The 144,179-nt window shown below is 43.0% G+C and overlaps 2 protein-coding genes across 4 annotated transcripts; one reads left to right on the top strand and one right to left on the bottom strand.

The window, feature by feature from the left end:
- The first annotated feature begins 27,631 nt into the window (after positions 1-27,631).
- CLPS3 (CLP-similar protein 3) lies at positions 27,632-56,301 on the top strand. Of its 3 annotated transcripts, none has more exons than XM_087668714.1 (10): positions 27,632-27,982; positions 28,612-28,677; positions 29,278-29,421; positions 29,554-29,795; positions 29,897-30,035; positions 54,912-54,968; positions 55,223-55,357; positions 55,436-55,671; positions 55,744-55,788; positions 55,865-56,300. In XM_087668714.1, exons 1-10 carry the CDS (start codon positions 27,806-27,808, stop codon positions 55,947-55,949), a joined length of 1,326 nt encoding a protein of 441 aa, XP_087524840.1. In that variant the 5' UTR covers positions 27,632-27,805; the 3' UTR covers positions 55,950-56,300. The 3 variants fall into 3 exon arrangements, with proteins under 3 accessions (XP_087524840.1, XP_087524885.1, XP_087524973.1); XM_087668847.1 differs by having other exon boundaries at positions 27,911-27,982; positions 29,241-29,421; XM_087668759.1 differs by lacking the exon at positions 54,912-54,968 and having other exon boundaries at positions 55,865-56,301.
- A 30,658-nt stretch (positions 56,302-86,959) lies between these two features.
- LOC148040835 (uncharacterized) lies at positions 86,960-115,566 on the bottom strand. The gene is made up of 11 exons (XM_087668670.1): positions 115,018-115,566; positions 114,823-114,910; positions 93,484-93,575; positions 93,259-93,377; positions 93,059-93,174; positions 88,710-88,834; positions 88,546-88,632; positions 88,229-88,289; positions 88,099-88,139; positions 87,702-87,822; positions 86,960-87,625 (listed from the first exon to the last, which is right to left on the bottom strand). Exons 1-11 carry the CDS (start codon positions 115,374-115,376, stop codon positions 87,566-87,568), a joined length of 1,269 nt encoding a protein of 422 aa, XP_087524796.1. The 5' UTR covers positions 115,377-115,566; the 3' UTR covers positions 86,960-87,565.
- Positions 115,567-144,179: the final 28,613 nt, after the last annotated feature.

Here is a 144,179-nt window from a genome sequence, read left to right as displayed (position 1 = left end):
TTTGATCTAAGACATGAAATTTTACAGCTCAACTCATTTTTAACATGCTTCTTGAAGTCCTTGAATGTATCAAACATATCATCCTTATGTTTCAGTATGCAAAGACAAGTATACCTGCTAAAATCATCAATGAAGGATACATAGTAACGAGCATCACCAAACAAAGAATTATGAGATGGACCCCATACATCTAAATGTACCAAGTGCAAGGGTCGTGAGCTATTCCGTACATGTCTCATAAATGGAAACCTTGTCTGCTTTCCAAACTGGCATGCATCACATACATGTCCAAAGTCATGATACTTGAACTTAGGCAGTCCAAGCACAATCTCCTTCTACTGCATAGATTTTAGCTTTTGTACATTCACATGGCCAATCCACTTATGCCATATCTCAACATCCCGTATAGCACCATCATCATGTGCAAACATGGCTCTTTCAATTCTGGAATTGACGCATCAAGAGTAAACATTCTGCCATCTCTTCGGCCTCTAGCAATCGATTTGTAGCCATTACCATATTCTTCAACAAAGCATCCATCTCTATTAAATTTCACTTGTAAATTCTATTCTGCCATCTGTCCAACTGATAAAAGATTCTTGGTTATTGTAGGTACATGTAGTACATCATGCAAGCTCTTTTTCTTGCCATCAGGTATCAACAACGAAACAATTCTTGTGCGTTGAATGTCATGTTGGGTGTCATCCCTAGTACACACATAACCATGTGAACCTGCAACCATCTCATTAAACCATTCTCCATGGGGTGTCATATGATTTGAAGCCCCTGAATCAATGTACCATCTCTCACCTCTGTTCTGTCTAGATGCATTCTTACACACATGCTGCATGGCAAACAATCTGTCAACTTGCTCATTATGAGCACCACTAGAAGATGCATAGTGCCCATGTTATTTGTCATTTGCCTTCATATCTCCTTGCTTCTTGTAACAATCCTTTGCAATGTGTCTATATATGTTGCAGTAATGACAGTCCTTATCTCTATTTGACTGATCATTTGACTGCCATGAACCAGATCCACCACCTCTACCATGGGGTGATCTCCCCCTGCCTCTAAAGCCGCAGCAGATCCATGCTGGCCCTATGTATTTGTGCCATGCCATGCATTTTGTTGATCCTATCCATAAGTGTTTCGAGTGTCTCCTCGACCTCGAAAAGAGCCATGGCCTCTGCCACCTTTACCATGTTGGCTAGAGTAAAGAACAGTGTCTCTGCTTTGAGACGTACTAGAATCTGTATTCATCCCAAGCTTAACTTCCTCATGCAGCAGCAAAGCAATCATCTCATCCCAATTAGGGGATTCAGCTCTCATAGAAATAGACGTATCAAATGATTTATACTCTTTTCCAAGTCAATTCAATGTCACTGCAATCATATCATCCTTAGACACTGAAGATCCAATGGCGGCAAGCTGATCCGCTATGTTCTTGATCTCTGCAGTGTAGGCCTGAATGCTTCTGCCATTCCTAGACATGTAATTGAACTGTTGCTTTAGCTGAATCTTTCTTGCATGTGTTACATTTCTATAATTCTTCATGAGTATGTCCCATGCATCCTTTGGGAAACTGCATCTAGTAATCTGTATAACCATAATATCTGATATACATAAGAAAAACCAATGTAACACCTTGCATGCTCTCTCAATCCATAGCTTATGAGCCCTTTTCTGATCTTTTGTCAAATTCCTTTCATGCATTTCAGGTTCAGCCTCATCACTTGTACATAAGTCCCAATGATCTCTCCCAACCAAAAAATTCTTCATACGGAACTTCCATAAAGCAAAATTTTTGTTGTCCAGATTTTCTTCCACAATTTGAGTGATATTGTCAGTGCCTCGAGCATTTGTCATAGTTGCAGCTTAGGTATTCAATGATGTATATAACCTGTAAGTATCTGACTCCTTTTCCTACAATTCAGGACCAGTTTCCTGCTATATTTAGGATAGATTTCTGCAATTTAGGACAGTTTTCTTGACAACCTGCTTGTTGTAAACTGTATTCCAACAATGGAAAAACACAGTCAATTGAGAATAAACTAAGCTCAAATCAGTTCAAAACATTCTATGGTAGTGGCAAAACATCCCAGCAACAAACTATGTCCGTACAAGTATCAATGTTTGTACGGTATGCAAGTAGCAGTACCAAATACAAGCAGCCCACTGCTGCAGGAGTTTATACATGTCCAACTGATCAGAATATATTGCATGTATGTCAAGTGAAGATGATAGGTATCCTTCCTGCATACAATAACCAGTCAATACCTTGGTATAACCAACAACAAATCAGTCCAAACTTTGGACTTTCAGCACTCACAATATCCCAAAAAGCATCTACCACTCAAGTGGTATGATCCAAGAATTTGTCAAGAGCAAATAAGCATCACAGATACTTCAACCCTATAGGTATATTGTTTTCAAATTCAGGATAGCAACTAGTTCACTGTTTCCAACCTGCAAATAAGCTCCAAAATTGAGCATTTAACACTCTAATATCATGCTTAAATGCATTATAATAAGGGCATATACATTGTTAGGATGAAACCCACCAATTCCCTAGAATCACCTGCTATTTATTGCAATAAGCAACCAATTTGCACAGGTCTGTGCTAAATATCTCAAAATCTATGAGGAATTTGAAAAAACTTTCTTCTAGAGAGTTGTAGACCATGTTGAAATAGTCAGGAACTTTAGGCCATTTCTCCAAAAACCATTTTTGTAGCAAGGTATAGCTTCTGCAAAAAAATTGGACTACATGCACAATCTCCTTTGATGATGTTTTCTTCAGATCTAATGTCTTGATGTCAAATGGCCACTGCCAAGCCTTCAGGCTTCACGCGTTCAAGCTCTAATACCATGTTGGAAGAGAGGGAGAGAGACATAGTGGAGCGGAAGATGAGTCTCAGCTCATTGTTGTTCTTCTTCCATTGTTCTTCCATCGTACTAACTGAAAGAGACTTACACACATAGGTATGACTAACCAGTCACTGACTGCACCAACTTATTGAATGTCACACACGTGTACAGCTGTATCGATCACACACATAAAGATAGACTAACTGAAGAGTAATGTGAGCTTGATATTCTAACAAACTGTATGTACAATATATCAAAGGGAGCTGACTCCAGATCTCCTTACCTATATTGCATGTCCCCATCCATAGAGTTGAACTCAAGCAATTGGAATAGAGCTCCCTCTAGGCACAACAAGGATCCATAGTTTAAGCCAGTCCTAGATATTCCTTTAGTGAACGCCCTTATTTGTACACTTCATGTGCTTTGCATGATAATTAAAAAGCTTATTCATCTTTATATAAGATTTGCATGAAAGTTGAAGCCATTATCAGCTAAAACAGATACTATAACAAAGATTAAAAAAGTCTTATCTGTAATTGGTCTTTATAGTGGTAATGTTGTTATTGAACTAGATCTTCAAAAGTCTAAGGATGGCGATTGTGTCCCCAAAAAGCCATCTATTGGTGGAGTGAAGGTTAGAAGGTTTCTAGGCTTTCATGGGAAACTTGGTAAGATAAACTCTAGGAATAGCGGCTCAACTATTAGATACAATCAATGGAAGTCACTACATAATGCAGTTAAGGATCATGCTGATAATGGGCAAGCTCAGAATAGAAAAGCCAATGTTTGGGAAGCACTAGACAAAGTATTCTTTTATAGTGATAAAACTGAGTGGAATGATAATGATCTCAAAGACTTCAAAAACCAATTGAATCTTTTTAAAAAGGCAATGACAAAAGCTTGGGGTAATCAACACTTCACTCACTATATGGTAAGAAGTTTGAATGTGTATGACTCATATAAGGTTTTTTAATTGACTTCTTTATTTATTAACTATGCAGTATATTTTATACAACCATGCTCCATATTTTATCAAGAAATATGGATCTCTATCTATTTGGTCAACCCAAGGTATGGAAAAATCACATTATCAAGCAAGAACAAAATACTTTAGACAAACAAGACATGGAGGTGGAAGATACAAAGCAAACAAAATACTTCATCTTCTTACTGTCAATGTTGCCAATAATTTCCAATGCAACGCCATCTCCCAGTCTAACAAAACATATAATAGTATGGTAGGTATATAACCAATGACAATGGGGTCACATGAAATAAAGACCTCAAATTAAGAAGCCAACATTAATAGTAAGAAGATGAAGTATTGGAGTAGCATAAAGTGATGAAGCAGCAAGTACGTAATCATTCGAGTTGTACAAGGCATTTATCTCATCTATCTTAACACTAAACTTAGAAACAATGTTGCAATCATTAGAAAATTTAGCAAAAAACACATATATATCCATTCCTTCATATAAAGCCCCGTGAGTTTTTTAAGTTAATACAGGTAAGTCACAAGAATATGCTTATTGTAGAGATCACAAATCTTTACTTTGACAATGAAAAAGTGATGGTAGACTTATATAGCTGTGGGATGCTTTCACTCAACCGCCAAGACCCACGGACCGCTTATTGTTTCAAGCGTTCCAAGCCGAGCACTAATGGCTACCTCTCACATAACCGACACGCCATCCATATCTACGGGTGTAGTGAGCTTACCTCCGTGCCATTCGAGTTACCTCCTCTCCCGCGCACTCCGGTAGCTCCACGATCCAAGTGCAAGCTTCAAGCAAGCTTGATCCTTCCGCTCCAAGCTCCAAGCTCCATTGTCGTGAGCAAGAGAAGATAAGAGAAGAGAAGAGAATAAGAGAGGAGAAGATGTAGAGCTTCTCCACCCCACGGTCCCTCACGCTCACATACTCACTCCCTCACACTCTCACACTCTCACACTCCCTCTCTCAAGCACAAGCTCAAGCAAGCAAGAAGAAGAAGAAGAAGAAGAAGAAGAAGAAGAAGAAGAAGAAGAAGAAGAAGAAGAAGAGGAGAGCTACTTTTGGTCACAGACAAGAATGAGCTTCTCATTCACTTTTCAACTTTACATACAAAACCCTAAATCCCTTTTGGGCGGTCATCCCCTTTTCCCCTTTTTTACATGGCCAGCCGTAGCCTAGGCCCTTTTTCCCATTGTCCTTCTATCTTCCTAGCTTCCTTTCCACCGCTCGTCTACATTTACAAATTGCACGGGTGAGAGCCCGGCGCTCCTTGAATTAAACCATGATGCGCTTGCGCTCTTTTACAAAAGTTTGGACTTGCGCTTTTCCTTGTGCGCCTTTGTCTTCCGTTCCTCTTTGCCTTGGCCTTTGTCTTTGTCTTCTGCTTTAGCTTTTCCAGATTTTCCACCCTTGTTCGTTTGAGGGTTAACATTACCCCCCTCCTAGATGAGTGCCAGTCCCATGGCACTCACCGTCGTAGGTAGCAGGTTGTAGCATGCACCGAAGACGTGGGTGACAAGGACGCCTGTGGTTGCCGTGGAGGAGTGTTGGTGGTAGTGTGGCAGAAGGTCCTGGGGGACCTGTTGGTGGCCAAGGTGGCTGGTGGAAGGTTGTTGGAGTTGGTGGTAGGGCTATTCTGTGTTGGGGATTGCATTGATGGCCAACATAAGTGTTGGTTTGTTGGGGATTTTGTACATGACGATTCTTTGCAGGCTTGTCGGATGGTAAGGGATAAGCATTCAAACTTGGGTGTGGATGAAGAGCGAACGACACTTTCGTTGGAGTCTTCAACACCTACAATTGAAAACCTCTCATGTGGTCTCTTCCTAAGGGTAGTGCTAGTCTTCTCTATTGTGCACAAGACATAGTGCAATTAGTTTGGGAGAAGCAAGCTGAGAGTATTGTCCTGCACTTGAGGACCCAAACCGTGTATATACTTCGGTGCAGATATTATGTGAGTGCTCGTGCATATTTAGGTATTACTTAGCTAGAAGACTGTCGGCGTGGTTCCTTGTATAGCAATGGGTTAGTGTAGCAAGGGGCTAAGTTGATGGAAAAATTTGGCGATGGCGATGAAGATGGGAAAAGTACACTTGAAGATTGCTTGAGACAGCATTATGGTCTTGTCAAGGCCATGTAGCATAATTGAGCTCCTTAATGTCTAACTCTTGGTAGCTAGTGACTACCTGTAGTGCTTGAAAAGTATGGTGTACTTTCCATTGTCTTTCATGCCTTGCTTACCACTGTGGATTGTAATGGCATTGAGATGAGTGCAAAGAATTGTGCAAGTGGTTCAGGGTGACAAGTCTAACCATAGGCGAGGCGAGCTCCCTAGGTATGTCCTGCCCTTAATGTGCCCTAAACAATTGTGGGGGATGTATAAAGGGCTAGGGGATTAGGGACGGAGCCAGCCGACCAAGGTCACTGGACGTACCTAATTTGAGGACCCCTAGGTGCGGTGTTGTGATCGTGTGTGCTTTTCTTTCTTTCTTTCTTTCTTTCTTTCTTTCTTTCTTTTCTTTTCTTTGCTTTTCTTTCTTCTTTCTTTCTCTTTTTTTTTGTGTGGAAAAAATGAATACAATCAATGCCATACATTGAGGCTGTTAGCCTTTCATTTGGACTGAGAAATGTTGGGATCCAAAGGCTATGAAGAATGGATATTATAGAGATGATTGTGTCACCAACCTTGATGCTAGAGGAACTGTTGTTGAGGTGAAGAGATATACTTGAGATTTTGCAAACCTCTTTGTAACATGTGAGACATCGAACAATTGAGGTAGCGCTTGGAGTGAGCTGTGCATGGACAAGGGCAGAGCATCTTGCGAATTGAATCCTGGATGATGAAGAGACGTGTGCCCTTGTTGAGAGCATGGCTCCTGCCCAAACGTAGAGTTTGGCCAAGAAGGAGGAGGTAATCGATGATTATGCTTTGGCCATGCTCAATTGCAATATGTGCTTTCTGCAGAGGTGTCCTTGGGTTCTCACCGAGTGGCGTTTCTGTCATGGCTTTTGTTTCTTGGTATTCCTGTCACTTCCTCCATAATGGTTCTTTGTGGGGTTGGTGGTCTTATGGTGACTTGGATATTAAACGCTTCTAGACATTGACCTGTGTCATTCTGCATTCACTTGGAAAGGCGTGAGAATACATGCAAGTCACATGCTTCAACCATAATGAAAATGTCCAACTAAACAAGACATCGCCAACTTGAATCCCTTAGTTTTGACTTGATGCGTATCACCTGCACTTGGTTATCATTGCTCATGGGGTGTGTTGGCCTTCACTTCTTTTGGTATTATTTACACAGTCACAAAACACATTGTTCATTTATGTACATGTTCATGAAACCATGTCACTCCGTGAGGATAAAAACCAATTGTAGAACTCAGGATTGTACTTGAGCGTGGCACACGCATCTAGCACTCGTGGCAGCTTACTCAATACCAATAGATATTTTGCCACATCGAGCAGCATGGACCCTTGTCTGAGTCTACTGGCAACATGTAACTCCTCCTCAGTGAGAACCTTATCAAACAGAGAGTTTTCTTGGCTAGGTTCAGCCAAGTCCCTACCCCGAATGGCAGTCAGCACTCGTAGGGAAGTTGGTGCCACATAGGTTGGGTCCCTTTGGGATCACCATTTGGCCAATCACTCCTCAGAGACTGTCATGATTTGAGCTCCTAGTTCGGCCATTATGACGCGGTTTTCACACCAACGCTGTTCAAATTGACTTCGGCCTGCTGATAGTCGCTTTAGTTGCTCTAGGTCCACGAGATTCGATCGGCAGAGCACTTCATCGAACGTGACAATTAAGCACAGTTTGTTAGCCTCCTCGTCAGAGATGAGTTGCATGCGTTCATGTAAGAGCTTATTATAGTGCTTGTCAAGATGTTCTTGCTCTTCCTAAGATAAGGGGAATGACAAGTATTCTTCAAGCTGCTCCTTAGGACATGCGCCCATGTCCGCAAGGACGTAGATACGTGCGGACACTTTGAGCTTAGCCTCCAACTCAGTTAAGCATTCTGTGACACTTCTATGTTCAATGAGGGCTTGCTCGGTTGCCATCTCATGCAAGGTTCTAGGAGTTTGCCTGGGCTTTAGCATAGCTTGGGGCTCAGGCCTAGATGAGCAAGATTGGTCAACGTTGGGATTGCTCATGCCCTTGGGGTTTCCATGTTTCTCTAGAGGCTTCGTTGTTGCATTATGGTTCTTTTTGGATGTGACTAGTGTGAGTTCATTACCTTATTGTGACCGTGTTGTATCCACTCTTGATTGGTCGATGTGGGTTCTATTGTTAGTGGATTGAGCGTTGAAAGCAACTGTTGATGGCAACAGCTGCTTTGATTTTTCAGAGCACATGGATGTGTCTGAGGTTTCACCGCTAGTAGGAGAGGCATTAGTGGACTCATTGGTGGGTGAACTCGATGTTTTATTCATCAGCTCTCCAACACTCTTCGTCTCAATGTCCTTGGGATCCACAACCACCTGTCATTGTTGTTGTCTTCGTTGTTTTCTCCTCTTTTTTGTGGTTAGTGAAGGTGCATCTCTCAACGACTCAGGACCCTGGGCTAGGTCAACCGTTGATGTGTTTGGTTGGGTCTCAGTGTTTCCCTTCTCTAGTGTGTCCTCATGGGACACAATTATGGCCTGCTGAATAGCCTTGTCCGGCTGTGAGGATACAACTACCTCCCTTTTTGGAGAGTCTAGCCCTTCAGCCAGCTCCCTTGTGTTTAACTCCTCCAGCCTAGGCTTTAGGCACTTTGGAAGTGCTGGAGTTTTCAATGAAGTTGGTTGTGATACCTCCTCCACAGGTAAACCACTAAGGATACGTTTTGCAAGGGGTGTTGTCACAGCCAAAGATTGTGACTGCTGTGGTCCCTGATTGGAAGTAGTGGTGGCTAGTTCAGTGGACTGGCTACCATTGGTAGACTGCGGTGTCAAGTCCTTAGGCAGATCAAAAGTGGTCATGCCTTTTGTTGCCCTTGGAGCATTCACTTGCGTAGATCGAGTATCCGTTGATCTAGCCATGGTGGATTGCACAGGCACATCCTTAGGTTGAGAGCTAAGGGTGGTGTCGTGTCCTGCCCCTTGGACATTTGGAAGCTTTGATGTAGGTCGAGATTGGGATTGAGTAGCCACACTTGACGAGTGTTGTGCTTCCTGTGTCCGTTTAGGGGAAGAGGGTGTAGGAGACTTGGGACTCCTAAGTGGTTTTGACACTGGCTTGGAGATTTGCTCATGGCTATTAAATGATTTTGCTATTTGCTTTGTTGAGCATTTAACCTTGCCCTGAGCAATGTTGTGCCTATGATGCATGCTATCCTCTTGGGGAATCAAAGGCTCCTTGGGCACTAGTGGCTTTTGCGTATCCTCAATGATTACATCTGATGTCTGCTTGTCAAGCACACTAGGCTGAGGATCTACCCTCCAATTGGTCCCATTGGGTTTCTTGATTTCGACCATGAGGGGCTCAATCACTTCACTGTTTTTGACTTGGGACTTGGTTTTTCGTTTAGATCTCCCCCTACGCTTCTTTGCTCTTGATACGTCCTGGCCTTCAGTCGACAAAGGAGGTTTAACAAGGGGTTTTGGTACCCAAATCCATCGGTTGCCTGCATAATACCCTTGAGCATGTAGCAACGCTTTGGATATCCATCGCGGTGTTGTGCTGACTCTCCATCGATGCCTTCGTCTATAAGGCTTGGGCTTCTTTTGGGGTCTTCTACGATATTTGTAAGTCCAAAGCCCATCCTCGGCATTGTCTCTTGACCTTCTTGTTCCAAGCCTAGCCTCACTCATCACTAGTCTCCGTTGTTCGACCTGTGCTTGTATCAACTCTTTCAACAAGTCCTTGCCCTCGTTTGTAGGCTTGACTGTTATGTCATCACCTTCTTTTCCTTTCCCTCGAGGTTCAATGAGGTCACCCTTGCTAAAGGTGGTGACTATCCTCACACCCGGTAATGTCAGGTGTATCCTATGTGCTACATAGTCAGCCTCACACTTGGTCGCCCTTTTGAAGGGTCTTCCTAGGAGGGTTTCTTTCCCGTAGCTAGCACTATTTGGAGGAACATGAAATAGGATAGGCAAGCTTCCCGTTTTAATTGTCGCAAGGATTTTGCACTTCCCTATGAGTGCTTGTGGATGTCCCCCATAAGGGCTAAGAGTTGCACTAGTCGGTGTGAGCTTTGGTTGGCCTAGTAGAGTCCATGATTCATAGGTCAAGATATTAAAATCTGCTCCTTCATCAATTAGAGCATCGATAGTATGCTCTCTTTTCGCGGTGAGCTTGACCCTAAGATAAGCAGGTGGTACTATGTCTTCATCTTCCGGGTCTTGGCTTGTAAATTTAAGCCTTCTGATAGATGCCCTTGAGTCCCTAACTGCACAGTCAGACGTGGATTCTCTAATGAGGTCTTGGGTTGTTTGTGCAGCGCTGCTCAAGGTACATCTCTCGTCAAGAGTGTCATGTCTAGTCATCTTGGCATTTGCAGCTTGCTGATGTTGCATTTCGCTCTGACTAGACATGGTATGAACACAATGTCTTTGTGTTCTCGTGGCGTGGCCTTTTTGCCCTTGATGGCTAGATTGGCCCATTGATGTTCTAGGGTCTCTATTTCTCTCTGTTTGGGTATGGGCTTTTGGTTGCTCTTTTGCAAGTGAGAATCCATGCTTCTGTAGAGCCATTACTACACTAGGGTCCAATTTGGAGGGCCTATCATGACACGCGTTTTCCCTCCCACCTACTTGGGGGAGGTGCGAAGGGGGCAAAGCCCCCTCTGCGGCGGGGGTCCGGGGGGGAGGGGGGGCAGTCCTCCCCCGGCCCGCAAGGCTGTTACGGTAAACACCATTCTCAATTTGGAGGACCGTTTATAGCCAAATGTTGAACTACTTGCTCTAAGTTTTAGCCCAGTGATAGATCTGTGGTGTGCCTTTAGCTCTACATGGTCTTTGGGGTCAATTTCGGGGTTTAGATACGTCAAAATTTGTGTTCTAGATGCCCATCCGATTTTGACAGTTTTCTGTCTGATTCTCAGATGTCCGATTTTCAGGAGTCCAATTATCAGAATCAAACGTCCGATTTTTGGGTTGGTCCGATCGGACCAGTGGTCCGATTTTGGTCACGTCCGAGTCTGGGAGTCGAAGCGAAAAAGTGGTCCGATTTTAAACGTGGTCTGATTCTGGGAATCGGACAGCCTGGTCCGATTCTGAGTGGTTCGATTCTAGGACTCGGACGGCTGGTCCGATTCTGAGGTTCGGACGGCCTGGTCCGATTCCAGGTGGTCCGATTTTGGTTGGTCTGAGTGCCACGTGGCACGTCCGATCGAACTGTCCGATTTTGGGACTGGTCCGATTCTGGGACTCGGACGGCCTGGTCTGACGACACAGCCGACAGCCCGCGAGTTGCACGCGATGCCTCTAGACTGACATCTACTACACCGAATCGGCCAGCGCCTTCCAGATAGGTACAAAACACTACCAGGAAGTGCCAGACATGCCTGGAATCACTATGGTGCTCGAATCGAGCGGCGTTCCAAGGATCTGTGTCCCTATTTTCCTGTTCGGCCTGTTATACAACAACAGAAAACCCTACTGTTTGCTTCTTTTTCTTTGTTTTTTTCCTACCTTAAACGCATACAAATCACAAAGTAAATACCTACACTACTTCATTCCACAACATAAATCTCAAGAAAGCAAAAAAAACCTACTTGCCAAGGAGATCGAATACCCTCTTCAACCCCCTCACTTCCTACCTATCTCAAGTACTAGTTCGGGGAAAACCCTACTCCAATGCTCAATTCGAAGCGCGCATGCGCTCAAGGCTTGAATCCATTGGTCCAGGCAATGGAACCAAAATGTGGGATGCTTTCACTCAACCACCAAGACCCAGGACTGCTTATTGTTTCAAGCGTTCCAAGCCGAGCACTAATGGCTACCTCTCACATAACTGACGCGCCATCCATATCTACGGGTGTAGTGAGCTTACCTCCGTGCCGTTCGAGTTACCTCCTCTCCCGCGCACTCCGGTAGCTCCACGATCCAAGTGCAAGCTTCAAGCAAGCTCGATCCTCCCGCTCGAAGCTCCAAGCTCCATTGCCGCGAGCAAGACAAGAGAAGAGAAAAGAAGAGAAGAAGAGAGGAGAAGATGTAGAGCTTCTCCACCCCACGGTCCCTCACCCTCACACACTCACTCCCTCACACTCTCACACTCCCTCTCTCAAGCACAAGCTCAAGCAAGCAAGAAGAAGAAGAAGAAGAGGAGGAGGAGAGCTACTTTTGGTCACACACAAGAATGAACTTCTCATTCACTTTTCAACTTTATATACAAAACCCTAAATCCCTTTTGGGCGGTCATCCCCTTTTCCCCTTTTTTACATGGCTGGCCATAGCCTAGGCCCTTTTTCCCATTCTCCTTCTATCTTCCTAGCTTCCTTTCCACCACCCGTCTACATTTACAAATTGCACGAGTGAGAGCCCGGCGCTCCTTGAATTAAACCATGATGCGCTTGCGCTCTTTTACAAAAGTTCAGACTTGCGCTTTTCCTTGTGCGCCTTTGTCTTCCGTTCCTCTTTGCCTTGGCCTTTGTCTTTGTCTTTTGCTTTAGCTTTTCCGGATTTTCCACCCTTGTTCGTTTGAGGGTTAACAATAGCTTATCAAGCTCTTCCCATTCCTCTGCATCATAAAGTTATGACTTTATGCCCTCTAATTTCAATGGCTTGATTTGCTTCATTTGCACTACTACGTGCCAAATTTAAGTCTTTCAATAATAGAAGTTATTGCAATCCAACTTTTCTATGTTGAATATAGCATTATCATTAGAAGCATTTGAAGCACCTACTACCATTATGTCTACCAAACAAAGAGAGTTGGGCTACTATAATAGTAGCAAAGCAACCCCAAAATCAAGCCAAAAAGAGTATAGCAAGAGGAAGATTGAGCCAATACACTGCTACCCACAAGGAAGAAGCACTAAAGTACTAAATGCAAGTGTCTATTGTCAAAAGACATGGCCATCATAGATCCTCCAGACACTCAAGGCTCTCATACCGCCACAAGCATGGAAAGTTTCATCACACATCTGACAAGACAAAAGACTATGAGAAGGATTCAAAAAAGAAGGAACTCAAATGTTATATTTGTGGCAGTTCCTCTCATCTAGCAAATAAATGTCCTAAGAAAGGCAAAGGACAGGCTAATTCGGCAAAAGTCAACATGCATCACTATAACTTTGCCTCTTCAAAAGAAAACTCTAATTACTTTGACACTGATAGCTATTCTTATGATGGTGAAGATAGCTCTACTAACTCTAGGAATAGTAATACTTCCTGGTATACAACCAACTTTGCAAATTCTGAATCAAATATAATATCAGATTCTATTGAAGATTCCACTGAAGATTTCGAGGATGACATGGTTCATCCTGATAACTTTGAACCCGTGAATGCACATGCATTGCATTTCTAAAATGTTTATGGGAACCCCTTCTACTTTCAAGGGGTGAATCTTCAAGGAAGGCAAAAAGAATGCAAACAAAGCAAAGCTCCTTCGAATCTGATGATTCTGATACAACTACAACTTCTTCTTCAAAAAAGCACAAAAACAAGGTGAGACAATCATTCTTTTCCAATCCATATGATCTACCCAAACTAGGCACCCTTGGACTAGAAACTAAAGGATAAGCTAACATGTTTGTTCCCTATAATCTTGAAAAAATGTATCATCCCAAGACTGCTTCTCAATTACTACAATCACTTTCCTCTGTGACTACAGGAACACAACAAGCAGGTGCAGATATGGAAAATGCTTTTCTTCTGATGCAACAAGAGTTACACTCTTTATGTGAAGTGTATAGAAGAATTTTGACAAGCCAAAAAGAATAAGCTCATGGCACTACTGCTAGTTTGCAAGAATTAAATTCTTCCTCTATCAATATTCCAACTACCCTAGTCAATCAAATCCGGTTATCTCAACCCCAGGTACACAAAGTCAATGCCCTAAACACTGGTAGTCCCATACCTATGATATGTGTACAACTGAAGAATATGCCTAAGTTCTCTCTCTATTTAGACATTGGTGCACAGATTGGATGTTGTATGCGCACGTAGTGAGCACTGGAAGGTCCCCAAGAACAAAAGAACTCTACTTTTGCACAAAAAACAAGAGAAGACTTGCACAACATGAAGCAAAAGACTAATTGGGTACAATCTCCCCCCATGCCTTGTGTGAGCGCTCCACAAAGCATGTATTTGATATATTATTCATCTCCAAGCTCAAAAAATAGCCCAATTTACAATTAGCACGCTTTAGCTTTTGTATTTGCTTTTGTCCCACTAAAGAATTAAAGCTATTGGGCGCCCAAAGAGTCTGGCGGTGCCCAAATACAATGTCTAATACAAATATTTAAATTGTGCACCCATGCGCATACAAAATAATAAATAAATATCAAGTGCTTCAATAAATAAGCGCATCCAAATAAATATTGGTGCCATGCCTAAGATGCGCACCCATCAAAAATGATAATTTCTTCTAAATAACTTGAATACACGCTATTGCCTAGTGCTTCCCAACGCCACCGTTGCCTGCTCTACACATCACCTGAAGCATTCACAATTGCTATAAAATAATAAAATTAAACCGACAAAAGTGAATACCTAGCAGTCTTTAACTACAAAATAAATAAATTGGTTAGAACTCAATCATAACCTTAATTTATTGCGAGTGCACACTCTAAACTCATAAACGTCTATTAATTTAAATATGTATTTTGCAGAATCACTCGTTATGGAATCACCCACTTGCACATTAAATTAACAAGATGCCCGAAAAGGACAGGCATCCCCATCAACTTTTCGCACAAGGAATCCACCTTGTGTATGAACCCTGGCAATAAATAAAATTTTACTGAATCCACCGCAAAACCTCACGAAATCCACCATGGAATATACCTCCTGGCATCATATCCCCGGGGTGGGATAGCAATTGTCCTCAATTGCTATTAGCTCAATGTGGAGCCAGCAGTGAGGGATAAGCACTTAGGTGTCGAGCGTGCATCCATTGGGCCTCTTCAACAGGATGATTTTTAAACTTAACCAGATATCTAGAATATCTACGGCCAGTTCCAAGGATTTCAGTTTCTTCTTCTAGCAAAGGAGGGTTTTCATAAACAGGGTGTACAGGTAATTGGCATCTAAAAGCTCGTAATAAACTGATATGAAAAGTGTTGTGGATTTTCCATTGTTGTGGTAATTCTAGCTTAAATGCATTGTCATTGATTTTGTGAATGATCTTGAAAGGTCCTAGATTTTGGTCCATAAAATCTAGGAGCTAAGTTTACAACAAGGTGTTTGTCAACACTTTGTAATCTTCGCTTTTCAATTCAAAACCAAACATAATCATCAACTTTGAAACTCATAGCCTTTCTTTTCTTGTTGGCTTGTTTTGTGTATGATTGCTGGGCTTTGGCAATCATATCTTTAACTTCATCAAAAATAGTAGCATGCATATTAGCAATATCATCAGCAGCTTGAACTTTGTTTGACAATGATGTAACATGTGTAGGTAATCTATATCCATAAATAATTTCAAATGGTGTTTTCTATGTAGCTGTATGTGGTGTGTTATTGTATGCAAACTGAAGTAAATGTAAATGTATATCCCATGTTTGTGGTTTTGAAATTGTGTATGCACGCAAAAGATATCTAAAATGGCACTGTTAGTAGCTTTTGTTTGCCCATTTGTTTCAGGATGAAATGCAGATGAAAAATCAATCTTTGTTCCTAAATTAGCAAATAAAGTAATCCAAAAATTATTATAGATTCTAGAATCACGGTCAGAAATAATAACTTTTGGCAAACCATAATTAGTGAAAACAGTTTTCAAGAACAATTGAGTAGCTTGAGATGCAGTTAATATTCTCTTGCATGGAATGGAATAAGAGAAGGCCAGTCACACATTGTGACTGTTGGAGTTCCCACATCTTCTCTCTCTCTCTCTCTCTCTCTCTCTCTCTCTCTCTCTCTCTCTCTCTCTCTCTCTCTCTCTCTCGCTCTTACTCTTTCACTATAGCTCTTAGTTCCACTCGATGCTTCCACTTCAAGGCTCACTCCCTTCAATTGGTATCATAGCATTCTTCTCTGAGAGCTTGAGTCTATGACCCCAGCATTACTATAGTTTGCATTTGAAGGTTTTTTCATTGGCAACCATGGATTCTTCACCTCGAGGTATGCATTGAGCTCTATATTCTACCCCGCTTCTTCCCCCCCCCCCCCTCTTTGCAACTTGTTCCAGGGCATTACTCAATTCATTTAAGCACCTTAGAGTGCTTCCAAAGCCTTAGTATCAACAACAAGAGTAGCAATAGGGGTAGCAACATCAGCGACGTGATTTGCGCCTATTTGTTGCCCCCCTCATTCCTGATCAGTTTGCCCTATCCTCCAACTCCTCGCACTCCTCTTGGCTCTTGGCAATCTTTGGAATCTTCCTCGATATCTTTGGCATGGGTTTGGTTGGATCTCATGGGATCAGCCACTCATTCACAGTTTATGACAATTTGTTATCATATAGTTCAAGTCAGCACTTCATTCATTGTTTAGAGGTCACTTACGCTTTCGAGGATGTCTATTTGATGTCAAATCACCAAGGGATGTTATGCCAATCTATTGGAATGCTTGGGGACTAATTTGAGCACTCTTTTGCTCGATTTTAGAGAGGTTTCTACTACTGTAATAAGCAGGGCTAAATGCTATTTTATCAGTGAAAGCATATGCATATTGCTCCCAAGTGCTTACCAACTCCATGGGTTGATAAATCGATGCTTATGGTTCATGTTACATACTTGGTTATACTTTCGGATCACTTTTGAGCTAAGATTGGAGCTTTCAATCTTGACATTGATTGTCATTCACTATTATGTATGGTTATTTGATACTCTAGTAAGCACTTTACAATTACTTAAGTCGGATGCTCTTGGATATATGCTACTTAGATCTTGGATGTATGGATGTCTCTTCCACATAATGTTTTGAGCCTTGTTTACTCATTTGGCATTTGACTTTCATTATAGTGGGAGCCACTTCTTGACATTTGGATAGTACATTGAGTATTTGGTTACACAATTGAGCTTGAGGGTCTTATAATGGGACCGTGGGACTTGGTGACATGTATATGCTCTTGTCATGATTTATGTACATATAGTTGATGCTTAGTGGACTGATCTGACATTACCTTTTGGCATGCACCTATCTATAACACATGATGTTGTCAGTTATGTATGCATCTTGGTTGGTTATGTACTAAGCTTCCATTACATTGCTCAATCCGTTGTGCATCTAGTTGGTCTCTTTTGATTACCCATGAGACCCACTCTATGCATGATGGTTATGCCTATGGGATGTATCCCAGTTTGACAATTCTTAGTGCTAGTGGCATATTCACTCACCGCTAGTTAAAGCTATTCCCTGGCAGTTGCAATTTGTATTGTATCAGTGATTGCCCCTCTTTTGCATTGATTTCTTACTAATGTACTTCATCTTCAACATGTTGTAATTACAGTTTATTGCACTGTTTATTCAAGTAGTCACCTTCATTTGTCTATTCTTTACATTGAGTTTGTGGAAAATTTATTACTTGGATAGTACCCCTTGTGTTTAGAGTGATCTGGCAATGGTTTTAGGACTGTTTGTAATAATTACAACAACTTGTTTTTGACTGTTTGTGTACTTTTTTACCTTCATTATGGTCGGCAGCTCAACTGATCATGCTATCTTTAATATTGTCAAGTTGGATGGCACCAACTATAACTACTAGAAGGCCCAAATCCGGTAATTGTTAGTGTAGAAAATGCAAGTTTGGCCCTTGAAACATAAGGGTGTCAAGACTGAACTTATCAATGCTGATCATTGGGCTGTCCACCATCATATTATCCCTCTCTAAGCAAATTCTCTATAATGTTGTCTCTGATGGGCAATCTGCATGGGATTTATGGGAAAAGATTCGAAATGTCTATGACAAACAGAGCCCCGCTTCTCAAATGTATTGGGTTGAAGCAATTCATGGATCTTCACATGAAGGAGGGTGCTTTTATGTCAACCCACTTAAATGAGCTTCATTCCATTATCAATCATTTGTCTTTGTAGGGGATTGAATTCGAGGGCACTCTTCTTCCCTTGTTTCTCTTACTTACACTTCTTGAATCATGGGATACATTTCGTACTATTATGTGTGCCAACATACCTACTAATGGGTTAGAGTTGTAGGATGTACAAGGTACACTCTTCACTGAAGAGATCAACAAAAATATTGCCAATGCTTCATGCACCTCTAATGCTTTGATAGTTAGAGGCAATAATGATAGGAGTGGTAATGACTGTCGTGGGATAGACTCTCAACAGTTGCACTCTTAGTCACATGGATAATCTCGCAATAAGTCCCGTGGTTGTGAGTCCTCATTAACTTTTCATTACTATGGAAAAACATGGCATATTCAGCCACAATGCCATAAGATGCACGAGGACAAGCACAAAGAAAAGGGCAATGATAAAGTACAGGACAAAAATGATGATCACAACATTGTCCCTTACAAGTCCAATGTTAAGATTGAAGAGATTAATGTTGTGTGGGGACTGATTTTAATGATGATTTCATACTTGCAGCTTCCTCTTTTGATACTTCATAGTCGACTGATGCTTTGTCATAGTATACTCTGTGTTGGTTGATAGATTCAGAGGCTTCCTTTCATGTGATTCCTCAACATAAAGAGTGGTTTTACTCCTATCGTAGTTTGACTAGATCTGTCCATTTGGGTAATGACTTGGCTTTGCAGATAGTTAGTATTAGTGATGTCCAGCTATTGTAGTTTAGTTCAAGTTGCATGTTTACTCTTCATGATGTATGTTATGTACCAGCTCTCACAAAGAGCCTTATCTCTACTGGCACTTTGGATGATGCAGGTTATTTTATTTCTTTTGGTGATTCCTCATGGAATATTGATGTGGGAATTTTGTCCATTGCACATGGTGTTAAGTCTAATACTCTCTACCCCTTGCTTCTGCTTCTGTGAGCTCATCTCTCTCCTTGATTGGTTCAGCTGCATATACTTAACATGTGATACACCTCTTGCCCATGTACTAAAAGAATGGAATTTGTTTAACTCCAGTACCTTCCATCCCTTGACTATAAGTGCATTGAGTCTTGTAATCATTGTTTATATGGCAAGCATACACTTAATATGCATAAAAAGTCTGGTATGACATGCATGGATGAGCCATTAGTTCTTGTTCATTCGGATGTATGTGGTCCTATGCCTTGCAAGTCATTGGGTGGTGTGAAGTATTGGATGAGCCATTAGTTCTTGTTCATTCGGATGTATGTGGTCCTATGCATTGCAAGTCATTGGTATCATAATATAGGTCTTTGGTCCCATTCTAGTCACATTTCAACCATGTCTTTCCAGTTTTTAGTCAAATAATCCATGGCTACTCAAGTATAGCATGTGCAAATTTTCTAGGGAGTTGTGTAGTGACCAATGATCCTCCAAATGATGAAGACATGTCTCATTGAAAATTTACATAGGAGATGGTGGCAAAGTTGGAGGCTGATAAGTTAAAATAGTAGGTGATAATCAAATTTCATGCCATTTTGAAGATATTTTGACAAAACAAGAGGTCACAGGAGTTAGCAATGGTCTAAAGTCCTGGTTACCTTATTGGAAAGAGTCCCTCTCTTCTTTGTTCAAGCTTCTTTCCAAAGCTTTCATGGTGTACATCACTTAAATCTCTCATCCTGCTCCAAAAATATCATATATTTCCTTCAAACTTGGAAAACTATTCTTAACTTGAAGTTCAGTAAAAATTTACTCATGCCATGGCATTCTACTCAAGATTGGTGTTGAATATTTAGCACATTTTGTGCATCTAGTAATAATCTCTCTACTGTGCTTTAAGCACTCCATCATTGTTGTGCATAGAGATTCTTAGTAAGATCGATTAGCATTTGGCCCTTCTTTCTTCATCATATTCCCTAGAAACCCTCAAACACAGTAGAATAGCCATTACCACTTTCTCAAAGCTTGAATTTCTTGAGGCTTTATCACTATTTTGGCCTGAATACTCTTCCACATTTCTTCTACCAATAGATTGGGAACCATTGAAGCTCATTGACCATCAATAAGTCATTATGGGACAATATTTGGGGATTCTTAATCTCATGGCTTATTTCTTCATTAGTAAGTAGTTCATATTGCACAAGGCTCTTCAATCTTGAAGTTCTATTGGTCTTCAAGCATTGGGATCCATTTATTGCTTGGCATTGAAGCAAGGCTTTGCAAGGTCCTACAAGGTATTTTGGGGTTCATACAAATTTATTACATGCTTTGCAGGGTGCTACAAGGTATTTTGGGATTCGTACAATTTTATTACATGCTCTGCAGGGTACTATGAGGTATTTTTGGGTTCATACAATTTGACTACATGTTGTACAAGGTTGCTCTTAGCATATACAAGTCCTATAGTGATAGCTACACTACTTAGACACCTTATACAGGGCTACAAGTGGTTTTATCTCTAGAACATGGCTATTATAGGTTGTTGGATTGTTTTGAAAACCATGAAAGAATATTCCTAAAATATGTTGATATGATTTTAATTACATATATAATAGCTCATCTTGAAGAGTACATATTTGGCTTCGTTTGAATTAGAAAGTTTGTCATTTGCATGTCAAAATCAAAAGACATAGCTATTTTTGTGACAGTAAGCCTATTTAGACAACACTAAAAAATGGTAGAAAAGCAGGGCCAAGAATAAGGCTAATGATGTGATTCAGCAACAAATCAAAGATTCTATAGCTTAGCACCCACAATAATACAGTGAGCAACCTCAAGAGTATGGGACATATAGTGCACTTAATGCCACCTTGTGCATCATTAGATACAACATTCGGTCAAGCATCTTGAATTTGTGTTCAAATTTGATTAAATGGTGGAACAAATATCTCATTCGAGTGCACAAACCAAAGAGGCTATCAATCACATGGCCCAATCCACAAATGACTCTTTGAACAAGCTAACAGCTCAAATCTCATGACTTGTGGTAGTGCAAATGGTTGATAAAGAGAATATCTATAAAACTAAGGCATGGCAATCATTTTAGCCTCCAAATTTGAATTCTCAACCATATATAATTGGAGGCAAAGGGATTCTTAGCAAGAACTATGAAATTGGTGAACCATCCCATTGAAGTGAGGAGCCCATTGCTAGTATCCATGAAACAAATCTACAAGGAATAAGGACACAACCAACTATAGGAAGATTTTAGACTACTTATTAAAGGAGGTCCTCTAATAATTCAGTCCCTAATGGAAGTTACTTAGACCAACATCCATGAACTTCTAATGGATAGCAAGCTTTTGTTGAAAGAGAGTTTCGTGATAAGATTATATTGACCAAATGTAATGGGTACTAGATCATCCAAACTTGAGCTCTACTTTGATATTTACCCTAGGTCAAATGATAAAAAGATTCATTTTACTACTCTTTACCTAGAGGGCTTTGCACATACATGATGGAGCTATGTGAAGAGAGAAAACCAGTAGATTCATGGTTGGGAATACTTTAAGACACATATGGCCCAAGTCTTTTTGTCTCTAGTCGACAAGGAGAAGCTAGAAGGCATTACCAATTGGACCAAAGAAGTATGACGATAAGAGAGTATAGCAATCTATTTTTAAACCTCGCTATATATATGAAGAGTGTCAATAATGATGCCAAGTTGCATTAATACATGTATGGTTTGGAGCCTAATCTCTCAACATATGTTATAGCCTAGAAACCAACTATACCCTTCCAGGCAATAGAAGTGGCTATGCAATATGCTTGAAAACGTAGAAAGGACGTTAATATTCTAGCCATCGTTTGGATAGCCTAAGGCCACAAATAAACTAAATCACTTTGGGGGAACTTTGGAGGTTCTAACTTGTCATTTGGTAGCCCTAAAGTCCCTACATATTTGCCTTTCAATGCAACAAGGCAAGAAGGCAACTTCAAGGAAGCGGTCAATCCCAAAATTAAGAGCAAGCAAGGAGATATATAGGCCACATAACACTTCGTCAAAATGGTGGACAAAAATTCATTCCTATGGACCTCTTTAGGGATAGGAAAGAAAAAGGCCTATGCTTTAAATGTGGGGAAAAGTATTCAATTGACCATGCTTCAAAGTGTGCCTACAAGGATACAAAGGCAAAGGATTATAATATGATTGTCCTTAAGGATGTGGAAGAAGAAGTTGAGGATCCAATTGTTGTAGTGCATGCTAAAAATGAAGATTATGAAGAGGATATTGATCAAGTGAAATTTTATGATTCTTCATATGGCTTTTCTTTTGACCTAGGTAGACATGTACCTTTTGATCCAAGTAGGATTAAGTCACATGTTGCTACCACTACAGTATGTTCTATCTCTATGGATGCATGGATAGGTTTTAGGAGCCCGAATATTCTTTGAGTTTAGGGCAACATCCCTAGAAAAAATGTATTTATTTTGATAAATAGTGTAGCACTCATAGATTTGGAAACAAATTAGCCATTAGCTATAAAGTGCCTCTTCCTATAGTTCTATTTAGTGAGGAGATTAATCCTTTCGAAAAGAAGAGTTAGAACATATGCGAGCCCTTCTTCAACGATGCAAGTTGAATCTCAAGAAAGCCCAAGGGTAGATGAAGGTATATGCTAATAAGAAGAGGTATCCTATGGAGTTTTAAGAAGAAGAGTTAGTATTGCTAAAAGTGTGTAAGTCTCGATATTCCACTTTGAAAGATGGCTCAAGCAACAAGCTTGCACAAGGTTCTATGGGCCATATAGGATCCTTAAGCATATAGGAGATTTGGGTTACCATTTGAAACTCCCTTCGTCCATGAAGATTCAAAATGTCTTCCATGTCACTTATACACTTAAGGATATGTAGAGGAGCTGCCACCTATAAATGAAGAAGGCAATATATAATATATCCTTGAGGAGGTCATAGGATAACGAGTAAAGAAGCCTCACTCTAGGTCTATCATTGAGTACTTGCTCAAGTGAAAGGGTTTACCACTTGAGGAGACTTCTTAGAGACCCGTATCAATATTGGAAGAGTTTCCCTTTCTCGAACAAATTTTACTATTCCCTAATTACAGTGAAGAGCAACCTACATAAGCTAAAAGTACTACAAAAGAACTTCATTTTCATATGTAGCATACCTCATTCATATCAACTTATGAAAAGTTATCTTAGATTTTGTACAACATGGTCTATTTTATATAGCAAGTTGTCTACTGGATGCAAACATCTTTTCATGGAGATTTTGTGGCCAAGAATTCCTTTTGAAGACACCAAATATTGTACACAACCAAAATTTGGATTTTTTTCCAAAGATTTTTGTATCATTTTTAATGTTGAAAATAAAGTAGTACTCTATCTTGCCTGTTATTCCAGCCATTGTAATAAGTCCCTATTTTGTTTTTTGAGGGTAAAAGCCTTTGGGCTTTGTTGGAATGTAAAGGACTAGGGAAATTTAATATTTGGGAAAAAATAATACCAAGTCACACTAACTAGGTGCAAGATGCAAGAAACTTGTAGATTTTTCATCATTTGTGAATAGTCAGGAAAGGCTCTTCATCTCTCTTTCTCTTACAGGTTTTATGGCTTCTATCTCCTACTCTCTCTAACTCTAGTATTTCTCTCTCCTCGTTAATCTTTCTCTCTTTTTTACACTCTCCTCTCTCATCTCAAGCCCCCTTTTTGACATGGAAGGCCTTAGAGAAACTCCCTTTTTCTTTAAAAGAGATTGATAAGGCCTTAAAGATTGACTTGCCATAGTGATATTCTTTATTTTGCAAAGGAGCCTCCTTTAGTTTAATGAGTTACATCAACAACCTTACATCCAAATCATAAATCTCTTTTTACCACTAGAAGGTCTAATTATTACAAATATAGATTGTAGTTGGTGGCCCAATAAGGTAATGGTTAGTTGGTGTGGAGCATCTAGGCTCTTTGAATATACAATAGAAATGAGTCAGAGAAGAAGTCAAACAAGCAGGTATATATTCTCATGTACATTAAGGTTAGACATATATCTTACTAGAGATATTCTTCATAAAATACAGTGTAGGTTCTTTTTTAAGCGAGCCCTTGAGACTTCCAATTTTTTTGTGTGACTCCCCATTAAACATTTAAACTCTTGGTAAGTCTCATTCTTAAAAATTTACATGATATGTTTGATTCAAAGATTTTCAACTCGTATGCAAAGCTACAAAAATGAAGGGCTACCTAGGTTGGCAACATGTGTTTACTACAATATTGTCGATGCAAAGTGTATGGAAGAAAAATGTGTATTTGTGGAGTCATGTTTACATTTACCTTCTCTTTGTCCATTATATACTAAGGAAGGTCTTTTACATGTTAACACGTCCACACGATGCTAAGTTCTGTTATCATGATCATGGCATGCTAATCTAGATTATGAATATTCCCTTCTATAGTGAAATGTTAGTACCTCCTTCAGATGTAAGGATGCTTATCCATTCAAAAGGAGTTAGTTAAACAAGGATCATCGAGATATGTACGTGGTACGGCTAGCTTACCATAATAATCTTTACATCCTAGGTGCCACTTGCATGCATAAAATACAACATTGCATATACATGTGTGTGTATCTGTGCACACGCACCAATAAGCACATAGCGATACATACATATGTGTGTATATATACAAATACATGGGTGTATTTGTATGTGTGTATTGGATGTATGTAGGCCAAGAGTGAATATGTTGTGTGTGTGTGTCCACATATGTATAAGAAGAAAGTTAGATATGTACATGCATGAATGTACACACACGTGCTTCTCAATAATACACACACAAATGGGAGAGAACACATGGTGGCTCTGAGAGGATGAGGAGGAGAGAGGCTTCTTGCTTGGGACTTAGCCACTGTTTTTCATAGTTCCCCATAGATGGTCTAAGTGCCTTGTTGCACTTAGCATAAATGGGGTTATGGGGCAAGTGGGGTTTGTGGGCGATTAATTTGTCATTGCAGTTGCACTAGTGAGAAAAGGAAGGATTTGTATGAGACTAAATAAAAAGGTACATTTATACTATTAGACATGCAAAATTGACTATCTTGCCAAGGTTGCAACTATTCGATCCACCAATGAGAAGTATTAGCCCTACTAGCGTTGTGTTAAAATAGTATTTTTCACAAACATTAGTGGGGGAAATGGAGGGTTAAAGAAACCTCACTCCTCGTGGTCACACTCAACACTAAGCTAATCTTCATAGAGTTCCTTGTACTTTGTATTTTCCCCTTAGTGGCTATGTGGTGGTGGTTGAGTCCACCAAATTTATCTTTTCTAGAGGGAAATATTTCTCTTTCAAGGAGAGAAGGTCACAAATTTTTAAGTGGGTCTAGAGGCAATTCACTTTTCCTTTAGCTAATCACACGAGTCCACACAAACAACAATCTCCTATCCCTCTTTCTTCCCGAAGTCTCTTGCGAACCCAACCCAAGTAGACAAACACATCCAGCCCAAGCCTATATATGTGCATAAGTATACACTAGCGTTCCGCATGCACAAAACGCTAGGCTGCTTCGCTACCTCGAAGCGGCAAGCGAAGTTGCCGCGCTATTCCCTATGTCTATTTTTTTTCTCTCTCTTTCTTTGCCTTCTATTTTAGTTTATTTTTTCTTTTCTCCTGGTTCTCTCTCTCTCTCTTTCTTTTTTCTCTCCCCGCTTTTCTTCTCTCTCTCTCTCTCTCTCCTTTTATTCTCCTCCCTCTCTCCTCTCTTTTCCTTCTCTCTCCCTCTCTTCTTTTTTCCTTTTTTTTCTTCTCTCTCTTTTCATTCTTTTTAAAAAATTATTATTTTTTCTCTCTCTCTCTCCTTTTATTCTCTTTGTGCTTTTCTTCTCTCTCTCTCCTCTCTTTTCCTTCTCTCTTTCTCCTCTATTTTTTATTCTCACTCTTTTTAAATTGTATATTTTCTCTCTCTATAATTCTCTCTACATGTTCTCTCTCTCTTATTCTTCTTTCACTTTCTTCCCTCCCCAAGTCTCTCTTAAAGTATGTAAATTTGATCTTTTCCCTATATATAATTATCTCTTTATGTTTATATTCTCTCTCTTCTTCTCTTCTCTCTCTCCGCCCCCTTTTTTTCTTATCCCATTTCTCCTAATTTTTATTTTTTTCTTATCTCCCTTTTAAATTTTATCTTTTTCTTCTCTCCTCTCTCTTTTAAATTTTATATTCTCTCTCTCTCTCTCTCTTTCCCTCTCTCCTCTCTTCCTTCCTCTCTCTCACTCAAAATATTTAAATTTTAAAAATAATTTTCTATTTTCTCTTTTTTTCCAACTCTCTTCCTCTTTTCCTCTTTATTATTATTATTATTCTCTCTCTCTCTCCCCTCTCCTCTCCTTTCCTTCTCTCTCATTTTTTTTCTTCTCTTTAAATTTTTTTCTTTTCTCTTTCTTTTAAATTTTATCTTTCCTCTCTCTATAATTCTCTATGTATTCAAATTCTCTCTTTTTCTTCTTATTTTCTCTCTCTGTCTCTATCCCCTCTCTCTCATCTCTCATCTCTTTTCTTTTTTTTCCTCTCTCTCTCTCTTAAATTTTATATTTTCTCTCTCTATAATTTTATTTCTCACTACTCCCCCTCTCTCTCTCTCCCTTCCTCTCCTCTTTTTTCTTTTTTGCTATTTATATATTTCTCTCTCTCTCTCTCTCTCCTTATTTTAATTAAAAAGAAAATTTCTCTTTTTTTCTTTTTTTCTTTTCTATTTCTTTTAAATTTTATCTTTCCTTTCTCTATAATTCTCTCTTTATGTTCAAATTCTTTCTCTATAATTCTTCTTATTTTCTCTCATTTTCTTCTCTCTGTCTCTCTATCTCTCTCTTCTCTTTTCCTTTTTTCTTTCTTCTCTCTCCTTCTCTCTTATTTTATATTTTCTTTCTCTATAATTCTTTTTCTTTCTTTTAAATTTTATCTTTCCTCTCTATAATTCTCTCAATGTGTTTAAATTCTCTATTCTTATTCTTATTTTCTTCTCTCTGTCTCTCTCCTCTCTTTTCCTCTCTTTCTTTCTCTTAAATTTTATATTTTCTCTCTCTATAATTCTCTTTCTCTCAGTTCCCCCCTCTCTCTCTCCCTCCCTCTCTTCTTTTTTTTGCTCTTTCTCTCTCTCTCTCTCTCTCTCTCCTTATTTTAATTAAACAAAATGTTTACATTAAAAAGTTTAATCTAACAGAGAGAGAGAGAGAGAGAAAACCTAGGCCCTACGCATGAGAGAGAGGGGGAGGGGAAGAAGAAAAATGTTTAATTTAAAAAAACTACTCTCTTTCCCCTTTCTTCTCTTTCTCTCTCCGTCTTATTATTATTATTATTCTCTCTCTCTCTTTCTCTTTTATTCTATCTCCTTTTCAAAGTGTATGAAAAATTATGTTAAAAAACTTTAAATTAAAAGTTTTAAAAATATTTAATAAAAAATTCAAATTAAAAAGTTTAATTTAAAAGAAAGAGAGAGAGACTCTTGATTTAAAAAGAAGTTTGATTTAATTAAAGGAAAGAAAGAGAGAGAGAAAACCTAGGCTCCGCAATATTTTCAAAGGGGATGGGGAAAAGAAAAAGAGAGATTATAAGTGAGAGAGAGGGGAAAGGGATGGGAAAAAGAAAGAGAAAGATTTATAGCTAAAATAATATAGTAGTAAGATGCATCCACATATAGATAGATGCAAGGCCAAGAATGTACACAATACTACTACCTATACCATTCTTTCACTACTCGATTCTTACACAGAAAAAAGTTGCTACCATAAATTCCTAGTCTACTAGAGAAAACTCAGAGGAGGAGGAGAACTCAGAGACGAAGAATCCGCCTTCGTTCGCGTCTCGTCTCGTCGTCCGGCAGCGCGGCAGGCGGCCATGTCTGCGACTCCTAACGCGATGCGCCACAGGCTTCAGAAGGAGAGCGAGCTCAGGGTGGAGGTCGGCTGGGACTCCACCATCCGCCTGCAGGTCCTCGAAGGCACGGCTGAGATCTTCGGCACCGAGCTTCCCCCGCAGTTCAAGCTCACCTTCTCGGCCGGCCATAAGTTCGCAGTAAGTTCCGTCCCTTCTTGGTCTCTCGTTGAACTCGATTTACTGTCGAAAATTTCTTACATTTAGGGCTAGAAACATTTAAAACAATACATTGCTTTCCTAGGGGATGAGAGAGATTGTATGCATATACTTGCAACCATCAAACTACCCTTTCTCGTATAAGATGAGTTCAGGCAGTCAAGTGAGAGAATAATTGTGCTGTTAAGGAGGACAAGGTGACAAAAATTAAGCAAATAACGTTTGTTGGTAGTAGACACAAATACATTTAACTAAAAAATTTGGAGGTATTTCTAAAATCATATTCCATGTATTTGCCAACTTTATAACCAAATATTTTAAAAAATGTAAGGTTTGAAACCTCATTTCAAATTTGAAGGGCTGTTTTCCAAAGTTTTGTCATTCATCTTACATTAAACTTTGGTTTTTTGTGAACAATGGAACTTAGAAATATTAGAAATGCTTCACATAGTTATGGCCTTAATGCATCCTAGCAGTTATCAGGCTGTTGCAATGGCCATTCTAATTTCTGTTTCACTTGTGATTTGAATCATTCCTTGGTTCTGTCGGAAAGTTAAAATGACTATGTTTAGGTAAGAGGTTCTTTTGATTGGCCTGCCTGAGTGCTGTAGGTTTTCACGTGGAATGGAGCAACGATTGAAATAGAGGGGAATGCTGAAGCTTATGTTGCAGATGAGGTAATTATGTAGTGCCTCAAGCTGTTTTGGTCCATACAGAAACTGCTGTCTTTCTTTCCTTCTTGCAAGGAGTGCGTCCATTAATAGTTATTTTCACTCATGCTACAGCAAACATAACGTCTTTAGCACATAAAATATGAATGCTAGAAAGGGCCAGGAATGTCGCTGTTTGCCTCAAGTACAATAGAACGAGTAACAACTTTGCCAAATCTCTTTAGTAGGGAGTGGATTTTGGGCATTCCTTATTCTTGGACATGGGCACCTCCTTTTATTGCCATTGATTGTCTGTGAGTTGGTGATCAGTGTCCAGGGGCTAATGAAACTGTTAAATAACACCAAATAATGGAAAATTTCAAGCTCTGTTAATATGAAGATTCTGATAGCCTTTGGTTATATCAGCAAGAGTCTTTGCAGATTCCTTAATTCGTATTTTTAGACAGGCAATAGATAATTTCAAATGAAGTATAATGCAGCCAATGCATGCCATCTGTATTGCACAAAAAAAAGGAAAAAATTGGGCTATTTATGTTTCTTTTGATGAGATACTGACCCCCACAACACAGGACTCCTTTGTGGGCTTGATGACATTGAGGGTTGCAGACACCAATGGTGAGCTATGTGAATGTGCATGCGATATTAGATCGCAGGCGCACTCGGGCTCGAGATGCTGCTGCCTCGGTTACATCTACTGCACCACTGATGTTACCCCCAGCAAAGAGGAGTGAAGCTTTAGCTCAATCACAGGTTTGCTTTCTGGAAACTATTTTTTAGATCCTGTTATATTAATGGTTAGACCTTTCAGATTCAAAAAGGTAGAATTTAGTTGTTTATTGGCCAAGTTGCAACAAGGTGATCTATTTACAACTCTGCTTGCAGGGACCACGAGTGATTGTTGTGGGACCTAGTGACTCTGGAAAGGGGAGCCTCACAAGGATGCTCTTGGGATGGGCTGCTAGGCAGGGCTGGAAACCAACCTTTGTAGATTTAGATATAGGACAAGGTTCTGTCACTGTTCCGGGTACTTTGGCAGCAACACCAATTGAACTCCCTATCGATCCTGTTGAGGGATTTCCAACAGATGTTCCACTTGTCTACTTCTATGGACATATCAATCCAAGGTCAGAATCTTATGCCTAAGGGTTTTGTCAAAATCTTGGAGCATCCATTCCTGAGTTGGAACCAGTTACAATTTAATAGCTTTTATCAAATTCATGTGCAGTGCTAATACAGACTCATATAAGGTATTGGTGAAAGAACTTGCCCGTACTTTGGAGATTCAGTTTGCGGCAAATGTTGAAGCTCGAGCTGCTGGCATGGTGATCAATACAATGGGCTGGGTTGAAGGCGTTGGTTTTGAGGTACTTTCTTTTTCCTCATTAGTTAAACTGCAGTATTTTGGGGGTGGGTTTTATGTGTTGTAACTTGTCTGTACTGGTGTTGTTTGTATGTAAACTAAAGTGCGTTATTATAACAGGTTCAGAAATGTGTCGGCCTGGCAACTCAGGGTAGGGTTTATGAGGCTCATTCTTTGTCAGGCATGATCAGGACCCCTTAGTTCTTTATCTCTAGTAGTTGCATATTTCATTTCTAGTTCCTCTTGTGGTGTGGTCAGATTCAATACAAGGAAATGTTCTGAGTGACTTGAATCAATACTTGATAGCTGGGTTTGCATGTAATGTGGGATGCCCAACATAGCCATCATTAGAGATCCTCATGATTCATTGGGTTCCACCACAAATACGCTGGAATAGTAGATCTCATCTCACTATGCAATTCTAAAGACATCATACTCTGGGAATGTAGGTTGTATAGAAATGGCTGGAAATGCTTTGTTCTAGTTGTTTTGAGAAGGTTACTGTTGTTGGCAGGTGATTGTTATAGAGCTGTTCGATTTATGTATACTTTGAAACAATGTGGATGCATGCAAGGGTAAAGGCTGCTGACTGTGAACTCAGGCTGCATTCCACCCCTCAAATCAATCTTGCACTCTCATGTGCTCTGAATCCTCAAAGATGCCTTGCTGCCCTGTCCATGATAGACTCACTATCTGCCACAATCAATCCTCAAACAGCCATGTTAAGTTGTGGACTCTCCTGCTCATGCTTCTTGAGCCATATGCATGTTATTCGTTCACACTGTTGCTATTGTGGCCTAAAGATGATGTGGATCCACGATCAATTGATCAGTCATGCATGCAAATGAATTGCTACCCAATTGCTTGCAAACTTGCACAACCATTGTTGCCTAGCGTGGCTTGGAACAAGTGTTGCTTGCTCACCACATGACTACCCATGTCATTAGTGTTAGCATATTAGTCAGTTCATGCAAGACTCTATGCATGAGCATTGGTTGGGTACACTAGTTTGATTAGTTGGTGTCTGATTTATTTGCCCCAGATTGTGGTCGACTGGGCATTTTTGTGTTGGACAACTAGATTATTTTATTATTTATCAGCTGGCCAACTTTCTACTGATTATGGTTTATTTATTGGCCATTGCTCTCTCCTCGTTAGTCATTCATTCATCATCAGAATACTTACAGGTTCTGTTGGATAGAGAGAGTCAATGCCAGTGCATACACAGCTGGTGACTCACTTTGTACTTGTATCGTCTCTTGTGTTGGTATATGGATTCCATTTCCCAAGCATTCTTTTGAGTTTTCTTTGCAGTCTCTTTTCTTGCTTGTGTTGTGCAGTCCACTACAGCAGATTCATACACTTCCATTGCTGCATCCATTTCTAACATGATGTTAGATGTCCGTGTTTGGTCCTGAGTTGCTGTTTTCTACTGCTGCAGGTCTGCCATCACGTCCTACTGTTAGCCTGCTCTTTATCATTCTCAGTCTGTCATCTCCTGGTTGTGAGCTCCTGTCAGAGTCTGACAGGAGACAGAGGAGCTCTGTCAGTTCGTTTAGTGGCTGTCCTTGTCAGTCTGCAGCCTCTGGGAGTCATACGGCCCATACTGGGCTGTTATTCTGCAGTCGGCCCAGTTTTTGGGCAGGTTGGCCAGATCTGGCCAAAGTCGGCCAGATCTGGCTGGTCGGCCAAATCTGGCCAGGTCGGCCAGATTTGGCAGGTCGGCCAGTTTACTGGCCTGGGGGCTATATATAGCAGCCCCCCCAGTCATTCCAGCATTGTACTCTGCAGGTTCAGCACTGTCTCCGTCATCTCCGTCTCCGGCATTGGTGCTGCCATTGCTTCCAGTCTGTTCTGGTGCCCTCACTGGCGCTCCGGGCTGCGTGCAGGGACTGCTCTGTCCATTTCAGTGTATTCAGCATTCATCTCAGTCAGTGCAGACTTTCTTCCTTCATTCTCTGCTTTCTCTCTCCTCTCCTCTGTGTTCGTGTTCTTCTTCCGTTGCGCACTCTCACATGGTATCATCGCCTGATTGAGAGCACGGAGGACATACCCTCAGGAGTGAGATACCTTACTGCTGCTGCCATCTGATCAACAATTGCCAGGCAACTTCTTCAGGAGGCCTTCCAGCCTGCGTTTTCCTGTCCACGCTGTCTGCAGAGGCTGCCACGTCATCCACGATGCAGAAACCCTGCGTTTTCCACCAGGCTGTCCCTCCTGCTGGGCGACCTCTCTACAGGCTGCGTTTTGCTGTTCTGCTGGTCGTTTCCACTCCAGGCGGCACATTTCCTGCTGGCGACTTCTTTCCGGGCTGTTTCCTGGTGCTGGTGGTCTCTTTTCTGGTGATCGTCATCAGTTATCTTTGCGTTTTGCAGATCCAGGTGTTTGTAGGCATTCTCTGCCTGCGTCTTGGTGGTTGGTGACCACATTGCTGGTCATATTTCGACATCGGCACAACTTTCTTTGGTATTTTGCAGATTGGAAGATGTCTTACCAGTTTTCAGGCTTTGATGACTCAGAGGATGAACTTCCCTCTCATCATTCCTTTGAGCGGAGGCGGGATTATCGTGAGGTTCGACGTCGGGAAGAACCTCCTCGCACTCGTCCTTCTTCAGTCCATACATCTTAGAGGGTTCCATCTACCGCGAAGGTTTCTTCCGTGAAGACTGCTTCAGATGTGCGGATGCCTTCCTTGATTCCCTCTATTCAGGTGCCGATTCTCCCTTCCTTTCCGAAGGAAGATAAGTTGGATGGTTCCAACTACTCCCTCTGGTCATGCAAGGTGGCCTGCAACCTCTTCACATTTGACCTTTGGGAGCTTGTTTCTTCACCCATCGACCGTCCCCCTGTGGATTCGTCCGATGGCACCTCTATGGACCGTGCAGCCTTATGGGATAGGCTCAACTCTCGAGCCCGTTCCTTTCTTTTTAGTCTCCATGATTCCGTTCTTGTACATGTTCACAGGTTACAAACCGCGGCGGAAGTGTGGAAGAAGCTTGCGTCTTTGTATCAGCACAAGACATTTGCCCACAAGATTTCCTTGGAGAAGAAGTTGCGGATGCTCAGTCTTGATGATTCTCCTTCCATGAAGGAGCACATCATGAAGATGGAGGATATGCAAGGCGAGTTAGCCTCTCTTGGTCGTCTGATATCGTCTGAGGATATGGCGATGATTCTGTTGACTCAGCTGCCATCACCCCGATATGATGTCTTCTATACCAACCTCATCACCTCGAGGACCCATGAGTCACTCCTATGGGAGGAGCTTTCCCCGCTTGTCTTGGAGCATGACGAGCGACTCAAAGAGGTGGGAGCCAGTGGCTCCACCAAGGCATTTACGGCCGGCACAGGTGGCGGCAAGAAGAAGAAACAAAAGAAGGAGAAGGCCAAGGACAAGGAGGAGGACAAGAAGGATGCGAAGGAGAAGAAGCCCAAGTGTCCCCATTGTGGGAAGGGCACTCATCCCGAGGAGAAGTGTTGGCAGAAGTATCCCCATTTGAAGCCTAAGGAGAAGGACTCGAAGGCGGCCCCAGCCACAATAGAATCTGCGTTTGTGCATGTCTTTGTTGAGGAGGATACAGCCCTAGCTTCTACCACACAGGAGAAGCCTTGGCTTGTCGACAGTGGAGCATCTTCACATATGACCTTCCGTCAGGATTGGCTTCAGGATCTTCGTTCCAGAGGGGGTACCGTCACCATTGGTGACAATTCTACAGTCCCTGTTCGAGGCGTGGGGACTTTACCTATGTTTTCTGACAGGCGGTCTTCCTCTGCCAGAGTTCTCTATGTCCCTGATTTGGGTTTTAACCTATTATCTGTGCATGGCCTTACTCAGTTAGGTGCCCGAGTCATTTTTACACAGGATGCAGTCACAGTGGAGGATGCTTCTACAGGTGATGCTCTTTGGACAGGTACACAGGAGGGTGGGCTTTATACGCTCACAGCCTTGGCTGCGCGGACTTCCCATGAGCTTGGGCTGCTTTGGCATGCTCGGTATGGTCATTTGAACCTCGATTCTCTTCGCCAGGCTTCTAGGAGGAAGATAGTGGAGGGACTTCCTATTTCCCTTCTCTTCACACTTTGTGCCCTAGCTGCTTGAGGGGCAAGTAGCACAGGCAGCCTCACCCTCAGGTTGCTTCTAGGAGGGCTACTTCTCCGCTTGAGTTGGTTCACACCGACCTTTGCGGACCTATGGGCACGGCCTCCCTTGGGAAGGCCAGGTATTTGATGCTGATTGTGGACGACTTTAGTCGTTATGTGTGGCCTTATTTCTTGGAGTACAAGAGCGAGGCGTACTCCCGTTTCTGTGAGTGGCAGGTGTTTGTGGAGACCCAAACAACTTCCAAGGTTCGTGGCGTTCGAGCTGATCACGGTGGCGAGTTCACTTCTCACCTTTTCTCTCAGTTTAGCAGGGATCATGGTATTCGGGTGGAGTATTCCCATCCGAACACACCATCAGAGAATGGTGTGGTGGAGCATGCGAATCGGACCATGGTGGAGATGGCCCGATCTATGCTGGAGCATAGGAGTCTTCCTCATTTCCTTTGGGGTGAGGCGGTGGCTACAGCGGTGCATATTCGCAACCGCTCTCCGACTTCGGCGTTACAGGACATGACTCCGTATGAGGCTTTCTTTGGGAAGAAGCCTTCCATGTCCCATTTTCGCATCTTTGGGTGCGACGCTTTTGTCCATGTGGACAAGAAGAAGAGGAAGACGAAGTTCGACTCTAAGTCGAGAAAGCTTATCTTCATTGGTTATAGCACGACCACGAAGGGATATCTGCTCTACGACCCGACGACGCGGAAGGTTGAGGTGAGCAGGGATGTGATCTTTGATGAGGCTTCGGCCTCTGAGGATCCGATTGATGGTTCCATTACGGATGTTTCTTCGTCATCGACGGACCTCCCCCCACCTTCTCTACCTTCACTTCCTTCCAGGATACCCCTTAGCACCCCCCCCTATTCCTCCTCCTTCGGCTTCCCTTTTCCCTTTGGTGGATGTGACTCCGTCTTCTACAAGCTCTTCCACCGCCACTTCGGGATCTTCACGGGATACACAGCCTTCTTCTGATGCGGAGGATCTACCTTCACTCGGTGAGGAGGAGTCCCTCTCCGATTTGGGTGCTTTGCAGGTTCCGGAGACCCCCCGGTCTCCCTCACAGCAGCAGGAGTCTCTCAGGATTCCTTTATGGTATCGCCGGCTCATGCAGGATTCAGGTGTTACTCACTTTCCTGCTTCTTCTACAGGTCCACGTCGATTAGCGCGATTACAGGCCCAGCGGGATAGTTCACTATGTGTGAACTATGCTCTTATGTCACAGATTCTTCAGGATTCCGAGCCTTCCATTGTGGAGGAGGCTCTTGCACAGGATATTTGGAGACAGGCTATGCAGGCCGAGCTCGATTCCATCGAGCGAAACCATACGTGGGAGCTTGTTCCGCGTCCCGCGAAACGGAAGGTGATAGGTGTGAAATGGGTCTTTAAGACCAAGTATCTTGCAGATGGCTCCTTGGACAAGCATAAGGCTAGGCTTGTTGCCAAGGGTTTTGCACAGCGTGCAGGCTTGGACTACTTCGAGACTTTTGCTCCTACAGCCAGGATGTCCACCATTCGAGTTCTTTTGGCTCTTGCTGCTCACCACCGTTGGCCTGTTTATCAGATGGACGTCAAGTTTGCTTTTTTGAATGGCGTTCTTGAGGAGGAGATTTATGTTTCACAGCCTCCTGGTTTTCTTGTGCAGGGGAAGGAGGATCATGTCTACAGGGTGCGGAAGGCTTTTTATGGCTTGAAGCAGGCTCCTCGTGCTTGGTACCAGCGGATTGACCGGTTCTTTCTACAGAGTGGCTTTGCGCGCTCCGCTTATGATCCCAACCTCTACTTACGGGTTGTGGATTCTCTTTCAGTGTTCCTTATCTTGTATGTGGATGATCTTATCATTACAGGGAGCAACACTCAGCAGGTGGAGCATACACGGTCCATTCTTCAGCAGGAGTTTGACATGACGGATCTAGGGATCCTTCACTTCTTTCTAGGCCTGGAGATCTATCAGATGGCACAGGGCATTTTTATCTCGCAGCACAGGTACATCTCCGAGCTTCTTTCGGAGTTTGATCTGGCTGAGTGTCGGCCTATCTCATGCCCCATGGACCCCGAGTCCAAGCTTTTGACAGTTGGAGTTCCCCTTCCAGATCCCACCCGTTACAGGTGCCTTGTCGGCTCTCTTATCTGGCTGCTTCACACTCCGCCGGATATCTCTTTTGTGGTGGCTTTATTGTCTTCTTTTATGCAGACTCCTACGCAGGATCACTGGCAGGCAGCCTTGCGGGCTCTTCGCTATTTACAGGGGACTCGATCCTTCGGGATCATGTATGGAGATGGGATTACCCTTTCCGGATGGAGTGATTCTGATTGGGCAGGTGATGTGGATTCGAGACGATCCACTACAGGTTATGCTTTCACCCTTGGATCCGGTGCTGTCTCTTGGAGCAGCAAGAAGCAGCCTACTGTGGCCCTTTCTTTCACAGAGGCTGAGTATTGGGCCCTATGTTCGACCGCTATGGAGGCAGTTTGGCTCCGGCGCTTACTGGCGGAGATTGGCTTTTCCCCGACCGGCGCGTGGATAGCCAGAGTGCTCTTGCTCTGGCCAAGAACCCGGTGTTTCATGCTCGCACGAAGCACATTGAGGTTCAGTATCACTATGTTCGAGAGCGGATCGTGGATTCGGAGCTGGTGGTGGTCTATTGTCCTACGGCGGCCAATCCAGCTGATCTCTTTACGAAGCCTTTGCCTCAGGCTTCTTTGCTTCATCACATGCGGTTCTTGGGTCTTCAGACTCTCCCAGGATCTGAGAGGGGTTGTTAGCCTGCTCTTTATCATTCTCAGTCTGTCATCTCCTGGTTGTGAGCTCCTGTCAGAGTCTGACAGGAGACAGAGGAGCTCTGTCAGTTCGTTTAGTGGCTGTCCTTGTCAGTCTGCAGCCTTTGGGAGTCATACAGCCCATACTGGGCTGTTATTCTGCAGTCGGCCCAGTTTTTGGGCAGGTTGGCCAGATCTGGCCAAAGTCGGCCAGATCTGGCTGGTCGGCCAGGTCGGCCAGATTTGGCAGGTCGGCCAGTTTACTGGCCTGGGGGCTATATATAGCAGCCCCCCCAGTCATTCCAGCATTGTACTCTGCAGGTTCAGCACTGTCTCCGTCATCTCCGTCTCCGGCATTGGTGCTGCCATTGCTTCCAGTCTGTTCTGGTGCCCTCACTGACGCTCCGGGCTGCGTGCAGGGACTGCTCTGTCCATTTCAGTGTATTCAGCATTCATCTCAGTTTTCTCCTCTGTGTTCGTGTTCTTCTTCCGTTGCGCACTCTCACACCTATTGCTGCTACTGATCTTTCTCTGTCTGTTGCTGTCAAGGCGACTTGTTTCTGGACAAAACTGGCCTGTTTCCAGCCAGTTTGTGTTTTCAATTTTTGCATTGCTTTATTACTGTGCTGCTGCATTAAATGCCTGTGGTGTCTACATTTTGACTTCAGCTGTTTGCATTATCAGCATTTATTGCTTGTGTAGGTTGGGCAATAGTATATTCAGGTCCTGTTGGCTATTGTCCTTGTGATTGATCTTCTTCTAGTTGTGTTTAATCAGATTTTGCCCTTTTGTAGTAGTTGTTTTGTGATCAGCTGTCTTCTACACACCGTGTGAACTCCTGACTAATGCAGTTTGTGCTATCTTTTGCTTGCACTCTCTTTACATCTTTTCTTTTCTTCATCTTCACTTCTTTTATCCTCTCCAAATGGCACTTCCTTGTTACTCAACTGACGATAAGCTTCATGGTGCTAATTACTAATTGGAAGTGTTGTCACGAAAGCTTGGTTTCTGTAAACGTGCTAATGGTATGTGTTTTCAGGAGCTATTGTGCATCGTGAGTTTCCAACTCCTCTTCTAGATGATTGGAATCGTGACAACTACAAGGGGCAATTCTTACTTGGGATATAGATGATGCCTATGCTTAATTTGCTCTTTTGAGGTACGTTTCTAAAGAGGTCCTTTCAGTGGTTACCTCCCATAGAACTGTGGGAGAAGTTATAGATGTTGTACGAGGCTCCATCAACCATGCAACTTTATGATTAGCTCTAGCAAATGAAGTTTGAGCTGAAGGATACTATGTAGTCTTTTCTACGTGTTACACAAGTGAGAATAAGCTTTAACACGTAGTTTGCCCTTCTAGACGCTCATCTAGTGGGGATTCTTCTCTATAAGCTCCTTTTCAAGTTTGATTATAGTTGCTAGGGAATGCACTTCCTACACATATGAAATGTTAGAAATGTCTAGGTGTTTCAGAAACATAAGAAATGACTGAATTGAAATACGTCCTTGACAGTTACAATCAACCCAATTTTACATGTCGGATCAAATTTTTCTTTTTGACTTGTTAAAAGGTGACTTAATAGAGACATGGATTTGAAGTTTAAACACATTTAGTAGCGATTTTCATAATTTAGTGACGTGTCACATGGGTTTAGAGACATGGATTGTTATTGCTATTTTTAATGATTGTAGTTTTTATATTGAGCAATTTTTAAACTATGGTATTATAAATTTTTTATACTTATGAAACCTGGATAATGAATCTTGGACTATATATATAGTGTATGTAAATTATCAATCTATTGATTGTTCATATCAATTTTCTATTTAATGCTAAATCATGCTCAACATATGTTTTGTTGTGGCCCATGGGACTTGAAGAATATTTATATGTAATGAAATTTTCATAATTTTCATATCGAATGAAATCCATTTTTTATGTTTTAGAAAACTTGTATAAAACCTTTGAAACTTGTTTAATATCTCTCATTTTTGAAATCCTTGGCAACTATAAGTTTGATGGATTAGCTAATGCTCTATGGGCCTAGATATCATCAACAATAATGAGCTTTGCACATATGTTGTCTATGTTGTTTAAGCCTGATGTATCCTTGAGGTTATAGGAAGACTTTTGTAAAACTAGCATTTTTTCTTAGATAGGGTGGTAATCACTTGATTATTAACTAATTATAGCAAGTAATAAAATTCAAATGAATTGAAATATAATAATTATCACTTAATCTTGGATAATGGACACCTTGTTTGCTCTAAAAATTGGTGTTCCTTGTGATATTTTTAAAACTTATATTACTAAAGGTTAAAGTACATTGCAATATAACCTAATCTCCTTCATTCTTCAATACATCTTGTTGTGCATAACAACCAACAAGCTTTCAAAATCAAATTTCCCTCTAGATTTGGTACACCGATCTACTAACCATCCAAGAAGGGCGAAATCTCTACTCAGGATTGGCCATCCGTAAGTGAAAATTGGCATAGAGTATACTCCATTGCATTCATACTTATTCTCTTCGGTGTCAGATATGTCTACTATTTCGGATTCTGTTAATGATGATTTTCCTTCTCCTATTGGTATGGATGATTTTCATGATGAAGGATGTATGTAAACCAATTTTTGGTTTATGAGTAATGAGAAAGACAGATATTTTTTATAAACTCAAGACTAGGTAAGCAATTGAAACAAGAAACTGTGAGAACTCCTTTCTTTTCTTTTCCTTCCAACAATTTTGTTTTCAAAGGTCAAAATGGCATAACAGGTAGGACCTAATCTCTTCTCAGTTGAGTGGTATTCCACCTTTTTCTCACACACTTCCGGATCATTGTAGCTTGGGTGTTCCCCTCAGTCTCTCCCAAGTGTGGATTAGTTGGTGCCACAGTTTGCCTCTATGGTATTACCTAGTGGACCCTCCGGTCATTATACTGTGTCCCAACCGCCATTTGGATAGGGCTTACGTGTCCCAGTGTCTCCGCCTCCATCGACACCTAATGGAAACATTCATATTTTAGTGTCTCCGCATCAATCAACACTCGTTAAACACTCATAGTCTATTTCTGCCTACCCACCTCTTTCCTCCTTATCAAACACCTCCACCATCACCACCACTACCATTTTATCCTTCACATCCATTTTATCTCACATTCTCGACACCTCACGGTCATAGTACGGGGGAGTTTTGGAAACGGGAGAAACGAAAATAGGAAAAACCAGAGTTTTAGAGTTTCGATTAAATTTTGGAAACGGGGAAATGGCATTTTTGGTTGTTCACTAAAAAAAATATAGTAATATGTGGGTACGTAAATATATCAATGCCTAAAACAACATGTATTCAAATTTCATACAAAACTTTGAGTCTTCATATCATATGATTAAAATCATGATTTATTGCACATTTTACGAGTTACGAGTCACGACTCACGAGTGAAGATTGAGGAGTTAAGACCGAAGACTCAATGGTTGAAACTTAAGACAACTTAACACAATTAAGACTCAATTTTCAAAATATAAGGCAACAAAATGAATTAGAATTTATGACTTATGAATAATCTATGATGATATGATCTAAACTTTAAAGAGGAGTGAAGACTGACATTAAGAACAATGGATTAAGAATCAAGATACATAATAAGTGGGATCAAGATACAATGATAGTAACTATGTTATGTGAATAATCTATTATCTGTCAAAACTCCAAAGTCCAGTGAGGCTATAAGTATGAACATCAATGAACAACTGACAACTCTAGTCTGGACTTTGCACTGCTAAATTGATGCCTGTATATCACGAGTCATCCAAACTCTAAGGATTTGTGCACTATCTCCTCGTCTGACTCCGAGGTCCCTGATCGAGAAGTTGATGAAGTAGCCTCAGTCTCATCCTCAGACTCTGGCTTTGATTCTGCCTGTGATGCACGACTACGTGTGGCCCTCACTCTAACCCTCCTTTGTGCACGAGTCTCAATGCACCGGTGCCGATAGCTCCTCATAGAGCATGTAGTAGATATTCCGCTCCCGTGGTATCCGTGGAATGTTACGCACCTTCTCTATATTAATCTTGTCAACATTCACCTGTAAAGGTGAACGAGAGAAAGATATATGATATGAGAGGAGATTCAATATGTTCAATGTTCAAACTTCATACATATCACAATTTACAATTCAACTTCCAAGCAAATTAGCAATGTCAAGTGTCAAGGACTCAAGGTTAAAAAGTTAATTATACATAATACTAATCATTATCAATTTATATGTGAAGGCTCGGGAAACAGAGCGGTCCTCCCAAGAAGCTGGAGATTGCAATGGCAAAACACTAAATGCTCCAATTGGGTAGTTGTGAGCTTGTTTCTCTTTTTGGTATGGAAGAGGGCCCATATGCTCCAGTTCCTCTCAGCAGGCCCTGAACTATAATCTTGCGAGAGGACCCGAATGGCAATGCGTTTCTATTCAAATAAGGGATTGAGGTTAAGTAATTGGCAATTGCTAATATGCATGTCGCAAAATCAACATTTGAGTGGGCAATAGATTACAGAACTTGTTACCTAGGTTGCATAATGCATTAGATAATCAAGATTCAAAATATATAAGTCACCAGTCACATACCAAAGTAGGAGCACAATTGCCGTATTTCTCCCAACAAGAGACATGTTGAAGCTGTTTTTCTGGAAGAAATGAAGAGAATGATTGCGAAATGCTAGCAAATCATCCTCTACTCTTCTTATCATATCTATATCATTCCCTATGAGGTGTCTCATGTTCTCCATGAAGCCCTTTCTAACTCCTCGCTAGTGTATTGCTCCTCGCTACGCCAAAGAGGATGCAAGATATCTACGACAGTATGGATTGGTTTATGGAACCAATCCCATTGTGCATTCACACTGCACGAATCTCATCAACCCTATAGATAAAATATGTTAAAAACTTGGGAGTTAGAATAATGATCAATCATCAAGGGGTCGTTAATACTAAATAATTACATGTGTAAAAGTTAAACAAAAACTTACTTGTCTTGGGACAAAAAGTTATTGCGAAGCAAGGCCTTGCTAATTTTATCCATATACTCATTTAGAATCCCCAAAGTACTCCCCTCCATATTAGTGATGCGCAATACGGTGTAAATAGGAGTGAGACCTTTCACCAATGCCTCTGACTCAAACCACCAACTCTCTTTTGAAATATTGCGCCTAAAAGCAAGAGCATTTGAAGACTCTCTCTCACTCCATGTGAGCCATTCCTAGCATGTAATGATCCGTATCAAATTTGGACGGACCTGTATCAACCTTTCCAATAGAATAAACATATAAGCAAATCGAGTGGTGGAGGGCTTCAATAGCTCAAGTGTGCTATTGGCTTGAAACATGCATGTGACGGATGGCCTCTTCTTCACAAATCTTACCATGCTTATTGCTGTCTTGAAAATGTCATCTACCCAATATATTTGCCCAACATCTTCAATAAGCAAGTCAAGGCAATGGGATGCACATGGAGTTCATACTATGCTAGGAATCTTCTCCTCAAGCATACGTCCCATAGACACACAATTGCTTCCATTATTTGTCACCACCTGCACCACATTTTGGACTCCTATGTTCATGATAACTTGTTGCATGTGCTCCCTAATGAAAGCTCTTGTGATGGTATGACCTGAGGTAGAGGCATCGATGACCTTAATGAACATGGTACCTTTACATGAAGACACCAAGATATTGTAAACATTCCTTCGGTGCATATCTGACCATCCATCACATAATATTGTGCATCCATATTTCATCCATGTCTCCTTCAAGGGCTCCAATTGAGCCTTTATGGATGCTTTTTCCTTTTGAAGCTCCCATGTGTGTAATGCATCTGCGGATGGACCTTTCCACTCACACCCTATGTGGCTTACTGCCCTGATTGTCTTCTTCCATTGGTGTGTAGTGGCGACATTGAAAGGGATAGCACACCGAATAAATGTGTGTGAGTTCCTTAGTTGCCTCTACAATTGCTTGCCTCTGAAATCTTGTATGGACACTTGTACCATGCAAGGAGCCCTTTTGCCCACCACCACTAGAAGATGGCAACATGGTCCTTTTTGCACTTGGACCCGATACGGATATGGATACACTTCTTTTTCATAGGCCACTGACACCTCCAATTTGGCTAGTGCCACTAGGCCCACTAGCCTCTCTTTGCCCCACTTGTGGTGTTGATTCATCCTCTTCTAGCTCAATACCCATACGCTTTCGGCGCCAAAGATGGAATCTTACTATTACTTTAGCTGGCACATTTGCGCAAGGCCGGATGTCTTTGTTGGGAATGCAAGCGAAGTGGTCTTTCATGCACGTTACACTCCCCGATTTCTCCAATCCACAATAGTTGCACCGCCACTTATTTGATCCGCCAGAGCCCTCATATCCCTTGATTGGAGTGACGTGCCTTCAATATGGGTCCAGTGCCATGATATGATTAGCCTTTAGGAGTCAGGACCTAGGTAATGGATCAAAGAAGAGGAGAAGAAGAAAAAAGAAGAAGAAGAAGAAAAAGAAGAAGGAGAAGAAGAAAGAAGAAGAAGAAGAAGAATGAGAAGAAGAAAGAAGAAAGAAGAAAGAAGAAGAATAAGAAGAAGAAGAAGAAGGAGAAGGAGAAGGAGAAGTCTGAAGGAGAAGGAGAAGAAGAAGAGCTTAGAGAAAGAGGAAGAAGAAGGGGAAGGGGAAGGGAAAGAGAAAGAAGAAGAGAAAGAGGAGGCGGGGGCTGGCTGTTGCATGTCCGAGGAGGAGGAGGGCTGAGGTGAGACTTGAGAGCTGCGCGAGCGACACGAAGTGGGGAAGGAGAATCACGAATGAGTTTCGGCGCTGGATAACCACGCGAAATGGGGCCGTGCCGCAGGATCACAAAACGGCGTGCTCTCGTTTTCATCTCGGTCTGAAACGGCCGGTCCGTTTCGGACATGCCAAAATGCTGTTTCGGGGTATATAGCTCACGGTTCTACCTTATCTTTCGCTAAGCATACATTCAATGATAAGAATCGTTTTAATGGGTCAAGCTTTATAACTTGGTCGAACTTGATGAGATATGCCATTGACTCACAGAACCTATGGGATCCGATCTTGCACTTGTTGCATACAAGGTCATCTGCTCATGAAAGGCTAGGAATGTCTTTGCTATTGTCGAGTTGACGTAGGGCTTGCCAACAGGAACTATTGCTTTTACACATGCAGTTATGACACTTCTTGGGCTGATCGAGCATTTAGCTCTACTGAGGATGCGGACACTTGGTTTTTTGATAGTCTTCTAAGCACATCACATCTCGCAGAGATTTATTTGCTTCTGTTGGTGCAACTCCAGTTAGCAAGTTTGTACAGAGTGCCAACAATGCATCATACCCTGTTAGAGGTATTGGGGAGATTGAGCTCACAGCCATTGATGGCTCTATTCTCCGCCTACAGGATGCTTTGTTTGTGCCCAGTATTAAGGAGAATCTGCTCTCTATTTCTTCTTTGGCACGTCATGATTGCAGGTCACATTTGATGATGATAGATACATGGTGAGAGACAAGAAACACATGACTTTGGTCTTGACTGGCACGCTATGTCATGGGTTATATGAGTTGGATGCTCTTTCAGTTGATCAGTGTCGAATAAATCTTGACCATGAGCTTTAGAACTTCAAAATCTCCGGCCAGGATGACTTGAAAGTCAAGTTGACTGAGTATCGGCGTTTACTTGCCAAATTTTCTACTATAGGGACTCCTAAGTCCTCTGACAATCAGGTCACATTGTTTCTTAACAAGTTGCTGCGTAAATACTTTGATTTTGTGCAGCAAGTATTTTCTTTGTCCAATTGACCCATATTTTATGAATTTAAGTGTCAGCTATTGCGTTATGCACGGCTATTTGATCAGTTTTATATGAATAATTTGTTAGAGAGAGCTCTTGTTGCTCATTCTTAGAAGGTGTAGCAAGGGAAGGGCAAACAAAATCAAACTTCAAATCAAAATCAAAATAAAAAATAAGCAAGGAAATCACAAGAAAACTTCTAGTCTCAACTCAAACACGGATGACAGAATGTACCCAAGAAGAATAGGTGTTGTAAACATTGTCAAAAGGCTGGCCATTTTGATGACAAGTGTCGATCAAAGGCAAGAGACACAGTACTAAAACCCAAGTCACAAACCCCCGCCCCTTAGTCGGGCAATCCCCCTTGGGGGAGGCAGGGTGATGGCAAGGGGTAGTGGAAAGGTCAGACTCACACTGCCACTAGTCAGCCATCTCAGTTGACAACGTTATTAGCTCTAGAGGGCTTGCTTGACAGGTTTGCAGAGGCCCACATCGTCTCTGTAGAGACATCCAATGCGTGTCTCATCCACATCTGTGAGTTGCCTCCCGACAAGGTTACTGCAAAGGCCCACTAGTTGTCACAGCCAAGCACATTAGGACCTGTTTGGATTGTGGATTGGAGCTACACATCACATGACTCCTATAGAGGATATCTTTCATACTTTAGCCCTTGCAGTCGAGTGGGTCCGCGTAGGAAACAACTCTTTGGTCAAGATTGAGGCTCAAGGTTACGTCAGTTTTATTATTGACAAGGGTGCGAATCTAGCTTCGCTAGACAATGTATACTATGTCCTTGAGCTTGGGGTGAACTTGTTATCTGTTCAACAGCTTTGCAAGTTTGGCGAGTACTTTTCTTTACATTGATCACAATCGATGCCCTTGACTCTTGGACTAGTTTAGTGATTGCTCGTAGTAAGGCACAACCTAATGACCTATGCCACGACCCATTTTCTTACCAAGCCGACAATCGAGGGCTTGGTATTTCATAGCTTCTATGCATTAGCCACATCTTGGGAGCCTACGAACAATGAGCGTCTTTGGCATTCTTGCCTAGGGCATCTTAGCTATGACTCTCTTTATGAGTTGTCTCGTTGTGAGATGGTTGAGGGCCTTCCTCGCCTGAAGCTAGCTTGAGATGTCTGTAAAGCATGTCAGTTTGGGAAGTAGCACCGTATTTCCTCTGCAGTCTACACATAGAGCTATGTCGCCTCTTAGATTGATTCACATTGATCTCGGTGGGCCAACATTCAGTGCTACCTTGAACAGCGCGTTGTACTTCTTTTGATAGTGGATGATCATTTGAGATATATGTGGGTGTACTTTCTCAAGCATAAGTTCGATGCTTTCACATATTTCTCTGCTTGGGTATTGCTGGTTCATAACCAAACGAGTTGTCGTGTTGGTTGCACGAGGAGTGATAGCTGTGGTGAGTTCATCTTCCATGAGTTTCTACAATAGCATGGCATCTCTTGCCAGCTTACCTCTACCAACTTCCTCTCTCAGAATGGAGTCGTAGAGTGTAGGAACCGGACAGTTATGGAAATGACATGTGGGTAACATCTTTGGTTAATTCATACTAGGCCAGACTTGGCTTACTTAGTCAGCATTCTCAGTCAATATTTCACAGCACCTAGGATGTCACATTGGATTGCCTGTCTTCGGGTGTTGCGTTATTTACTTTGTACTTATTCTTATGGCCTCACTTATGGTTCTGGTTTATGTTTGTAGGGGTACATTGATTTTGATTGGGTAGGAGATCCTGACACTTGGCGTTTCCATGGCGGCCACTGTTGAGAAACCCTTCACTTGTAGTTTGTGTTTTGTTTTGTGTTTTGCGTTTTGTTTAGTGTTTCACAGTGGACAGTTCCAAAAAGGGGCTGGGCGTCCATAGTGGGGCACCACCCTAGACAACAGGCACCCTTCCTTTGGGTGTCACCCTAGACAGTCTCTTGCCTATTTATAGGTTGTCTCTGTCACTCATTCTTTACAGCTGATTCATTTAGTCCGTCTCCTCTTCTCTCCAGGCTCTCCACTGCCCTCATACTCCTCCAAGAGGACATTGCAGTTTGTTGTTCGTGGCTGTCTTCATCATCTTCCTTGTGCTACGACACCCTTGTTCCCTTGTATCACATTCACTACATGATTCAGATCTTCATCTCTTCTTTTTCTGTTGCATTACCTTACCTAGTGGTTGCTCTCCCTTGCACTTGCTGTTTTTTGCTTGCGTTTTAGCTTGTTGACAGCTAGCGGCTCCTCCCAGTAAGCCGATGGCTCCTCCTTTGTTGTTGGCGGCTCAGCCAATTTGCTGGTGGTTGTTCTCTGCAACCTGGCGGCTCCTTCTAATCTGCTGGAACTTGCGTTTTTAGTCGGTAGCTCCTTCTCAACCGGCGGCTCCTTCCTTCAGTTGGCAGCTCCACCGTACTGTTGTACCTTGCATTTTTCTACTGGCATTTTTGCCCAGTCGGCTGGCAGCTCAGCCTGGTCTGCTGGCCGCACTTGACTATTGATGGCATTCCAACACCTACTTCTGTTTCTGAAAACCGTGTATACAACTGGTGGCTCTTCCAAGTTAGTCAGCGGCTACTCTTGACTATAGGTTGCAACCTCTTACTGCTGGTAGCATCCTCCTTCCACTGGTAGTCCAATTCTAGCCCTTCCACTATCCTTTCACCCCTTGAGATGGACATTGCGATCAGTGCTTTGCACTGCCCTCACACCCCTTGAGACGGACATTGTGGTTCATGGTTTATGGCTGATCTCTTTCATCTCTTCCTTCTTCAACAAGGCACATTGGTACCCATGGCTTCTTTACCAATAGATGACCCGTCTACTAGGTGCTCCTATTGTGGCATCATCGGACACACCACCGATGCTTGTGGACTTTGACCTTTGCTCCCCACCCCCCCAAAGTATGTGTCTCCAACCCGGCACTACCTGTGCCACCTCTTCTTTTTGGGCCATAGAGATCATTTTGTATTGACTATCAGAGTACTATGCTTAAGGCAATAAGACGCATCCGATGCGCATTAAGTCCTTTCGAGCACATGAAGGATCGATTGGCACTATGATCTCTTGGAGATCGTTGCAATGCCAACGACAGTCTTCTCTCACCTATTTTCGAGTACAGTGGCTACCACAACCTGCGGTTTTGCAATCTGCTCCATTAAGAGACAATGATCCTTTCGGAGATTGTTGCAATGCCAACGACAGTCTTCTCTCACCTATTTTCGGGTACAGTGGCTACCACAACCCGCTGTTCTGCAATCTGCTCCATTAAGAGACAATAATTGTTTGATACCGTCTCCTCGTCAGTTCGCTCCTTTGAGAGACAGTGGCTGCTTGACTCTTTTCCTTTTCTTCGGCTTCTCAGTCCACTCCATTGAGCAATAGTGATTGTTGCGCACTCATTGCTCAGTCTTAGTCCCACCCTTCTCCATTCTCATCTACTCAGGTTCGAGAGGCCACTTTTGGGAGCTCTTCACCACCCCAAATACCTTCTTCAACATGATCGGCGGCACTTTCTGTCAGAAGTGGAGTAGCGGTGGAAGCATAAACATGTGCTGAAATAAACTGCTGAAACGCAAGACAAAAAGAGAAAGAAAGAACATGATACAGATGAGAACTCATATGTATGCACGGGAAATGGAATCCATATATCTGAACACGAGACAGTTGCATACAACAATGAGTCACTGGCTGCGTGGGCACTGGCACTGGCTCCTCTCTCCACAGAGTCTGCAGATGGTGAAGTTACTGACTGAGGAGGAGCCACTGAGTATAAATAGGCTGAAAAGTGGGGAGCAATAAATGCTGGTCGGCCAGCATTAATGCTGGCCGACTGGTGCATAAAATGCTCCACTGGCATAAAATGCCACAGCAGAAAAAAACCTAAAATACCTAATAAAAATGCCCAGCCCAGATCAAGCTCAGACTCACACATGAGCTGACAAATACTCTGCTAACACCCTCTCTCAGATCATGGGTGATCTGATACAATACAATAGTACAATGAAAAGGAATCAGAAACTATACAACATACAACCACCAAGTAGAACCATGGATACCCAAGCAGTGGGTGATCAAGCCACCACCAAGGTGCCTCGGAGAGAACCTGATGTCGATGTCGATCGTACCAAACACTTGAAAATAGAGAAGATCATAGCATGTCTCTGTGTCTGTTACCAATGTCTCGCAGTAGCATACAAGACCATCCTGTCAAAAAATGCCCCTGAACATAGGTGACTGGATGCCCCGCCTTTGGCCAGACCGCCAAAGTGTCCCCTCATGTGAGCTCCAGACGAAAGCCTCCTGCTCTCTGTCAGATAACTAGCTCATCATGAACCTGGATGTCAACCCCAGCTCCAGGATTTGATTCCGCCAGACTGAAGTCGATGCGTCAGGGACGTTCCTCTCTGGAACCTGTGCACCTGTATAAAAGTATAGATGAGGCGCGGCTGCCCCATCTGAACACCCGCTCACACTCCCTCTCTGGCACAAGAGAGTCATGAGGGATGACCTCATTACCACCACTAGAAAGCAGTCGAGGAAGGGGCCACCAAGCCCTTCCCGAGATTCGAAGAAAAGGATCCCTTCCGTGCCTTGGACTTCACCTTGGTCGGAGGATCTGAGTTGGAGTCTGATGAAGGAGAGGACTCATCGGTAGAGTCAACAGCCCGCTTCGTCTTCTGCTGCTCCTTCCTGGAAGCCGCTAACATCTTGCAGTCCTTCCACAAATGTCCCTTCTTGCCACAGTGGTAACACTGGGCCTTCGACTTCTTCTTCTCGTCACCCCTCTCCGAAGCTACATAAGCCTCGTCTCCATAATGTGCCGGAAGCCGCCCCTGTAATCTCAAGGATGTCTCATGCTCAAGAAGCATCGAGGTCATATGGGTAAAACTGACAGGAGTCGATGATGTCTGCGCCCGCAAAGCATTGGCCACTCCATCAAACTCCGGGGGGAGCTTGTAGAGGACCGTCCCGACGAGATGCGCTTGGGGAAGTGCAGATTGCATGTGCCGAAGCTGGTCCTGTACCTGCGTAACATGAAGAAGAAAAGAGTGAATAGTATCTTTCGGCTCAAACTTCATCTGCTGGAGCTGGCCATAAAGTGTGACTGCCCGCATGGTGGAAGGTGCCTCGTACATCTGCTGCAACTTCTGCCATACTTCAGGAGATGTCCTACAGGAGGTAACCGCCGGTAAGACCGCTTTAGAAATACACCGAAGCAACGCTGAGTAAGCATGGGCATCGTCCGAGTCCCATGTGAGCACCGCTTCCTCATGGTTGTCCTCATCAAAGTCTTCAGGAAGAGAAAAAGGACGGAGAGGTCGAGGAATAGCTCCACAGACGATGTACCATAACCGCTTCTGCACAAACCAAGCTTTCATGACAGCACTCCATGTGAGATAATCAGGTCCATGTAACTTATCATCAGTGGAAGTGCACGGAGGAGCCATATGGAGAGGATAAGAAGAGAAGTAGAGAAGAGATGGAATTTAGAGAGGAAACACAGCCAAAACACAAGCACGGACTGCAGAAAATGAGAGTTCACATGCAATATAACCCAAAATCTGATCAATAGAAGACAAAATCTGCTGCAGAATGTCAAAAAATCAGTCAAAAACTGCCAAAAACAGCAAAAACGGCCTGAATTAACAGTCACCCAGCCACGAGAGATGCTGAATCAGCAAAAACGCAGACTGTAAACTGCAGAAAAACAGGTAGAAAACTGTCGCCAGCAGCTGCTGATGGAAAACGCAGGAAGCAGAGGGTGCGTAGGCAGTAGGCGATGGCAAAACTGCAGAAATCGCAGGCTGAAACAGCCCCAAAACAGGTCGCCTGGCTGCTACAGCAGTCGCCTGGCTGCTACAGCAGTCGCCTGATCAGCAGGGGTACAAAACAGTCCTGAGATCAGCAAGAAAACACAGCAGGAGCACAGATCTTGAAATCTGATACCATGTCAGAAGTGGAGCAGCGGTGGAAGCATAAACATGTGCTGAAATAAACTGCTGAAACGCAAGACAAAAAGAGAAAAAAAGAACACGATACAGATGAGAACTCAGATGTATGCACGGGAAATGGAATCCATATATTTGAACACGAGACAGTCGCATACAACAGTGAGTTACTGGCTGCGTGGGCACCGGCACTGGCTCCTCTCTCCACAGAGTCTGCAGATGGTGAAGTTACTGACTGAGGAGGAGCCACTGAGTATAAATAGGCTGAAAAGTGGGGAGCAATAAATGTTGGTCGGCAAGCATTAATGCTGGCCGACTGGTGCATAAAATGCTCCACTAGCATAAAATGCCACACCAGAAAAAAACCTAAAATACCTAATAAAAATGCCCAGCCCAGATCAAGCTTAGACTCACACATGAGCTGACAAATACTCTGCTAACACTTTCTTCGTCTTTAGACATTTCGGAGTTCGTGATCCATGAATTTTTGGATTCCCTATCTATCTCAGCGGAGGATCCAGAGAGGGATGATCTTTCTTTGTCCTCCGAGGGGGCATCTACATCTATTGCGACTCTAGAGAGGGCTCCTATTTCTCCAGTTTCAAAGGGGATTCCCACCCACTGCTCAGTCCTTTGTACACCTTGGCAGAGGTCTTTTACCTTCTTCTACCCTTGGATGGGGTGGCTTCCTTCTAGCGGTCATCTCATCTATTGATACCTAGGATCTCGACGATCTACCTAGATCGGGGCCTTGGAGGTTTAGCTGCGATTGGTGACAAGACCTTCGTATTCATTTTCGCATGGATGCATGGAGCTTGTAGTTTCTTTCCGAGTTGAGTTTCGGATTCTCCAGTTCACTTTCTCTATTGTTCTTTATTGTAGGTTATCTTTCAGGTGGAAATCTTGGATCTTAGGATTCTCTATATCTTCTTCATTCTCTTCTTTTTGCCTTTGTGCCTTGGTCAATATGGAGCCAACTCTGGAGATCAAGTACGGGCATATCCTTATGGTTCTCGACACCTCACAAAGTCTGACATTCCTTCTATGCATTATATATTTTCATCATCTTTATACTAGGACGCTTGGGCAAGTGAATAATTTTTCCATGAGGGACAATGTCGAAGTGGCACTTGCTGCATGAGCATTCTTTAGCTTGTAGTATTGCATCTCTACCTCTCTTTTTTCTTTTTTTTATTTTTTGGGCTTGAGAGGGGGTGTCGAGAAACCCTTCACATACAATTTGCATTTTGTGTTTAGGGTTTTACAGTGGATAGTCCCAAAAATAGGTTGGGCGTCCACAGTGGAGCACCACCCTAGATAGCCAGTGCCCTCCCTCCGAGTACCACCCTAGATAGTCTCTTGCCTATTTATAGATGTATGTCATCTTTTGACAGCTACCTCTTCACCTTGGGTATAGCTCCCATTTTGGTCCAATCGTAAGCAAGAGACGGTGGTGGCTTCTACAGCTGAGGCCAAGTATCAGTCTCTCTTCGATGGCACTACCGAGGCCATCTACCTGAGAAGCTTATTAGCGGCGCTTCACTTCCCTTGTGACTCTCCTATCGTTGTCTACTGTGATAACCAAAGTGCCATTGTTCTTGCCCTTGCCCTTGCGGACAATCTGATCATCACACCACGGATGCGGCATGTGGGAGTCCACTTTTACTTTTCCAGAGAGTAGGTTGAGCTAGGCACTATTCGCCTAGAGTTCGTGCCTCCATTAGATAATTTTATAGGCATTTTGACCAAAGCAGTCAACCGGTCGATTCTTCAGTATCTTCTACGAAGGATAGGCTTGGGTACACCCTTCCCTACTTCTTCAGATTGACGGGGAGAGGATGCTTCTCTCTTGCTTTCCCTTCCAGTTTGAGAGGGGGCGATTATTTCTCTTGATAGTGACAGTGATTATGCTTACAGTTTTTAGACATTCATTCATTCATTTATTCTTATTGTACTTGTGGAATTTTGTAACTTCATCCGTACTGCCAAGATGTCATGATTGTAAAAGGGCACTTAGACAAGTGAATAATTTCCCTGCGAGGGCACTGTCCAAGTTGCACCATTGCATTGCATTTTGTGTGAGCATGACATCTTGCTTCTCCCTTTGTATTATCCCATGCATTGGCATTCTGTTCATGTAAACATGCATTTGTGCACATTTATCCCTTTTTGGTCTTTTGGAGTGGTTGACTCTGGATCGGCTATATTCGTGGCATTGCACATGGCAGTCTCCAAGGCAGTTCTCACTAGCTTGCTTGCTTCACATCTTTGCTATATTTGTGTCACCCACACCCTAGCCATTTTCCTTCTTCACCGACATCCAGTAATGGTAGGGATAATATGCTTGTTTTGTAAAGTTCTTGGGTCTGACCATCCCTCATCACTCTCTTGTTTGGGGCACGGATACTCAATAGGACGCAAATTGATTTGAAATCCTTACTTAATGTTAAATCTATCAAAACTACAAAGCCCAAAAAAAAAAGTCCATAGTTGATTCCATCCGCCTTTGTAGGATTTGGTGGGTCACTAGGCAGTCGTCGTGCATCCTTTGTCCAATGCCCTAGCCTCTTTGGGGTGATTACTTGAGCTCCCTTGGTAAGATAACCATCGCCTTTGTAGTCTTAGTGCCGGGCAGTTGACGCGTACCCTTCACCCTTTGTCCAATGCTCTAGTTGCTTTGGGGTGGGATGCCTTGGGGTTTTAAAAGGAAAAAAGGGCTTGGCTAGCCTACTTCTTGTAGTGCCATTGTTGGGCATGAGAGGGGATGTTGAGCTAAAAATGCATTAGCTTCACTTAAACAACCCCAATACATGCTTAATTTGGAAGAAACCTTGTTTATTTAAAAAGAAACGCGTTCCTAGAGAATGTCTGTATCCCCGAAGCACAAATTCATTTGGGAGGGTCTAAACTTTCTATAAATAGGTATGCTGCCTTCCATTCAGTCTTAATTTTGTTTTTGTAGGTTTTAGGTATTTTCAGCTTGCTGCCCACACCCCGTTCACAGAGGACATTGTAGTGCAAGTTGTTCATTATTGCAGACTTCATCCATCTGACGCTTTTTTCCAGCCCTCTGTAATCAATTTGCCTTGTTTCTAGCAAGGCGACTGCTGCTGTCCATCATCCAGCTGTTGTATAGCGTGCCATGTCAGCATACTGTTGCGTTTGCAGGCCCTAGTTGCTACCTTGCAGATTTTCTCTCCTCTAGCTGTCACCGTCATCTCAGCCTATCACTGTTGTTCTCTCTCTTGCAGCCTGCATTTACCATTTTCTCTCTTTTGCAGCCTGCGCTCAATGTTTTCTCTCCCCTCACCTGTGTTTTGTTCTTTCTCTCTTCCGCATTGTCGTCTACATTAGATGCAACATTTCTTGGTTGTGTTTGCTGGTGTTCGACATCTAGAGGCTGCCTTGTTGCGATTCGGGATCTGTTTAGAGTACGACACACTCTCCAGCTCATTACCTTTGCCTTGATCCTTGAGATACAAGAGTTCGAGGTACAATATTCATTCACTGCATAGTGTGTTTGCTGCATGAGCATTGTATATTCAATAGTCATATCATAATGCTACTGCTTGCCCCCTTGTCAGCCGGGATGGTTTAGGGATCTTCTTTCTCCTTCTACAGCTGTTTCCACCCTCTCTTCAATTGAGCTTGACAGTGCAATCATTAGACACCTCGAGGTTGTCATCGACTCCTCGGCTCCCTTTAGCCCCGGTCCTAGAGACATAGAGGCTCAAGGTCATTGTATCTTCATTATATTGCATTCATGTCAATACTTTATTCATGATTTGACTTTCCGAGTCCATTCATTGCTAATGCAAACTCTACAATTTCTTTACAGTTGTCTCGTTGGACTTAGGGTTTAGTCAGGAACTTAAAAAGTGTACCCACTAAATCTCTGCTGCTCTTAGCATGACCTCTTGTTTTTGTTCCAACTCAACCCCTTTGTCAAACCTAGTTGGATGCCCTGGTGTTGTTGATATAGAGATGAGACTCACATGGTCTTCCTGCTCATGCTGCATCCTTATGTTATCTTTGAGATTGTTTCTTTCTTCCAAGTTTCTTTGCACTCAACCTCTGCTTTGAAGGAAATATTTTGGATTATGTATGTTGGTAAGATTTTCCATTGTTTGGCCTTTTTGAGGATAACTAAAAAGCTTTCCTAAAAGCTGCAGTTTTCTTTTTACACATACGGATTCACGAGCCTTTAATGACATTTATAACTATGTGGACTTGCAGCTGCTCGTACATGGGATCGAAAGCTTCAATGCTGATGTGATTTTAGTTCTTGGTCAGGTACAAACAGGTTTCAATGCAAGCTGAAGTCTGTTCCTCTTTTAATATATACAGAGAATCTTTGAATATAACCTATGGAGACAAACTCAAAAAGCTTTGAAGGCAAATGTCAAACAAAAAAAATGGAAACTTTGTCATTGGTACTGGTTGTGGAGTCTTCGTTGTTATTGATAATATGTCTTCTTGCCATATATCAAGTGTGTTAAGATGAAAGGCCAATGACCTGTCACTTAACATGTTTTGTCTTGTCCCAGGAGAAGCTCTACAGCATGTTGCGTGACAAGTACAAAAGCAAACCAGGTGTGGATATAGTAAAACTTCACAAGTCTGGGGGTGTTGTTGCACGGAACTCTAAATTCAGGCAAAGGATGAGGAATGTGAAAACTAGAGTAAGCTAACTCTGCAAAGCTTTGGGATGAAGTTGATGGAAGTCTCAATTTATTCTCACATTTTCTTTTTTCTGGCAGGAGTATTTTTATGGCTTGTCCAATGAGCTCTCTCCGCATGCAGCTTCTGCAAATTTTAGTGAGCTACAAGTTTTCCGAATCGGGGGTGGACCACAGGCACCAAGATCAGCACTTCCTATTGGTGCAGAGCCAACAGCAGATCCAACACGTGTGGTCCCAGTGACAATAAGCCATGACCTTGTTCATTCCGTCCTTGCAATTTCTTATGCCAAAGAAGCAGAACAGTTGCTCACCAGGTAATGACTTGCTCTTCTTTGTTGGTTGAAACCCTAATAAGGCCAGATCTTCTAACCTAGTGTTTTTTGCAGCAATGTAGCAGGGTTTATATATGTCACTGAAGTTGATGTATCAAGGTAAACTGCTCAGTTACTTGGTCATCTGTAGTAACTTTCTGATTTCCAGTTTACTGAAGGCCATGTTTCAATGCAGGAAAAAGTTGTCATATGTTGCACCTTGCCCTGGTCCTTTACCCAACAATTTACTGCTAGCAGGGTCTTTACTCTGGGTAGAGTGAGCTGATTGTGCACTTTGTTACATATAATTTCAATTTAGGACATCTCATCTCTGCAGTCATGAGGTGGTTTTGTTATCACTGTTTTTGGTGGTCAATTCAATGACTGTCTTTGGTAAGGCAAGGACATGTAATACTAGGAGCTGCCCTTGCAATGTCACATCATACAAATACAACAGACTTGACAAACACACTGTAGATACTTTTGGTTCTTTGGGACAGCTTGCAAATTAGCACCTATTATGGGGCAACTTTTTAGAAGGAAAAAAGGCTGATAAGGAAAAAAAGGGATGAATGCTTGCTCCCTCTGTTCTCTCTCCAACACATGAGTGGATTTGTTAGAATTTGTTGATGTTCCATGTGTGACGATGCAATGTTACTTAGACATGTATCTTTTGTTTGTCGTCTAGTTTTCCTTTTTGGTAGCTCTCATGTGGTTCTTTGAAATGTTATGTTTCACCAGAGACATGGAGCACATATGCTACCTTGCTCTACGAGGTGCTTGTGCAATTTCCTCTTCCTTGACTACCAAAGAGGAAACTCATCTCCATTGCCTTCAACACATAGAACCTCAAAATGGTCGAGCACAAGGCTGTGAATGACTAGTAGCAGAGCCCCTCTCATGTGCTAGAGATGTGTTGCACTCTCTAATCCACATGTTCAAGATGGCACTTTGTGGAGGCTTCCTTCTAGTTAACTAGCTAATACTATAATATCAATCGTGAAAGTTACAGATCCTATGGTTACCACACTATAGGAACATTATGTTTGGCCATGTGCTAGGCAAGCTTTATGGATTGGTACTAGAGTATGAGTTAAGCAAATGGGTAGTGATGCATCAACATCGAGCATGTGGACATGCAAGGTTAAAGAGAGGATATTCCACACTTGACCACATTCTCACACTTAGAGCTATCATTGAGAAGGATCGAGCACAAGGGGGACAACTCTATTGTTGCTTTTTGGACTTTCGCAGTTTTAGGTACAATGCCACTAAGCTCTCGCAAAGATTCCAAGATTTGGGGATCCTTACTAAGGTAGAGTGGGGGTTTCTTGGCATAGTTTGAGTCAATCACTAGACGAGTCTAGGCTTTAGGAGAGATGTTGGAGAAGATCAACACCACCATTGGAGTGAAGTAGGCTTTTCCCCTTTCACCCACTCTCTTTGAGCTAGGGGAATATTGATACCTCTACTAGTATATGCACATTATATTATATTTATTTGAGATAGTTCGAAAAGGTTGTAGTGCCATCTAGATGCACTACATGCCTTTTGTTAGGAGTGACCTATTAGTGAACCTTAGGAGGGCCAAGATTATGGTGTTTAATATCTCCACCCAATGAATTAGACGATCAATGCCTTGGTTTACACATGGTGGGGAGACAATGACGTAGGTCTAGAGATACGTCTATTTGGGGGTTACTTTTGCAAGGGCAAGATTCACATTGTTGATATAATATTTGAGATAGTTCGAAAAGGTTGTAGTGCCATCTAGATGCACTACATGCCTTTTGTTAGGAGTGACCTATTAGTGAACCTTAGGAGGGCCAAGATTATGGTGTTTAATATCTCCACCCAATGAATTAGACGATCAATGCCTTGGTTTACACATGGTGGGGAGACAATGACGTAGGTCTAGAGATACGTCTATTTGGGGGTTACTTTTGCAAGGGCAAGATTCACATTGTTGAGTACAACAATTGGGGATAGATCGATCTAAGGTTGTGGCATTAAGAGCGATGGAGAACCAACGCACACATATACAATTACAAAGATTCCAAATGAAGTTATGGCTCTCTAACACATTAGTTATATGGAGCTTTTATTTGGGGATTGAGCCTTTACCATAAGAGGAGAGTTATAATAGAGTAATTGCTACCGAATGGAGGAGAGGTTTATGATGGGTAGGGGCAGATTGAAAGACCCCTAATGATGATACTCTTCGCGATAATCAAGAGTAAGTCTTTAATATCACATGAGATAGTTAAAGCAACGGTGGGAGCACTGTTGATTATGACTGATGCCGATTTCCAAACAATGATTTTTATTCACAAGCTTTGGAGCCTTTTGAGGCAGAGATACTCTCAACTTTCTCTACAATCCTCTAGATAGCTCACATTGCAAGTTGACATTGAGTGGTATGCTTAGATAGACATAGGGTTGTAGCTTCATGGGCTACATATGAATCAACTTGCACCATTATAGTACAACTTAAGACTCTCCTTTCCTAGAGCTTACTTGGGAGGATCTCAATAGGATCATCAAGATTGATGGTATTTAGTTATATACATCGAGGACTTGGTTGACACCTATCCAGGATTTGGAAATGAAGATGACTTTTTACCAAAGGTATCTTCTATGGGTATCCCTTCATTGTTTTGTGATCTAGTTGAAATATGTGGAGACACTTGTCCTATGGCATACAATGTACCATTGCTTAGCTTCTCACATGCTATGGAGCAAATTTACTTTCACGAGGATTGGAGCTACCAACTTTGCTAGCTTGAGTTGGAGATTTGAGGAGCACTATATTTGTAGGTGTCTAGTGTAGTATGAGAAGCACTACATATGTAGGTGTCAAGTGTAGTATGAGATTAGAGGGCACTTCCATTGTGTGTTTTGAGAGAGATTTTAACTACTTTCAAGAGTGATGGACTTCTTCGATTGGTGTTACCTTGGACTCTTTTGGAGTTGTATTAGCATAGAGAATCACCTGTTACTGTCCCAGGTGAGGCTTGTGGATTCATGACAAGACTCCCTTGAATGGATTTTTAAGAGTTGTAACTACACATGCTAGTTCAGAGCATATCCTAGACCAACGGGTGGTTCTACCACGTGGAGTCACCTTAGATAAAGCCATTATGAGATGCAAATCATGGTGCTTGTGGTCAGCGGGTCCACTGCCCCATGCAAGGCATCACCAAAGGATATAGATAATATTGGTATGTCATCGAGTAGCTCTATCCCATCGCTTCACCTTATCTACATTGGATAGATCCATGAGAGAGATCATGGGTTGATATTGACCCCCATATCAATTTCACATTGTATTAGATTTCTAGTGTTTTTTTAGTATATTAAGCAATTTATTATTTCTTTTTAAGATTATGATTCCTTTATTACTTTGGAAACATGTTAATTTCTTACTTTAAATATATCTATTTTGTCTCAGGTTGATTTGGCCTTCTGTGGATGTTAATGTAACTCTATGTGTATCCTTTCCCTAAAAAAAGAAGTTTGAGATCAAGTGAAGGATGGGAGCACCGCACACATAGGTGTTATATAGCCACCGTGTACCCCCCTGTTACGATCTTCATGGGGTTTCTAATGGTAATTATCATAAGGCATAAAAATGGCACAACGAAAAGGCACACAAGATATATCAATAAGGAATCCTTGTATTCATGATATAGAAAGATACAACATTAAGGCACATCTCTTGACTCTCGACTACACCCTTGTGATGTTGCACATGTGAGGGTTCACCACAGAGCATAGGGAATCACATGTAGAAGCACAATCTAGGCAGAGCCTGAGTAACTACTAGTTTCTATATAGGTGTATCTATAGGCATTCCCATGGTATACTTACAACAAAGCTCTTATACTCATCCCCACGCAATGGATCGTTGTCCTCAGAAACCTAATGGTGGTTTTCTTGACTCATTCAAGGGTCTTAATATAGCTTAGTCTATTAAGCTGGTTAGTGTTTGTTGGTTTTAGGACTTGACTCATTAGCGGGGTCTTAATGTAGCCTTTTCTATAAAGTTGGTCAGTGTTTTGTCGCATTATGACTTGGGGGTCTTAACACAACTTTTTCTATCAAGTTGGTCAGTGTCTGTCCATTTAAACTCTATTCTTTTTCTTTTTCATTTCACTAGTCCACCCTTGATTCAACTACATTTGAGAAGTGGAGGCTTCGAAGACCTAACTTTATTTGGCTTGGCTCTCATGTCTTTGTATACCAAGCTTTGTAGGCATGATCCCAAGTTGTCACGTTGGGATCAAGGTGTGGTGGCTCGGTTGTCGCCATGTTGTGCCACACCTTAAGGGAGGCAGTCCATTGTATTGCGCCTTCTCTTCTTTGAATCTTTGCATTGGGCCGTGGCAAGTTGGGTCTCTTGTTTCATTTGCCAAGACACTTTGCCCTCATCGCTAAGTCAAGTACTTGGACTATCTTCTTTGGTCTATTCGTTGGATCTTCACCTCTTTGGCTCTTCTTAGCTTCATGTGGAGTTGAAGTTCTTTGGTTGTATGGACTAAGTTGTCACACTTAGATTGGGCTTGGGATAGAAAAAGTAGAGGTATCATTAAAGTGCTTGGAGTGACGCCTATGTTTGGAGTGCTTGCGGTGTTAGAGATTCATAGGATTGGGATGACAACTCCTTGCATTGCTTGCGGCTTGAATGTTGAGGCTCAATCTTAACCAACATTGAGTATGATCTCAATAGGTTCCATTGTCCAAAGATGTTCAGTTTTCTAAGGCTTAACCATTAAGGTTCCCTTCCATGGCAAGTTACCTTGGTTTGACCATATTGCATGCACTCCCTTCTTTGAGGCTTCATTCTTTGACTAATTCTATCCAAGCTCATAAGGGCTCATTTTTTTAGATTCAAAGGCATATCTAATGACTCCATTCCTGAAGTGCACTTGGTTCTTACTTTGATTTGATTTGCTTGGGATGGGTTGTGGCCTTAGATTGAATGTAGGGTTTACTTTATTCTTAGCCACAAGCTTAGCTTGCGGTTTTTTGGAGGCATCCTCATTCCCATCTCTCATCTTGGCTTTGATGGCCTGCCTTTGTTTCTTGGCATCTGAATTCGCATTCATCATCTTCTTCTCATCTTTTCCTCTCTCTCTCTCTCTCTCTCTCTCTCTCTCTCTTTCTCAATTCTCTATCTTCCCTTCTTTTTGGCCTTCTTTGCTTAGATGTATCCTTTGCTCCTATTCTTTCTTCATCTTCTAAGTCTAACTCATCTTCCAACTTCTCCTCTTTGGCCTTCATGCCTAGATCTATCTTGTTTGGCGCAACATCTAACTCAACTGCTCCTATTTTCTCATCTTATTCTTTGGGCTTTCCAACTCTCTACACTCTCTCAACTAAGTTGGCTCCTTCACCTCTTTTTACTTGCTCATTGTTCTTCCTAACTTTCTTCTTCTTATTTTCTTCTACTTGTTTCTTCTTATCTTGCTCTATCTTTTTTTTCTTTTCCATATTCTTCCTAGCTAACTCTACTTGCTCTTCTATCTATTTTCTTCTCTTTGCTTGTCTTATGTTTTCTTCTATCTTTTCTATGGCCCCATCTAATACTCATTTTTCTTCTTTTTCTCTCTCTTTTTATATTCTTATGATTCTCCTTCAAATCCCTTTTAGGCCTATCATCATTGAACTTGGTTGGGTTGATTTGTTACTGTGGTTCAGGTTATTGAGGAGTATGTGGTGTTCGGATATTGGGGTTGAGCTCATCCTCTCCCTTGTCTTCTTCTTTGGGTTGTCAAGGACAAGGTGTTCCAAGATCAGGATTGAGTTCATTCTCTCCCTTCTCTTATTCTTTGTATGCTCCTTCTTTTTCCAACTCTTCTTCATCACTTATCTCCTCATCGAAAGTTGGGACCCCTACATAATGAAGTGTTGGCTCCATGTAGAGGATTCCTTGCCCAAGGTGCTTTCACCCTTCCATCTTTATATTCCAAGTCTATTTCTTCATCTAGGCACATTACACTTTTAAGAAAGTATCATATCGAGCTCCCTCTCAACTTTGTTGGGACATTAGGTTCACTTTCACTTTTCAATATGTATCATACCAGGGGGAGAGGGGTATCACAATGTGGGGCGTCGCATCACATTGCATCGTGTCATACTGTGTTGTGTCACATTGTGTTAGAATCTTCTCTACATTTGTGAGAGTGCTCTCTTATCGAGCTAGTTTGCTTTGCACTAGAGTTGCTTCGATACCAAGTGTTACAAACCTTCATGGGACTTCCAATGGTAACCTTTCATGAGGCAAATAAATGGCACAATAGAAAGGCACACAAGATATATCAATAGGGAATTCTTGTGTTCATAATATAGAAAGATACAACATGCACATCTTAGGGCTACATCCTCGTGATGCCACACATGTGAGGGTTCACCATTGTGTCTAGGGAATCACATGTAGAAGTAGTGAGCCACAAGCTTAGCTTGGGGGGTTTTGGAGGCATTCTCATTCTCCTCTCTCATCTTGGCTCGAGTAGCTTGCCTCTATTTCTTAGCATTTGGTTTCACCTTCATCTTCTCTCTTTTTGCTTGCTTTCTCTTTTTTTCTATCTTTCCTTCTTCTTTTTGACCTCTTTTACCTAGATCTATCTTTTGCTCCTCTCCCTTAGTCGTCTCGTCTAACTCATCTTCCATTTTCTCTACTTTGGCCTTCATTCCCAGCTCTGTCTTGACTTTCTTTTCTTGCTCTAACTTAACTTCTTCTTGCTTATGATCTTCTTCCTTTGGGTTTTGAGTTCTCCACACTCTCTCATCTAAGTTGGCTTCTCAACCTCTTTCTAATTTCTCTTCAAGCTTCCTAACTTTCTTCTTCTTGTCTTCTTCTACTTGTTTATTCTTTCTCTCATTCTTCTCATCTTGCTCTATCTTTTCTTTCTCGCTTTCCTTCATTGCTAACTCTACTTGCTCCTCTATCTCTCTTCTTCTCTCCTCTTGCCTTATCTTTTCTTATATCTTCATTATGGCTCCATCTAACAAATATTTCTTTTCTTCTTTCCTATCGTCTTCTTCTATCTCTTCCCATATTCTCATGATTCTCTCTTTCAACTCTCTTTCTAGTCTATCAATAGTGAACTTAGTTGGGTTGGCTGGTTGTTGGGGTTTCGGTTGTTGAGGTTGATGTATTCGAAGGTTGGGGTTGAGCTCCTCCTCTCCCTTCTCTTCCTCTTTGCATGATTCTTCTTCTTCTTCTAACTCTTCCCTCTTCTCTTCTTCTTTGTCTAAGTCTTCTTCTTCTAGCTTTGGGTTCTTCTCTTCTTTGTTCTCTTCCACTTCACCTATCTGATCTTCTAGGATTGGTGTCTTCATCATCATCTTCATTATCAAACGTATCGTGTGCCTCAAAGGAGCATGCTACACTAGCCTTGTCCTCAATCTCAATAGGTGGAGGCGTTTCTTGATTTGTATCAAGCATCTCCTCCTCATTCTAAAACTCTTATCTCTTTTGACATTGGTTCATCTTGAAGTTGGGCTTCAACTTGTGGGTGCAAGGGCTCATCCTTCTCACATGTCCACTTATCTTCATCTTCTTTATTATAGCTTTACTCCTCCATGATCCTTTCTAGCTTTGCCCTGACATATGTCTCCCATCCTTCTCCTTTCACATAGTATTCTATATTTTCTTCTTTTTCTTGAACTTCATTGGATTCTTCTATGGGTTGGCACTCTTCTAGGTAGACTTCGAGACAATATTCTCTTCTCCTCAAGGGTGGTAGTCATAGTAGAGGTATTATGCTTTCAGGTGGTAGTCAAGGGGGTGTTCTTTAGGGTAATAGTATTCACATTCAAAGTAGCATTCTTCTCCTTCAGGGTGGTAGTCATAGTAGAGGTATTCTACTTTAGGATAGTAGTTGATGGGGTGTTCTTTAGGGTAATAGTATTCACATTCAAAGTAGCATTCTTCTCCTTCAGGGTGGTAGTCATAGTAGAGGTATTCTACTTTAGGATAGTAGTTGATGGGGTATTCTTTAGGGTAGTAGTCGATGGGATGTTGATCTTTAGGGTAGTCTTCTTCTAGCTATCTTGCTCTTTCATAGTAGGCTTTGGGGTACTAGTCAGTTTCTAAATGTATTCTTCTTTCTCTTCTTCATTTGACTAGAATTCATCTTCACATGTCACATCTTTCTTTTCTTGGTTCTCCTTTGGCTTCTTTTTGCTCTTCTAGTCTTCTTTGGTTGGCTTCATTCCACTCTTCAACTCTTGGACATTGTTACCTCTCATTTGCTTCAAGTATAGTTGAGTCTAATGTTATGCTTCTTCAAATCCATAGGCAGTCTCCTAGTCCCACCTTAGGTCTACATCTCCTTGTAGCTCCATGTCGAGGTCTCCAACCATTTTGACTTGCCACAACCTTGCTCTCTCATACACCATGATTAATTGGTAGTTGACCTAATCCAGGTCCTCATCTAGATCTTTAGTCTTTTCCTTTAGATTTCTTAGCAACTTGGTTCCCTTGAGTCTTCTTCAGCTCCTTTATCGTCTTCCATGTGTATGCTTGATTTGTTTGAGCAGGAGCTCCTTCTTCTTGTATGCACCTTTGAGCTAGTGACATAGCCGGAGTTCCTTTTCGAATGAGGTGTCCTTCCATAGCTTGAGATATTTCTAGGTGGTTGTCATCTTGAATGGTATACCACATGCACCTATGGCATCAAGGATCCTTCACAACTTGGTTGGTACATATGAATTAGCTTTGCATTGCATCACGATCTCCTCTACGACCATGAGCCTACTCCCTTATCTAGCTAGTTTGCTCTATGATAGAGTTGCTTTTATACAAGGTGAGTTACAAACCTTCACATGACTTCAGGTAGTAACTTGTCATAAGGCATAGAAATGGTAGAGCAGAAAGGGACACAGAATATATCAATAAGGAATCCTTATATTCATGAAATAGAAAGATACAACATGTAGGCACATCTTAGGACTACACCCTTGTGATGCCATACATGAGAGGGTTCACTTTGAGCATGGGGAATCACTTGTAGAGTACATTCCAAGAAAAGATTGAGTAACTACTACTCTCTATATAGGAGTATTCATAGGCAATCCCGAAATCCTTGCAAGAATGTTGGACTTGTTTCCCTTGTTTTTGCAATAGCATGTACGCAACATGGTTAGGGATTTGCCATCGTCATTTGGCGTGCCCCTCTTACTCTTTGATGGATGTAGGAGTATGAGAGGATAGTACACACTTGAGGGAACCCTCGATATCATTTATAGTAGAAGGGCATGGGTGGGGGTTAGTAGAGGCTACCTCTAGTAGTTTATTTAACCTTGGTTCTAAGAAAATGAGCATTGTAGTGGTTCTTACTACCTCAACTAAGGTGTATAAGATCTAGCAATCCAAATGGGATGGCATTCAATTTGAATTCACATTCAAGTGGTGATGAAGTAGCAATTGTTTGGTGTTTGTTGAAGAAACTGATAGCAATGGTGGAGCTAGAGTGAATGTGTAAGAGTAACTATGATAGTACTTGTCAGGAATGCAAACAATGTACTAGAGGAATGCACAAAGAAGTTGAATTGGAGCTTACAAATGTTGAACACTAGGACAAATATGCTGAAATTTATGGCCTCAACATGAACAAAAAAATATCATTGAGAAGTGTAGCTTCTAATGCATTTCAAAAATGTGAAACAAATTGAGTTGTATGTTTGAGTTGGAGACCTTCCTATAGAAATGCACAAAGAAATTGAAGTGGAGCTTGTAGATATTGAGGGTCAGAATTACACTGATACTTAATGCCTCAATAGCAAGAACAATGCTGTCCTTGAGAAGTATAGCTTTGAGTGTGTTTTAAGAGCCATAGGAGATCCATAAATGAGGGGAGTTATCAAATCATTCTTGTTTTGGTTGAGCTTAATAGTAAAATCAAATTTTGGAGACAACGTAATGAACTCAAGGGCATCAAGCTATGGGTTATACATGAGATCACCGAATGAGCTCGAGGAGAAGCCAAAAAAGATTTCAAGATCAATGTGACTTAGAGGGAAGGCAAATGGGCTATACATTGCACATGAGAGACTGCTATTTTATAGTTTTAAGAACCCCCATGAAGATATTCTATGGGGGGAGGGATTAGGATAGATACTAACACGTGCTCAGTAACAAACTTTAAAAAGGAAATAGCTACATTTTGTGGGGACCATTGCAATGCTTTGTTTTATTTAAATAGTAAAATTTTCATTGCTTGTACCCAATTGGATTGTATTTGGACATTTGATGACATATGACACTAGTCCTATACACTTATAAGGTGTCTTAAAGAATGCTAATAAACACACACACACACACACACACACACACACACACACACACACACACACACACACACACACACACACGTGTGTGTGTGTGTGTGGAGGCTTTGTATCTAGTTGAGGAGATCCAAGAGCTTCAAGTGCTGCACGTCCAATCAGGTTGCCAAATAGTGAGTGTGAGTTCAAGTGAGAAATTGAAGTTATGCATTCAAACTGAGCTGACCTAAGGTTGAACAGAGCTAAGAGGAGTGAGAGGAGAGCTGAGCCATGCTCAACTGAGCTTTGATACCATGTTGAAAACACGGATCTAGAGCATGTCAGCTATGGAGGTTGGAAGGTGAAGACTAGATTCATAGTGACATGGACAATGAATAGACCAACTGTTACACAAGTGAATTAGGTTCCAAGGTGAAAGCTTGGACTAATAATGACAATGACACTAATTGAAAGTACACAGTATCATGATATTGCATTACTCATCATGAAAGTGATAGTCAAGTACAATGCTTTATAGTAGTAGGGTTGTTCCACTCTCCTCACTGTGCATATGGGATTCATGACATCTCTTCCTAGAGCATACATAATTTGTCATATCTTTCAACAAAGCCACTTATGGGCAAGCCTCTTTTGGGTACTCATTCAACCTCTATGGGCATAAATATCAAGCATCATTTGCTATTCTCAACATTTTCCACCTTGCATTTGTAGCCACTCGCACCTTAAAAAATTCACCATGTGAATTTTCTTTTAGTTATATTCTTCATGCCTTTAAAATGTAGCATTTAGTCTTATCATGGCAAGGACTTGTGATTGCATTCTTGGTTGAAATTTTAGAATATATAGCAAATGTTAATATTTCACATTTATTTATTCTACATATTATTTAGAGCTTTGGCTTGGGAATGCCCAAACCAACTAGAAGGCTCATGAGTCCGTGGACAAAGAGGAGGGGTTTTCTATCAACAAAGAAAGAGAGGTCTTTCTAAAAGGGTGAGTGTAGAGGACAAATGATAAAATATAAGTTGAGGAAGAAATATAACAAAAACTTTGTGATAAAATAAAAAAATGAATAGATAGGGTTGTTCAATTGAGAAAGGTTTAAGTGCTCTCTCTCTCACTCCTCTCACTCAAGCACATGTTGACACAACTCTCTCTCTCTCTCTCTCTCTCTCTCTCTCTCTCTCTCTCTCTCTCTCTCTCTCCACAAGTGGTTGTAGTGTCTAGATACTGTTGAATCCCGTTGCCACCAAATGATGCACATTTAAAAGAGTCAAGAATAACAAGGTCGTTTCAATTACAAGGATGCCATTTGGCCTTAGTAATGCGTGAAGCACATCCCCAATAGATGGGTAATAAGATATTTACAGATCTTAGTAGTGGCCATATATTTAAATGACATAATCATTCACATTATGAGTTGGAAAGAACATTAAAAAATATAGCAAACAGCACTTAAAAGATTGTAACTTACACATGCAGTTAAAAAAACACAAGTGGGAAGTAATTTCATGAATTCATACTCTCAATAATAGGTATTAGCATCCATCATGCACGAATAAAGTCCATGCAACAATTTTCCATAACAACAATAATTAAAAAAAGTCAAATCTTTCTTGGATTTGTAACCTTGTCCACATGGTTTTCGCAACCTAGCAACAAAAAAGAAGCCACTTAGAGAACTATTGAAAAAAGAAAACAAATAAAAGTGGAGAATGGAGTGTGAACAAAGCCTCAATGAACTAAAAGAAGAACTTCAAACAATGGCCCAACTACAATATCTTAATTTCAGGAAAACTTTTAGAGTTCAAAGACAGATGCATCAAACACAAGATTGGGAGCAGTACTATTACAACAACGAGAAGATGAAGAATGACACACAATATCATACATAAGCAAGGCTCTAATAAAGGCAAAAGAAACTACAACACAATTGAAAAAGAGCTATTGGCAATTCCATGGGTAGTCTTGAAGCATCACCCATACTTGCATGGCACAAAATTCCTTATTGACACTAACCACTAGCCTATCATCTCAATGATGCAGAAAGGTCACCCTCCAGAAAGGTGGTCTCTTCCACATCCGCCATGATCTCTTCTACATCTATCATGATCTCTTCCACATCTGTTCCTCTATGTTCGACTTGTGCATGTTGGTCGTAGAGTAATATTAGCTTTTGGATATCCATAGGGAATTCCATTGTATCAAACTCTAGAGAGTCAGTATTTGAACTCGTTCCTGCCATGTTTTCAGGATACTCTTGGGTGACAAACGTCTCAATGAGGCTGGTGAGCTCTGACAAAGTACTCTTGGGTGACTTGAGTGACAAATGTCTCAATGAGGCTAGTGAGCTCTGCCAAAGTACTAGGGGATCATATTGGGTATTCCTTACAATTTTGAGATATTCTCTATCTTGAGTGACAAACGTCTCAACGAGGCTAGTGAGCTTTGACAAAGTACTAGGGGTGACAAACATCTCAATGAGGCTAGTGAGCTTTGACAAAGTACTAGGGGTTCATATTGGGTATTCCTTACAAGTTTGAGATATTCTCTATCTTGAGTCAATATGGTGTAATGTTAGTACTTGCAAGTGCTTAAGCTTAGTTGCCTTGTGGCCCTTAGTGGCTAAGTAGGCACTTCTTGTTCTCCCTTGTGTATGGTACTACTTGTCAAGGTTTGGATGTGTGCCATGACCTTCTCTTTTTCGGCACTCCTACTCAAGTTTCCTTGGTTCGATTCTATCCTTGTCCTTGTTGCAATTATCCTTATTTGGTTGTGGGGTTTTAGGTCAAGGATAGACACATTCTTAATGACTCTATGGTCTCACAAGGCTTAGGAGGTCCTTGACAATTCCCGATGTCGTGACGTTGCACATCCACCACTGCAGATCTGAGGGTAGAGTTTTCCGCCAAGAAATTGATCACATTAGTCAGCGTCATTAGGAATTTATTTTTCGTCGTGTATCTTTTGTGTTTACATTTGCATGATGCACAAGCACCTGTAGTTAAGCTAGGCACATTCTCCTCAGTGCATTCATAGTTTTTGTGTGAACATCATTTGATTGGTTACATATCATGGATTCGACATTGCATTTGAGCTCAAATTATGAGTGGATGAGCACGAAGTTCTATTCCAAGGCATATTTTTGTTAGGGCACTTTGTCACTTCAAGAGATAACATTGAGGATAATGAAATGTGTGATACTACCACAGTTGCATATGCTCTTACAAAAGCTAAAGAAGGAGAAACAACTTCTGAGGAGGATGCCAATGTCTTGGAACAATGTTGAAGGTTTGGAGTGACCCCATGCTTTTGCGTTGTTACACTTTGATTTCAGGATCTGTGAAGTTATTTTGATTTTACAACAACCCAGTGCTTCTAAAACAAGCATTCCAGCTACTAGTAGATCAATGCGGCTTCTCAACACCATATGCACATAAAAATAGAGAGTGCCAAATTTGAGTTCCTTGAATGGTTGCATGCCCTTGATCCTTGGTCTCCTACAGTTGCTTCCGATGCTAGAGGCTTCCAAGCGGACTGTTATGAGGAATAGGAAATTTTCATTGAATATAAATGAGGGTCTTCATTCAACAACATTTTTTGGGTCATGAGGAGAATCAACTAGCTTTTCCAATTAAAATTCCTTCAAGAAAAAACTTCAGAGCAGTATGATCTGTAGCTCTGATAGGTCATGCAGGTTCAAAGAGACATTTAACGATGGATAGGCACATCAACGCGCATGCTCATCCTTTTGGTCTTAGACAGGAGCCACAACTCGTAGGGGCGCACCTTGTAAAGAAAAGATTGACATCTTAAAGCCGACGACGATCGACAAGCCTGCAGAAGACGTGCGAAGGGGAGGAACGAGACAACGCAGGACGAAGATGAAGATGAAGATGAAGCTGTGACGACGAACGAGCGACGACAAAGAAGATGATGAAGAAGGCGAAGGAGAAAAAGACGAAGGTGATGAGGGGAGGGTGAATTCTGAGGAGGCAGCAGAGGAAGACGAAGATGAAAAGACAATGGTGGCACTGCAGCGTGTCGATGACGAGACGATCGTTAAGCAATCAGCGTAGTATGCTGATAAGTAGCGTATAGAAATTGGACAGTCTCCACTCTCAAAGAAGGCATGTCGACCTCTCCTCCAAAATCAGCTTCGACTGCAGTCGTCACCCTCGGAACTCTGACAATATGATTTCGCCCCGCCATCTGTCGTAAAAAATGCCGACTTGTTCGCCATCTCGTTGCTTATCAACGAACTATCGTCATTGCTCTTTTCCCCAGTCTCGCTGGAATAGAGTCGTCTTAATCTCGAAATTCCTAACACTCATTACAAAAACCATATCCCTGTGGAAGATCCATGGAAGATGTGCAGTGCGCGTCTTGCAATATCAAGCTGGCAACCTGTGAGAATGTGTGTGTGTGAGAAGTAACGGCTGACAGTTGATGTAGATTAAGCCACGAATTGGAGCAAAGCTGAATCCACATAAACATCAAGTTGCACAAAGAAGTGAAAATTGGAGGTATGTGATGCTGAAAGGTGGTGGACTGAATCGTCACCTTGTGGAGCTCGAAAAACCACCTGCGGCAAGGGAGGAAGCAACACAAGAGCTTATCCAATTGGCATTTTCTTCATTATGGCTTGTTCCTCAAATCATTTACTGTCACTTTTGCAAATGTGGACAAGCTTATTTTAGCTCTCGGAGGATGTAAAAGAACTACGAGGCTAACGAGTATTAGTGGCAAACTTTATAATATGGGTTGCAAGAAGAGAGACAAATTACTTGAGAGAAGAAGACACAGTTGATGATGAGCTTTATGTCTAGTTATGGTGAATGGAATGGGGTGACAAACCTGTTGCTGATGATGAGCTTTATGTCTAGTTATGGTGAATGGAATGGGGTGACAAACCTGTTGCAGTAATCAAACCTTTAATGGTTTGGGTGACGGAACCTTATTACTTGGAAGTGCCCTATCTACACTATCAAAAACACTTTCAACTCTCATATTCATGACAAATTATGCTCTCAAACTTTGAAGTTATCTTGTGAATTGATTCATTGATCTTCATCTATTCTATTCTTTATGTGTAACAATCAAGAAATCTATGAGAACATATCAAGAAGATTGAAAATTTTGTTTCTACTTCTCCTTATTATGCCGACATATCTAATCGATGGAATGGGAATCTTAACCATTCTTTTACTCCATGTATTTATCTTGATTTCAGTACTCTTCTTATCTTTTGCTCCCATCTTGCCAAGCGTCCTTGCGGCAAGCGACTTTCACGAACTCCCGCGCGTACCATGTGCGACACCGTGTTATGGTCCTTGAAATGGTATGTCCTTTCTATGGTCGATTTTTTGTTAGTTACAATGTTCTTCTCCCCAAGGGGTGCAAGGAATCCTTGAGACAAAATAAAGACTTCCAATAATGTCCACGTCTTAGAGTTCTCTTCCCATAGCACAATTCAAGATGGTAACCCCATCTACTCCCGGTAATCAAAATGATCAATTATCGGTAAGTCAAGGCTCTTGAAATCATCCCCAAGGCAATGTCGTTGCTAGTTCTTGGGCCACTAGTCTCATGCACTAGTGTCGGCATGCTCAAGGTGGATTATTGGGATTCATCCCTTCAACCCATTGTATCATGTACTCAAGTTGTTATGGCGGTGATGCACCACACACTATTGGTCAGTCCCATGACCTTGGTGTATGGTCAATACGGCTTAGTAAGCCTCATCTATGCACTCATGACAAGGTCTTGTTCAAGACAATGGAATTCACAAGCAAAGTTGAATGGATACTAGTATGAGAGCATATGTCTCTTCACCCCTTGAAGAGTAGTACCTATGCTTACCAATGATGGAGTGACACTTGCCTCTAGATATGATTAGAAAATAAGGTCTCTCTCAGGGATGAAAGACATTTCTTATTGGAGATGAGGGTTGTCTCTAGCGAAATGATCATCTAGTGCTCCATATGGTTATGCCCAACTTGTGTTGCCTTTGGTCAAAAGGTTTTCTCGGTTCTATTGTGCTCAAAGGTGAGTCAAGGCTTCCAACTTACTTCAAGAGAGTGTCTCTTGGATAACTGAAACAATGAGCACTAAGTCTCAAGGTGTTGAGAAACATGTGGTGGTAGATGACCTCCATGGGGTTCTGTCTTGCCTATAAAATCATAGTCCAAGTGTGACTTGAGGGGGTTGGAATAAGTGGATGCATTAGAGTTCAATGGCGATCCTACTGTCTTGAGAGTTTGTAAGTACTCAACCCTTACCCACGAGGTACTCAATCCATCACATGAGTTCAATCAAACCTCATGAAGGTTTTCCAATTGTTGGTAGTGGTTTGCAGTGTGGTGTAGCTAGAGGTCGCCACCTACTTGCGATTTCGCAAGGTTGCAAGCTACCCCCTTCAACTTTAAAGTGGAATCCTCACAGATGACTTGGTGATCTCCAGCACAAGGAGGTAGGCCACAAACCACATGCAAGCCATCCCTCCAAACTCGAAAAGGCAACCTCTTCACTAGACATTGTCTAGTCAACCGCTTCCTACTTGTCAATCAAATCCCAATGGGAAATTGAGCATGCAAGGATGCTTGCTAGTGTAAAACTTGAAATTCAGCCCCAAAAACGTGCAATTCCACAGCGATCAGTGGTAGAAGGACAAAGGAGCATGAATAGATCGAAACTATGTCCCCTAGTCACCCCTGAACTAGCTTTTTGCGCCTCCCAAACAGTCTGCCAAGTGCTTGCAATAGCACCCTTAGTTCTAACTGACCCAATGAACCTCCCTTGCTGAAAATAATAGTAATTTTTTTGAAATAAACATGGGAATTAACTCACCTCATACTTCAGCCCTTATCTCTTTAGACCATACACTCTCTAGTCCTCGTATAGGAAGGAGCTAGTCAACACTGCGGATGACTATCTCAAAGCGGTATACAAAGCTTGCAACACTTGTCATTACTACTCAATAAATATCAAAGAATTTTTTGCGGATGTAGTGACAGCCTATAAGAGTCTTGAAGTTACGAATGGCTATGAAAGATCCAAAGAACATACTTGAGTTTCTTGAGATTGAGGCATGAAGATAGTCTTTCAGGTAGTAGGTTATTGTGATAGGGTAGCCTATTTAGTGCTTGCGATGCCATGACTTTGGGCATCAGGCAGCACATTGCATGTGTTTTGAAGCTAAGGTGGACCCACAGGTGGATACTGATGGTTTTACATGCAACAATGCGACAGAGAGGGAGACGGGAGGGGGGGTGTTAACCCCAACACAAGGAAAGCAAAAAAAAGTGGGAAAGACGCAGGGCAAAGGCGGAAAAAAGGTAGCCCGACTGAAGAAAGAAGAGGAAAGAAGACCAAAAGGGCAAGGGCAACCTTAAAAATCCAAGGAAAATGCAAAAGGGGAAAAAGGCGCATTTTAAAATAAAAAGGCGCATCGTGAAATCTTGTAAAAGAGCGTCGGGCTCTCACCCGTGTAATTTGTAAATATAGACAGGTGGTGGAAAGGAAGCTAGGAAGATAGAAGGACAATGAGAAAAGGGGCCTAGGCTAATGGCCGGCCATGTAAACAAGGGGGATGACCGCCCGTGGAAATTAGGGCATGTATATAAAGTTGAAAAGTGAATGAGAAGCTCATTCTTTGGTGTGTGGCAAAAAGAGTCTTCTTCTTCCTCTCTTCTTCTCCCCTCCTTGCTTGTGTATGCTCTTGAGAGAGGGAGTGTGAGAGTGTGAGGGAGTGAGTGTGTGTGAGAGTGAGGGATCAAGAGGGTGAAGCTCTTCACCATCTCCTCTCCTCTTCTTCTCTTCTCTTCTCTCTTTTTCTCTTGCGCGCGCGGCTATGGAGGATGGAGCTTGGAGATGGAGGAGGCTTGGGGATGCTTGAGCTAGCATCAAGAGTCGTGGAGCCACCAGAGTGCAAGAGAGAGGAGGGTACTCGATCTGGCATCAAGGTAAACTCACAACACTTGTAGGATCGACGGCGCAGTGGCTAGGTGAGAGATAGCCATTAGAGCTCGCTTGAAACGCTTGAAACAATAGGCGGTCCGTGGGTCTTGGCGATTGAGCGAAAGCTCCCACATTTTGGTTCCGTTGCCGGGACCATGGATTCAAGCTTGAGCACTTGTGCGCCTCATATCAAGCATCGAAGTAGGGTATTCATCCCCGAAACGGAGCTTGAGATAGGTAGGAAGTTGGGTGTTTTCGATCTTCAGAACAGGTAAGTATTTTGGGATATTCTGGTTGTTTGATGATTGGAAAACATGGAGAAATTAGTTCAGTGTTTTACTTTCGATCTATGTTGTGTTTAGGGTAGGTTAACAGTAGGAAATCACACCCGAGAGGCAGAGGGTTGCTGCTATGAAACAGGGAGAAAATCGGGAAAAACAGGGGAAAAATGGAGAAAATGCGCATGTAAATGTGTAGAAAACGCTAGGAGAGTGATCTGTAGTGTTCAGGGAAGGACCAGCAGGGTATAAGTTCTGGAAGGGCAAGAGAATCCTCATTTGCACCCAGCTGAGAGAGAGAGAGAGAGAGAAAGAGAGAGAGAGAGAGAGAGAGAGAGAGAGAGAGCGAGCTTGGCAACTGTCCGATCGACCAAGGCACGGAGTGACATCGCATTCGGCGATCCCCAGGTGCACCGATCTCTCCCTCACCACTCCAACTCCATCGCTGGTGAATTTCGTAGTCAATAGTAATAGATATCTGGATCTTCATTGAGGATGGAGCCTTCTGTGAAAGATGAATAGAAGGGGGATGGGTGCAAATGAGGGACTCCTCATGCCAACTATAATCATGTCCCCGTTGAGAAGAGTGTTTGGAAAGAAGTTCCTCCTCCTCTGAGTCATGAAAGCTTGTAAGCTAGAAAGACATCTTTGAACTTGCAATCACCCAAAAGTCTGTGTTTAACATAGAAACAACTATCACCTTTGCTGCCACCAGGAAGCTATTGCATGTACAAAAAGTTGTCACCTATAGCAAGAAATTGTCTCCAAGGCTCATGGAGCAGTCACATGTAACAAAATGTTGTTGCTTGGACCAAGAAGGAAGCAATTGCAAAAATGTAATTTTGCATTTTGAGCAAAATGTAAAAGTTGGAGCTGTTTGATGCCAAAAAGTTGTCGTCTGGTCTCTCTAGACTTTCACTGGCTACTTAGGGGTACAAATGGGCAATGGACCACCTATGCGGGCAGTAAGCATAGGTTGAAATTTTGCATTTAGGAAATCTGGACTCCTCCTCTGTGATGAAAACTTGCTCTTCTACAAGAAATATCTAGATTGTGTCCTCACTTAGGGGATGCCACGTGAGAATCTACAATAGAAGAGAAACACGAACATAAGAGAAGTAGAAAGAGAGTGAGAGAGGAAGCAGAAGATGAGGGAAGAATATTGCTATGACTAAAGAACGATGTCGATTCAATGATGGTGGATTGATCAATCCCTGCTGCATGCAGCCCAAAGTATCATTGAGGGCACGAAATCAAGTTGATGACAATGGCAACACCACCAAGCACAGAGAGTCAAAGTGTCAGACTGTGCACCTGCAAAGGGAAGACTGAAGACTCAAGAGAGTGTGTGTCTACCAAGTGGAGAGGTTGGCTATAAATAGCCATGACACCAAAAAATTGGTCGACTTGATATCCAAAGAAGACAAAAAATGCTAGTCGACTAGTAATAAATGTTGATCATTGAAGAAAAATGCCAAAAAATAATTATTATATAATCTCAAATATATCATTAATACAAAGTAGCCAAGACTCTATGTCAATAATGTAAAGGATGGCATAATCACAATTACGCGATGATGAAAATAGATATTTATAATAAAAAATTATAGTAATATTATATTCATATCTATTTATAAATTTAATTTTTACTTTTCTAAAAATAGAACTTTGATTATGGAGGCTTTTCTCCCATTGGTTTAGAGCACTCTCTGTCTACATTATCTAAAAGGCACTTTTGAGACCTCAAAACTCCCTTAATGAGGAAGAATATTGATGAAGCCCGCACTTCTCATGTACTTATTGCTAGAGGTAGAACTGGTGGAAATGGTGGCAAGTCTTAATCTCGTAGGCAATCTCATAGTAAGTCATGCAGTCATAGTCCTCTTTGACATATCATTATCATGGGTAGTAGAGTCACATTGAGCCACAATGCCATAAAATATGCAATGATAGATGCAATGACAAGGCAAGCAAAATTTACAAAAAAATGCAAAGTCCACTAAAACTATACCTATGTCCAATGTAAAGATAGATGAGATAAATGCCTTAGAGTACAGTTCTAATGATTGTATTCTTGTTGCTTCATTACTTGATGTTGTTTAGTTGACTGGTACTCCATCTACTTATTCTCAATGTTGGCTACTTGATTTGAAGGCTTCATTCTATGTTACCTCCATCACCATTAGTTTCATAACTATAGGATGTTACGAGTTTTGTTAGATTGGAAGATGGCACTGCATTGGATATCATTGGCATCCTCTACCCTTTGCTTGTTTCTGGGTCTACTGATCATGTTATGGTTGTATCCAATCTTTCACATGTATCTTTATAGTATCTTTGCCTTGGGTACATGTCTTTGAAAGGAATGAAAGTATTGACCTATTTGGAGTATCTTGCATCCTTGAATTATTCTTGTTTTGATTCATGTGATCATTGCTTGTATGGCAAGCAGACTCGTAATTCACATAAGAAATTTAGTTGTACACATGTGAGTGAGCCTTTGGCTCTTGTGCATTCAGAAATTTGTGGCCACATGCCTTGTTAGTCCTTTGGTAGTGCAAAGTATTTTGTTATATTCGTAGATGATTATTCGCATAAGGTTTGGGCTTATCCGATTAAGTAAAAATCGGATGTTTTGTCTACGTTTCAATGCTTTCTTACCATGGTTGAGAATTACTATGAATATAGGTTGAAATGGCTATTATTTAACATTGGGGATGAATACACTTCCAAGGCTTTTGAATAGCTATGTTATGAGAGGGATATTAAGTGTTAATTGATCACCCCATCCCAAAATGGTATTGTAGAGCATATGAACAAGACCATTCAGGAAAGAGTATGTAGTATGCTTAGTCAAATAGGCTTACCAAAACATTTTTTGAGTGAGACACTTACTACGGTTGTGCATCTTATTACTAGATCCCAATGCACCACTCTTTGTGGTAGAGTTGTAGAGGAGATATGGCCTAGTAAACATCCCACATATGCACACTTACAAGTCTTTGGATGTGAGACTTTCTTCCATATTCCCAAGGACAAACGTAATAAGTTGGATTCGAAGTTTGTCAAATGCATCTTTCTTGGATATATGAATGCATGTGAGATTGGCTATCATCTTTGGGATCTGCAAGATTGAAATGTTATTTACATCCATGGTGTTATTTTCTAGGAGGAAAAGATGTATACAAGACTAGAGTAGGTGATTGAGATACACAAGTTGATCTTTCAAAATGAGCCTCTTGTCATAGCACAACCGGCCCTAGTGAGACAACTTGCTATCTTTACTGGAGATGTTATCTCTTGGATGTCCAGGATGTAGAAATGCATGATTTTGTCTACTACTGAGGTTGAGTACACTGCAGTGTTGCTAAGGCTTGCAAGGAGTCCCTATGGTTAGGCCATCTAGTTGCAGGTCGTGGAATGACTATGACTTTTGCACTACCTTTGAATTTGACAAGTTTAATTCAATTGGCCCATAATCCGATCTTCCATGCGAAAACAAAGCATATTGAGACATGCTATCACTTCATCAGAGAGGTGGTTAGAGGACGATTCCATTGAGCTTGTTAAGATCCCTATGGATAGAAACGTACAGATCTATTCAATAACAGTTGCCTAGTGGAACAATATGCCTTCCTTAGGAAGTTGATGGGTGTAGGATGAGATTGTGTCTTTCCTCATCTTATTGTACTCTATGTACATATTGTACTTTTCTCATTTTTCTTTGATTCCTCACTAAGGTACATTTGCCTTTAAGTGGAAGGTTATTGGGGGTTAAAGGTCGCTTATGCCTAGCAACTTAAATTTACTTGTATACAGTATTTGCACACATGTACACTGCAGGTGGCAGACACCCATCACTATCACTTTATTCTTTATTCTTTATTCTTTTAGTGGTAACAGAATAAGGGAAGGCAGGTCACACATTGTGACTATTGGAGTTTCCGCATACTGATCTCTCTCTTCTTGCTTGAACCTCTATAGCGCTTGCTTAATTATTGCTTCTACTCGTGCTTCCACCTTGTGCTCAACCTTTCATCTATCACACCTTATATAAATCCGAAATGTCCAGGTATGTGAACTCCCTATAGAAAAGAATGCATTAGCTACATTAGAATATAAGGACACATCAATATCACCTAATCAAATTCTCAACATATTTCCTTTTCTTTGAAACATCACTAGGCCCAAGGTGTTTGCTTTTTGACACTCATCTCATAATTGGTCCCGTTAGCCTATGCATATACCAATTAAATGCATTGAATTATTATATACCATATAATTAGATTTTTTTTGTGCCTTATCTTTTTGTATAAATTAACCATAATTTAAAAGCACATTCTGGTTGGCAACTCATCAAGACAATGTTGCAAATATCACACTTTTTGATGGCCAAGTGAGCAAGATAATCTATACAACTCATACCATGGGCATAAGATACTAATTTATTTGTCTTTAGGCCATAGTTATACAAATTTTAAGTTGGGTTTGATGAAGGTATAGAAGCTTTTGATTCCTCTTCTAAGGTTGTTTCTACTACTCATGTTTCTCCAAGACACAAGTAGTAGATAGTTTAATAAGATAATATATTACATGTTCTAAAAGTACGACTGTATTTTGACAATCTCATGTGTGGAACCATTAGTGTGGTTGTCATTATTATATATATATATATTGAAAATGATGTTTGTATGGCCATGCAAAGGTGGCATACTAAAAATCCACATCTAATAAAGGTCTAATAAATCAATTTAAAACAACATTAGGTATTAATGAAAATCATGAGTAAAATGTGATAGTGCACATTGGATCCAAGGGTACATGCTTGGACAATACTAGTCCTATAGACATCTACCATAAAAGCTTTGTGTTTTGAGATTAGACCACTATTTCAAATGGTGTGTTCGTTAATAAATAGGCAACAAACCCATTGCACACAAGAGGATCATAATATTCGGTGTATCATGTTTGCATAATATCTTGTATGTAATACATGTTTGTTTGTGTGGCCCATGTTATTTCTGATGGTGAGTCTATTGCAAGATTTATTGTCAAGCTACGTCTATCAACTTTTAGTGTCTAGCTTCATTTATGAGTGGGATTAGTGATAGTCAAAGTGTAGCATACTTTTACATCTATCAACTTTTAGTGTTGAGCTTCATTTATGAGTGGGATTAGTGATAGTCAAAGTGTAGCATACTTTTACATTTGATACTACACAATATCACCAGGTTGAGCATTGTGTTGGTGCACAAATCCACACTCATAATTTAGGTGGTTTTATTGGCATCTTAGCCATTTTTGTATAAGTCAAGCATACTTTTACATGCTTTTGATGCACATGAAAACCAAAGGATCTCTAGCTCTAATGATGGAGGCATAAGTTATATGCAAACATTCATTAACCATTTCTTGGATGCACATATTTTGAGATGCTTTAGTGGATTCTAGACTGATAGAAACACAATGTCTAATACTATGGAATCTTTTACCAAATTTTCTAAAAACAAGCTAATTTATTAAAACTTTTTTATTTTTTGAAAGAGATTTAGACTTCTACAAATGAGCTACCATATTCAAAGATTTTAAGACTTTCTTGATAAGAAAGAAAAAAAAATTGTACAAAAGGTTTAAGACGAAAAAGTCAAACTTTCCAAAGGGATTTTGAAAGCTTCGAAGGGGGTTTCAAGACAAAAAGGTAAACTTATAAAATGTAAAGTTTAAGTATTAAAAGTTCTATGGAGAAATAAAAAACTTAAGTAACAAAGAGAAAAAGTTTAAAGGGTTTATTACCTCATGAATGTGAAGCAAGCTTTTAACCATTAAAATGTATATTGTCCACATGTTATATTGATAAGTTTTAAGGTATTTTGTAGCAATTACTTTTAGTAGGCCATTTTCCAATAATAATGTCTCGGTAGTCATTTTTCAACAAGCTAGGTTTACATATTTGACTAGGTTTACTTTTTGAAAAAGTGGCCATTAATTGCACGTTGGTATTGGATGCAGTTTTGATCAGAGATCCCAACTTTTGAGGGTCCTCATGACCCTGTGGGAGATAGTCCCAAGACTAGTTGGGGCCATGTGGCCACCTAACTAGCATATTTTGCCACATCATATGGCCTATGACAGTGCTTGCCAAAAAGGGAACGGGACATTTTGTGGCATATTCCTTATGTGGTTATCCTTGAGGTGAGTTGATTCAATTTTTGTAATACTATGGGGTTGTTTTGGCACACCCAGGTTCTTCTTTCCATTTTTCCATTATATCAAGCTATATTGGATGCCTATTTTCAGCATTAATACCCATCTATCGACATAATTGGAGGCCGTGTTGATATTGCTATGAGGCAATTATTGGTGTTGCATGGATGTCTATGCTATTGCAATGCAAAGTTGCATTGCATTTGGATGTTGGGTATCGTGGGTCTATTGTGATGCCTTTGATTGTTTAAGTTATTGTCTTTGCCTGGCTAAAATGTTTCTAGATACTCATGAAGATTTTTACATTTTGTTATATGTAGCTATGTGGGATTTGGTATTGTTATTCTTAGATTGGGATCATTTTGTGGCTATGTCTGTGTATGCAATGACGAATGGTTGGAAATAAGGCTCGATGCACTACACATGGGTTGTTGCCTTGGGTCCTCTTTGTAGATGTTTGGTCTCATATGTATGGGCTCATTTTGTGGCTATGTCTGTGTATATGCAATGCTGAATGGTTGGAAATAAGGCTTGATGCACTTCACATGGGTTGTTGCCTTGAGTCTTGGTCGATAGATGAGCAAGTAAATGTTGACTAAGTCTCCTTTTTTATATTCTCTATGGTTTCTACTCCAATCCTATTGTCTCTTTTGTCTTTGTTGTGTTTGATACATGTTGTTGAGTATTGTTGATCTCAAGAGTGGTTGTCTCCTAGACATCTATGTAATCAATCAATGGTATTTGAATATTTGTGTTTGATCTTTGCTATGAGGAGAAAAATGGTTGATGGTTGCACTTAAGTTCTATATGCTTAGTTACAAATGATAGTTACTTATCCTATTGCAGAATGGACCACATGGTGAGTCTAGCTTCCTGAATTTTAAATATAGACAATGTTGTGAAACATAAAAGAATGGAATAAGTTAACAAATTTAGAATAAGAAAAAACCTACAATAGGGCCCAACCTTCCCCATGACAAAAGCCATGGTTTGCCATTCTACATGATGGAATGTTGATTACATAGCTATTCACATTCATATGATATGTCTAACTTCAAAATCAATACAAATATTAATCAAACTACAAAGTGTTGTGGTTTGAGAGGTTTCTTATAGCTTGTTGCAATTGATCGAGAAAAATTTGTATGTCGAATCATGATGTTTTGGCATCGCAATTATGTCCAAAACATGCATCAACCCCAAAATGACTCTGAAGATTTAAATTTTGACTCCATATAAGGAAGAAACAACAAAACTAAGTTTTATCGTGTTCTCCTATTTTGTGCATGATAAAGAAAACCAGAAAATCTTTCAAAAAATAAATCACATAAAGCCAAGTGGGTCGAAATCATCTTCATGGGCCACTGTTTACACCCACATTGATTGGATTAGTGAGGCCTCACCCTTGTTGTTCGCCACCCACTTAGCTTTCTTTGAGATTGCCCTCAACTTAGAGGAGACTAGAATCTTGAGTGTGTTCAAAACACTTATTTTAATATATAGCCTAGACCAACTAAGCTGATTAAAGAATCAAATCAAGGATCTTAGCATCAACTACTACACAATGTGCAATTGAGTACCATGGTGGTTGGAACTAGTCAAGCTTCTATAATGTTGTAAAGTTGAAGCACTCTATTTTGTTGATTAGTGTCTCTAGCCCAAATAATCCTTTCTCTTATGGCGTCATTATCTAAGCCTAAGTAATCAAGGGCCAGCTTCTTTTATTATCATAGCTCCATAAGAATGTATGGAAGAGCCATTCCAAGTTGCCCAATTGGTTTGGCTAAATGGTAAAATAGCACCATCGAACATGATGTAGGATGTCATAACACACTTGAGGATAGTTATTTTGCTAGTTATGCCCTAATGCTTCCCAACTCGAGGATGATGTAGGATGTCATAACACACTTGAGGATAGTTATTTTGCTAGTTATGCCCTAATGCTTCCCAACTCCACTTTTGCATCTTTAACTTTATCCTACCAAATAGCCATTCAAATCTCCAAGCCATGGGGATGCCAAAGTTAACAGGGTAGCCTAGGTAGCATAGTACCTCATGTGATCATACATGTTTGCACGCAAGTGTTGTTAACCATGTCAGTGTGAGAGGTCCCAAGATATGTAAACCATCTCTAGCTTATTGGGGATAATCCTAGATCCCAAAGTCAATTGTAAAATCATGGTAGACCTCCAACAAGTTCTCCATGGAATTCCCAAAAGCATCAATGAGATTGGAATTATCATTCACAAACATAAGCAATGAATGTGCCACCCTGGGGGGTTAGTAGGAGGCCCCTTATCAAGTCTTGCTTTGCTCTACAATGGATTGCAATGAGAAGCAATTGAGTAGCCAATGCAAATAGAAGGGGTGCCAATGAGATGGGAATTATCATTCACAAACATAAGCAAAGAATGTGCCACCCTGGGGTAGTAGGAGACCCCTTATCAAGCCTTTCTTTGCTCTACAATGGATCACCATGAGAAGCAACTGAGTAGCCAATGCAAACAAAAGGAGTGCCAATGAGCACCCCTATTTAACTTATCTCTAGATAGCAAGTCCTTCAAATGGTACAACATTAATAGATACTTTTGTAGATGCATTGAAAAATAAAGCTCTCACCATCCTACAATAACCCAACATGTATCACATATCCTTCAAGACCCGTAGTAATAAATCCCATGTATGATGGTCATAGGTTTTCTCAAAATCCATGGTGGCTATCCATGAGATCTATTACATTGAGGATTGGGTCTTGGATGTGACTTCCATGAATAAACATGTATTGCCTAGGGTGGATCAATTGTGGGAGGAAATGTTGGAGTCGTAAAGCGACTCTATCCTTGAGTGCAGTGGAATGAAGATGGAACTAGAGCATGCCAAAAACAAACCAAAAAAAGAAACAATGTTTTGACCATCGGATAGCTTCTCTTTCTTGATTGATTTTGGAATTACCTTGGTAAGTCTACTGTTCTCATGTTGAGCTATCATTTCACCCTTACTCTGCACGCCATTCAGCATGTTACATAGATCCTTGGCCAAAAATTGGCCACATTGCTTAATAGAACTCGACTAGGATTCCATCCAGGCTCAGTAATTTCTTCTTTCTTCTTGGGCACAAATTCGAGCTCCTCTTTAAAAGTAGCCTTGCTACGAGAAGACTCTTATCCATGGGAGTTCTTTTTTTCACATAGCTAAGCATGACTTCCATTTTAAGTTGGACCTACTCCTTATATTATGGGGCCTTACCCACTATGCCAAATAGAAACTCGTCAAAAACTTCTACAATCTTGGTGTCCTCAGTGCATGCCTTCCCTTTGCCAATGACAATGTTGACTATAGTGTCCTTTTTCCACTTGCTCAAGTTTAGCACATTGAAGTAATACTAGTTAAGGCCTTCTCCCTCTACATCCCAACATGCCTTTAGCTAAACACGACCTACATCCACCCACCAGTGGTGTTCTTGCACTTAGCAAAGTCTTCTACCCCTAGCAAGAACCTAAGGAGTACTATGTTTGTCCAATCAATCTCACTAGTGCCACCATGATGGCACAATGAAATTTTACAGCCGATGCAACCACAATCTGTATTGTGCCAGCCTTCTTGTTACACCCGTACCCTTTAGAGAAGGTTGTGATTGCCTCGATGCACTAATTCTAGCAGATCCCTCTTCTTACGTTTCTGTCTAGATTTTCGTCGACTATTTTGCAGTGCGCTACTCCTTGAAGAAAGAAGATATCGAGCTTGAAGGGGCGAGGGCCCTCCTTCTGTCCACACGCTACGGCATACCACAATAATACTCCATTCGACACTCTGAAGCTCCTCTTGAACCCTAGCGCCAAAATCCATGTATATTCGATCTAGCCTTGCCGCCCTCCACGTGCTTCCTTGGCGCTTGCTGTGTCAAGTGTATGCTGCATATCCCTGGTCATCGAGAAGCGCCACATCTTGTAGATCATGGTTCCATTACCCGTGCGTCCTAGGCCTGCCTTTCTTCCTCCTCTGGCTTGCATGGTGCCCTGACCAACTTTTGAGATTCTCCGTGCCGTTGGGATCCCATCCTTTGGACTGGCTTGCAACCTGCTTGCATTAGTCAGTAGCTTTTTCTCTCCTCCACCATATCAAGTGCAAGCTTCCTCAACTTCGTGCTTAACAACCCCACCTTAGCACCACGAGATTTGAGATAGCCTTTTCTCAACAAATTGCATGACGTTTGAGACGAGAAAAAACCAAGGTGTAATGATTGGTAAAACACATTATGTGAGAGCACACGAGGGATACACGTGAGCCAAGAGGAAACATGGTGTAACATAAAAGTAAGTATAACTTTGACATTGAAGTGGCTGACCATTTAGAATGTCTTGTAAGAGGTCCAACAATACCCTACCCCTTTTTAATTAGTCCATTGCAAATCTTTTAAAATTAGAAGTCATTAATAGGTCATCTAAAGGCCCATTTTGGAGTACATATTTTCTCTAATCTAATCCCCCATATGGTATCTTGAGCATCTAAGGTCTGTGAAGAAGCACTAGTCTTATGGCACTATATCAAAGGCTTCTGCAAGTCCACAAAGCAACAATAAAGCTTAGGTCCTCGTATGTTTGCATACTCAAACAAGCTCTTTGAGGTAAATATATGATCCAACATGCAAAAATTGTTGCAAGGACAAACTTGCTTAGAGGCTTTCCTCTTTATTAAGTCACGAAGATTTACAAATATCAATCCATTAAATTTGGCTACAATGTATGCCCAACCATCTAAAAAATTTATGGATCTACTAGTACCTTTCTATACATACCAAGGGAAAATAGTGCCACATCATTGGATCTAAAATAAAATTGGATGGTAGTTTATTTTACAATTGGTGACCGATCAACATGTAAGTCAAACAATGAGATTGTGAGGTGACAACCAAATTGATGGATACACTCTCTCTCTCACTCTCTCTCTCCCTCTCTCCACACACACATTAAACACAAGGACAACGCCTTGAACTCTTTGCCCTAGTAGCCACTTGTACCCAAAGACTTTCTCAACAATCTTGGCATCACATCCCAAGTAAAATTGAGATCCAAGCCCATGGAAGGAATACTTACATCAACAAGTTTGCAACTTGGAAACCAAAGAATATGGCTTTGTAAGACATTGCAAAGTGCTTATGCACTTGGCAAAGCTAAGAAGGAAATGTGGCAACAAAATGTGTTACAACTAATAAAAGGATTTAAGATAAAATTGAGGAAATGACAACCAAAGAGCAAGATGTGTAAAAGAAATTTGAAACAATAAATGAGACTTGCTAAGCAAGGTATAATGTTCACTCTTTTCAATAGTTAATGAAGTTGCACTACAAAAGAAGATTACATTCCATGCACATTTAGGAGATCTCCATAATGAATCGCATGAAGAAAGATAAGAGGAACTAGATGATAAAGACTACCAAGGATATTCAAAGTCATATATATGGTAGAGACCAAACTCAAGCCAATTGGGTAGAAAAAGGATTCAAATAGATAATACCATGGAAAATTACCAAGCAAGAAAATATTTTAGCGCCTTGGAGTTTGAAAATATGAAAGATAAAGTTGAAACAATAAAATAATCAAAATGCTTTAAGAAAACTAAAACATGGATCACAAATGAACTTGCAACACCACGACTCAAAGCACGACCAAGTGAAATCGCCAAAATAAAAGTACCCAAAAAAGAGGGCAAATGGGCAATTTATCAAGGTGAAAAAACCATAATAGAGGAGAGTAAAAAGCCTAAGCACCAAGTTGCCTAAGGAAAGGACAACCAAGTGAAATTGCTAGGATAATGCTATTAGAATAGAAAGCAAATTGACAATCTATCAAGGCAAGAAAGCCATCAAATACAAGTTCAAAAGGCCTAAGCACCGAGGTTCTTTAAGGTCATGATGTTTTTAGCAACTTTTGTAGTTTTCCTACTTGGTTTTCTTTTGGTGCCAACAGCACCCTAGATTCCTTTTTGTGCCAATGAACACGGAGTGGATGTGTTATAACTAAAACCTTAATGTGTGTCTCTTTGTCCTATATGCCTTTGACGCATCCAAAAGGATGTTTCTCTCTCTCTCTCTCTCTCTCTCTCTCTCTCAAACACTTTTCATTTGAGATTCATCATTCCCACTCACCTGTGAGTCCTGAGTGGCCCAAAAATAGCCATGTGCCAGCCCATGCAATCGCTCTATCGACATTGGGACATGTATCACCACTAACTTGTTAGTAAACGAAAGCCACCCAACATTTTCTGTTGTCTCTGTCAACAAGTTCTCAGACTTCAGGATGCTACTTGTTACCTCGCTTTTCTTATTCTAGTCAAAATTGCAAATTACACCAGAGGCAACATGGCTAGGCAACATCAATGGAGCAATGTTTAAAACACAGAAGGACCATTCAGAGCGATAAAGAGTCCCTCTCCACGGTTCCACCCGTGCATCTCCATCTGTCAAAGCAAATCCAGAGCCTAATATACTTAATAAGAACGATACGTCGGCAAGAATAAAACTGCAAGCACTGTAACTTCAACGTATACACAACACCACACGTGCAAGTATGAAAATTTTCTTAATCGATGTATCTGCTATGTTATCAGCATGCTCTTCCACCAGCAGTCCCACGTTTTGATTTGTAAATATTTTCGTCATCCACGTGAGGTCAATCTTGCTGCTGAACCTCTCGCCATTGACAGCAGAATGAAAAAGACCATACAAGAAAACGGGCTCATCCATGCAGATGCCTAGCTAGCAGATCGATGGTACTTCGGCAGAAGATTCACACACACTACTGCTAGACTTCTCGTTTTTTACAGATGGGTTCACTTGCTGGAAGAAGGACAACAAAAAAAGGATTCATCCTTGCAGATGCCCTGCTAGCAGAGCAGTGGTTCTGCCAGGACTGTTCACAAACTCTGACTGGACTCTAGATACATATAGCTCATGTAGGGAGATACCCAGAGGAACTTGCCACGGAAGATGCATTCACTAGAGCATCATGGCCGGGTATACAGGGGGCTTGCTTTGGATTGCAAAAATGCCCATCTTACAATAGCCTGGAGAGAAGAATATCAGTCAAAGCTGATTAGTTGCTCTCCCGGACTGTGATATCATGGTTGAATTTTTTTAATCTACTGCATCTGGATTCCCTCTTTAGTCACTTGTACCAGCCTGTCACGATAAATCGCACATAAAATCCCAGTGCACAACAAAACACCTGCAACAAACCAGCTTTTCAGGATGAATTGACCAACCGTTATTGCATAAATATCAACATGCCAAACAAAACTTGCCTGGAACAGTAACAATCTGATTAGCAACTGCTGTTCTTTGCAACGACCAAAAACTCTTAGGAATAGGTTCACAAGATTCATGTCCTTCGTGCCCGTAAGAAGTCCGGTTTCAGGATCAAAGCTGTGGAGTTCAGAAATCAAGTCACCAACAGTCTCATAGGTATAATAAGGCCAACTATATCCACATCTTAAAACACTTGACTAATCGGAATTTTATGGACACTAATAAAAACACTGCACAAAGGATTTCTCTTTCAGATTTATTGTTCACAAGACACACGTCTCTAAAATGGAAAACCCACATAACATTAAAAGACCAGGGCAAGTAAGGTTGTAAGAGTGTGTAATGCAAAACTGAATGATAGTTAATAAGTAGTCTGACGAAAGTCCACCGTACATGGGCAGTCGGTGTCTTGGGCATGGGACAATCTTGAAGAGCTGTTCACAGACCAAAAAACTGAGTAGCGCCTTCAAATTGGAAGCTTACCAGAAAGCATAAATAGTAATAATGTCGCAAAGTTATATACCTGAGGTAACGAGTAAAGGAAATTCAAGCCCTGAGGCACTAAAAACAGGATAAGTGTTTCACTGCAATAGCATTCAAAAACATATTAGGTACACATCCATCGTGCTGTGAAATACTCTGAAAAGATAACTGCAAAAAGACGGCAATAGAAACAGATCAAACAGTATGCCATTTGGCATGCCATGTCAGACATAAATTGTGCAGTGTCTTGTCAGCAAATTGTTGCAACTTTGAAGCAGTTATAGGACCAAATGGACAGTTACCAGTAAAAATCTTCAAACTTCAAAGAAGGGTTAAAGTTTGAAAGTTGCAACAGACCTGAAATGCCCAAGAATCCCAACCACAGCTAATGTCATGCCAGCAAAGTAAGTATATGTGTCACCAACAAAAACAGATGATGGGTACCTACAGAAATTCAAGTTCAACATCCAGCTTGGGAAGCTTACTAGCGCACAGCCTTGAGATCAGTGTTAAGTTTGTACCAATTATATGCAAGCAACCCAAGTGAAGTTGCAACAAGGGGCTGCATTAAATATATGGAAAAAGCATGAGCTTCACGAAGCTCCTTCCCAACAGATTGAATCTGCATTATGTTGTGTATAAGTACCTGCAATAGGGAAAAAACCAAACCAGTGTTGTCCAGAACAATAGATGACCGAGAGGCAGGCGCACATACAAAAAGTCAAAATCCTATACATGAACAGAATGCACACTGGAAACTCATTAAGGCAAAGGAAGAGCAAATGCCTGCACATCATTAACAAGCCTCATGACCAAACCTCTCAAATGAGTAACATGAAATCTTTGACATTAAAATCAAACAGGGGTGTGCATCCAATGTTTCTTTTTATTAATCTGTACAACATGACCCAAGAATACTGCACAAACACATCAATTGTGAGTAATAGTTTGAAAGATACAGACAAAATTGTACTAGCCAAGAGTTTTAACATAAGGACAATGCTACATGCTCTAAGCTCATGGGAAAAACAAATTCTAATACGATGTATCGCTCACAGCAAGCTTGGACAAGGGATAGGTGGGGAAATAGGCCCAAAAAAAGTAGCCTCTTTTTATTTGGAATTGCAGGTATCTCAACACAAGTATGGCTGGTATCACTATGAGATGTTGGAACAATACCCACTGGATCAAAACAAGACCAACAATTACCCACTGATCAAAACAAGTTTAAGATCATGCATTGCCAGAAACATGGCATTAATTTTGAAACCCTGCCCCAACTAGAATATTCCTGTCCCCTTCATTGGCACAACACTCACATAGCAGACAAGACAATTATGCACGAACTTCGTTGTGTAAAGATTTGAGGATGAGCTTGCAACAATTACAAATGCACCAGTCCAAATCGTTTCCCAAAGACTTCGGGAATTCTTTATATGCTGGCAATGTCTTGTTGCAGAGCTAAATACACTACAATCTGCTTGTTAGGTTCACTCCAAGAGATTGAAAGCTTAACAGCATACCATGGTGCTACCTTGGCATGCCACCAAAATTGTTAGCTCAATGGAAACCTTCGGTCTATAAAATACAAGGCTTATAAGCTGGGCAATTTATAGCTGCATGCTTCTTGCTTCCTGATACTGATTCAGTTAAAAAATTTATCTAATCCACCAATTACAATCCTTGGTTTGGCAGTATGGTTGTAATGTATGCTTCACAATAATGTGTTATTGTGGCTATATATGAAGGGGTAGGGCATGGGAACACATACACTTCATTATATGATCTTTTTAAACAAATGGGAGAGAGGAGACTCAAGCACATTCACCATCCCATCTTTTCATGTCCTATATGTATCTCATTGATCATTATTAGTGGATTCCTAACATCATTTCATTGTGTCCCTTGCATACCTTGTGTTCTTTGACAATTTCCCGAAGAGTGTGAGAGGAAGCACTCAAGAAATGTGTGTCAATCGAGATGTGTGCAACTATTCAATGCAGTGAGAGAGAGCAAAGAGTCCAGGGATGGGTATATACCAATGTGGTACACACAAAGAATAAAAGAATGTATTTTATACTTAGGGTATGGTACACTTACACCCACCAGGATGTGTTCACACGTGTAAAATAATATATATACACGGGAGTAGCGTAAGGGTCTTTACACCCAACAACCTCCCACTTAAAGGTCCTGAGCGAACCTTTAACTAACTCCCACTAGTCGAATGCAATGCTCATGTTGAGCCTTTGCAAGACATTTAGTGAGTACATCTGCAGGGTTATCCTGTGTTTTGATCTTAGTCAATGTGACTAGACCATCATCCAGAACCTATCTGATAAAGTGATACTGCACATCAATATGTTTGGTACGTGCATGAAACATGACATTCTTAGCCAAGCATACAGCACTCTGGCTATCACATCCAAGTACACGTGTTTTGGTGGCCAGCCCAAAATCCTTGACCAAACGACCAAGCCAAACAGCTTCTTTCAAAGCTTCACTAGCTGAAATATATTCAGCCTTAGTGGTAGAAATTGCTACTATCTTTTGCAATCTAAAGCACCAAGAAACTACCCCACCAATCAAGGCAAATATGTACCCACTAGTAGACTCGTGAGTATCCAAGTCACCTACCATGTCTGCATCACAATACTGTCACTGTCCCATTTTTCTCTCCTTCATTGTTGGTCTTGTTTTCTCACAAGTAGTGTGATCATCTTCAATGCTTTAGTGGGTGCACAATTTAAGACATGATTCGCACACTAAAGGGCTCTAGCCAAAACTTATGCTTTTCAACATACAACAAGTCATCTCCATACATATTCGATTTTATCTTTCAACAACATCATTTTGCTGAGGTGTCATTCTAACAATGGCTTCATGTGTAATGCCATTATCAAGCAAATATGTCTTAAAAGCATGAGACATGTACTCCCCTCCTCTATCCATATAAAGTGTGTGTACTTTCAAGCGTGTTTCAACCTCAAGCTTTGCAACAAGAGGTTTGAAATGCATAAATACATTAGGTCTCCGATAACTTGAGTGCATAATCCATCTCTCTCTCTAACAATGCATTTGTCATCCTCAACAGTGACCTGAAAACCATGCTTATTAAAAGCAAATATAGACAATATATTCTTTGTAATGCCAAGCACAAACGAAACATCCAAAAGCATGAAATTGGAACCATCTACAACAGTAATCGTGATTGAGAGCCAATGCCGCATACATCATAACTATTGTTGTTCGCACATGTAACATGCTTTCCAACATAGGCTAAATGTAAAGAGGTGAACAAACACTTCTTGGAAGTGATATGCTTTGACACCCCACTATCAAAATAGTATGTGTACTGCGTTTCAATAGCATTAAATGCTAAATCAGCCATTGAAGAATCAAAACTGCATGTAGGAAATACATAGTTCTCTTCCACAAAGTTAGTTTAAGCATCACCATCAGTAAATTTGCTGTTTGATGTCTCCTAAACAACCAAACCGCAGTCCTTCTTCTCTTTTGCCCAAAAGAAAACAATTTAAGTCTCGCAAAACTTCATTGAAAATTTCCAAAATTTATTGCCAAATCTGACTATCACAACAAATTAATGCTATTATACTATATATTATCTACCTTGGAATACATATCAGGCAGAAGCTCCAAATTTCTTTGCAAAATTTCAAAGAAATTGAAGAAATTTATACCTTCAAATCTGAATTTCTATGAAAATGTTGACTTAGTACGCATGCCAATAGTAACCAACTGGAATCCACCTCGTGATACATGCCAAAGCTAAAAAACTAAAAAGCCTCAAATTTCTCATATCAATGTCAAAGACATTGCGCAATGTTGTCAATTTTGGTGGAGATTCATACACAGAAACTCGAATCAAGCAAAAGCCCCAAATTTCCTCAATTAAATTTTAAAACTTGGGAAAGTTTTCCAAAAATCCTCAAATTTCTTGTTAAGGAGTATGAGAAATTGAGAATTTCTTTGAATTTGGGTATGAAATGGGCAAGATGAATGAGAAATCGCAAATATTTTCAAAACCCCCCAGATTCAAAAAATTAGGATTTTTGTGTTTTTTCTTAGATTTGCAGAAAATGGCGAGCAGGGCTGAGAAAATGGCGAGCAAGTTTGAGAAAAAGATAGACATGGATGAGAATATCATAAGCAAGGCTAAGAGAGGCTACATGTGCACGGTTGCATGCAAGACTACGTATTACGTGCAAGTTGAGAATAGCAACAGCACCTCCTCCAAAACAACAACTTCTCTTCCAAAACACCAGCTTCTCCCTTCAAAATAGCATTTCCTCTTCCTCTATCAGCTGAGTGGACTTTGCATGGGTAGCACCAGCTAAGCAATGGAGAGACAAAACCCAAGTGTCTAACTCTAATACCAAATGTTAGAAATGAAGGAAGAGAGAAAGAGAGTGAACATGAGATAATGAACAAGAGTGGGCAACAATTCTACACTTAAAAGATATAAGTGCTAGAATGATAGAATGAAAGTCCAATAGCTCTTAAGTAAGCTAGACCTATCCCTAGCTTAACTAGAGTTAATTTAACTCTAGAACTAACTTTAGATGTGGTGACACAACTTATTAAAGTAGTTGTGTTCACACTACAAACCAACTAACTAAAACATTGGGCACTACCCATAGAATTAGCAAATTCTAATAAAAGTAACACCAGCCTTTATATCGAGCAAGATCTATGGCTATTTCTACAAGCTAGTAGAATTGCACTATCGTTATTACTACATCATTTCACTTATTTGCCCTGAAGACTTCCAATATCAACATCTATTGTCTATAAGCATGTAAAGCCATCTTTTTATAAGAAACAGTGGTTGAACTGCATGTATACATACCGCAGAACCTATGATAATGGTTTGACCAACTTCTAAACCATTTATACCAGCAAGTATGTTGATGGAATTGGTACAAAAAACCGCCATTAAACCCATGTAAACTTTGTAAAGCCAACCTGCACAAACAATGGTATAAGAGAAAACAGTAAGTGCTAAAAAGCCAACCAATTTGAATAAAAGAAAGGTATATCAGGAACAACCTATGTTCTTAGACTCAAATCCAAAAAGGCCTTGAAGTGGTTTTGGAATAACAATTGTTGTGCCTCCGGCATATGCCATTAGTAACGGAAGTGCAGCAAATGATGGCAGTACCAATTTTCTGGAGTTGGGAGAAGATGGATGTCAGTAAACAATGCACAAACCCTCTTGTAATCAGGAGCATACATAAATAGTACCTAACTATGAAAAATGTCAACAAAACTTACACTCGCCAAGGAAGATCAAAAACATCATCCATGAATCCAAGGAAGAGCATGAAACAAACGGATGCAAGAGCTGCATTGTACTGCACAAGCCACTGCACCACCAAAGAAGCCACAAAAGGATTATACACAATGGAGATAAGACTTAGAAAAGAGCTATGCTTATGCAAAAAGTGAAAGATATGCATGAAACCAAATTAAGTAAAAACTGCCAAGACAAAAACTTACTATGTAGAAAAACAATATCAAAATCACAATTTCAATATTCAAAGATACATGCATTCTATATTTCCACCTTGCATATGCATTAACTTTTCATCATCGTCCTCTCTTATTGATCATCAATCGTAATTGTTTATTCTAGCACATCTAGCCCATATTCAAGGTATTTGCCATTTATCCTTTCTATGTGCGAGATCAGCCCTAATTGTTAGAGATTTAGTCACCTCTGAGATGGGCACAGGCAAGTTCAGGTCAATGTAGGCCAGTTTATGTGGTCAAACCATATACAAGAGCAGGTCAGACAGCAGTTTTATAAGTCAGACGGTAGGCAGCACAGTTGAGACAATATGCAGGTACCACATAGCAGCCTGCACAATCATTTACTGCAGTCAGCCATGTTTGTGCAGCAGTGGGCCAGTTTTACTGGCCAACCTGATCAATTTGATTATTTTATTTGGCCCTATTTAGGGCAACCATTGGTCACTTTCATCTTTGTTTTGTGCAGATTGAGAGAATGCTCCGGCTGTTCATCCCACTTACTGCTAACTTTGCATGACTTGACCTCTTTATATGTAAGAGGCTCACCCTCATCTGTAAGCATCACATAGTGCAAAGAGGGGTCATACCTATGTGGATACCTTCTTAAATGTGCAAACCTACATACCCAATGATCTACATTTTCAGGAATTGGGTCTACATCTAGAGGTATGTTATTTTCAGCATTTATTGGCTGTTGTAAGCTATTTTCAGCATGTTGTTCATGCTGTACAGCACCTTCATTTTCATTACCAACACCTGCATTTTCATAATCAGCAAGTCTATCTTGTTGTCCATAACCTCCTCGTGCTTCTATTCTCTGTCCATCATCATCTACCTCAAAAATAACCGGCTGATCATCAGTTTCAGTCTGTGGTACAACACCATGAGGCTCATCATCTAAAGTAATAGGTGGCTACAAATTCTGAAATTTGACCTTTTTCATATCTTCATCCAGGCTAAAGTACTTTTCAGCAACTTTGCCTCATTAAACACAACATTACAGCTGCGAACAATTTTCTTGGACTGAGGTAACCACACTCTATAGCCAAACTCACCCTCATCACCATAGCCCATGAAAATGCCTTTGGTGGATTTTGGGTCAAGTTTGTTCCTCACCTCACCTCTAACATGTACAAAAGCATCACAACCAAATATCTGTAAATGGTCATAAAAGGCCAATTTGCTAGACCAAACCTCCTTAGGGATGCCATTATTTAAGGACTTGTTTGGAGAGCGGTTGCAAATGTGAACCACGGTTTTAAGTGCCTCACCCCAAAATTCATAAGGGAGATTAGCACTGGACAGCATGCACCGCACTCTTTCACATAAAGTCCTATTATATCTTTCAGCCACCCCATTTGAAGAAGGGTTATAAGGAGTTGTAAGCTCCCTCTTAATTCCATGCAAGTCACAAAAAAACTTAATTCCATTTGAAGAAGGGCTATAAGGAGCTGTAAGAAGCTGTAAGCTCCCTCTTAATTCCATGCAAGTCACAAAAAAACTTGAACTCATTAGATGTGAACTCACCCCCATTATTAGTTCTCAAGCATTTCAGCTTTCTACCTATCTAAGTGGTCACAAATGCATGAAAAGTTTTAAAAACAGCAAACACTTCACTTTTCTTTTTCAACAGATAAACCCAAATCTTCCTAGAACAATCATCAATATCTTTTTCAACAGATAAACCCAAATCTTCCTAGAACAATTATCAATAAAAGAGATTGAATATGCAACACCACCCAACGATTTCACGAGCATACTACATACATCAAAATGCACTAAGTCCAACACATTGGACTTACAAGAGACACCAGAGTAAAAAGAATTTTTCATTTGCTTTCCAAACTGACAATCATTACAAAAGTCAAGTTTAGAGCCTTTTCCATCAACCCTCTTTAAAGAGATAAGGACATCAAGTCCTTTCTGGCTCATATGGCCTAATCTCTTATGCCACAACTCCAAATGACAATGAATTTCAGCAACTGCAAGAAACTTGCATTCAAAGCTTTACAATGCAAACAATACAAAGTGCCCTTCTTGGTTCCTTTTGCAATCAGCATGAAACCCTTTTTCAATTTCCACAAACCACCACCAAACAGTGCAGTATAGCCATGCAAGTCAAACTAACCAATAGATAGTAAACTCTTCTTGATGCCAGGCACATATCTGACATCTTTCAACACAAGCTATTGCTCATTATCTAAAGACAAGTGTACAATGCCAATCCCATCAATGCTGCAAGCATGGTTATTTCCAATGTATACTTTTCCATAACTACATGCATTGAACATAGCGAAACACTCCAAGCAAGGAGTTACATGGAAGAGGCACCAGAGTCTACAATCCAAGTCTAAGTGACACCATCATCAACTGACAAAAGTGCATCAATCACATCAGCCTCGGTAATCTACACATCCTGCATTTGACATACAGGGACATCATAATCAACTGCACATAATACATCAGTCTCTGTATCCGAGAGCTCCTCTATGACTACACTGGAGGCCACATTTGGCCTTTTCCTTGCCTTTGGCTGCCTCAAATACATCTATCTTATCCTCTTTCTTCTTTTTGTCTCCTGCGTTCTTCTTTCTCTCTTGTTCCTTCTTGTAGTACCTGCAATTAGACTTCTTGTGGCCCTTCCGACCACACTAATAGCAAGTAATATCACTCTTTTCCTTCCTTTGCTCTTGCTTCTACTTCCCTGTTCAACATTTTCATTTTTCTTTTCAGCCTTGCCTCTAACATTATAAGCTGAGTTGTTGCCTTCTCCACTAGACTTACGTCTAAGTCTACACAAAACCCAAAATTCCAGGTCCAACAGTGCATGAATGTCAGTCAATCTCACGTAGCTGAGAAAAACTTCAACAAAACATGAAAAGCCTAAATTTTTTCGGGTCTAATGCTAGGAAATTTTACTTGATGAGCGAAATTCTGACAAATTTGGCAAAATCCCCAATTTAATTGAGGTCAACACACACAATATCTGCAATTTCTGACACAAATCTCACTGCCAAGCACAAACGGGATCAAATCTAGAAAGAGCCCCAAATTTCCGGGCCAGATTTGCACAAACCTAGAACCTATGCTTCCACACGTGAACCCCCATCAAAGAAAATGGGGTTAAATATGATTAAAAGAGTTTCTGGAATTAAAAAAATGACGCCCCTAAGAGGAGGGGGGAGAGGGGGGGGGGGGGGGGGGGTGGTGTGATAAACCTGTACTCGTTACGCACTCAACACGGCACAGAAAGGTAACACGATATGAGCTCAAGGTATACTCTTCTATTATTCAATCCAAAAAGCGGGACAACATAGACACATCCCAGGACTACACCCTCGTGATGCCGCACATAAAAGGGTTCACCACTGGGCATAGGGAATCACACATAGCGTGAAAACAAGGCAGGGCTTTGAGTCACTACTACTCCCTATATAGGTGCAATCAGTAGCAACGGCATGGTGTAGCTACAAAGCCCTTACACTCACCCCCGCTTACTGGATTGCTAACCTCAGCAATCTAAGGGTAGCGTTTGTTATTTGACTCATCCGGGGTCTTAACGCAGCTTTTCCTATCAAGCTGGTCAGTGTCGGCCGGTCTAAGGGAACACGGGGTCTTAACACAGTCTATGCTATCAGACTGGTCAGTGTCTGCCGCACTAGGATGTTGGGGCTTTTTATATGCTGGAGTTATTTTTGGATGATTGCTACCATGCGGGTCCACCCTCGACTCGATTACATTTGAGGAGTGGGGGCATGTGTGGGTCTATGCTTGAGAACCGCATTATTTTGTTGAAGTACTGGAAAGGCTCAAGGGTCGATGGAAGGAGCTGGGGGGTTCTCCTCAAGCCAAAGGGCGAAGACATCCTTTCCGCGTTCGCGGGCCTCCGCTTCTGAGATCCAAGTGGCCTCCTTGAGTGGACGCCCGCGCCACTTGGTGAGGTATTCTGGGAAGCCTCTTTGTTCCCGGAGTCGGAGGAATGCTTCTACTTCGAAGGGACCGTTGGAATGGAGCATTGGTACGCGCCGTCCCCATTGGTTGTCGGGATAGAACCTGCGCAGAAGACGAGCATGAAATGCGTTATGAACACAAACACTGTTTGGCAGGTCTAGCTTGTAGGTGACTTCGTTCAGCACTTGGGTGATGCGGTAGGGTCCATAGTAACGGTGATTGAACTTGGGGGTCATGTTTTTGGGAAGTGACATATTCTTAGAGCTCACTAGGACCATGTCTCCTTTAGCGAATAGTACAGCCTTTCTCTTTTTGTTTGCTTGCTCTGTCATGGTGATCTTGCTCTACTCTAGGCTTTGCTTAGCTGCTGCATTGCAGTCTCTCCATTTCTTCAAGAATTCTTCTGCATCTTGATCTTCCGCTTTGGCCGCTCTGGATGCTAAGGCCAATGGTGTTATGACTTCTTTTCCTGTTGCTAACTCGAAGGGGGTGTACCCGGTTGCCGAGTGTATGGAGCTATTATAGTGGAATTCCAAAACATCAAGGTACAATGCCCAATCTTTCTGGTCCACTCGGGCATAGCTTCAGAGATAATCTTCGATGCCTTGGTTGATTCGTTCTGTTTGTCCATCTATCTCTGGGTGGAAGGATGATGAGAATCTCAATTGTGTTTCCAGAGTCTTGAAAAGTTCCTTCCACATGTCGCTCATGAATCTTCCATCTCTATTTGATACAATAGCCAGCGGTAAGCCATGAAGTTTGAATACATGTGTGAAGAAGAGACGTGCTACCTCCTTGGCATTCAGTGGTGGTTTGGCTGGGATGAAGTGAGCCTGTTTGGAAAAATAGTCCACCACTACAAAGATGATTGTGTACCCATGGGACTCAGGTAGTTCCACAATGAAGTCCATGCTGATGATGTCCCAAGGGCGGCTGGGTACTGGTAATGGCTGTAGTAGACCTGCTGGTCTTGATCGTGGTGCTTTGGCCATTTGGCAAGTGGGGCAAGTTTTGATGTAGTCTATTACTTCTTCCTTCATGTTTGGCCAGAAGAACTGCTTCCTGAGGGCCTCCAAGGTTTTGCTTTGCCCTTTGTGGCCTCCAATCTTGCCATCATGTATCTCATGCAGTATGAGTTTCTTCAACTCCACATTGTTAGGGATATACAATCTCTTGCCTAGAAAGAGGATATCTTCCTCTAAGGTGTACATTCCGTGTGGGGTCTTCTCTGCTTCCACATCTTTGATTATCTTGTGCATTTCTTGGTCTTGCTCTAGGGCCTCTTTGACGAGTTCTATGAAGTTGCTGCTGACCACACTGACAGCTTTTAGGTCAGCTTTCCGGCTCAATGCATCTGCTATCTTGTTAGTGGAGCTGGGCTTGTGTTTAATCTCCAAGTCGAATTCGGCTAGGAAGTCTAGCCAGCAGGCTTGCTTTGCCGATAACTTGGGCTGAGATTGAAAGTATTTGAGGGAGATATTGTCGGTGAAGACGACTGTATGCTTGTCTTGAACATAATGCTTCCATTTTCTAAGGCAGTGTATGACTGCCAACATTTCCTTCTCATGCGTGCTCCACCTTGTTTCAGCACCGGTGAACTTCTTTGACTCATAAGCAATGGGGTGACCCTCCTGTACCAAGACACCTCCTATGCCGTAGTCGGATGCATCTGTGGAAATTTCAAAGGGTTTGGTAAAGTTTGGCACCTTTAGGACAGGAGTTTGGCTCATGCACTTCTTCATCTGCTCAAAGGCTTCCTGTTGCGCATTCCCCCATGTAAAAGGGTGATCTTCCTTGGTGAGGTGGGAGAGGGGGGCAGTGATGAGGCTGTAATCTTTTATAAATCTTCGGCAAAACACTATGAAGCCGAGAAACTCCCGCACTTCTCTTACATTATTGAGTACGGGCCATCTTTGGACGGCTTCCACCTTCTTAGGATCCACTTTGATTCCATCTGCTCCTACAATAAAGCCTAAGAACTCCAACTCTTTCACTGCAAACCCACATTTTTCCGGCTTGGCATATAACTGGTGCTGCCGCAGTTTTTCAAAAACTCGGCGTAGGTGCTGCTTATGTTCTTCTAATGTTTTGATGTAGACTAGGAGGTCATCTATGTAGATAATGACAAAGATATCTATCTCCGGTCTAAAGACTCTATCCATGAGGCCACAAAATGTGCCTGGCCCATTGCTTAGGCCGAATCCTAGTACTAGCCACTCAAAACTACCATATCGAGTACGGAATGCTGTTTTGGGGATATCTTCTTCGGCTATGCGGATTTGGTGGTATCCTGATCTAAGATCAATTCGGCTAAAGTACTTGGCCCCGTGTAACCTATCTAAGAGATCCTCCACTAGGGGCATGGGGTATTTGTTTTTTATGGTGATTTTGTTAAGGGCCCTATAATCTACACAGAGTCTGAGTCCCCCATCCTTCTTCTTTACAAATAACACTGGGGCACCAAAGGGGGATTTGCTAGGGCGGATGAATCCTTGTTCTTCTAGTTCATGCAGTTGCTTCTTCAGTTCCATTAGTTCAATGTGATTCATGCGATAGGGAGCTCGTGCTGGTGGGGCAGACCCTAGGATTAGCTCAATTTTGTGATCTACATCTCGCCTGGGTGGTGGACCTTTGGGCAGCTCGGCTGGCATCACATCTTTGAACTCTTCCAGTATTTCTGCCACCTCTGTCTTCTTGTTCTGTTGTCTGGGTTTCTTGCCACTTTCTTCTTCTTCAATCGGTCGGATCATACATAGATAGACCATATCTCCTTGTTTGACTGATTTTTCGACTTGCTTGGCACTGCAAGTCATGATACGTGGCCTGATAACGGTCCCCTGGACCGGTACAGTTTGGGTCTGGCCCTTTGGTTGGGTTGTAGTCTGTTTCATTGTTTGGCATGCTACTCCTGGCTTATTCTCCTTCATTTGCACTTTGATTGGGGTCCTACCAGGCAGTTGCATTCTTTCACATGGTACTCTTACACCTTCTCCTTGCATATCTAACATCATTTCGTTTACACCTTTACCAAGCATTGCAATGACATACTTGTCATAGAATTCCAATCCCAGTATCACTTCAAAATCATCCATGGGGATTACTAAGAAGTTGAGTTTCGCCTTCCACTTGTCGGCTGCTACTTGGACTGCAAAGACTTGTTTCACCTCCTTGGCTTCTCCTTGTGCGAATGTCACTGTTAATCCTTCTAGGGCCTTCGACAGTTTTAATCCATGCTTTGCTGCACACCCTGGTGTCATGAAGTTGTGTGTTGCTCCTGTGTCCACCATGATAGGTTGGTTACCCTCGCCCACTTGGCCTTTGATGTATAGATGGTGGACTGCTGCTACTCTGGCTGCCATGCATTGGGGTCGGGCGCTAACTGACCCTACTCTTGGGTGGTCCATGCTTTCTTCACTCCCATTAGGGATTTCCTAGATTCGCGGTGGTTGTAGTTCTTCTCCTCCATATGCACTAGTTGCATTCACCCTTGATCCACTTGACGAAGCTGTATCTTCTATTGGGCATCTGTTTTGGTAGTATGGACCCCCACATTTGAAGCATCTGATTCCGACGGACGGGCCTGGGGGTCTCCACCATGACGTATTTGATCCTGCCGGCCCATACGATGTACTAGGGGTTGGCCTGTAGTGATTGTTTCCCCGTCTCCCTGCTGCTCCTCTTGGTACTAAGGCGGTTTGTGATACGGCCGTGGTGGTAGTGTTGTTTTGGCTCCTTGTATCTGTGAATGCCCCTCTAGGAGCATTGGGCCTCTGGTTCCATGAGTTGTTGTTGTTGAAGGTGTTGTTGAAGTTGTTGTTGAACCTGTTTTGATTCCCTTGTGCTGTTCTTCTGCCTTCCAAGTCCACCAGTCGTTCGGCCATTCTCATGGCTTCTGCTAAGCTTGTTGGCTCCTGTCTCTCCACATCTCTTCTCGCCCATTCTTGCATCCCAAACAAAAATCCATGTAGCTTAGTATCTGTATCCATGTTTGGTAGCTGTAGCATGATCTCCCTATATTTGCTGACATATTCTTTCATCTTTCCCTTTGTTTGCTTGAGGTTCCTCCATTCATCTCTCACTTTGAATTTCTCCAGCTTTGGAATAAAGTAGTCCTTCAGTTCTTCCTGGAGTTCTTCCCACGAACAGATTGTGTGGCCCTGCTCTTGTTCTAGCAAGTACCAACTGGCAGCGTCCTCCTCCAAGTAAATGGCTGCCACCTCCGCCTTCCTGTCTTCAGTAATTCGTGAATACTTTAAGTACCTGTCCACCTCTGCGATCCACTTCTTCAGAACCAAACCATCTCTCTCTCCCTTGTACGTGGCGGGTTGGGGCATCTTGAATTTTCCATAATCATCTTCTGAACTACTGCTATCTTCCTCTTCTTTGCGATGGTACTTCTTCTCCTTCTTCTTGTCTTTCTTTTTGCTTCCTAATTCTACTACTTTCTCCTTCTCCTTCCTTGTATCTTGCGCCCTCCTAGATGTCTCCTCTCTACCTGTTCTATCCATCTCCTCTTGCATTCGGTGTCTTTTCTCCTCTTCTTGTTGTTGAATCACCCATTCTCTATAGCCCTGCTCTACTTCTAGTTTTTTTCTTCTTTCTTCCTCCTCTTCTTTCATCTGCATGTTCCTTCATATTGATTCTAGCATGCCTGACATACCATCTAACTGTCTTTCTAGTCCGGCCACTTTCTCCTCTTGGGCCACTCTCCATTCTTGTCCCCTACTCTTCTTCCTCTCCTCCAGTGTTGGGAGGGTGACGTTCTCCCTTTCATCCTCCATGTGGTTGGTGGTGGTGTCGGCGCAGGGAAGCCGCATTTCGCTGGTGATGGTGTGGGTCGTGCCGCGGGGAAGCCGCGTCACGTCTTCAGATGGTGGGATGTCGCGGTTGGGGCGTCACGCCGGGACGATGCGTCGGGGGGGGCGTCGCGACGTGGGGCGACGCGACGCGGGGCGTCGCACTGTGGGTCGTTACAACTTTGATCTCTTCAGGGCACTGGATCTTTCCTCCTGCTTCCGTGAGCACTCCTTCACTCCGAGCAAGAGTTGCTCTGATACCAAGTGTGATAAACCTGCACTCGTTACGCACTCAACACGGCACAGAAAGGTAACACGATATGAGCTCAAGGTATACTCTTGTGTTATTCAATCCAAAAAGCGGGACAACATAGACACATCCCAGGACTACACCATTCGTGACGCCACAAATAAGAGGGTTCACCACTGGGCATAGGGAATCACACGTAGCGTGAAAACAAGGCAGGGCTTTGAGTCACTACTACTCCCTATATAGGTGCAATCGGTAGCAACGGCATGGTATAGCTACAAAGCCCTTACGGGGGGGGGTTTTGGGTGACCCTGCTCAACCCGTCGCGTCGCCTACCCGTAACCTGTCACGCTGGTCACCATCCCACCCGCAACACTTGGTACCCGTCGCCTGACTTACACCTGTTGGTCGCCCATCCCGCTGCAACCGTTGTCTGCACGTTGGCGACTAGTCAGCTGTTTGTAGTGCCCACTCCCCGCTAGTTACAACACCTGTCGCCAAGTCTCTCACCCATACACCAACTGCCCACACTGGCTCCCTCGATTGTCCACGTGCACCACACACGCTAGTTCGTTCGCTAGTTCGTTTCCAGCATGACCTGTGCTGCACAAGCCTTTTGCTTGATGACTTGTTCGCGAGCTGCCTGTACTATCAGCTGCTCTTGGTCTTGGGAAACATGCAGAACCTTGAACCTTGAGCTCTGATACTAGTTGTTGAGAATGTGCAGCGGCTGGTGGTGAGTAGGTGAGTGAGAGTGACACAGAGAGAGAGAGAGAGTACGATATGATTTGGGTGTACCAACAATTGTGTTGGTACACAGAATAAAATATATTTATATTTAGGGCACATAAGGGTGCATTCACATGTACAACTAAATAATACATGACGGAGGTGAATAAAAGGGCCTTTACACCCCAACAATTTATGTGGAGGAACACGGAGTGAACTCGGCAAACACTGAGAAGAGAAGAGAAGAGAAGAGAGAAGAAACTCTGATGAATGGACTGATGAAGATCTAAATCATGGAGTGAATGTGATACAAGGGAACAAGGGTGCCATAGCACAAGGAAGATGATGAAGACAGCCACGAACCACGAACCGCAATGTCCTCCTAAAGGGATGTGAGGGTAGTGGAGAGGCTGGAGAGAAGAGGTGACGGACTGAATGAATCAGCCGTAAGGAATGAATGAGAGAGTGGCCTATAAATAGGCACAGTCAGTCTAGGATGGCACCCCTTTTTGGGGCTGCAAACCCTAAACGCAAAACACAGAAACACAAAAACGCAAACTGTGAATGAAGGGTGAAGGGTTTCTCAACAGATCCCAGGAGGGTGGGCTCTACATACTCACTATCTTAGTTGTGATGTCTTCCCATGAGCTTGGGCTGCTTTGGCATGCTCGTTATGGTCATCTAAACTTTAACGCTATCCAATGGGCTTCTCAAAAGAACATGGTGGAGGGACTTTCCAATTTCCCTCCTATTTACACTTGAGGGGCAAGCAACAAAGACAGCCACATCCATAGGTTGCCATTGGGAGGGCTTCTACACCGCTTGACTTGGTACATACCAACCTTTGTGGACCTATGGATACAATCTCCCTTGGGAAGACCAAGTATTTGATGTTGATTATAAACGACTTCAATCATTATGTGTGGCCTTATTTTTTGGACTACAAGAGCAAGATGTACTCCCATTTCTATGAGTGGAAGGTGTTTGTGGAGATGCAGACTACTTCCAAAGTTTGTGGCATATGATGAAGAGTTTACTTGTAACCTATTTTCTTAGTTTTGGAGGAAACACAGCATTCGGGTGAGGAATTCCCATCCAAACACACCTTCGGAGAATGGTGTGATGGATCATGCAAATCGAGCCATGCTAGAGATGGCTTTAAGCATCGGGGTGTTCCTCATTCCCTTTGGGGTGAGGTGGTGGCTATTGTTGTTCATATCTGCAACCACTCCCCAACTTCTACCTTGCATGGCATGACTCCCTATGAGACTTTCTTTGGTTGAAAGCCTTTTGTCTCTCTCTTTTGCATCTTTAGCTCTGATGCATTTGTCCATATGGACAAGAAGAAGAGGAAGACAAAGCTTGACTCGAAGTCCTAAAAGCTTATCATTGTGGGCTGTATACAGCACTACCACGAAGCGCTATCGACTGTACAACCCAATAACACAAAAGCTTGAGGTGAGCAAGAATGTGATCTTTGACAAGGCTGCAGCCTCAAAGGATCCTATTGATGGTTCTATTACAAGTGATTCTTCGTCATTGACCGCCCCTCCCTCACCCTCAGTTCCCCTTCTCCCTTCTAGGTTGCCTTTTAGCACCCCTTCTTTGGCTTCGGTGCCGCCGCCACCGCCGTTGCCTCCTCCTCCTCCTCCCTCTACAGCGACTTTGGCCACCTTTGACGGATGCGACTACTTCGTCATCGTCAAGTTCTTCCACCCCTTCAATCTCCTCTCCAGAGTCTTTGAGGAATGCTTAGCCATCACAGGGGAAGCCTTCTTCAAATGAGGATTTACCTTCCCTTGGTGAGGGAGAGTCCCTTCCACACACGTGCATTGCAAATATCAAAGGCTACTCAATCTCCTCGCAGCAAGATGAGCCTATTCGGATTTCTCTTTGGTACCAACAGCTCATACAAGATTCAGGTGTTTCTCACTTTCCAGCTTCTCCTACAAGTGCGCACAAATCAACTTGCTTACAAGCCCAACTGAATAGTTCACTCTATGTGAACTATGCTTTTATGTCATAGATTCTTCGTGATAGCCCACTACAATTGAGGAGGCACTTGCACATGATATTTGACATTAGATCATGCAATAGGAGCTCGATTCTATCAAGCATAATCAAACTTGGGAGTTTGTTCTGCGTCCGCCGAAGCAGTTGGACAAGCACAAAATTAGGCTTCTTGCCAAGGGTTTTGCTCAAAGGGTGGATTTGGACTATTTTGAGACTTTTACACCTACGGCTCAAATATCTACTATTCAGGCTATCTTGGCTCTTGCACCCTACCACCGCTAGCATGTTTATCAGATGGACATACAATCTCCCTTTTTGAGTGAAGTCCTTGAGGAGGAGATTTATGTTTCATAGCCTCCCAATTTTCTTGTGCAAGGAAAGGAGGATCATGTCTACAGATTGCGAAAGGCCCACTATGGCTTGAAGCAAGCTTCTAGAGCTTGGTACCAAAGGATTGATCGATTCTTCTATAGACTCACTTCCATTGCTCAGCTCATGACCCCAACCTATACTACAAGGTTGAGGGTGACAGGTGTGTTTTCCTCATATTGTATGTGGATGATCTTATCATCATAGGAAGCTATACTCACGAGGTTGATCAGACTCTAGAGATTTTGAGATAGAAGTTTGACATGACAGAATTTGGAATCTTGCACTTCTTCCTTGGATTGGAGATCTATCAAATGACACATGGCATCTTTCTTTCCCAGTATAAATACATTTCCGAGTTTTCTATGGCCGATTATCGGCCTATTTCATGCCCCATGGACCTAGAGTCCAAGCTCTTGGCAACACGAGTCTTGTTGGCTCCCACTTAGGAGCATTGGAGAGCAGCCTTGCATGTTCTTCATTATTTACGAGGCACTCGATCCTATGGGATCATGTACGGAGAGGGATTCCTCTCTGGTTGGAGTGATTCTAATTGGGCAGATGATGTGGATTCAAGTCGGCGGTTATGCCTTCTCCCTTAGATCAAGAGCTATCTCGTGGAGTAGCAAGAAGCAGCCTACAATGTCCCTTTTTTCTATGTGACTGAGTATCATGCATTGTGTTCTATAGTAATGGAGACATGTTGGCGAAGATTGGCCTTCCCCAACCTGGACTTACAAAGCTGCTTGAGAACAACCTAAGTGTTGAGAAACCATATCATTTCATACAGGTTTCCCTTCTTCATTCCCATTTTTGGTTTTAGTTTCCAACCCCAAAAAGGATTTCTAGGGCCTTCTGAGAGAGTTAAAGCACCGTTCAAGAGACTTCAATGGGCAAGACTCGAGATTATTTGTGCCTATATATATGGCATCTCCCATTTATTCTTCACCTGTACTCACCACACTCACTCACTTCTTCTAAGACTTTCGTCTCTCCTTTCTCCTCTCTCCTTTCACCAACTCCTCTCTCCCGCTACCAAGCATCTGTCCCCTTTAACCACAAGGCTGTGTTTATGGTGGTAGGCTTCTCCACACCAGCTGCCATTATCATTCACATCTTGGCAACAACACTCCATCTCCATTTGCTGCCAAGCGTCAATCATCTCCTTCCCCAATCTACATTTGTGGTAGCAGTGGTTTTCTCCTCAGCTAGTGACCTTCCTACACAATGGGCAACAACACTTCTCCTGGGGTTGGCTTCTAATAACTGGCAACAACTGCTTCTACAGGCGGCTTCATCAGTTTGTGTTTGGCTATTTGGGCAGCTCCTCCATCACCTAGCAACGACAAATAACCAGCCCCTGCACCCTACATATGGCAGTCAAGAGGCTTCATCCATTTGCATTTGCTGCATCTAGGATCTCCTTCACTCTTGGCGACCTCCTCCTCCATTAGGAGTCAGCATCAGAGGCTGGTACATTTGCGCTTTTACCTTTTGACTCTTCCTTCACCTCCATCGTCACTCCCCAGCACCTAGCGTCAATCTTCATGCTTGCATTTGCAAACATCGAGGCTCCTCACCCTTCACCAACAGACTTCTTGCTCCAAGCATCACTAGTAATTATCCCTACATTGTGGATTTAGAGGCTTCTCTTCGATGGCAGTCACCCTGCTCTAGAAGACACCTCATCATCCCTGCATTTGTAGACTCAAATGCTTCTTCGGCATTCTCCCTACTCTAGGTTATCCTTCATGCTATAGCACCCTTGTGTCAAATTCACTTCATTTATTCAATCCTTCAACATCTTGTTCATCTGAGTTTCTCTTCTCTTCTTAGTGTTTGCCGCACACACTCTATGTTCCTCCTCGCAAACCCTAGTGTGTCTCTAGTTGCTCAATCATTTCTTGACATGGTATCAAAGCCAAAGGCACTCATTGAGCCATGAAGACTCTCTATATCAATGAAGGTAAAGACATGTTCCAGATTCAGAATCAACATCTAATTCTTACTTTACTTCTATTGCGATACTAGGAGATATCCTTCTTCTCTGTCCCACCCTCCCCTTTTATAGGTTGCAACTATGATACCATGGTGTCTCCACCGACAAATGGCCTATCCACTGCATGCTCCTGCTGTGGCAAGAACGATCATGCCACCGAAGATTGTCAGCATTGATCTTTGCTCCCTATCCCACCAAAGTATATACGTCTTCCACCTGGCACTCCTTGTGCTACCTCTCTTTTCTGAGCCCCACAATGGTTGTTCTGCACCGGCTCTCAACTTACTACCCTCAAATCTGAGATAAATTGAGAGATGGTTCAAGGATGAGAGAGAATATTGTAGAGAGAGAAATTTCATAGTTTCATAGCAAGAAACACTGAAAAGCTACTACTACCCTGCTAAAACACCCATAGAAGAGGTCACCTACAACTTAGAACCACCAGAAAAATTGTTGCTCCCTCCTATATACTGTCATCTACACCAAAAGGACCTTGGGCTGCTATCACCTGCTCCTGGAGGGCTCCAAACTGCTATCACATGCTATAGGACTCATCCTTGGTGGTTGCAAATCACATCAACAAATTTCTAACAGCCTTCTTCTCTCTCACAATAGCTTGAATAGACTTCCACCAGCCCCTAAAAACATTTTTCCCACTTGCATAGGCAAGTTTTGTGAAGTGGCAGCCTTTTGAACCCATTTTCCGACATTATCCAACTTATTAAATTAATTTTCAAAATATTAATCCTGAAATTTGATTTAATAGTCATTCTACTACTCAAAAAATTAATTTCACCAACCAATAATTAAATTGGCTAGACCAATTTGTCTTCCAAGTATCCCTGAGCAATTATTGACACTTAGACTAGCATTAATTAATTAATTAATACCTAATCTCTAATGCCATCACTAACATTAGTAGCCAATAAATTGATCTACACGCAAATCTAACACCGAGTACCTCCTAGTACCTGTCAAGCATAACTTATTACAACTTTTGCTTTTGACACCTACTAATGTCTCAAGGTCTTGGGTTCCACACTGTGAAATAATTAACTTACACCTCACATGTGCAAGTCACATTAGCACATTTGATTAATTTTTAATCAAACGTTGAACAAAGCAATAAAATTTCACATTCTTGTGACAAGGTCTCAAAGGACAAGATGCTTAACACCTCCTCTAAACTTGGAAACTCCACACATCGAACATCTCGAATCATATATACCTCCCATGAAATTGGATCATAGCGCCTATATCCTTGGGACTACAAGCTATAATCCACAAATGCATGTTTCTTGAAAGTACGCTCAAATTTACTTTAATAAAGGAGGCTCTCAAAGCAAATACACTTCATTAAATATGTCTCTATCATCTATTTCATTTAAGCAAGTAAACCTCACTTCTCAACTTCTCCCATCTCACCACTATCTTCTCCACATTCTGATCTACTCACATCTTCATTCCAAAATCTTGGATTACGTTCCACTTCCGCTCAAAGCACACTAGGGGTTGGATCTTCCAACTTCACTCCTAACACCTTCTCATTCTCCCTCCCACCATCTACCTACTCTCCATTCAATCCACCTCTTGGTGCATCGTTAGGGAAAATGCCACGCTTCAACACTACACCTTCCACATAACCCCACTTTTACCACATCCTTCCACTCTGGGACAGTTGTGATGGGCATCCCTCTCACTACCCCTGAACACTCACAAACCCCCCTACACGACCTTTCAAACGCAAGAATACCCATCCTCTGCTTATGGACTGTCATCACACATTCCTTGGGTCACTCCTACGCAAGGATTTTCATCCTCTGCTTCTCGTATCCCTATCCCTCCACCATGGACTCCATAGACAATTATCGTGTCCATATCTAATCCGACCTTTCCCACCTTTGGATCCGCTATATACACTTCTCATATGCATGGTAGACACTCCAGGATTACTTTCCAAGTGTACTCCACTCCATCTCCCTATCCACCCTACCCCCATTACACACCTTCTCCATCTCTTAGCACTACCACTCCTGTTGCCACAACCAAGAATGCTTTCATAGATAAGACTTGTTTTAATGGATCGAATTTCATGCAACAAGTGCTTGAATATTAAGGACTTTGGAACCTCATCGTTGGAACTGAGTCTATGCAAGACCCTCAATCAACTCACCCTGATCACATCCGTCAATGGAAAGCCCGCAATGCAATAGCCAATGTTGAGTTAATGCATGGGTTGCTTCCTAAGTTCCACTCTCAATTACAGCATTTTCCCCTCGCATTTGAGTGTTGGAGTCATCTCATTGAATGCTATGCGGCTTGAGATTGCACTCGATGTATCAATCTTGATTTTGAGCTTCAAGAGTTTTCCATTAAGAAAGGGGATGATTTGAAGGTCAAGCTAGCCAAATATCAGCAGTTACTTGCCAAGTTTGCCACTACTAGCTCCCCAAAGTCAAACTATGGCAAGCCACATTCTTCTTGAACAAGTTGCCCAACAAATACTTCCATTTTATCCAGCACATTATCTCACTACCTAGATTACTGACCTTCTATGAGTTCGAGTGTTAATTCTTGCGCTACGCGAGGCTGCATGATCAAGTTCACAAGGAATCCTCCACACACATCCATTCAGAGGAGCGAGGGTTGGTTACCTCTTCAAAAGGGAAAACCAACAATGGCAAGAACTCACAAGATGCGAAGGCAAGCCAAAACAAGGGTGACACCACTTCCTCCGATGGAAACAAAGAAATACGATCACTTAGGCAACAAATTTCTAAGAAAAATAGGTTTTACGCACACTGTCAGAGGTCACGCCAGGTGGACGAGGAGTGTCGTACCAAGGCCCAAGTTCTTTTTCCTAGAAAACCATAGCAAACTGTTGCGACAGCCTCCACTCCAACTAGCTAGTCTAGTGGGGCTACGCCTCCCACTATTGCGCCATCTATTCCATTTGTCCCAGTGGCTACTTGATATGTAACACATGGACACCCTTAGCAATCTATCTCCTTCACTACTCCTGAAGGATTGGCTAATTAGTCTACTAGCGACTCATCTATTGCACTTCACGTATCCATTCCTAAGACATCCACTGTACGTTCTAGGACTACTTTCCCACCTCGCCGTATGTGATGGTGGCCACACACTTAGCCTTTCTCTTTTTAGACTTCCACTACATACTTGCATACTCATTGCATTGCACTTAGCTTTGCTTTTTTTTATTTATTTCCAGCTTTGTTTTTCAAAGCATCTCACTACTTACCTCCATGCTTGCAAATTTTTCTCTCTTTTGCAGGGTTTTGTATTTCAGTATAGGGCTAATATGCAAGCTTGCACCAGTCTTTCTTGAGCTAGAAACAGGAGATGTGCACCATTCCTTTCATGGTTCCATCTACTTGGAAATTTACTCTTCTGTCAACATGGATGCTTCCCCTCCCACAGCAAATTGTGCAGTATCTCTCTGGATGCTATCATGGCGGTGGCTTTATTCTTGATCTTCCAGTAGGGATGCTTCATCATTTTCATCCACGTGATTCTCGATACCACACGAAGATTGACCTCTTCAAGCTCCTCTTCCTTCTTTGGCATCAACATCCCACTTAAGAGGTTTCCTACCCTTATTGATATTCTACAAGTTTGGACACTTATCTTCAACATCAACCTTTTCCCCTGTTGTACCTTCCCCTATACATTGCATGATTTCATCATCTTTGTACTAGGACACTTGGGCAAGTGAACAATTGTCCAAGTGGCACCTGTCGCATGAGCATTCTTTAGCATATAGCACACTATGCATCCCATTATGCAGAACACCACTGGACGGATCCTGAGCTGTTTCCACCAACGGATTACACCACCATTCTTCTTTACATGATACTTCATCACCTTTCCCTCGCCATCGACATCCTCAAGTGGTTGGGTAAGCTTATACTGTTTTGTGATGTGTTGAGTGTACTATCCCTACTCCCATCTTCTAGGTCACTATTACTTAATTGGTTACTATCCCTAAAATTAAATTTCCACCATCCAAATAATAACAATAATAATAAACAAACAAACAATTCAATGTGATTCCATCCGCCTTTGTAGGGCTTGGTAGGCTACTGGACAGCCAACAAGCACTCTTTGCCCGATGCCTTATCCTCTCTAGGGTAACTACTTGGACTCCCTTGGTAAGATAATCATCACCCTTGTAGTCTTGATAGGCCACTAGGCAATAAACATGCACCCTTTGTGAGATGCCCTAGCTACTTTGGGGTGGAATACCTTGAAACATTACCGGTCTTTTTTTATAAAACTCTGTTTTGGGCCTTGGAGGGGGGGGGGGGGGGGGGGGGAGGGGGGTGGTTGAGCTAACACACACTTTACAACTTATTAGCATTTTTAAACAGTTCCCAAACACGCTTAATGAAAAACGCAAATTTAGTGCGCAGTTCGAGAGAGTTTCAGTGGCCCCCAAAACCCTAATTTTTTGGAACACCGTTCAACATCTATAAATAGACAAGCTGTCCACCATTCAGCCTTATCCTTTTGTGCAGGTTTCTCACTCTACTGTAGAAATTTCAGCCATCAACCACCTACCATCTATATTGACTAGCCATCACCGATTGTAACCCATCACTATCAACCCTAGGTGGCCTATTTTTAGGCATCACCTTACTATTTGGAGGTCTCTATCTGCTGCGTCATCATAGCACCTGACTAGCTTGCGTTTTCAACATCTGGTGCTAAGCGATAGGCTGTACCTACGTTTTTGTTATTCAGCAGGCCGTCTACATCAACAAATACCTCTCATGTTGTCACCTTGATTCCTTGACACTTTGGTAATTAGCATTTTGTATTTCCCGCACTCCCACATTCCGACTAGTGGTTACTATACTTGGGATCCATCTCCGATGTGACGTCACTCTCCAACATTGCATTGCTCTGTCCTTGGGCAGTCTATACACTCTTACATTCATATACAGCATTTCATTCACTTCAAATTTTCTTCTCTCTATGTTTGTCTTTGTGTTTGAGTTTTGAGTTTTTGCGTTTTGCGTTTTGTGTTTAGAGTTTGAGTTTTGCTTCTCTCTGTCTGAGTCTATGTTTCAGTCTTGGTAGTACATGTTATGTTTCCTCAATGCAAACCCTAGCATATCTTCATATCCCCATCAAGCTTCTAATCTAAAGAAAGAGCTAGTAACATGAGAACCTAGCAAGGTCCATAATAGCCTGAAACTCCGTGTCGAGTTTGATAGAGATTTCAATGAAATAACCTACACAAAAACAAGGGTAGTCCCCCTTTGACTCTACACAAGGTGTTAATGCCTCCTAGAGCTTCCTCCACTCATCCTCAACAAGTTCCAACCGCCGGAGACACTAAAAACTCAAAATCTACTCAAAAGGCTGAGAACGCAATCTTTCCTCCTTCATCGACAGCAAAAACCTGCAAAAAACTCATGTTCACCTCAGCCTACGAATGCTAAAGACGCAAACTTTTGTCGCAAAGAATTCTCCCATTCAGATCTGCCCACGATCAATCAGCCCTTCTACACTGCTTTGATACCATGTCACACTGCAATGAATGTGGAAGTGTATAGACAAGACTAAAAGACAATGAACACGAGAGAGGAGGGAGAGAAAAGAGACACAACAACCTATAGTCAATGAATGCTGAAATGAAGAAAAACAGGCTGTCCAAGTATTGACTTGATCCAATCTCTATCCATCACGTGAAAAACAAGTGAAGTAGGCAGGTTGACTAGTGGCAATAAATAGCATTAAAAATAGGCATAAACTGATCAGACTGACCAGAAAAACTAGCCGACCAGCAGCCAACTGGCTGCAATAAATGCCAAAAAATGGCAATCTACTGCCGTACTATCACATGGCATTGCCTCTGGCCAGTAAAAGGAGCCCACCCTTGGTGACTACTGAAAATGTGCAAAAACTAACAGGAAATGCGTAACTATGCCCAAGAGAACTGACCATACCAACTATGGCCTGAGAATGCCAGTCCAAGGGATGACTAAATCTCTAGCAGAAAACAATCACACAAAGATTGGTGTTACTAAGAAGGCTACATATGCAACACAGTCAAAGCATGAGTCAAAGACTAAAGCAGAGGTTGCTTCATCACTCTCTCAGCCAGGGAGGGAGTCCTTGGATGAGGAGATGGTGCACGGATCCTCAAATGATGCATGGACTCTAGCATGTATGACATGTCATAGTGCCATAATCCATCATCCAAATTCCAAGTTCCATCATTCTATGATGCCAGGTGGCGAAAATGCTCATGTGACATTGCATATCCGCTATAGCTTTTAAATTACATGATCATTGATGTTGACACTTAGTATGGAGTCTGGACAGATATATGTAACTCAATTTTAGTTAGTGCTATTATGTGTATTGGTTCTTGATGTCAGTCTTCAAATGATTCATGAGTCGTGACTCATAATTCATCTTGTTGTTTTGAAAATTGAGTCTTAATTTTGCTTTTTCAGCTTGAGAGAGGGTACCCCTATGTTGATTTTGTGTTCATGCACTAAACTCACTTCACTGTTGTCCTATTCTCTCTGTTCTTTTACTGCTTGTGTGTGTGAACTGTGCTGCTAGGTCTTTGCTGGCTGTCACTGTGTAGCCCTCAACCTAGTCTAACTGCCATGTAACCCATTGAACTGGGCCAACTGCTCCTCAGAACATGGGGATAAAGCTGAGATCTGCTTAAAATCATTGATGAAGATTACATCCTAGGTTCTAAACTGCTTGGCAGAAATGTCTTACAAGAGCAATTTTCGCAAGTTGATACCACATCCTCATTATGAGGAAGCTTCTCGAGAAATCAACAAGGTAAGTATGGGCTCTTTGCTTAATCTCGCAATGACATAACAATTTACCTTGTAATGACTTCAATTTACTTCAAAACAATGATCCATCTGAGCCAGGGCTACTCGTGAAATGATTGGATTTTGTCCTATATGTGGACATACCTCTGACTCCCGAGTAAAGTAAAAATGCTGGAAGAGAATCATCACAATGAGATACATTAGTCCGGAAGCCAATCCCATAGATTCCGGCCTGTCAAACACAGTACGCAGATTTGGGCCGATTAGACATCCTTTACCGATGCATTAGCTTGAGATCTCTAACCAAGACCTCAACATCGGTGATAAGAATCATCTTACACTTGCACGAGTCCAGCAGGAGAGCCTTTTTTGTTCAGATCATAGCCAAACATGTTCTTCTTCAACACGTAGGTGCATCCAATCGGGATAAGCAAGACGGTGGCTACAAGGCCAACGAGACTCATGGCAAAATTGATGGCAATGGCCCGTCTCAAGCTATGGTCTAGCTCCGAGACGAAGAACATGTAAAGATAGGGCGAGAGGCAGGCGAGGCCGAAGATGAAGACAGCCCCATGCTTGATGGTGAGGGAAGGCCCGTGAGCTGCCATTTTTGCTCCCTTTGCTCCTCCTCCGCCTACTGCTCCTTCACCTTCCTGCTTTGGAGGCCGCGATCTGCGCTTGACCAGCTCTGCAGCCATGGCTTCTTCTTCTTCTTTCCTGTATTGCTGGTGCTCGTCTCTGCTTATAAGTCGATCTGCTAGAAAGACGCAGGATTCATTGCTATTATCAAATCGATTTGCGATTCATGGATTCCGTCGGCCTGGGAATTGACCGAGTCAGTCATTCATCGCCAATGTTAATATGTCGGGTTAAAACAAGTCTTAGAACCGAATAAAATGGTTTTGTACGTATTGAATCTCAATGCCGTGACCAAGTGTGACCCACTAGGAGTGTGTAGAGTACTTGAACTTTGTCCTAATCTCAATTTAATTTAAGTGTGCACTTTAAACTCGTAAATATTTATTAATTTAATATGTATTTTACAGAATCACTTGCTATAGAATTATTCATGTGCACATTAAATTAATCTGACGCCCGAAAAGGACAGGCATCCATGTCAGCTTCTCACGCAAGGAATCCACCTCGTGTACGAACCCCGACAAATAAATATAATCACGAAATCCACTATGGAATATGCCTCTTGGCATCATGTCATGACATTCCCAAAGCACCTATTTTCGGAGATCATCATTCTTGGGAACATATATGGCTCCTTGATAATAGATGAGACCATTCCTCATTTCATACATTCCCCAATGGGTATTTCCTCTTGTTATGTCCTTCAGTAGCTGTTGTGCTTCCTTATCTCAGTTAGGAAATCCTGCCATCTCACTTGCTTGGGAGACAGCTTGGGCTGAGTTTTGAAATATTTGGGAGAGATGTTAGCTGCATACACCTTTGTTGGTTTGTCTTGCACATAATGTCTCCACTTTCTCAAGCTGTATACCACTACATACATCTCTTTTTCATGTTTAGCCCATCTCCTTTCTATTGGATCCAATTTCTTTTACTCATAGCACACTGGATGGCCATCTTGCATGAGCACCCCAATGGGATAACTCGAAGCATCCGTATGGACCTCAGAAGGTCTAGGAAAATTTTCCATCTTCAACACTGGGGCTTGAATAATCATACTCTTGAGCTACTCGAAATCTTGTTGTTCTTACTCTGTCCATTGGAAAGTAGCTGAATTGATTGTCAAATTTGTTATTAATGGAGCCGTGATTTTGCTATACCCTTGAATAAATCTGCAAGAAAAGACTGTGAAGCCCATAAACTCTCTGACTTAACCAACCTCACAGGGAACCTCTCAATTCTTCACTGCTTGCACTTTCTTGGGGTCGATGGCAATGCCATTTTCTTTGACTAAGTACCCCAGTAATTCAATCTCCTGTACTGCAAACTCACACTTTTCAAGCTTAATATATAATTGATTTGGTGTTCCAAGTGCTCTTCTAGGGTTTTGTTATAAATCAGAACATCATCAATATATATTATTACAAAGTCATCCAAATAATCAATGAACACTTTATCCATGAGCTCACAAAAGGTAGCTGGTGCATTATTGAGTCCTTCTAGCATGACTAGCCACTCATAACTTCCATACCAGCTTCGAAAAGCTGTCTTCTCTTCATCACCTTCCACGATCCCGATTTGGTGGTGCCTTGACCTTAAGTTGATTCTATTGAAGTAGCGTGCCCCTTGTAATCGATCCAATAATTCATCTACTACTGGCACAGGGTACCTATTTCTCACTGTTGATTTATTGAGAGCCCTATAGTCCATGCATAGTCTGAGAGACCCATCCTTCTTCTTGACTTGATGAATCACCGTCACAATCCCCACCTCACACAGAAGAGCATCGAAGGTCGTCAGATGAAACGGAGATGGACGCAGACGAAGAGGGAGAATCCTAGAGCACCCCACAGAGGCATGCGAAACAATGAACCAAAGCCCTGCATGGAAAAAGGGAAGAGGAGTGAAAGAAGAAAGAAAAGGAAGATCTGGAGAGGGCTCAAAGGGAGTCAGTCAAGGATGAGGAGAGAAAAAAGAAGACCGAAGAGGAGCTGAGAAGGAAGGAAGAGGAAGAAATAGAGCTGGCCACTTGTCGCTCCATCGAGGAGCAGCACAAGAGAGACGAGGAAGGCATAGAGAGCCCGCACCGAACGGAGGCACCTAGTTCCAGTACCAGTGTGCTGGAAATCGCACCCCTGCCCCCAGCAAAAGGAAAAGGAAAAGATCCGATGATGCCAACTCTCCCCCTCTTCATACCTTCCATGCCAGCCACTCCTATTATGACGACACCCCTTGCCACCGCCACCCAAGGTTCCACCCCAAAAGTCGATGAGAGCAACGTGGTCACTTGGCTACAATTCTTGGTGGAATGGGAGCGGCAAGAGAAGCGGCCGTGGCCACCCCAGCATCAGGGGTCAAAAGGGCAGCCACGGCTGAATTGAAGCCAAGGCCGGAGCTGAAGAGGCAGAAAACAGAAGACGTTGTCACCACCACCACCATGCCCCACCCCCCACCTCCAGTAGGCCAATACGACGAATATGTTAAGGAGCTGCTCTCGCAGTTAGAAAGGGCCAGGGAAGAAAGGAGGACAGCCGTGGAGGAGCTGGCAGAGCAGAACGAGAATCACGAGCCACTCTCCAGCTGGAGAGAACAAAGTAGATAACAGAATACCAAAGGGAGATCGCTGCGCTACTCAGGTAGGAACCCAGCACTAAGGAGGCAGAGGAATTAAAGGCCCTAAAGGAACGTGACACTGCTTGGGAAGGAAGGAGAAAAATCTTGATGGAGCGTCTCAACGGGGAGAGGGAGACCAATGCTCAACTTCGGCGCATGAATGATCAAATATCTGTAGTCAACCTGGAAGCACAAAGCCAGCTTGACAAGATCAGACTGGAGGCTGTAGAGCTGGACCAGTTAAGGGAAGAGCAGGTGCAAAGGATGCAGATGAAGCTGGACCAGCTCAATGCACAGATCGCCGATGAACGCCAGGAGCAGTCCCGCCTGCACAGTGAGCTCGAGGCCTAGCAGCAACAACTCATGGCTATGACCCTCCATCAGGGGGAGAGCCTAGAAGATATGGAAAAAAGAGCAATAGAATGGGCTGATCACAATGAGGGGAGAATACGGGAATTGGCACGCCGGCTAGCCAAAGCCGAAGGAGATAGGGTGCTGGTTGAGAATCAGGCAGAGGCAGCCTAACTCTCCATGATACAGCAGCACACCTTCCTCAATACACTACTCCACTCCACCAAACCGGAAGGAAACGAAGCTAATGATCAGTTGGCAGAAGAAGCTAACCATTGCATGCAGAGCTCTAACAGCAGGCCTGCATGTGCCACTACAGCTAGGAGGCCCGCCGCAGAGCCTAGAGGAGCAAAGAAGATATCTTGCATAGGTAGGCCTGATGGCGCAGGAAATAGATGAACTCGGTTTCATAGAGGCGAAGGCACAAGAAGATGTGCAAGCAGAAGGGGGTGAACCGGAGTTCGATCTAGGACCTCAGGAGGAGGAATACGTCCCACCACCCCCTCAGCCACAACAAGTGGAAGTGCAGCCCCCTGATACGTCTGCTGAGAAAAAAGCCGCCTAGGCTAGCCGCAGGAAAGAAATGGTAGAGAAGGCAAGGAAAAAGCTGAATGTTAGACCTATTCCAAGATAGATTGTCCCTCTCCTACCGCGCCCTTAAGATCCCCCTGCTGAATTCCATGCCGAATTGATTATCTGGGAACAGCAGGAATATAACCGCGACCCCTTCAACTTGAGCTTTGAGTTTCCTGCTACCTTGAACAGAGTACTGCCCATTCAACTTGTAAATGACGTCATTGCTATGGGTGCAAGGCTCAAGGCCAAGTGGTTAGCGGAGCAAGAGGCCCACCCAATTGCTTGGGGAGCCGAGGACTGCGAATTTTGGCAGGATAAAGTCCTCCAGGTGCCTAGATCGGTGGAAGGCTACAATTGCTAACCCACCTAGAGAAGATGCATTTTTGACGTCAACCTTGACGCATGGATGGCATTTTGCAACACCCTCCCTTCTAAGAGAAACGACCCTACTTTCATGCCGTATCCTCGAAGGGTAGGGGTCGACTTTAATCCGTCTATCCACGGCAGGTTCGACTTTTCCATTATCTATAACACCAATAGCACCTCCCATAGGGACGTCCTTCTCTTCACCCTCCCCGATTTGTACAGCTCTATAGATAGATTTCTTAGCGAGTTCACCCTCCCCGATTTGTATAGCTCTATAGATAGATTTCTTAGCGAGTTCACCTCCTGCCCTAACCCCGCCTTCATAACCACTTGTAATTATCTTAGACTAATTAGGATCCTAGTCCACCAAGAGCTCGCACCTCAAGAATGCCACCTCCCACCCCTCTACTTCGACCCCAATGCCATAGATAGCAGCACCATGACTCGCCTCATGATGCGCGCTTCTCTTTTGCCATCTTTCTATGTTGCACTGCTCGAAGATATGAGCGATAGCAAATTCACCCAGTGCAACCACCCCTTCCTTTCTACCACCACTCTCAAAACCCGCCTCAACCTCAAGGGCTATTTGTTGAGTCGAAGGTTCCTTAACAAGGCCCCCCGCCCTCCGCCATCCCCTACCCGCCATTCGGATGACGAGGAGTAAACTCCCGTCATGCCCTTATATCACATGTCTCCATGTATACGCCTCTTTATCTTTTTTTTTTTTTAAGAAGAAGAAGAAGAAGAAGAAAGAAGCACCACAATCACTACACCTAGGGTTCTCCCTAGCCCTCTCCCCACTTCACACTTAGGGCACATCAAGGGCAGCTTTCAGACCTGTCACCCTAAGACTTGCACCGCACCTTCAACGAAGCACAAACTAGGTCCTCAAGTGTGGGACGTTACCAAGGGCTTGCCCAAGGTTAGACCCATCTCCCAGTTCCACTTCCATGGGTACCACACACTACACGGCGAGACAGACACACCCCTTAGGGAGTGCACAACTTTTCTTGCAGGTTATGTTCGAGTTTCAAGAAATGGCTACCCGCGGAAGAGGATCACCCACGGCATCCTTTAATGATCAAAACTTCTTTTCATGTGCCGGCATCCAGCCATCTGATTGCTGATGGCTACCATGATTGAACCAAGTCAAGGTAGAACTGCCATTGGCATAGATCTTGGAACCTCATCGTCCAATGATCCATGCCCAATGCCTCAAGATCTACGGATCGCTTATTGATTTCACAAGCCTGAAGACCTTCAACTCTAAACTGAAGACCTTCAACTCAAAGACAAGGATCTTCAATCAAAGCCACGGATTTTCAAGGCAAACAACATTCGGGGGGTTTCTCCAGAATAAATCCCTCCAATACCATCCTCCTAAGGGATTGCTTATTGGTTTAAGCGTTTCGGATACTCAAAGACGACCGGCTACATAAGGGGCGCCACAACAGTGTGAAAGATGCCGAGTATCTTCATGGAGCCTAAAGCATGCCGGAATCTTTCCTGGTCATCGTCCTTAAACTCCATCACCTATCATTCACCCAACCACCTTGGAAGCAGTGTCACCCACCTACCTGTTCTGCCTAGCAGCCGACCTAACTAGCCACTACGTGCCACCGCAGTGCCATGGGACTGGCACTTGGCTAGGAAGGGGGTAATGTTACCGTGTTTCCCGCAGCACAGAGGAGCGAAAAATGGAAAAAAAAGGGAAATAGCAAAAAAGGCGCAGGATAAAAGCAGAAAAAGGCGCCTTGACCAGTAACCAGTCCCCTGAAAAATTTAAATGTTTGGGCACGACCCTCAAAAAGTCTCGGTGTCGGCCCGAGACAACAAAAGAGAAAAAGGGCGCACCATTAAAATGTGGGAGCCCCCCCGAATCTTTGTAAAAGAGTACCAGGCTCGCTCCTATGCAAAGTGTACGCATTGGTTGGGAATATAATAAATTAGAATGGTGGGAAATGGGAAAAAGGGCCTAGGCTACGGCCGGCCATGTAAAAGAGGGAAAAGGGGATGACCGCCCAAAAAGGATTTAGGGCTTTGTATATAAAGTTGAAAAGTGAATGAGAAGCTCATTCTTTGGTGTGTGGCAAAAAGAGTCTTCTTCTTCCTCTCTTCTTCTCTCCTTCTTGCTTGTGTGTGCTCTTGAGAGAGGGAGTGTGAGAGTGTGAGGGAGTGAGTGTGTGTGAGAGTGAGGGATCAAGAGGGTGAAGCTCTTCACCATCTCCTCTTCTCTTCTTCTCTTCTCTTCTCTTGCGCGCGCGGCTATGGAGGATGGAGCTTGGAGAAGGAGGAGGCTTGAGGGTGCTTGAACTAGCATCAAGAATCGTGGAGCTACAGGAGTGCAAGGGAGAGGAGGGTACTCGATCAAGCATCAAGGTAAGCTCACTACACTCGTAGGATCGACGGCGCATCGGCTAGATGAGAGATAGCCATTAGAGCTCCTTGGAACGCTTGAAACAATAAGCGGTCCGTGGGTCTTGGCGGTTGAGCGAAAGCTCCCACATGAGACCAGTGACGTGATGCCATGACTAGTTCCCATTGTTTAGTCATATTCACCAAAAGCATCCATGAATGTTGCTCATTAAACATTCATTGGCTAAAGTTAAAATGAAAAAGGAGGCTTTGAAGAATCAATATTGAAAAGATGGTTATGTTTAGGGTGGAAAATAAAAAATCCCAATATCCTAGGTGTCGTAAAGTATAGGTTCGTCATGAAAGAGAGTGTTGGAAAACATTGCATGGGTGGGTGCCTGAACAGGCATCATGACTCCTCACTACCATAGGTGGTTTGGACGTTTAAGCATGCATTTGGTCCCCCTTCAAAACAATGGAGAAATACTCATAGATAGTGAAGAAGCTAGTGGCTAAATGAATAATTAGGTGGCTTGACATATGGGATAAAAAAGGAGGTAACAATGATGACTTTGGGTCAAATCTCACATGCCTATTGGCTCTAGCGAGAGTAGATAGATCCAATAGGTTCTTGATAACACAAGAGGAGGAGTGGGGCATCATCAAGAGGTTATTATGACAACATTGCCAAATTTCTCGCTTCCCCCATGGACATGATAACTATGGAAGGGCTTTCACTGAAGATGGTAGACCACATCGAAAATATTGTCCACTTTCAAAAGCATATCTAGTTTTAGATACCACCACTTTGAACTAGTGGGATCTTGGTTCTTCTTGGTCAACAAGGTAGACATTGTAAAGTGATCATGTGTCAAGTATGAGGGAGGTCAAGTACACAAACAAGCATTGTAACAAGCTATCATATTGCAAACGTCTGGGTGTTCCTCCCTCCACCCGATCCTTGCGCCAACATAATACAACTACTCTATTTCACTCTCAAAGCTCTCTTGCATTCTATTCTCTTTTCTTGCAAGCACCTTATTGCAAGCAAAGGTGGTGGTTTGATTGCGGGGGATCACGGTGCCAACCATGGGTGACGAACACAAAGTTGGGAAAAAGTACTCTACGCACTCCTAGTGCATCACACTTGGTATCAAAGCTCTCCTCATGCAAAGGCTAGACCTTCAATGAGCGTGGGAGAAATTCAGGTAGGAAAGCTAGTCATGGTTTATCAACATGGGTGGACGCAAGTGGAATTAGAGATGATCGGGATGAGATCTCGGTGGCCCTTGGAAAGAATCGGGCCAAGTAGACCTCAACTGGAGGTAGATGAAGGATATGCAACCAAACATGAAAATGAGTTAGAAGCAGCACTGCATGATGGAGAGGTGCCTATGCAAGCCCGACCCAATGGATGCCATGTGGGAGATGACGAAGGACCTGCTGGCTACCATGCTACCCAAAGCTTTGGGAAAGGCTTAAGTTAAGATCGGCAATGATGGGGATCATCATAAAAGACGTAGAAAGAAAGAAAAGAAGGGTTGGGATGACTCCTCATTGGATGAAATGGGGAACTATAAACCTCAGGTACCAAAAAAGTATAAAGGAGAAAGGGACTTTGTGAGTCTAAATAGATGGATTTGTGAAGTGGATGGGTACATGAGGCTACTTGAAAGTCTCAAGAAAATGGAAAGGATTGGTAGTAGCAGCCCAACTGTTGGAGGGTGACACTTCAAAGTGGCTGATGTATGAAGAAGAACAATATGGCAGGAAACTATTATGGGATGAGTATCAAAGGAACATGAAAGATTACTTTGTACCAAAGAATGAGCCATTCAAAGTTAGAGATGAATGGAGAAATCTAAGGCAAAATGCTGGAAGAATGAGAGACTATGTGTAGAAGTATAGATCTCTAATGCCACAGCTCCTCGACATGGATGTTACTACAAAGTTACATGGTTTTCTATACGGGATGCAACCCTGGGCTCAAAGGGAAATAGTAAAACAAGAGCTAGGAAGTGTAATGGAGGCTATGACCATGGCCAAAAGGCTAACAAATTTTAATGGCAAACAAGGAGGGGCAGGTCGTGGCACCTCTCAAGGGGGTAACACTACTCTTGAAAACTCAACATGGGAAAATAGACAGAGTCAAGGATCATTTCAAAGTAATACACAAGGAAGCAGATGGAATAATAGACAACCCCTTAGGCTAGAGTACAATGAGGAACTCGGTCTGAGTCAACTCCAACCAACAGTTTTTTTAGCTCCAGAACTACCAACTCGGGAGTGGGCCGAGGGAACTACACAAACAAAGGAGGTTATGGAGGAGGAAATAAATTCAATCAAGGTAGAGGAGGCCCTTTGTCTTATAATACATGTGGGGGACCTCACTTTGCTCGAGATTGTCTAAGAGGTGCAACAACCTCAACAAGTGGGTCTAGATTTGCTTATGCACAAGCAGAGACAAAGGGGCCTAAGTCAACAGTTCAAATAATAGAAATAGAAGATGAAGGAATAGAGTGGGAAGCAAAGGCCAAGGTGGGTGTTGTTGGGGCAAAACCCTCACCTACCATGTTGACTTTCATTCCGAGCATCTCCAACATGTTCGTTCAAGCTAAGGTGAGAAATCAACCACAAGTGATGATGGTGGATACATATGCAACACACAATTTTCTATCACCTCAAGTAGCCCCTCGATAAGGTGTGAGACCTACAAGGGCAGAAGGATTGGAGGTGTCATTTGTATAGGGGAAACACAAATATTGTGAATTGGCAAAAGATGTACTGGTTCAGATTGGGCAATGGAAAGCAAGCTTGAATATCATAGTGGTTCCGATTTATGATTCTGAAGGCATATTGGGCATGGATTGGATAGACAACCATGTTGTTTAAATAATGGGTTTGAGAAAGAATAAGATCTACTTACAAACCCCACAGGCAGTAGTGTGGGTACCATATTTTTGCACAAGGTGCAAGGGCCATAATACATCACTGATAAGCAATGCAGTGGATGCTAGGCTCGTGGTTATGAAGGTGAGTGACACAAGTACTCTAAAAGATAGTGCCACACAAGTATGGGCTCCAAAGGGGCTAACAAAGAATCAGAAACATGAGGAATAAGTTAAGAGCTTACTAGAGGTAGAGCCGGCAAAGGACCACACTGAAGTGCTGTAGACAACTTAGGGGAAACATGAAGAACAAACATAGGTTATGATTTGGCGTACTGCCGGCTCTTCGATGGCCACGTCTTCAAGGTTGAAGACGTGACGGAACTTCAACTGGTTGAAGGCTCTCGTCTCCACCGTAAGGCCATACTTCGCTTGCTCCTCCTCCGAGAAGGGGAGCTTGCCCGCTTTGTCCTGGCTTGCCATGATCGCTACCTGCAAGTTCAGCCATTTCCACTTTTAGTGCTTTTTGACAACTAATTTGTTGGAGAAATAAAAGCGTGGCAGATTTTATTGAACATAGCCTTAACTTTGCTTTTCAGACTTTTACCATCACATCTTACCCTTGCATTTCAAATTTAACTGACGTTTCATACTTGGTTTACTTTTTAAATTTCCCTTGTTTATTTTTTACATTCCACCTTATTACCCCCTTCCCCCTTTGGAACGAGAAGAATCTGTCCCAAGATTGGAGGTTGAGAGGCCAAGGGCATTCAGCATAAAGGGTGTTGGTCTATTTGTGCAGGAGCCAGGCGTAGAAGTTGGGGTTATACTCTAGCTAAGCTTCCCTGTCTAATTCGAATGGGCGGATACCGACATGCGTGATGTATGTCAGAACTTCAGTTAGGAGATTGCCAGAATTGACCCTACTTGCAATGTGGAGCTCTTCCTCTGTTAGGAGGCAGTCAAGGTAGGGGTGCTCCTTGATGTGCTCGTCCATGGGTTGCCCACGGAGATTGGTTAACACTCTATACGAGGTAGGCGCGACGTAAGTGGGATCATACTCGGCTGTTTTGATGGCTCGGCGTTGGTCATTATGCGACATCTGTCAACCTCCCATTGCAACCTAAGAGCATACCACTGCCTCAAGAAGGGTAATCCAGTATCAGCAAGGTGGGATAACCTTGCGATCTCTTGGTCAGTGATAGCAAAAGTGGTCCGTGGATTGTATGACGTAATGAGACGTTGCTTAATGGCTTGCTCTTTGGAGACCTCGCTACCGAGCAACTCAGCAGCAGAGCGAGAAGCCTGTGCAAAGGCGAATTCAAAAGTCTCCCAAGAGCAAGGCATATTGCGCACTTCCATTTTGCAAAGGGTTCCTCCAATAGACCCAAGTCCAAGCGGTCATAGTTGAGGGCTAGCGACATGAAGATGGCATTGAGTTGTTTGATGTACTCCACCACATCATCTCTGGTGTCCTCCGCAAGTTCAGCTGGGCTAGCGCTAGAAATGACTTCCGTTCATAGGAGGGCATAAGGCCGATGGGCGGTTGAGGTTTGCTAGAACTAGAGGCTTTGATAGTATATAGTTGTGGTTAGGAGTTTTCTTGAGCCTGCAACCGGGCTGTTTGGAAGATGGGTGGGTTAGGGCCAGTCACAGCAGCTGGGTTGCTGCAGTCGGCTTTGCTGCGGAGAGTCGGATTGACTTGGTCGGATGATGCCACCTGTGATGGTGGCTGGTGCTTGGGCCGATAGGTTTGCGCAACTCTCTTGGGCTGAAGCGTAGATGAGTCGGATGGCTGGGGCTCTGGAGAGCACTGCAGCCTATGGTCTTGAGGTGTTGGGGGGCATGGGTTGATCAAGCTTGAGGGTGGCGTATGACTAGTGCCTTTGGCCGCGGGGGCCTTAGGGATCCACAGTGAGGCATTTCCCTTATAGTAGCCTTGTGTGTACACGCAAGAGGGTTTTAGGGACCCGTATTTGCTTAATCATGCGGCGCTTTCGGTGATTGCGTTTTGGCCTCCTAGGTTTAGAGTTCTGGGTCTTATGCTGATAGGTGCGTCGACTCCTAGGCGGTTGTTGCGGTCGTTTAGGCACCCATTGAAAGCGAGGCTATTGGATCCTTGCTTTGGTTGTTGCGGGCTACGATTTATGGAAGTCGGGGAGTGGCGGATGCTCACTACCCCCCTCCTTAATCTTGCCTACGGATGGTTCTATTGGTGGCCCTGCAGACGGTGATGGTGACGCACAGCCCTTGCTGAAAGCTATGACAATGCGCACGTTGCCGATTGCTAGGTGGATGCGTTGCAACTCATAATCAACATTGCAGTGAGTCTGCTTTTTGAAGGTTCGCTAGAGCAGCGACTCCATGCATGCGTCTGTAGCACTGGGTAGCATTGGAACAGTCTTAGACTCTATAGAAACGTCGACTCTGCACTTACCGAGAAGTGCATAAGATTGAGTCCCATATGGGCTTAATTTGGCAGTTGTGGGTTGAAGTAGTGGTTTGCCAAGTTGGATCCAATGCTTGTGCATTAAGACATTGAAGTCGGCTCCCTCATCAATCAAGGCGTTGAAAGCTTATTTTTGCTTGGCAGTGACCGTGACATGGAGGTAGGCAGGTTCTACAGCTTCCTCATCATCTTCGTTGATTCCAGTGATTGTGGCTGCTCGTATTTTGACCGGCGGTTCTAACATTGGTGGCTCATGCAAAGGATGAGTGGGAAGGAAGTACTTCTTGACACGACTGCCATTGAAGAAGCCTATTCCTTCACTGTCCAGGGTCTCAAGCTCGACATTACCGGTTCAGTTGATTGCCAGAACCTTGAAGGGTCCGAGACCTCTGAATTTCATCTTTTGCTTATGTCCTTTAACTGAGTAGAGGAGCACTAAGTCACCATGTTCAAACTCGCGTTGCTTGACATGCTTGTCAAACCAGCTCTTTTGTCGGGCTTTCTCGCAGATAAGCACGTGGGTGGCTAGAAGATGAGTCTCTGATAGGCGTTCCAACTCGACCAGGCATTGCGTCCATGCTTCCTTCCCTTCCCATTGTTCTTGGAGTGCTATTCTCAGGCTAGGGACGAAGAATTCTAATGGTAGAATTGCCTCAGTTCCATAGGTTAGCCTAAAGGGGGTTTGGCCGACGGCCGTTTTATAAGCTGTGTGGTAGGCCCACAAGGCTGCCATCAACTTGTTGTCCCAATCGCTTCGTGAGGCTGAGACTACTTTAGTCAGAACGTTGATAAGAATTTTGTTAGTTGATTCTGTCTGGCCATTAGCCTGAGGGTATTATGGTGAGGATTTGCGATGGGTGATAAGAAAGGTGGATAGAAGATGTGCTATCACTTCGTTGATGAAGTGTGTGCCTTGGTCGCTAACCAGTTCGATGGGGCAACCGAAGCACGAGATCACTTGCTCCCATAAGAACTTAGCAGACGTCCTAGCATCGTTTTTTCGTGTGGCTCTTGCCTCTGCCCATTTCGTGAGGTAATCGTGGCCACCACGATGTACTTGGCTTGTGAGTACTGCGTCGCGGGGCTGATGGATCCTATGAAGTCAATTCCCCATTTTTCGAAGGGTTGGCGAGTAATAATTGGGGTTAACTCCATTTGATCCTTACGAATCGGGACTTTTGTTCGTTGGCACTCGTCACAATACTTGACGAATCGCTTGGCATCGTGGAAAAGTGTGGGCCACCATAGTTGGGACTGCAGCACCTTCCATGCTGTCGTGTCTTCGCTAAAGTGTCCTCTTGCAATGCCGTTGTACGCCTCTGAGAGCACATCGTGCATCTCATACTCACACACGCACCTACGCAGCAATCCGTCTTGCCCCAGCCTATAGAGTTGACTTGCAATCAGCTGGTAGGGCTGGATCTTTAGGATCAAGCACCTAAGTCGTGCCTTTTCTATTGGTCGCTGAGGTGGTCCGTGCTCGAGCACTTGGACTATGTCGTCTGCCCAGTATGGCGTCAGATCAGCCTTAAATAGATCTCTCTCGCTGGACAGGTGGAATAAGTGGGTGTCAGGTAACTCGTCAATGATGCCTTGTCCAGCGGCTTCTCCTATGGGTATACGGGACATGTGATCAGCCATGTAATGTTGTTTTCCCTTTCGTACCACCACGAAGAAATCGAACTCTAGGAGTAGGAGGAGCCATCAAGCTATGTGTCCTATAGCACAAGGTTTGTTCACTAAATAGAGCAGGGCTTGATGGTCCACAAAGAAGATGAAAGGTGTGGCCAATAGATAATGCCGGAATTTCTTCACGGCGAACGCCATGGCTAATCCCTCCCTTTCCATTGTCGAATAATTCATCTCCATCTCAGTGAGTTGTCTGCTAGCAAAGCTCACTGGGTAATCTAAGTTATGCTTACCAGGTTGGCACAACACTGCCCCCATGGCAAACTTAGAAGCATCGATGTGCACGTGGAAGGTAATGGTCCAATCTGGGGCTCGTAGAATTGGTACTATTGTTAGAGCCTTTTTCGATTCTTCGTATGCCCGTTGGCATGCCTCGGTCCACTCAAAGACAATCAGCAGCTTGTACAATGGCCTGGCGATCAGCGCGTAGCTCAGCACAAACCGCCGATAGTATCCTGTGTGACCTAAGAAGCATTGAACTCCCTTGTAATTAATTGGGAGTGGAAGGTCAACAATAACCCTGACCTTCAAGAAGTCAGTGGCAATGCCGTTCTTTGACACCACATGTCCTAAGATGCATCCGTGCTTCACCCAAAACTGACACTTCAAGGGGTTCAAGGAGAGACGATATAAGCGGCACCGTTTAAAGACTGCGCGGAGTTTGTCGTGTTTGATCCAGGTCGAATGGACACACAGATCATCGACAAAGACCTATAACTCCTTGTGAAGCATGTCCTTAAAGATGGTGCACATGAGGCGTTGGAAAGTGGCAGGGGCATTGGTCAACCTGAAAGGCATGACTATGTATGCAAAGACGCCCCACTCAGTGGCAAAGGCAGTATTGTGCATATCTGCAAGATGCACTTGCACCTGGTTGTACCCTAAGAAGCCATCCAGAAAACTGTAGGCTTCCTTGCTTGCCACCCTCTCAAGCATGTGCTCAGTGTATGGCAAGGGATAGTTGTCTCTCTTCGTAGCAGCGTTCACCTTCTTGTAATTGACGCACACTCGAATTTTATCGTTCTTCTTCATCACAATGACTATGGTGTGTTAACCCCAACACGAAGAAAGCAAAAGAAAGTGGAAAAGACGCAGGGCAAAGGTGGAAAAAAGGTAGCCCGACTAAAGAAAGAAAAGGAGAAAATGCCAAAAGCGCAAGGGCAACCTTAAAAGTCCAAGGCAAAGGCGAAAGGGGAAATGCGCATTTTAAAATAAAAAGGCGCACCCTGAAAACTTGTAAAAGAGTGCCCGGCTCTCACCCGTGCAATTTGTAAATGTAGACGGGTGGTGGAAAGGAAGCTAGGAAGATAGAAGGACAATGGGAAAAAGGGCCTAGGCTATGGCCGGCCATGTAAAAAGGGGAAAAAGGGGATGACCGCCCAAAAGGGATTTAGGGTTTTGTATATAAAGTTGAAAAGTGAATGAGAAGCTCATTCTTGTGTATGGCCAAAAGTAGCTCTCCTCTTCTTCTTCTTCTTCTTGTTCTTGCTTGCTTGAGCTTGTGCTTGAGAGAGGGAGTGTGAGAGTGTGAGGGAGTGAGTGTGTGAGGGTGAGGGACCGAGGATGAGAAGCTCTCCATCTTCTCCTCTCTTCTTCTCTTCTCTTCTCTTCTCTTCTCTTGCTCGCGGCAATGGAGCTTGGAGCGTGGAGCTTGAGGATGGAGCTTGCTTGAAGCTTGCACTTGGATCGTGGAGCTACCGGAGTGTGCGGGAGAGGAGGTAACTCGAACGGCATCAAGGTAAGCTCACTACATCCGTAGATATGGATAGCGCGTCGGCTATGTGAGAGGTAGCCATTAGTGCTCGGCTTGGAACACTTGAAACAATAAGCGGTCCGAGGGTCTTGGCGGTTGAGCGAAAGCTCCCACATTTTGGTTCCATTGCCGGGACCAACGGATTCAAGCCTTGAGCGCTTGAGCGCTTCGAATCGAGCATCAAAGTAAGGGGTTTCCCCCGAACCGGTGCTTAAGGTAGATAGGTAGGAAGCGAGGGGGTTGAAGATGGTATTCGATCTCCTTGGCAAGTAGGTTTGCTGCTTTCTGATGCATTTAGGGTAGGAAAAAACAAAGAAAAATAAGAAAAAAACAGGCAAACAGCAAGGTTTTCTGTTGCTGTATAACAGGCTAAAGCAGGGAAACAGGGGACCAGATTCAAGTTCTGGGTGAGAAGGGACAAGGAACTAGCTGTGAGGTTCTGCAGTGCTGGGAAAGGACCTTAAGAGGCCTGGGAGGCCAGGACAGACCTCAGTTCCTTGGTTTGCCTTGTGAGAGAGAGAGAGAGAGAGAGAGAGAGAGAGAGAGAGAGAGAGAGAGAACTTCTGGTTCACAGGGCGAGGAAGCGCTGCCCTGATTTTTAGGCACCGGTGATTCGTGCTGCTCCAGGTGAGTCTGGTGTTTTCCAACAAGTGCCCTGATCAGATCTAGAAAGTCTGTGGTAATTGCGTACACCAGACAGTGAGGAGGGAACAAACGTGCGGAAATCGCGCCCACCGCCGACGCACTCGGACCAACTCACTGTGGTCCGACTCCCAGAATCGGACCACCCGAGTTCGGGAGTCGGACCGTCCGATTCTCAGAATCGAACCAGCCCGATCGGACGTGCCACATGGCACTCGGACCAACCCGTCCGATTTTTAGAAATCGGACGCTCGGACCAACCTGTCCGACTTTGATACTCGAACACTCGGACAAGTCTATAATCGGACCAGCTCAGAATCGAACCAACCAGAATCGGACCACTTGAAAATCGGACACCACTTTTTTGATCCGACCCCTAGAATCGGACGTGACGAAAATCAGACCATTGGTCCGATTGGACCCACCCAAAATCGGACGTCCGATTCTGATAATCGGACTCCTGAAAATCAGACATCTGAGAATCGGACAGAAAACTGTCAAAATCGGACACGTGTCTAGAACATAAATTTTGATACATCTAAACCCCGAGATTGACCCCTAAGGCTACGTAGAGCTGAAGGCACATCACAGATCCATAACCGGGCTAAAATTGAGAGCACGTAGCTCAAAATTTGGCTATAAACGGTCCTCCAAATTACATATGGCGTCTACCGTAACGGCCCTACGGGCCGGGGGGGACTGCCCCCCCGGACCCCCGCAGAGGGGGCTCTGCCCCCTCTGCCCCCTCCGCACCTCCCCCGAGTAGGTTGGAGAGAAAACGCGCGCCGTGACAGGTCTTCCAAATTGGACCCTAGTGAAGCAATGGCTCTACATCAGCATGGAGTCTCACTTGCAATAGAGCACCCAAAAGCCCATACCCGAACAGAGAGAAACAGAGACCCTAGAACCTCAATGGACCAATCTAGCCATCAAGGGCAAAAAGGCTGCACCACAAGTACTCATGTACATTGTGTTCAACCCATGTCTAGTCAGAGCAAAATGCAACTTCAGCAAGCTACAAATGCGAAGATGACTAGACATGACACTCTTGACGAGAGATGTACATTGAATAGCACTGCACTGATGATCCAAGACAGCAGTGGAGAATCCACATCTGGTCGTGCAGTCGAGAACTCAAGGGCATCTGTTAGAAGGCTTAAATTTACAATCCAGGACCCGGAAGATAAAGACATAGTACCACCTGCTTATCTTAGGGTCAAACTCACCGCGAAAAGAGAGCATACTATCGATGCTCTGATTGATGAATTAGCAGATTTTAACATCTTGACCTATGAATCATGGACCCTACTAGGCCAACCAGAGCTCACACCGACCAGTGCAACTCTTAGCCCTTATGGGGGACACCCACAAGCACTCATAGGGAAGTGCAAAATCCTTGCGATGATTGAAACGGAAAGCTTGCCTATCCTATTTCATGTTCCTCCAAAAAGTGCTAGCTGCAGGAAAGAAACCCTCCTAGGAAGACCCTTCAAAAGGGCGACCAAGTGTGAGGCTGACTATGTAGCATAGAGGATACACCTGACACTACCGGGTGTAAGGATAGTCACTACCTTTAGCAAGGGTGACCTCATCAAACCTCGAGGGAAAGGCAAGGAAGGTGCTGATGTAACAGTCAAGCCTACTAACGAGGGCAAGGACTTGTTGGAAGAGTTGATACAAGCTCAGGTCGAACAACGAGGACCAGTGAGTGAGGCCATGCTTGAAACAAAAAGGTCAAGAGACAATGCCAAGGACGGGCTTTGGACTTACAAATATCGTAGAAGACCCCAAAAGAAGCCCAAGCCTTATAGACGGAGGCATCGATGGAGAGTCAGCACAACGCCACGATGGATATCCAAGGCGTTGCTTTGGGCTCAAGGGTATTATGCAGGCAACCGATGGATTTGGGTGCCAAAACCCCTTGCCAAACCTCCCTGGTCGACTGAAGGCCAGAGTGCATCAAAAGCAACGAAGCACAGGAGGAAATCTAAGAGAAACTCTAGGTCTCGAGGTAAGAAACCGGACATGAGTGTTCGAAAGAATGAGCCTCAACCTAGCATGCTTAATAAGCAGATGTCATATGTAACCATTGAGCGTGCACAAAAGCCATTAGTGCCCAATGAGCCTTTGATTTCCCAAGGGGAGAACAAACATCATAGGCACAACATTGCTCATGGCAAGGCTACTCGCTCAACAAAGCAAAAGGCACAATCATCTAATAGCCTTGGGAAAATCATTCAGCTAGTGCCACATCCACCTGGGAGTCCTAGATCTCCTACGCCCTCTTCTCCCAAACAGACACAGGAAGCACTACAGCAGTTGTCAAGGGCGACTGCTCAATTCCAATCTCTATCTCCATCTAAGCTTCCAAATGTCAAAGAGGTGGGGCATGATGCCATCTGTAGCTCTCGACTCAAGGATATGCATGAGCAACCTAATGTGACTAAATCAACTCATGTTCGATCTACACAAATGAGTGCTCAAAGGCCAACGAAAGACACAAACACTTCTGATTGCCCTAGGGACTTGACACCACAATCCACCAAGGGTAGCCAGCCCACTGAACTGGTTGCTATTACTTCCAATCCGGGATCACAGCAGTCACAGCCCTTGGCCGTGACAATGCCCCTTGTGGAACGTGTCCTTAGTAGTTTACCTGTGAAGGAGGTGTCGCAACCAAATCCCTCAACAACTCCAGCGCTTTCAAAGTGCCTAAAGCCTAGGATGGAGGAGTCAAACGCAAGGGAGTTGGTTGAAAAGCTAGACTCTCCGAAAAGAGCAGCAGTTGTGCCCTCACAATCGGGCAAGGCTATTCAGCAAACCACGGCTATGTCCCATAAGGACACACTAGATAAGGGAAATGCTGAGGCCCGACCGAGCACATCAACAGTCGATATAGCCCAGGGTCATGAGTCGTTGAGAGAGGCACCTTCATTGACCAAGAAAAAGAGGAGAAAGCAGAGAAAACAACAACAGATGCAGGTGGTTGTGGACTTCAAGAACATCGAGACGAAGGGCACTGGAGAGTTGATGAATGAAGCATCGAGTCCACCCACCAATGAACCCACTGATGCCTCTCCTAATAGCGGTGAACCCCAAGACACATCCGTGTGTTCTGAGAAACCAAAGCAACCGTTGCCATCAACAGTTGCTTGCAACACTCTATCCACTGATAACAATAGAACTCACATTGATCAATCAAGAGTGGATACAACGCTGTCACAACAGGGTGACCAATCTGTACCAGTCACATCCGAGGAGAACCATGACAAAATAGCAGCAAAACCTCAGGAGAACCGTGAGAACCCCAAGAGAATAAGAAATCCTAGTGTTGACCAATCTTGCTCATCTAGGCCTGAGCCCCCAGCCATGCTAAAGCCTAAGGAAACTCTTAGAACTTTGCATGAGATAGCAACCGAGCAAGCCCTCGTTGAATATAGAAGTGTCGCAGAATGCTTAAATGAGTTGGAGGCTAAGCTCAAAGTGGTCGCGCATGTCTACGTCCTTGCAGACGTAGGCACGATCCCCAAGGAGCAACTTGGAGATTACTTGACCTTTCCTCTATCATGGGAAGAACAAGAACATCTTAACGGGCACTACGATAGGCTCCTGCATGAACAGATGCGACTCATCCCTGACGAGGAGGCTGATGAACTACGCTTAACCGTCACGTTCAATGAAGTGCTCTGCCGACCGAATCTCATAGACATAGAGCTACTAAAGCGACTGTCAGCAGGCCAAAGTCAATTTGAGCGGCGTTGGTGCGAAAGCCGCATCGTAATGGCCGAACTAGGGGCTCAGATCATGACAGTCTCAGAAGAGAGATTGGCCAAATGGCGATCCCAAAGGGACCCAACCTATGTGGCACCAACTTCCCTTCGAGTACTCACTGACATTCGGGGTACGGACTTAGCTAGGACTAGGCTACAGGGCCCTTTGATTGATAAGGTTCTCACCGAAGAGGAGTTACATATTGCTAGTAGACTCGGTCAAGGTTCCATGCTACTCGACGTGGCAAAATATCTATCAGTATTAAGTCAGCTGCCACGAATACTAGATGCGTGTGCCATGCTCCGGTACAACCCCGAGTTCTACACTTGGTTCTTATCCTCGTGATGTGACATGGATTCATAGATATGTATATAAATAAACACTGATTTTTTGTCACCATGTATAAACAATATCAACACACACACAAGCAATGATAGTCAAGCGCTGGGAGAAGAGTTGGGTTTGACAGGCTAAGCTCCTCAGGTCCTCCTCATATCACACTTTTAAAAGTCGGGTGACCAGCCCCACCTCCAAGTGAAGGGCATGCAACCCATATTGCCGCCATAGGAGGCCTTGACCAACAACTCTGATGGTATAGACAGGGTGTAGTCCCTTCCCATACACCTTCTTCCCTTTTGGTCTATCCTCCCGAGGAAGTACCCTGTCCCACTCCACGATAACCAGTCCACGCGACTTAGCATAAACTAATATCCGCTACTGACTGGAGGCAACACGAACATCAGCATGGGGACCATTCCCCTACAACAAACACCGCATGCCTCACCCCTCCCCTTTCTTGTCATATGCGCTTCATAAACCACACTAAAATCCCTTCCATGCAAACAGTTGCCTCCTGTATCAAGGTCTAACCCTTGGATTGCGTCCTGCAGGTTTCCTTTGGCAGCAGAACGCATAGAGAATCCTAGGGATCTAGCATGCAAGGATGCCCTTCGCAGAAGGTGGGAGCATATGGCACGCGCCCCTCCGCCAGAGCGCTATGTGGCCACCATCAAGAGGTATGCCAAGAAGTGAGGCCCCAAGAGACATTGCCCAGGGCGAAGGCCGCAGAATACTCGAGTCAAGAAAGTAGAGACTCAAAACCCGCAACAGGCCGCAGCACTAGTGGTACGCACTCCCAGCTCCCGCTCGGGCCCCAGACGCTCTAAGGCAGAAAAGGCAGCTCGGGAACGAGAAGAATTTAATGAATTATTTAAAGAAATTTTGGAGACGGTAGCAAGTCGGGATTACACCATTCATATCCCGGCCGACATGTTCTCGGCTCACCCCCACGGGAGCCCCACACCAGCAGAGCCCCAATCACCCGGCCATCCAAACTTGCCCCGCCTCGTACAAATCGAGTAGCCCATAATGCATAAAGGGCTTATCAAATGATAACTGGCTAGGACTTTTTGTTTTAAATGGTTGAGTGTTCCCGACTTGTTAAGTGTTGACATGTTCCTGACTTGTTTGAACTTATCATATCTGCGTTTAATATATGCTACGCCTTTAGCAAAAGAAAAAGCTAGTCAAGCGCAGGTGAGAAATGTCTAATCAACACCATAGAATTCAAATAAGTGATGTCTCCTTGCATTGCACTGGTTTACTATAATTGCGGCATACACAATGCATATGCTCTCATGAAGCGACAAGTGGATGCAAGATAATACAGGTCCTTGTGCGAAAATGTTCAATGCCCAATCACCGCAACACCAACAACCCCACAATGAGCTGCGGCAAAGCCACGTTGCCAAAAGCACCCTTGCCAGTCGCCCACATTGCATGGCCCAAAACACATTCCTGGGCCACGCCCCCTTTCTGTGTCAAGCTCTATAGTTGGCTCACGGCAGTCGTTACCTCAATTGTACCCACATCGCATGTGCCGCAAGGAGGGTTGCAATATCTCCAGTGTATCTCCCCCTTTCGCCAACTGCTTCTCTAAACAACGAGGCTAGGGCACCATCATCATTGTACTATTCATTTTCTGAGCCTTCGAAGCTTGACATTTTCCAACCCATTGAAAGGCTGATAGCCTCAACATATTGTAATGGTTGTACTCAGGCACCCAAAAAAAAAAAAAAGAGAAAAAGAGAAAAGAAAAAGAAACGAAAAGAAAGGAAAACAAAAGCAAAAGAAATGAATGGAAAAATAAGAACCACCCACGATCACAGCACAGCACCTAGGGGTTGTTAACCCCAACACGAAGAAAGCAAAAGGAAGTGGAAAAGACGCAGGGCAAAGGCGGAAAAAAGGTAGCCCGACTGAAGAAAGAAAAGGAGAAAAGGCCAAAAGCGTAAGGGCAACCTTAAAAGTCCAAGGCAAAGGCAAAAGGGGAAATGCGCATTTTAAAATAAAAAGGCGCACCCTGAAATCTTGTAAAAGAGCGCCGGGCTCTCACCCGTGCAATTTGTAAATGTAGACGGGCGGTGGAAAGGAAGATAGGAAGATAGAAGGACAATGGGAAAAAGGGCCAAGGCTACGGCCGGCCATGTAAAAAGGGGAAAAGGGGATGACTGCCCAAAAGGGATTTAGGGTTTTGTATATAAAGTTGAAAAGTGAATGAGAAGCTCATTCTTGTGTGTGGCCAAAAGTAGCTCTCCTCTTCTTCTTCTTCTTCTTGTTCTTGCTTGCTTGAGCTTGTGCTTGAGAGAGGGAGTGTGAGAGTGTGAGGGAGTGAGTGTGTGAGGGTGAGGGACCGAGGAGGAGAAGCTCTCCATCGTCTCCTCTCTTCTTCTCTTCTCTTCTCTTCTCTTCTCTTCTCTTCTCTTCTCTTCTCTTCTTTTGCTCGCGGCAATGGAGCTTGGAGCGTGGAGCTTGAGGATGGAGCTTGCTTGAAGCTTGCACTTGGATCGTGGAGCTACTGGAGTGCACGGGAGAGGAGGTAACTCGAATGGCATCAAGGTAAGCTCACTACACCCGTAGATATGGATGGCGCGTCGCTATGTGAGAGGTAGCCATTAGTGCTCGGCTTGGAACGCTTGAAACAATAAGCGGTCCGAGGGTCTTGGCGGTTGAGTGAAAGCTCCCACATTTTGGTTCCATTGCCGGGACCTACGGATTCAAGCCTTGAGCGCTTGCGCGCTTCGAATCGAGCATCAAAGTAAGGGGTTTCCCCCGAACCGGTGCTTGAGGTAGATAGGTAGGAAGCGAGGGGGTTGAAGACGGTATTCGATCTCCTTGGCAAGTAGGTTTTTTGCTTGCTGTGATTTATGTTGTGGAATGAAGTAGTGTAGGAATTTACTTTGTGATTGGATGCATTAGGGTAGGAAAAAACAAAGAAAAAAAGAATAAAAACAAGCATCAAGGTTTCTGCCGTCATAATAGGGCATAAGGGTTTGATTCGTTGCTGATTTGCATTTTGGAGTTTATTGGCTATCCCAGGTATATAGATCTCTTCCCCATCACTCCAGCATCATTCCTATGGAATCTTGTAGCCTACAATAAGCAATACCTTAAGATTTTGGACAAATTTGTGCTCGAAAGTGCGTTCGGGCCGGCGGAATCGGACACCCGATTCAGTGTCTGATTCCCAGAATCGGACACTCGGACTCGGACCACTCGGACCAGCCCGTTCGATTTTAGAAATCGGACCATCCTGTCCGATCGGACCACTCGGACCACGAGAATCGGACCAATCAGAATCGGACCAGGCCGTCCGATTCCCAGAATCGAACCACTTGAAAATCGGACCACTTTTTGATCCGACTCCTAGAATCGGACGTGACCAAAATCGGACCACTGGTCCGATCGGACCAACCCAAAATCGGACGTCCGATTCTGATAATCGGACTCCTGAAAATCGGACATCTGAGAATCGGACAGAAAACTGTCAAAATCGGACACGTGTCTAGAACATAAATTTTGATACATCTAAACCCCGAGATTGACCCCTAAGGCTACGTAGAGCTAAAGGCACATCACAGATCCATAATCGGGCTAACATTTAGAGCACGTAGCTCAAAATTTGGCTATAAACGGTCCTCTAAATTACATATGGTGTCTACCGTAACGGCCCTGCGGGCCGGGGGGGACTGCCCCCCCGGACCCCCGCAGAGGGGGCTCTGCCCCCCTCCGCACCTCCCCCGAGTAGGTTGGAGAGAAAACGCGCGCCGTGACAGGTCTTCCAAATTGGACCCTAGCATAGCAATGGCTCCACATGAGCAAGGAGTCTCACTTGTAATAGAGCAACCAAAAGCCCATACCCGAACAGAGAGAAACAGAGACCCTAGAACATCAATGGGCCAATCTAGCCATCAAGGGCGAAAAGGCCACACCACGAGAACACAAAGACATTGTGTTCAGACTGTGCCTAGTCAGAGCAAAATGCAACTTCAGCAAGCTACAAATGCGAAGATGACTAGACATGACACTCTTGACGAGAGATGTACCTTGAATAGCACTGCACTGACGATCCAAGACAGCAGTGGAGAATCCACATTTGGTCGTGCAGTCGAGAACTCAAGGGCATCTGTTAGAAGGCTTAAATTCACAAGCCAGGACCCGGAAGATGAAGACATAGTACCACCTGCTTATCTTAGGGTCAAACTCACCACAGAAAGAGAGCATAGTGTTGATGCTCTCATTGATGAAGGAGCATATTTCAATATCTTGACTTACGAAGCATGGACTCTACTAGGTCAACCAGAGCTCAAACCGACTGATGCAACTCTTAACCCTTACGGGGAGCACCCACAAGCACTTCTAGGGAAGTGCAAAATCCTTGTAACTATTGAAACAGAAAGCTTGCCAGTCCTGTTCTATGTCCCTCCAAATAGCGAGAATTGTGGAAAGGAAATCCTCCTAGGAAGGCCCTTCAAAAAGGCAACGAAGTGTGAAGCCGACTATATAGCACAGAGGATACACCTAACACTACCAAGTGTGAGGATAATCACAACGTTTAGCAAGGGTGACCTCACCAAACCTCGAAGGAAGGGGAAGGAGCATTCTGACATACCAAGCAAGCCTAGTAATGAGAGCAAGGAGTTTTTGGAAGAGCTGATACAAGCACATGTTGAACGGAGAGAACTAGTGAGTGAGACCGTGCTTGAGACAAAAAGGTTAGGAGACAAGGCCAAGGATAGGGTTTGGACTCAAAAATATCGTAGAAGACCACGAAAGAAGTCCAAGCCTTATAGGCGAAGGCATCGATGGAGAGCTAGCACAATGCCACGATGGATATCCAAGGCATTGCTTCGTGCTCAAGGGTATTATGCAGGCAATCATTGGATTTGGGTACCCAAACTCCCTGCTAAGCCACCTCTGTCAGAAGCCCAAATTATGTCCAAAGCAAAGAGGCATAGGAGGAAAACTAAACGAAAGGCCAAGTCTCAAACCAAAAATATTGGAGTGATCGAGCCCCTCACTATTGAAATCAAGAAACCAAACATGGCCTATCAAAAAGTAGATCCCCAGCCTGGCGTATTTAGCAAGTAGATATCAGAGGTAACTGTCAAGCGTGCACAAAGCCCACTAGTGCCCAAGGAGCCTTTGACTTCCCAAAAGGATAATGGGCACCACAAGCACAACATTGCTCATGATAAGGTGGATCACTCAACAAAGATAATGACAGAATCGTCTAACAATCACGAGCAAATTCTCCAGTCAGTGCCAAGCCCACGTAGGAGTCCCAGATCTCCTACATCCTCTTCACCTAAATTGACACGTGAAGTGCGGCAGCATCAGCCTCGAGCCGCTGCTCAACCTACACAAGTGAAGGTGCAAAGGGCAACAAAAGGCACGACCACTTCTGATCTGCCTAGGGACTTGACACCGTAGTCTACCAATGGTAGCCAATCCATTGAACTAGCCACCACTACTTCCAATCAGGGATCACAGCAGTCACATCCCTTGGCCGTGACAATGCCCCTTGCGGAACGTGTCCTTAGTGGTTTACCTGTGAAGGAGGTGTCGCAACCAACTTCATTAACAACTCCAGCACTCTCAAAGCGCCTAAAGCCTAGGACGGAGGAGTCAAACGCAAGGGAGTTGGTTGAAGAGCTAGACTCCCTGAAAAGGGAGGCAGCTGTGCCCTCACAGCTTGGGAAGGCTATTCAGCAAGCCACGACTGTGTCCCATGAGGACACACTAGTGAAGGGAAATGCTGAGGCCCAACCAAGCATGTCAGCGGTCGACTTAGCCCAAGGTCCTGAGCCATTAGATGCACCTGCGCTGACCAAGAAAAACAGGAGAAAACACAAAACGCAACAACAATCACAGGTGGACGTGGGGCCTAAGAACATCAAGAGCGATGGAGAGCTGGGGAATAAAGCATCAAGTCCATCCACCAATGAACCCATTGATGTCTCTCCTAATAGCGGTGAAACCTCAATCACATCTAGGTGCTTTGGAAAACCAAAGCAACCGTTGTCATCAACAGTTGCTTCCAACACTCTATCCACCGACAATAGAACTCGCATTGACCAATCAAGAGTGGATACAACGTCATCACAACAGGGTGACAAATCCATACCAGTCACATCGGAGAAGAACCATGACAAAATAACAACAAAACCTCAGGAGAAAGGTGAGAACCCCAAGAGCATAAGAAATCCTAGCATTGACCAATCTTGCTCATCTAGGCCTGAGCCCCCAGCCATGCTAAAGCCTAAGGAAACTCTTCGGACTTTGCATGAGATAGCAACCGAGCAAGCCCTCGTTGAACATAGAAATGTCGCAGAATGCTTAATTGAGTTGGAGGCTAAGCTCAAAGTGGTCGCACGTGTCTATATCCTTGCGGACATGGGCACGATCCCCAAGGAGCAGCTTAGAGAGTACTTGACCTTTCCTCTATCATGGGAAGAACAAGAACATCTTAACGGGCATTAGGACAGGCTCCTGCATGAGCAGATGCGACTCATCCCTGACGAGGAGACTGACGAACTACGCTTAACCGTCACGTTCAATGAAGTGCTTTATCGACCAAATCTCGTAGACATAGAGCTACTAAAGCGACTGTCAACAGGCTAGAGTCAATTTGAGCGGCGTTGGTGCGAAAGCCACGTCGTAATGGCCAAACTAGGGGCTCAGATCATGACGGTCTCAGAAGAGCGATTGGCCAAATGGCAGTCTCAAAGAGACCCAACCTACGTGGCACCAACTTCCCTTCGAGTGCTCACTGACATTCGGGGTGCGGACTTGGCTGGGACTAGGCTACAAGGCCCTTTGATTGATAAGGTTCTCACCGAAGAGGAGTTACATATTGCCAGTAGACTCGGTCAAGGTTCTGTACTACTCGACGTGGCAAAATATCTATCAGTATTAAGTCAGCTGCCACGAATATTAGATGCGTGTACCATGCTTCGGTACAACCCCGAGTTCTACACTTGGTTCTTATCCTCGTGATGTGACATGGATTCATGGATATGTATATAAATAAACACTGATTTTTGTGTCACCATGTATAAACAATATCAACACACACAAGCAATGATAGTCAAGCGCAGGGAGAGGAGTCGGGTTTGACAGGCTAAGCTCCTCAGGTCCTCCTCATATCACACTTTTAAAAGTCGGGTGACCAGCCCCACCTCCAAGTGAAGGGCATGCAACCCATATTGCCGCCATAGGAGGCCTTGACCAACAACTCTCATGGTGTAGACAGGGTGGAGTCTCTTCCTATACACCTTCTTCCCTTTTGGTCTATCCTCCTGAGGAAGTACCCTGTCCCACTCCACGACAACCAGTCCACACGACTTAGCATAAACTAATGTCCGCAAATGACTAGAGGCTATGCAAACATCAGCATGGGGACCATTCCCCTACAACAAACACTGCATGCCTCACTCCTCCCTTTTTTTTGTCATATGTGCTTTATAAACCACACTAAAATCCCTTCCATGCAAATAGTGGTCTCCTGTATCAAGGTCTAACCCTTCGTTCACACCTTGCAGGTTTCCTTTTTTTGGCGGAACGCATGGAGAATCATGAAGAGTTGGCTTGCAAAGACGCTCTTCGCAGAAGGCGGGAGCATGTGGCACGCGCCCCTCCACCAGAGCGCTATGTGCCCACCATCAAGAGGTATGCCAAGAAGCGGGGCCCTAAGCGACATTGCCAAGGGCGAAGGCCGAAGAACCCACGAGTCCAGAAGGTCGAGACTTGAAACTTGCAACAGGCCACAGCACTAGTGGTGCGCACTCCCAGCTCCTGCTTGGGCCCCAAACGCTCAAAGGCAGAAAGGGTAGCTCGGGAACGAGAAGAATTTAATGAATTATTTAAAGAAATTCTGGAGACGGTAGCGAGCCGGGATTACACCATTCATATCCCGGCCGACATGTTCCTTGCTCACCCCCACAGGAGTCCCACACCAGCAGAGCCCCAATCACCCGGCCATCCAGACTCACCCTGCCTCGTACAAATCGAGTAGCCCATAATGCATAAGGGGCTTATCAAATGATAACTGGCCAGGACTTTTTGTTTTAAATGATTGAGTGTTCCTGACTTGTTAAGTGTTGACATGTGCCTGACTTGTATGAAGTTATCATATCTGGGTTTAATATATGCTACACCTTTAGCAAAAGAAAAAGCTAATCAAGCGCAGGTGATAAATATCTAGTCAACACCATAGAATTTAAATAAGTGATGTCTCCTTGCATTGCACTGGTTTATTATAGTTGCGGCATACACAATGCATATCCTCTCATGAAGCGACAAGTGGATGCAGGATAATACAGGTCCCTGTGCGAAAATGCTCAATGCCCAATCACCGCAACACCCACAACCCCACAGCGAGCCGCGGCAAGGCCACGCTGCCGAAAGCACCCTTGCCAATCGCCCACATTGCCACGCCCCTTTCTGGGTCAGGCTCTATTGTTGGCTCACGGCAATCGTTACCTCAATTGTACCAGCATCGCATGTGCCGCAAGGAGGGTTGCAATATCTCAAGTGTATCTCCCCCTTCCACCAAATGTTTCTCTAACAGCGAGGCTACCGCACCATCATCATTGTACTATTCATTTTCTGAGCCTTCAAAGCTTGACATTTTCCAACCCATTGAAAGGCTGGGTTGTACTCAGGCAAAAAAAAAAAAAAAAGAAGAAAGAAAGAAAGAAAGAAAGAAAGAAAAAGAAGTGAATGAAATAATAAGAAGCACCCACGATCACAGCGCAGCACCTAGGGGTCCTCAAATTAGGTACGTCTGGTGACCTTGGTCGACTGGCTTCGTCCCTAGTCCCCTAGCCCCTTACACTCACCCACAATTGTTCAGGGCACATCAAGGGCAGGACATACCTGGGGACCTTGTCTCGCCTAGGGTTAGACCTGTCACCCTGACCCACTTGCACAATTTTCTTTTGCACTCTGCCTTAGTACCATTGCAATCAGTGGTGATAAGCACCGCACGATTGCCCATGAAAAGTACACCGTACTCATCAAGCAAGTCTAATAGTTCCAGCTACTGAAAGTGCGGTGTCCTTGTATTCAA

This window comes from Lygodium microphyllum, chromosome 1, assembly GCF_053477565.2.
Source record: "Lygodium microphyllum isolate KBCC chromosome 1, Lygodium_microphyllum_v1.1.10, whole genome shotgun sequence".
In the NCBI taxonomy this organism is placed as follows: domain Eukaryota; kingdom Viridiplantae; phylum Streptophyta; class Polypodiopsida; order Schizaeales; family Lygodiaceae; genus Lygodium; species Lygodium microphyllum.
The sequence above is the reverse complement of the archived record's forward strand: the minus strand, read 5'-3'. Positions and strand labels throughout refer to the sequence as shown.

What these genes read in the sequence shown, in the direction of transcription:
- LOC148040835 (XM_087668670.1), bottom strand. Translation starts at nt 115,376, where the DNA reads ATGGCTGCAGAGCTGGTCAAGCGCAGATCGCGGCCTCCAAAGCAGGAA. An exon ending in TTTGATCTTCCTTGGCGAGT is followed by an intron (nt 93,378 to 93,483) that starts GTAAGTTTTGTT and finishes TCCCAACTCCAG; the next exon opens with AAAATTGGTACTGCCATCAT. An exon ending in CCAAGACACCGACTGCCCAT is followed by an intron (nt 87,823 to 88,098) that starts GTACGGTGGACT and finishes TGAACTCCACAG; the next exon opens with CTTTGATCCTGAAACCGGAC.
- CLPS3 (XM_087668714.1), top strand. Translation starts at nt 27,806, where the DNA reads ATGTCTGCGACTCCTAACGCGATGCGCCACAGGCTTCAGAAGGAGAGC. An exon ending in TGATTTTAGTTCTTGGTCAG is followed by an intron (nt 54,969 to 55,222) that starts GTACAAACAGGT and finishes GTCTTGTCCCAG; the next exon opens with GAGAAGCTCTACAGCATGTT. An exon ending in ACTGAAGTTGATGTATCAAG is followed by an intron (nt 55,789 to 55,864) that starts GTAAACTGCTCA and finishes GTTTCAATGCAG; the next exon opens with GAAAAAGTTGTCATATGTTG.